Source organism: Oryctolagus cuniculus, chromosome 15 (genome assembly GCF_051225735.1).
Source record: "Oryctolagus cuniculus isolate XC-2025 breed Fujian yellow rabbit chromosome 15, ASM5122573v1, whole genome shotgun sequence".
NCBI lineage: Eukaryota > Metazoa > Chordata > Mammalia > Lagomorpha > Leporidae > Oryctolagus > Oryctolagus cuniculus.
In genome coordinates, this window is record NC_142881.1 from 16,262,207 (window position 1) to 16,406,385 (window position 144,179).

The 144,179-nt window shown below is 41.9% G+C and overlaps 2 protein-coding genes across 4 annotated transcripts; one reads left to right on the plus strand and one right to left on the minus strand.

The window, feature by feature from the left end:
* Nucleotides 1-21,196: 21,196 nt before the first annotated feature.
* NHLRC2 (NHL repeat containing 2) lies at nt 21,197-87,324 on the minus strand. The gene is made up of 11 exons (XM_008270532.5): nt 87,147-87,324; nt 82,894-83,046; nt 67,926-68,381; nt 65,665-65,786; nt 54,747-54,876; nt 43,774-43,873; nt 39,030-39,261; nt 38,325-38,447; nt 36,139-36,348; nt 33,529-33,748; nt 21,197-29,260 (listed from the first exon to the last, which is right to left on the minus strand). The coding sequence occupies exons 1-11, from the start codon at nt 87,322-87,324 to the stop codon at nt 29,004-29,006; spliced, it is 2,181 nt and encodes a 726-aa protein (XP_008268754.4). The 3' UTR covers nt 21,197-29,003.
* Nucleotides 87,325-87,923: 599 nt separating this feature from the next.
* Nucleotides 87,924-114,905, plus strand: DCLRE1A (DNA cross-link repair 1A). Of its 3 annotated transcripts, none has more exons than XM_089314328.1 (9): nt 87,924-89,291; nt 90,947-92,614; nt 95,698-95,831; nt 96,869-96,987; nt 99,565-99,674; nt 101,845-102,024; nt 103,044-103,198; nt 112,853-112,994; nt 114,342-114,905. In XM_089314328.1, the coding sequence occupies exons 1-9, from the start codon at nt 88,826-88,828 to the stop codon at nt 114,500-114,502; spliced, it is 3,135 nt and encodes a 1,044-aa protein (XP_089170454.1). In that variant the 5' UTR covers nt 87,924-88,825; the 3' UTR covers nt 114,503-114,905. The 3 variants fall into 3 exon arrangements, with proteins under 3 accessions (XP_089170454.1, XP_089170453.1, XP_069913290.2); XM_089314327.1 differs by having other exon boundaries at nt 87,949-89,291; nt 91,429-92,614; nt 99,534-99,674; nt 101,879-102,024; XM_070057189.2 differs by having other exon boundaries at nt 88,539-89,291; nt 99,534-99,674; nt 101,879-102,024.
* The last annotated feature ends 29,274 nt before the right edge of the window (nt 114,906-144,179 follow it).

The window sequence follows — 144,179 nt, forward strand, 5'->3', positions numbered from 1 at the left end:
CATTGGATCCTGGGACAAGCTGAATCAGAAGCCGGGGCTTCATCCTCCGGTAGTCCTGATACACGGCCTTTCTATTTATTGTGCTGTGTGCAACACAGCTGTCCTTAGTTCCTCACTCTGCCTTACTGATGTCCCAATTGGAATTGTCAAGGTAATTAAAAATAGGTTATATAATATACTTATTTGAAGTGGTTATACAAGCTTAGAATAGATTTGCTATAAATAGACATTTTCCTTTGATAAAACTTTTTTTTCAGCCAAACACATTTTGTGCAACAACTGTATACCAAACACTCATGAGGCCAACAGACCAAAGTCCCTGGAATGAGGCCTGGGGAGATGGTTTTCTGGGAATGAAGCATGCGGGATGCCTTTTGGGGGCCATTTCCTCTTTTGAAACAAGCCTCTGGGATCGGAGAGCTACTCTGCCAGCCAAGCCACCAACGTAAGCTTCCAGGAGAGTTCCCTTAAATTCCGCAAAAAGGATCTCTAAGCCCTGGCCCAGTGCTCTTCTTGCTTGGTGTTGTCCGAAACAAGGTTCAGAAGATCTTTTGTCTTCAAAGTGTTTGACCTGTTTGTCCTTTGCTGTGGTGCTTCAAGTACTTGGTGGCTGTGTCTCCTGACTTCAATCTTGCTTGTACATTAAAGGAAAGACCTTGCAGTGAGGCCCAGAGCAGCTCAAGGGCTTTGCCAGGTCCCAGGTGTGAGCGTTGCCTCCAACATCACAAATGTAGCAGGTGACCACCTAGGGCTGGGATGGACCTCAGAGAGCCCATTTTGTGCCAAGGCCCTTGTTTCTCAGGTAGAGAAACTGATTGATCATCCACAGCTGTGGAGTCGCGGAGTCTTAAGAGTTGGAAGGCACTTCTGGCTTTTTGCTATCTAATTTCGCCTCCAAACAAAGAAGACAACACTTTGCGTGCCCTCTCTGCCCGTGATCACCCAGCCTCTGCTTGCAGAGTTCCAGCAATGGGGAGGGAGTGCGTGGTTGTTCCTGTCCATGCCATTTACAGACATGGCTCATTGTTGTAAAAGCCCTTCTGTGTAAACAGAGGAAATGGGCTTTCCTGTTGCTTCCACCCGCAGCTGCATTCCAGAGCTATCAACCCAAACCTGCTCTCCTCTGGGCCCCGGAGGGTCGCCCTCCCTGTGGCATCCCTTTATCTGATGGGGCCATCCATGCTATCGCTGCTTTGTTTTCTCTGGACAGTAAGGTTCAGACTGACTTTTGGGAGTGTATTTATTTTGCTTTTATTTATTAATGATAACTCCCACCTTCTGTACATCCCACCTGTCGCCTCCTGCTTTGGCAAGGTGTAGAAAGCTCTCATTAGAGCATCAAGGAGTTCACTGCGCTCTTTAAAAAGCAGCCACAGAAAAAAGCTTGAGTGCGCTTCTCTCGACAGGGCTGCTGAAATATAATCACAGATCTGTCACAAAACATGCGGGCTGATGAGAGGTTGTCACATTTTTTCCTGAAGTTGGAGATGTTTAGGGAAAAAGGATTCTTTTTTAAAAAGTTAGCTAAAAAGGCACAAAGAGGGACAGATCAAGGTCTAAAGAATCTTACAGAAGTTTGACATAGCTATGGGATTGCAAGCATTGTCTTGATTAAAGGGAATGCAGGGGGTTTGCGAAAGAGAATGATGGCATTTGGAACTGCACACACATCTTAAGGGGTTTTGGAGGTCCCGTCCCATGAGGTTTTTATTCTCTTGACTTGGAGAGGAAGCAGGTAAGGGGGAAGAAAGTGTTCATTCTCAGCCACCCAGGTTCAATCCCCTCCTTCTGATGGTGGATGGGGAATCAAAGGTAGATACTTAATGAGTGCCTGGGGTTGCTTTAAGAGAGGTCCTGCCCAGTTGCAATGTTGCATCCCACACCCTTACTCCAGAGCCTCCCTGGATCCTTAGTTTTCTTTTCACCTTTAACATTTCCTCTGTTTGCATTTGTGTCTCAACATAGGGGAGAAAAGCTCAGATCCCTCTGGATCCCAGCAATGGATCACTGCAGCGTGTTCCTGTTGTCTTCCCGCTGTCTCCCCGCTGTCAATGGTTCCCCTGGCCTAAGCATTGGTCGTTTCACAGGCTGGCCAAGGGCTGGCCCAGACAGAGCCTTTGAGCAGACACTTGCGAGGAGGACCTGCTACCCGTGAGCCCACGCTGTGTGGCGCCTCAGAGGCTCCCACGCTGCTCCAGGGCGGCCCAGAGCCCTTCCGGGATTAGAAGGATGCCCCAGGAGCGTGCAGGCATCCTTTCTTTCTTCCTTCATCCCAGCTCTCCGATCAGCTGCGTGGCACCAGTGAGATTTCAGAACTCCTCCCGGCTTGAGCATGCTCCTATCCTTCAGTTCTTCCATGCACTTCTCCTTCCCCTTCCTTCTTCACACGTGCAGGGGAAGAGAGCAGCACACCCACAGACGGCTCAGCTCGGTGTCTGCAGAAAGCGCCTGGCAGAGCCTGGGGGCCCTTTGCTCCAGAGAAGCCACCCGCCCCTTGAAATTCCCAGTAATTGTAATGAGGATGGCGAACCAGCAGCTCAGAGAGCAATTTCCAAATGAAATGTAAGATCCCTTTCAAGGGCTTAACGTGAACTGTAGACAAAGGCAGTCTTACTGGGGTTGGATTTGAAAGCCAGGCTGATGATGCCTCAAATTGAGTTACATTGTACCTGCACTTGCAAAGGGAAAGGACATCAAAGAGAGTCCCTGTGGCTGGCAAACAGAAACAGATGCCCTGCGCAGACATCCAAGACATCTGGCTTTCCTGGAGGTCGAGGTTTGTTTCTTGGGTGGGGGAAATTGGTGACTTCAACCAGAGCTGACTGTCGCTGTGTGAAGTTCTCTTGGCTACCACGAGTTTATTTGGGAAGGCTCCTGAATTCAGGGCCAAAAGGATATGCTGACCTTCTAATGTGATACTCTCTACAACTGAAAAACATTTTTAATACACAGGAGCAGTCCTAGGTAAGAAGTGAAAACCGGCCTGAACGCATGCAAAATCAGATTTAGACTATTTCTAAGAAATGCAGTTTCTTTAATTCTAACCTCGAGCAATAGAAAATGGCATAAGAGAGGGAGGTCTCTTGGGATTTGCTCAAGTGGGAAATAACGTTTGTAATGAATATGCCATTGTCTTTTTATGGACATTGAAGTGTTTTGAATTTATTCTCAAACATAATTCTAACACTGCTTCCTATGGTCTTTATAAACTTTCACTTGTCACTATCTCAAATCTATTAGATTCTAAGTTGATGACACCTTAGCAACAAGGATCGTGTGGGTCTGGACTCAGCCGGCCTGGGCTTATCCTGGCTGTGCAGGGTGACGTCAGCTGACAGGTGGGTGACATAGGCTGCATCACGGAACCTCTCCTGGGTTCCGTTCCCCTTCGGTAAATGGGGACAATGCCAGTTCTCATTTCCTGGTGATGTTGTGACGATGACAGAACACACATGGCCACTTAGTTCAGGCCTGGGCACGTAACGTAAAGGACATGAGCTGTTATTAAGGGCTTTCCGAGAAAAAATGGCACAGGGAGTCTGATGCATCAGCCAGCGTCCCGGTCTGCAAAGCTTTTGCTCTCTGCCACTCTTCCCAGGGAGGAAATCAGACGACAAGGACACCTCCTGCTGTGCCCAGTTTTAACCCCAAATAAATAACAGATTTAATCTCATAGGAAGCAAGTGCATTTTGTTATGGGTACAGAAACATTTTATCAGTCTTCAGACAAAGTAAACAGCAGATGAAAGACATCAGTTTTTCCAACTTTCCCGATGTGGAGGGTGAGAGTCTTGCAGCAGTTTCTGGGCAGCCTCAGAGCCCCGGGGGTACAGTAAGTGTGAGGCTGCCTAGAGCCAAGGAGGAGCCCTGGACCGGGATTTCTGCACGCCTGGGTTCTCAGCCCAGTTCTGCCACTGTCTCGTCAGTTCCGGCTTCTGTGTAACAAAATGCTGCAGACTGGGTATCACGGATTGAGCAGGCTTTGGTACCCCAAACTCATGCATGCATTTACACCCCAAAGTCTTGAACTGATGGTTGATGGATTAAGGGTGGAAACTTGAGCCAATTATGGTGTCTGGGAAGTGGGCCTCGTGGCAGCTCTCACAGGTCATGGGGGCTTGTCCTCAGAAGATGGTTGTCTCAAGGGTGCGTTCTACAAGCCATGTTTGGTGTGGCTGCCCTCTCTGCTCCCTGGCTTGCCACAGGAAGCCCCCTCCCCTGCACACATTCTGCTTTCATTGGGCATCAGGCTGTTGGGGCCACAGGGTTTTGGACAGCAACATTCCCAAAGTGTAAAGCAAAATAGGCGCCTTTTCCTGCCTAAGAAGCCCCCCTAAGGTGTTTTAGTTAAAGTAACACAAAACTGACTAATGCACTGGGCAACTGATAAACAGATACTTGTTGCACATAGTTCTGCAGTTTGGGAAGTGTAAGATCAAGGCACCATGGGGCTGGCCTGGTGGCGTAGTAGGCTAAGCCTCTGCCTGCAGCACCAGAATCCCATATGGGTGCCGGTTCGAGTCCCAGCTGCTCCTCTTTCGATCCAGCTCTCTGCTATGGGCTGGGAAAGCAGTAGAAGGTGGCCCAAGTCCTTGGGCCCCTGCACCCACGTGGGAGACCCGGAAGAAGCTCCTGATCCTGGCTTTTGATCAGCCCAGCTCTGGCTGTTGAGGCCATTTGGGGAGACCTTCCTCTCTGTCTTTCCCTCTCTCTGTTGTAACTCTGTCCCTCAAATAAATAAAATCTTTTTTAAAAAAATCAAGGCACCAGCAGATTCAGTGTGTGCTGAGGGCCTGTTCCTTAGATGGCAGCTTCTTGTGGCATCCTCATATGACAGGAGGGCTAAGGGGCATCTTTTTTTTTTTTTTTAATAATTATTTATTCATTCGAAAGGCAGAGTTAGTGTAAGAGAGAGATCTTCCATCTGCTGGTTCACTCTCCAAATGGCTGCCAACAGCCAGGCTGAAGCCAGGAGCCAGGAGCTTCATCTGGGTCTCCGATGTGGGCCATCTTCCTTTGCTTTCTCAGGCCATAGCAGAGAGGTGGATCACAAGTGGAGTAGCAGGGACATGAACCAGTGGCCGTACTCCAGTAGTTGCTCCCCACAGTGCCTTGGGCTCCTGAATCCACTAACCAGCTCTCGCAGGCTCTAGTTCCCACTTTGGGGGTTACTAGAGCTTTAGATGACTGCATTGGCCCCATCTAACAAACCTGTCTTACAAAGAGACCAAAGGCAAGATGTTTTGCCTCCCAGATACAGATGTCTCGCCATGCTCTGGGAAGTGAGACCAGCCTGCCACACCCTCCCAGACATACCCTGGGCAGGTGCTGTTCAGTGCTACTGCCCAGAATGAGGCTGACAGACACTGTGGTTAAATGAGGGGTCCTGTACTTGGCGAAGCAACAGCATTCAATGAAGCCTGCAGCGATTATCCAGTCGGCCAGCAAAACTTACCCTGTGCCCAATCAGAGTGATGGAGGTGTTTGCAGGGGGTTTGGAATGTTCCCTATTTAGTTCCAAAATGCACGTCCTTGTCTCCATGTTGCAGGCAGGCCAGCTGTCTCTCAGTGGGAGTGCGTTTCTTTCTGAAATATGCTTATGTGACATTGTCACACCAGCTCCACTTGAAAGCCAAGTTCACTTACCTAACCAGAAGCACTGAAAACCCAAGTGTCACTCTGTCACTATAATGTGTGTGGCTTAACTGCTCACTGGGCAAGGTATAGATGTCATTTTTTTTTTTTTTTTTGACAGGCAGAGTGGATAGTGAGAGAGAGACAGAGAGAGAGATCTTCCTTTTGCCGCTGGTTCACCCTCCAATGGCCGCCATGGCTGGTGCGCTGCAGCCGGCGCACTGCGCTGATCCAAAGGCAGGAGCCAGGTGCTTCTCCTGGTCTCCCATGGGGTGCAGGGCCCAAGCACTTGGGCCATCCTCCATGGCCTTCCTGGGTCACAGCAGAGAGCTGGCCTGGAAGAGGGGCAACTGGGACAGAATCCGGCGCCCCGACCGGGACTAGAACCTGGTGTGCTGGCGCCGCAAGGTGGAGGATTAGCCTATGGAGCTGCGGCGCCGGCCAGATGTCATTTCAATGTGCTACATAAACAGAAATAAAAGCTTGGTAGCAGATCCTCCCCACCCCCAACTTTTATTAAAGATTTATTTATTTGAAGGCCGGTGCTGTGGCTCAATAGGCTAACCCTCCGCCTGCGGCGCCGGCACACTGGGTTCTAGTCCCGGTCGGGGCGCCAGATTCTGTCCCGGTTGCTCCTCTTCCAGGCCAGCTCTCTGCTGTGGCCCAGGAAGGCAGTGAAGGATGGTCCAAGTGCTTGGGCCCTGCACCCGCATGGGAGACCAGGTGGAAGCGCCGGCTCCTGGCTTCAGAACGGCGCACCGCCGGCAGTAGCGGCCATTTGGGGGGTGAACCAATGGAAGGAAGACCTTTCTCTCTGTCTCTCTCACTGTCCTCTCTGCCTGTGGAAAAAAAAAAAAAAAGATTTATTTATTTGAAAGGCAGAGTTAGAGAGAGGGAGAGACATCTTCCATCTGCTGGTTCACTCCCCAGATGGCCGCAACAGCCAGGGGTGGGCCAGGACAGAGCCAGGAGCCAGGAGCTTCACCTGGGTCTCTCACATGGGTGGCAGGATCCCAAACACTTGGGCCATCTTCTACTGCTTTTCCCAGGTCATTAGTAGGGATCTGGATCAGAAGTGGAGCAGCCGAGACATGAACAAGTGCCCATAAGAGATGCCGGTACTGCAGGCAGTAGCTTTGCGTGCTATGCCACAACACTGGTCCCAGTAGCAGAACTTCCCATCTGTATTAGTTTTCAATGTGGCTTGAAACAGCAGTTTTATGACCTTGCTCCTGGAGGTCAGAGTTCCAGAATGTCTCAGGGAGCTGAAATCAAGGTGTGGGCAGGAGAGGTGCCTTCTGGAAGCTTCCTGTCTTTTCCAGCTGCTGGAGGCCACCATCATCCCTTGGCTTGTGGCGCCTTCCAGCAGCAGTGTCCCTCCTACCTCCGCGGTGGGCACATCTCTTTCTCTCACTCCTTTAAAGACTCTTGTGCTCACACTGGATCTCTCCTGACAGCCCAGGATAATCTCCCCATCTCCAGGTCGAGCGCATCTGCTAAGTCTCCTTTGCCATGTCAGGGGACAGAGTCTCAGGTTCCGGGATTAATGTGGACAGCTCTGGGCAGGGGAAGTGCATTATTCCACCTACCACACAACCACAACTGCTGAGGGCTGCTGGGGTGTGGGGGCGGGCAGGCAGTGGTTGCACATGGAAGTTGACTTCTTTAGCTTTCTGCAAAAATTTGGAGTCCAGAGTTTAGGGACTGGATTTGGAGCAAACCCATCAGTGTGCTTCTTTCTTGCAAAACCATACAGCTGACTGTGCATCCTACCAAAGCTCACTCGGCTGATTTTACAGTGACAAGGGCCTATATACACGTAAACACATTATCCACTGTCGTTTACAGATCTTCAAGAACCCAGGAGACAAAAGGAAATGTTTTTTCGGTTGAATTCAGTCCTTTGTCTTTATAGTTGTACGTTAAGTGTGTTTTGGGGAAGAGTTTAGGGAGGGAGATGTGTATGGTAGACAGGAAAATCTAAGGCAGCCTTTAAGGTGAGGGAGGGAGTTCTCAACACGCTGCTGAATTTACCTGGGCACTGCCCATATGTGCCACTGTCTGCCTTGCCACACAGTGGATAAAATCAGGAGTTTCCCTAAGCAGAGACCACTGTTGAATGTCCCTCCAAAATCCAAACAGTGGCCATCACCAATCACCAAAACCAAGAGCAACAGAGCTGCTCCTGTGCTTTGGGGACAATCCATATTTTTAAAGAGAGTATTTCCCTTTGAGGGCCTAAGGCTGTTTTAAAAGATCCTTTCCCTTCCTCCCCGCCTCCCCACCCACAGAGTCACAGGCTCCAGAGGATATTGTAAAAGGAGGAGGCGGGTTGGATAAGTACTCATCAAATTCCCTCTAGACGGGTCTTACTTCGGGGGTGGGGTGGGGACAGCAGCCTGATGTAGATTAGGAAATGGTGTTCATTTATGATAAAGCTTGAGGTCGGGAAAAGGCAAATTAATAGTCTTTTGACAACGACCAACAGTACGTCATTGTTTTAAATCTCTAATCTGGCTACCATATGTTGTTTCTGAAGGATTAATTAAAAGATCTTATTTTAAGAACAAGCTTGACTAGCATTGGCAATGTGCCAGAAAATGGGGGGAGGGAGTAGTTAATATCTGCAGATAGTTATATCTAAAAACAATGCTCAATAAAATTTTTGAGTTTCAGTATCTTTTTACTATATGTATTGCAGGTATACAAGTTGATTTGATGCATTTATCTTGTGAAATAATCATAATCAAGCTAATTACCATATGTCCATCACTTCATATAATTACATCCTCCTCTTCATTTTTTTGGTTAGAACACTCAGAATCTGCCGTCTTAGCAAACTGCAAGTCCATAGAACAGCACTGTTAACCATGGTCGCAATGCTATACTAGATCTCCAGACTTATCCATTTGTGTAACTGAAATCTGTACTCCTTGACTAGCATTTCCCCCTCTCCCTAGCTCCAGCTTCCCTCATTCTACGCTCTGCTTCCTTGAGTTTGGCTATCTTAGAATCTATGTATAAATGAGGTCCTACAGTATTTGTCTTTTCTCTGTCTGGCTTATATCACTTAGCACAATGTCCTACAAGTCCGTCCCTGCTGTTACAAGCAACAGGATTTCCTTCTTTGTAAAGGACAAATAATATTTCCTTTTGTAGAGACACTACAGTTTCTCTATGCATTCATCTGGTGATGGACATTTAGGTTATTTCCATTATTGGTTATTGTTTGACAGAATTCAACACCCTTTCATGATAAAAACTCTCAACAAATTAATACAGAAGAAATGCACCTAACCAAGGCCAGATATGCCACGTCTATGGTTAACAGTAAACTCACTGGTGAACAGACAGCTCAACTTCCTTCCCTTACGATTAGGAAAAAGCAAGAGTGCTGACTCTTGCCACTTCCATCCCACAAAGCACTGGATATCCCAACCAGAGCAACCAGGTAAGAAAAGAGAGAGAAAAGTCATCCAAACTGCAAAGGAGTAACACTGTCTCTGTTTGCAGATGACATACATGGTCTCATATCCAGAAAACTCTAAAGACTATACCAATAATCTGTATGAACTAATAGGCGAATTCACGGTGAATGTTATGGCACAGTGGGTTAAATTACCACTTGGGATACCTGTATTCCATATCAGAGTGCCTGGATCAGAAAGTACCAGCTACTCCACTTCTGATCTGGTCAGGTCCTGCATGGATGGCAGATGATGGCCCAAGTACTTGGGTTCCTGCTACATGCATGGGAGACTCAGATGGAGTTCCTGGCTTCTGATGTTGGCCTGGCCCCGTCCTAGATGTTGCAGGCATCTGGGGAGTGAGTCAGCGAATGGGAGACTGATATCTTTCTTTCTCTCTGTTTCTCCCTGTCACTCTGCTTTCCAAAATAAATAAATAAATCTTTCAAATAATCACAAAAAGAACTAACAAATGAATTGAGTAAAGCTGCAGGATTCTTGAAAAACCAAGAAACAAATACAGTTACTTAAAGAATATGATTAAAATTTTCTGGTTGTAGTATTATGACACATCTAAATTAATAGCATTTTGGAGGTGAGGTTTAAGCTGTACCACCAGTAAGCAAGTACTATAGAATTCAATATTGATTTTTTTAGAAAAACAATTGTAAATGTTTGTGTACAGTTAGTTTATAAGGTTCATGCATTAGTTTCTTAGTAACAAAGTACCACCTATCTGATGGCTTTCTTTTCTCTTTCCCAGTTCTGGGGAACTTAAGTCCAAACTCCTGGTATCACCAAGGCTGTATTCCCACCGAGGCTCTGGTGAGGGATCTGTTCTGTTTCTCTCTCAGTTCTCATGGCTTCTGGCAATCTGGGCATTCTTTGGTTATGGTAGCATGACGTCAGTCTCTTTCTTTACATAGTCTCACCTTCTGTGTTACTGCGTCTCTAGGTGTTCACATAACCTTTCCCCCTTTTGTATCCGTTTCAATTTCCCTCTTTTACAACAATCATCAGATCTACCCTAATTAAGTGTGAATTCATTTTAATTATGTCTGTAAAGACCCTATTTCCAGATAAAGTTACCCACTGAGGTTCTAGGTGGACACGAATTTTGGAGGGACACTATTGAACCCAGTACGGTTTCCATTTCATCATCTATGAAGTGGGAATCAGATGGCTTATTCATGTTTGGTTTCAGCATAATGGGTACATTATTATTCTCCAATAAGACTCATTCTTTGAGTCTTACTCCAAGATCCAATAAGATCTGGAAGCCAAACTCCTGGAATTACTTTTATATAACCTGAAAATTATTCAACAAGGAATCTTTCTTCATGTACTTTCTTCAGATTAGCATTGGAAAATACCTTGGGAAATAATAGCAGTTACCAGGGATTAGTGGGGAGAGAAGGAAGAATAGGAGAGCATAGGACATCTGTAGGGTAATGAACGAGCCTGTATAATACAGTAGTGGAGAATATGCGTCACTGTACACTAGTCAAAATCCATAGAGGGGCCAGCGCTGTGGCGTAGTGGGCTAAGCCTCCACCTGAGGCTCCAGCATCCCATATGGGCACCAGTTCTAGTCCCAGATGCTCCTCTTCTGATTTAGTTCTCTGCTCTGGCTGGGGAAGGCAGTGGAGGATGGTCCAAGTGCTTGGGCCCCTTCACCCACATGGGAGACCTGGAAGAAGCTCCTGGCTTCAGATCGGCCCAACTCTGGCCATTGTGGCCATTTGGGGAGTGAACTAGTGGATAGAAGATCTTTCTCTCTGTCTCTCCCTCTGTCTGAAACTCTACTTCTCAAATAAATTTTTTTTAAAAAAATCTATAGAACATATAGTGCAGAGAATGACCCTAATGAAGACTGTGCACTTTGGATGACAATGATGTGTCAGTACAGGTTCACTGATTATAAGTAATGTACTACTCCACTGTTAGATGCGGAGAGTGGGGGAGGCTGTGTGTGCTCGGTGGAAGGAGGTATATCACAACTCTGTATTTTCTACTTTTCTGTGAATCTAGAACTCTAAAAAGCAAAGTCTATTTAAAAACATTCAGTAAAGGCATTTAGCACTAGATGTTCTACATGTTTTTGGACTATGAGGGAATGAAATCAGAAATCAATAGCAGGGAAAAACATGGGAAACTCACAATATATAGAAATTAAACAACACACTAATAGCAAATGGGTCAAAGAAGAAACCAAAGAAAAATCAGAAGAGAGTTTGAGGTGAACAAAACTGAAGACCCAACATATCAAGACTTATGGGATGCAACAAAACTAGTGTTCAGAGGCACATTGCATAGCTGTAAATGCCTACACTAAAAAAGAAAAAAAAAATCTCAAATCAATAACCTAAATTATATGTTAAGAAACTGTGAAAAATGAACCCTATAACAAGAAGGAAGGAAACTGTAAAGATTAGAGAATCAGTAATGAAATGGAAAATAGAGAAAATCGAAAGTTGGTTCTTTGAAAATATTAACAAAACTGATAAGCCTTTAGTTAGAGCAAGGGGGAAAAAAAGGAAGACTCACTCAAATTACTTGAATCAAACATTATGAACAGGCATTTGACATACTGGTTAAGACAACTGCTTGGGATGCCTGCTGCCCATATTAGAATGCCTGGGTTTGAGTGCTGGCCCTGTCCCCGATTCCAGCTTTCTGACAAGCACACTCTGGGAGGCAGCACGTCATGCTCAAGTAGTTGGGTCCCTGTCACCAGCTTGGGAGACCTGAATTTAGTTTCTGGCCTCTGGCTTTGACCTTGACAGCCTTGACTGTTGTGGGCATTTGGAGTGAACCAGCGGATGGGGGATCTGTCTGTCTCTCTCAGTGGCTCTGCCTTTCAAAATAAATTTAAACAAATTTAAGTAGAAACATTACTGACCTTATAGAAATAAAAGGGATTATTAAATAATACTATGAACAACTATAGGTCAGTGAATTAGACAATTTAGATGAACAAATTCCTAGAAATCCCCATTGCCATAAAGAAGTACCACAAACTGGAGGGCTTGAAACAACAGAAATGTTTCTTGCAGAATTCTGGAGGCATGAAGTCTGAAGGGAAGGTGTCGGTAGGGCTGCACTCCCTCTGAACACTCTAGGGGAAGATCCTTCTTGGCCTAACTTCCAGGGGTTGCCAGCAATTCTTGGAGTTTCATGGCTTGTGGCAGCATCATGCCCATCTCTGATATACGGCCATTTTCTCTCTCATCTTGATCACATGTACAAAGACCCTATTTCAAACAAGATCATATGCGTGGTTCCATTGTGGGAAGACACTACTGAACACAGTAAGACACACACTACTGAACTGAATCAAAAGAGCAATAGGCTTCTGAATACATCTGTAACAAGTGAAGAGACTCAATTAGTAACTGTGGGGAGCAACTCGGACTAGACTAAGTTACTAGAATTAAGACTTATTCTATGCATCTGCTCTCCCACAATATGGCGCTGAGAAGGGAGAAACAGCTTCTACACAGCTGCCTCCAGTTCAACCAATAAACTGTAGGACCTGCTCCTGATTGGAGGAGGGCAGCGTACTCGGCGTGTGGGTAGCAGAGTTGGGATTGGCGGAGGAGGACTATAAAGGAGGAGAGAGATGGCATGCATCAGGAACATCTAAGGGGAACATCTATCTGAAGGAACACCTGTGCAGCCCCCGAGAGAGCCAGCCGGCGGTGTGCCGCTCCCCCGCGGAAGTGGGGAAAGTGGCCAGGGGGAACCGCCCTTCCACGGAGGTGGAAGGGTCAGTAGCCAACCCGGGAAGAACCAGCAGCAAACCCGGGGAGGGCCAAGCAGACGAAAGAACAGCGCAGGGTCCTGTGTCGTTCCTCCATGAAGACGGGGAGCGACATAATGGTGCCGTGACTCGGATATGAAGCCTAGGCAGGGTTCAGTGTCGCTCCTCCACGAAGAGGGGGAGCGACATAATGGTGCCGTGACTCGGATAGGAAACCTAGGAGGGAAGAAACAGGAAGAAGTGGAAAATACCGGAGAGAGAGACTAGCAAAGAGCCTAGGGAAAAGCCGGACAAAAAAGGTGCTGGAAGAAGCTATCGAAAGCCTAGGCATAGACTCGGATACGGACTGTGGGAAAGAAGTTAGGATTTAAAGTGAAAGCAAGAAGAAACTTAGACTCAGATACGGACTGCAGGTTGAAAGTGAAAGTGAAACCTATAAGAAACTTAGACTTGGATACGGACTGTGGGGAGAGGCCAGGAGAAATGAGGGAGGAATATTGTTGGAAGAAAACTTAGGGAAATATACCGGGTAGAGAAAAATGTTAGGGAGGATGAAGCCGCGAGTGCAGGCCGAGGCGGAAACAGAAGCCATCTTGGAATTCTTCAAGTCAGCCCGGGGAGCAAAAGGCGAAGATCTGGAACCAGAGGCAGAGACTTGGGCCGCCAGGTTGGAATTCGCCAGGTTAGTCCGGGGAACTTGGATTGAATGCTAGTGGCGGAAACGTGAGCTACGCTGTGTGATTTGCGGAAGCCGCCGCGTGCAGAGAGAGCACGGGGCATGAATAGATAGGGAACACGGGGCTAGTGCGAGGCCGTGGTGTGGGCGCGAAGGGGCGCGGAGACCGCGGAGTGCGTGCGCGAAGCCGGGAAGCCGCGCAGATGAGAGAAGTGCGGGCTGAAGTGGCGCAAAGCTGGGAAGCCGCCGCAGGGCGGCGAGGCGCCGGGAAGCCGCGCAGAGCCGTAAAGCTGCCGCGGGGCGAGGTGCCGAGAAGCAGCCTCGGGGCGGGTGCCGGGAAGCCGCAGGGATAAGAGAAACAGAAGTTTAGAAGTAAAATGAGAGAAATAGGAATGCTGGTAGATAGAAGTAAAATAGGAGAGATAGGAATGCCCGGAGATAGAGAAATAGAGAAAAATAAAGCCTCCCCACAACATGGCAATGAGAGAGCTTGGATTCGGTCTGCCTGATTAGGGAGGTGGTGAGCACCTGTGGGCGGCTAGCAGCTTATGCGCCGCAGGTCACCGAAGACAGGCACGAATTAACATCAATAAGTCTCCCCACAATACTGCAATGAGAGAGCTTGGATTCGGTCTGCCTGATTAGTAAGGCAGTAAGCACCAGCAGGCAGCTCGACCAGAGTATGAGCTGCAGGTCACCGAAGATAGGCACGAATCAACACCAATAAGTCTCCCCACAATACGGCAATGAGAGGGCTTGGATTCGGTTTGCCTGATAGAGCTTGTAAGCACCTGCAGGCAGTTCTAGCAGGGAAGAGCATGCGCTGCAGGGCACCGAACACAGGCACGCATCAGCGCCTAAAAACCTCCTCACAACATGGCGAAGAGAGGACCCGGATTCGGTTTGCCTGATTGATAGGACTTGTAAGCACCTGTGGGCAACTCTAGCAAGCAGAGCAGAGTGTGTGCCATGGGGCACCGAAGACAGGCGCGTATCATCGCCAAAAATAAAAAGAAAGGGGGATCTGTGGGGAGCAACTGGGAGCAACTCGGACTAGACTAAGTTACTGGAATTAAGACTTATTCTATGCATCTGCTCTCCCACAATATGGCGCTGGGAGAGGAGAAAACAGCTTCTACGCAGCTGCCTCTTGCCAACTTGAGTGATGACCTCCAGGAGCTGATCCTGCTCCTGATTGGAGGAGAGCAGCGTACTCGGCGTGTGGGCAGCCAAGTTGGGATTGGCGGAGGAGGACTATAAAGGAGGAGAGAGACGGCATGCACCAGGAACATCTAAGGGGAACATCTGAGGGAACACCTGTGCAGCCCCCGAGAGAGCCGGTCAGCGGTGTGCTGCTCCCCCGCGGAAGTGGGGAAAGTGGCCAGGGGGAACCGCCCTTCCACGGAGGTGGAAGGGTCGGTAGCCAACCCGGGAAGAACCAGCAGCAAACCCGGGGAGGGCCGAGCAGACGAAAGAACAGCGCAGGGTCCTGTGTCGTTCCTCCACGAAGACGGGGAGCAACAGTAACAAAGAAAGAAAAAATCAACAAAGAAAGCCTAGGCCTGGATGGCTTCACTATTGAATCTACCACACAAAATCTTCACAAAATTTTTTCAAAAACTGAACACTACTCCACTCACTGTACAAGGCCAATATTAATGATACCAAGTCAGACAAAGATTCACAAGAGGCCGGCGCCGTGGCTCACTAGGCTAATCCTCCACCTAGTGGCACCGGCACACCGGGTTCTAGTCCTGGCCGGGGCGCTGGAGTCTTTCCCGGTTGCCCCCCTTCCAGGCCAGCCCTCTGCTGTGGCCAGGGAGTGCAGTGGAGGATGGCCCAGGTGCTTGGGCCCTGCACCCCATGGGAGACCAGGAAAAGCACCTGGATCCTGGCTCCTGCCATCGGATCAGCCCGGTGCGCCGGCTGCAGCGGCGGCCATTGGAGGGTGAACCAACGGCAAAGGAAGACCTTTCTCTCTCTGTCTCTCTCTCTCACTGTCCACTCTGCCTGTCAAAAATTAAAAAAAAAAAAAAAAAAAAAAAACTCACTGCTAACACTGTGAGACTGAGTGCTTTCTCTCTAAGATCGGGAAGAAAACTACAGTGTTCACTCATGCCACTTCTACTCTACACTGGACGGTGGTCCTATCCAGGGCAGTAAGGCAAGAAAATGAAATACAGAACAAAAGGCATCCAGATGCGAAAGGAAGATGTAAAACTATCCACCAATAACACGATCTTGTATATAGAAAATCCCTAGGACTCCACTAAAAGATTATCAGAATAAAAGAGGATTCTATTATCAAAAGCAGTTTTAGCTACGGGGCTTTTTATGATGTTATTAGATTGAGGGAGTTGCTTTCTGAGTTTGAATGCTTTTGTCATGAAAGGGTGTTGGATTCTGTCCAGTGAGTTTCTGCATCTATTGATGTTTATGTAATGTTTGTTCTGTATTCCATTGATACGGTGTATTAAATTAATTGATTTTCAGACATTAAACAAATGCTGCATTCCTGGAATGCGTATCAGTTGGCGATTGTCCTGACGTCAACTGGTATGCTGCTGTTCACTTTCAGCCCTAACCAGTCAAAGTCAGCTCACATCCCACAGGTGAAGAATCATACTGGGTAGAGCTTGAGGGGTTCTGAACACAGAGCTCCTTTGTCTTCTCATAGAATCAGGGTGAGTCATCCTCCTGGGGCACCAATGTGCTTGCCAACAAGAGAGCCCCAACGATCATGTCCAGGGTTCATTACATAGGCAGGGTTTGTTAAACACTGGCCCTGTGACTAGCCCCTGGAAGTTGGGAGGTTAGGCTCAAGTTTAGCTGGCAGTGATGAGGATGCTGGCAGCTGCCCCTCCTGGGGACGGCCACAGCCCTTTACTGGGAACTTGAGGGAAGAGAGTCTCATGCTCTTGGTCACATGTGGAGTGGAGCTTCCATCACACTGATCTGGGGAACAGGCGGAGGAAGCGGGTCATGGCTCATGTGCCACCGTTTTTAATCAGTATTTAGTAGATTTGCTTGAAAAAATGTTTCATTAGCTGCATGCCATTTGGGAGAATTCCCAGAGACTTTAAAGTTATTTAAAGATAATTTTTCACGGTTGTGGTTGTTCACTGAAGAGCTTAGAGCTCCTTGTGTGTCACTAGGGAAGAACACTTTAATCCCCAGCACTGGTCACCTGTTCCATGGCTTCATGACTTCAAGTGGCTGCGAACAGTTCAGGGTGGGCTAATACACGAAGACTGATAAAACGACCTGGCAGGCTTATATGTCAGGAATTGATATAGAAGAAAATGTTAAAATATGGAATTACTAACTTTGATAAGAGAAGGTTAAAGGCTGTGAAGAGCCAGTATACCTGCTCACTGAGTAAGAGATGAAGCGGATGACTACAATGCACAGTAAGGTCATAGATCAGACCCAGGAGGACTCTCCTGATAAGGCTGCTAAATAAGAGAATGCTTTTTCCGTCAAGTTTACAGAACTGCGTTTAAAATAGGCTAGCTCCTTATCTTCATGTGATTGATCTCATGAGTAACTAAAATGCAGCTTCTCTATCATCTCATTTGTAGAATTTCACAGAGGCACCTTATTAACACAGATTATTTTAAAAAAAATATTTTTCATCTATTTGACAGGCAGAGGGAGTAGGAGAGAGAGGGGGAAGAGAAAGAGTGAGAGTGAGTGAGAGAATCTCCCATCTGCCGGTTCACTTCCTAAATGCCCACAAAAGCCACAGCTGGGCCAGGCAAAGTCAGGAGCCAGGAACTCCATCCGAGTCTCACCTGTGGGGCCTAAGCACTTGAACCATCATCTGCTGCCTCCCAGGATCCATTAGCAGAAGCTGCGGTGTGGGGACTCCAACTGGCACTCTGATATCAGATGTGGACATTACCAGTGGTGGCTTAGCCCACTGCACAACTACTGCCCCAACACAAAATCACTAACATGAATTCCGAGTTGTACATTTTACTTCCTTACAACACAGACCCAACAACAACAATCCAAGATGATCTTAAAGATTGTAGCAGCAAAGTGCAAGAAGACCAAATACTCTTCTTGGCCAAGTAGATATCTCATTCTTCCTTCCAGAAAGTTAAACAAATGAAAGAAGCTGTTTTATTTTCTACTTGACTTTCTGCAAGGCTGTGTTAGGTGTGTTCCTGTAGGAAGACAACGGGGCGGGGCACACAGCCTCATCAGCCCCTTGCAATGCTTGGATTCTTAAGTCATGTCAGCTTCCTGAACAGGGTAAGCTATTGTTTGCCCCTTTCCAGGATGGTGAGATAATCTATACTTCAAATATTTACCCTTCTTATCTTGCTTATTCTAATAAGGGACTCGATGGTGGAGTCATTTCAAATGCAATGCCAAATATAGAAACAATTTTAATTTAAAGTTACAGCTATGTTTAATGACTGCTTTCCAATTAAAATACCAAACATATCAGGGGAAATGAGTGCATCTCACGAGTTGGCAGAACTCAGCCATGCTTAGGGATCCACCCACTCTGCCAATGGCAGTTCAGTGATTCTTCAATAAGTGGAAGTAACAGCAGACACATTGTACAGTGATGCTATCTGTTAGCTTTTCTTAGCATGTAAATATGTCTGACATATTTTTAAATCACAATTCTCAAAGTTTAAAGCATTTATTACAGTACTTGCTAAAGTTGTACCCTAAGCTCTAGTACAATTTGACTTTAAGGTCACTAATGGGAAACTAGAAATTACAACTGTAACACACCCAAATTATATACAAGGGGACCTTACAAAGCTCCTGGAAAATGCATAATATTTTCATTCCATTTTTTGTTACCTTTTTGAGATACACCTATTATAAAATTGAGGAATGTATACATAATTAGTACACATACCTTGAATGTGTATATATCTTATAACAGAGACACAGCATAGTTTGAAAGTTATGGAGACATCTTGACATCTTCAATTTTGTTTTTAGACTTATTTATTTGAAAGGGAGAGAGGGAAGGAGGTCGAGATCTTCCACCTGCTGGTTCACTCCCTAAATGGCTGAGTTCAAGGCCTTTCTATTAAGTGAGGGGCATGTTAGCTGGCACAGAGTTGGGTGTTCTGGACACAACACTGCTGTGTGACAAACTGACTTTCATTTTTACATTTTTCTTCAAATGTTCTATGATAATCAACATAAGCTTTTCTTCTCCAGCCAGCACTTATTCAAAATTGCCTCACATTGCTCCTCGGCCTTCTCATTTCCTTTTCCAGGATGCACACAGGGCAATTCAAGTGAGAGTAGAAAACAGGAGTAAACTTTCTCCCCCACTCAATTTTGCTCTACAAGATTACACTGTTAATTTGTTTTAAAGATTTATTTATTTTACTTGAAAGTCAGAGTTACACAGAGAGAGGAGAGGCAGAGAGAGAGAGAGAGAGAGAGAGAGAGAGAGATCTTCCATTTATGGTTCATTCCCCAGATGGCTGCAACAGCTGGACTGCGTCGATCTGGAGCCAGGAGCCAGGAGCCAGGAGCCAGGAGCTTCCTCCAGGTCTCCCACATGGGTGCAGGGGCCCAAGGACTTGGGCCATCTTCTACTGCTTTCCCAGGCCACAGCAGAGAGCTGGACAGGAAGTAGAGCAGCCAGGTCTCGAACCAGCGCCCATATGGGATGCCAGCGCTTCAGGCCAGGGTGTTAACTTGTTACACTACAGCGCTGGCCCCTATACTGTTAATTTGTAAAAATTCAAATCACACAAAATTTGTGTAGATCAAAAATACTAGTTCCTTCCTATGTCCTTCCAAACTATGGAATTATTAGTTACTGTGCATATATATGTTACTATTCTTGTATGTTCCCAAGTGTGTGTGTGTATGTTTTTACATATATATGAAGTATTTGCTTTAAGCAATTCTAACATGCACGATTCCAGTTATTATGGTTTAAATAATGCTGGTCCTAGGCCGGTGCCGCGGCTCACTAGGCTAATCCTCTGCCTTGTGGCGCCGGCACACCGGGTTCTAGTCCCGGTCAGGGCGCCGGATTCTGTCCCGGTTGCCCCTCTTCCAGGCCAGCTCTCTGCTGTGGCCCAGGAGTGCAGTGGAGGATGGCCCAAGTGCTTGGGCCCTGCACCCCATGGGAGACCAGGAGAAGCACCTGGCTCCGGCCATTGGATCAGCGCGGTGCACTGGCCGCAGCGCGCTGGCCGTGGCGGCCATTGGAGGGTGAACCAACGGCAAAAGGAAGACCTTTCTCTGTCTCTCTCTCTCACTGTCCACTCTGCCTGTCAATAAATAAATAAATAAATAAATAATGCTGGTCCTCCAATAACATGGGTCAAATGTCTGTTACCATGGCATATCAACTTTGAGTACTAAGTATAAACTTCACTCCACAAATCACTATGTAGTAACAGATGGCCCCGTGATCAGTACAATGTCACATCTCTCAAAGCCTGCCAGTGACTGGCCACTGGGCATCCATGCCTCAGTTTATGCACATACAGCAAAGCAGACAGGCGTGCTGCCTTGTTTCCTAGATACAATGACATGACAGTTTACAAAAATGGAGAGTCTAAGAGGGTACTGGCCAACGAAGATAAAAAGTACTGTGAAGAAATATGAAAACTGATGACACTGGTAGTGAAATGTGAGCTTAGGGTGGGAATGCAGTTACTATCTGATGCTCTTGAAAACAAGCCAGAGTGAGTTAATGATGAACTTCAGCAAGGAAAGTAGTTGTGATGGAAAGGTGAGGTCCTAGACAAAGTGATCCTGCCGTAAAATTTCACAGTAAAGAACTCTTAGAGGTATTTCACAACACTGAAAGCATGAAAGAAAGGAGTCATGGGAAAGACACTTGCTTTGTCTTAGAAATCATATCATGGGGCTGGCACTGTGATATGGCAGGTTAAGCCACGTTCTGTGGCATTGGCATCCCATGTGGGTGCCAGTTCATCTCCCAGCTGCTCCACTTCTGATCCAGCTTCCTGCTGGTGTGCCTGGGAGGGCAGCTGAAGATGGCCCAAGTGCTTGGGTCCCACATGGGGGACCGGAATGAAAACTGGTTCCTGGCTTCAGTTTGGCCCAGTACTGGCTGTTGTGGCCATCTGGGGAATGGACCAGTGGATGGAAGACTTCTCTCTCTGTGCCTTTGCCTCTCCCTCTCTGTAACTCCATCTTTCAAATAAATAAATAATTTTTTAAAGATTTATTTATTTGAGAGAATTATAGACAGAGTACATGTCAATCTTTCCAGTCATTGCTTTTGGGTTTTAGGTCATTCTCAAGATTGTCATCATCAATTCCAACACTAGATATCCCCTTAGCTTCTTCTGACATTTTTGTAATGTCATTTTTATGTTGTCACAATTACTTTCTAAATCTTGTGTGTAAATGTCAAGTAGAGATCTAATTTTTGTCTTTTTCAAATGTTTCCAATACCATTCACTGAGTAGATTACTCTTCCCCAATATAATTTTTTTAAAAATCCCTATAGCAATGATGATTGTATGACTTGAAGTACCTGCTTGCAGTTTTTCTTAAAAACTAAATGTTATGCTCCTCATCTCCCCACAAGTTCAAATAAATTGTGGGTTGCAGGTCTCCAGGTTATAAAATGATGTCATGCTGTACTTAAAACAGGAAGCATATTAAAAACAGAAGCGTGGCTTTACAGAGAAAATATTTAATCTATTTCTTGAAAAAAGTTTACAAAGCTTTAGAAAAGAGGCATCCGATTTCCTCTGGGACAGTACAAGCGCATTCTTGCTTTCTATGATCACACAGATTATATTTTCTTTTGAACTGGTGGAAAAGGCCCCTGTGCTCTCATTCCACACCGTCTTCTGCTCACAAATGCATTTGAAAAAGTCACTGAAGAATACAGTCTTGAAATAAATGTAGAAATATACTGTACAAAAATATATTAATCTGTCTATATAGAACACTTTAAAAACGCACACCAAGTAAATTCTTTCAGAACCAGACCATGTTGAGAACTTGTACATTAGGCTTTCATTGCATTTTCAACCATTAATTTAACAGAAAAAAAAAAATCAAACCTTTGGAATGACAGGTATGAAGTCAGCACAGCAGACCAATTCTAGTGTCAAAAACAAACCCACACGCTTTAACCACACAAAAGTTGACAAGCAGTCTGAGTCTCTGCAGGTTGAGAAATCCATGAAATGTTACAACTGGAAACACTGACACACACACACACCTCAACCACACAGCACTCTGACTTGTCCACACCCACACGTGAAGTGACGAGAGCAGTCACCTTTCTCAGCTGGGTGTTTGTGCAGCCTAACAGTAAGAATTCAGATGTGCGGGTTTTTTATTCGCCTATGTAAAATATCGTGACATAGAAAGCAGAAGGAAACCATCTGAAGTCACATAGGGTATTTGCTCCCTTCCTTTTGAAAACAGGTATCAGGAATTCTAGAAAAAAATAGTCCACCACAACAAAACAATTCTGCCCTATCTGGTACTTGTGTAACCGTATTTCCTCATTGAAACTTCTACAGGAGCAACCACTGTTTTTAAAGAAAGGGAAGCCTGGATGTGAAGAGGAAGTGAGAGGGTATTCTTGACAGCTAAATTTTGACGATGAGTATCACAGGCATGCATGCACAATAAATTTCAACTCCATCCAAACAAGAACTTGCTAGCATTTTAAAAAGCAAAGTGAATGGTTCACGACAGGCAGCCCAGCCTGTACATGCTCATAGAATGTGCGTTTCTGGTGGGACTGAAAATCATGCCACAAATTCTAAAAACACAAGACAGTCACATGGCAGAGTCCCAGATTTTCAGAAACGAACTTGTCTGACGTTTCCTTTATTAGCGTAATTCATCAACTGATGTTTCGCCCTATGTCCTTCAACGTGTGTTTCTCAGAAGCACAGCATTCAAAAGATTAGAAAAGGATAACAAAAACGCTGTTTAAATTGGGCTATTTACATAGGAGGGCTGATTTTCTCCGTTTCTCAGCATTATGAGGTCTTGTTCACTTAAAAGTATGTAACCAGGGACATTAAAAGCAAAAGGTAGTAAGTCATTGATTCGTATTACTCAGAGTTCAAGTGTTTAACATCAAAAAGCATCTGACAATTTTGTTTAACTCTGTATGATTTAAAACACTAGACCTGTAAGTTGCTGTTTAAAGAGAAAGGTAACACACTCCACGCCCTGACAGATACAGGAATGCTGCTGGTCTGAGGCTGTGTAGTGCTCCGGCGTGCCTGTTTGGTGCTCTTCAGTGTCTGGTTGCTAGTACAGGTAAGGGGAGGAGGCCTGTGAGATTTTCCTTTTGGTCCTGGGGTTTTCAACGGAACAAAATGTCCTTTGGTGCACCTTGAGAGTGACATGCCAGCAGAGGAGAGGGGTACACCAAACAATGACTAAGTCGTTACTAGGCAAACATGTCTGGGGTTTTAAGTATCTAACTCTAGCCTTTGCAAATAACTGAACTGAAACCTAAGAGATGGAAGGGTGCAGTTAGAAAAGCTAAGTAGGGCTGGGCTGCCTCCCTGGTACACTTTGCCAGGCGCTCTGCCATCAGACCAGCCACCTGCGAGCCGGAGATAGGCAGTCTAAGCGGCAGGTCTAATGTGTGAAGGGGTCAAGGTCTGTCAATGATGGAATATACACAGGCACAACAGCCAAGCCCCAGCTTTCAACACTGTACTCTATATCACCCTCTTGCAAAGAAATGTGACAGCAAACTTAACTATTCATGACAAAACAGTGACCTATGACTACCCTTAATTCTTCATTTAAATAACCTTTGTCTCACAGGAGGAGGGAAAGGCATCTTGGTGACTGAGTGAATTCCACTTTTATAATAATAATAATAATAATAATTTCTGTTACCACTTTCTTAAACTTTCTTATGGATTTCAGGAAAGGGATTTTTACCACAAAGTTAACAACTGCCTCGCTGCGACTTCATTAGCAGACTGTTTCACAGCGGAAAGATGTCTGCTTCTGTACCTGAATGATCATGAGTTATACTTGCTGGTATGCAGCATTCTGCTTCATTATTTTTAATGCTCCTAATGCTGGAATAAAAGGTTGGCCCTGGCAAAATTTTTCCTATAATAGAATTGCATATATTTGAGTCACTGTGCATGTGTGTGTGGTGGTGGTGGTGGGGGGGGGCCTACACACCAGTGTTATTTACAAAGCAAGGAAGCTGAACAAACTTGGTATTTCTAGAGATCACTTTGGCTAATGAAATTTAAAAAAGATATGAATAAGCTTGTTAGGGTATAAGATAATCCAATGCTAAGTATTCAGTTATTCTTTACAAATAGGTCTAAATTATCTTTTGAAGATCAACCGGAAACAGCACTGTTAAATACTAGCACTAGAAAGTTATTTCTTTAATGCTCCACTTGTCAGAAAAATTAGATGATATCTGAAACTAACAAAGAGCAGTACATAAAATCTTGTCGGATATGACAAAGACCTGTTCCGAGGCCTGAATGGTAAAAGTATATAAAGAAAAGTCACATAATTAAATGAATTTATTTAAATTTCAAAAAACAATTATTGGCCGGTGCCGTGGCTCACTAGGCTAATCCTCCGCCTTGTGGCGCCGGCACACTGGGTTCTAGTCCCGGTCGGAGCACCGGATTCTGTCCCGGTTGCCCCTCTTCCAGGCCAGCTCTCTGCTGTGGCCAGGGAGTGCAGTGGAGGATGGCCCAAGTGCTTGGGCCCTGCACCCCATGGGAGACCAGGAGGAAGCACCTGGCTCCTGCCTTCGGATCAGCGCGGTGCGCCGGCCACTGGAGGGTGAACCAATGGCAAAGGAAGACCTTTCTCTCTGTCTCTCTCTCTCTCACAGTCCACTCTGCCTGTCAAAAAAAAAAAAAAAAAAAAAAATTATTGGTAGGACTTTAAATTATTATATAAAGCTATTAAAGATTTATGTTAAAAAAATGGCTCTGAGGGCCAATATAGAGGTAGTTGACCTGTCATGCAGGCTCTGCTACTTCTGTGTGATATGGATTAAGCTGGGGTGCTGCTGACCCTCTCTGTGTCTGTTTCCTCATTGGTCAAACAAGCAAAAACAGTACCACCACTCAAGAAGTTAATACACACCAAGCACTGAGAGAAGTCCTGGCAAACAGAGCTCAGTGCATTTAGCTTATTATTCTTTTCATTCTAGTGTAAGGCTAGGTAATGGCAGACCTGTATCGGAACAAAAGATTCCCCACTCACTCCTCATACTCAAGTCATTCGACAGAACTAAGCGTTGGCTGGTACCAGGCCTGGCACTAGACAGCAGGCACAGTCCTTGGAGCTTTTTGGTCTTCAGATGTCACCAATTCTTCCAAGGCTATTTCCTCATCTAAAAAAGGGACACCTACCTGTCTCATAATGTTACTGTAAGGATCAAATGGAGCAACATACGTGAGAGCACTCTGAAGACTTTGTAAAGCATCACTGAGTGAGACTTTTTGGTTAAGGTGTATTCTAGGGGCCAGTGCTGTGGCGTAGTGGGTAAAAGCCACCACCTGCAGTGCCGGCATCCCACATGGGTGCTGGTTTGAGTCCCAGCTGTTCCACTTCCCATCCAGCTCTGTGCTATGGCCTGGGAAAGCAGTGGAAGATGGCCCAAGTCCTTGGGCCCCTGCATCTGCAGGGCAGACCCAGAAGAAGCTCCTGGTTCGTGACTTCGGATCAGCCCAGCTCTGGCCATTGCAGCCATTTGGGGAGTGATTCAGCGGATGGAAGACCTCTCTCTCTCTCTCTCTGTCTCTGCCTCTCTGTAACTCTGCCTTTCAAATAAATAAATAAATCTTTAAAAACAAAAAATATATAAGTATTCCGGTGTAAGCTGCTGGACACATGTTACAGGAATGTGATTCAGACTGGACTTTCTCAAGACAAGCTTATAACTCACAGTTCCAGAAGGTCCTTTAAAAATTTTTAATAATACTGTAGGAATGTTTCTTTGTAACTATAAGATTATTTATAAAATACTAATATGATTCATTATAAAACTACATTTCTCTTCTTGAGCCTTAAATTGATGGAAAATATTAATGTATCAAATAGTTCATAGAGAAATAATCACCTTTAGAAATTGCAGTTGCAAAGAAAATGTCAAGCTATTTGTGCCTATGGCCACAATTTTTTATTATTACTAAGCCAATAACTAAAAAGTTTTATAAATTACTAACCGCTCAATGATAAGGCAACTACGTAAGCCTCATTTTAGAGAGTCAGAATCCAAGTCCACGCTCTGAGCCACTGCACTACATTATACAACAGAAATACTAGAAGGAGAAAGCCATAATCATTTCTGTCTTCACCAGGTCGCACACTTAAGGAAAGAGAACCAGCAGATCAAAAGACGCCAAACAGTGTTCTGATCTTTGGTAATAAAAGTGACTTTAGGGAAGTTATGTAAGTGCTTATGACTCAATTTTAAGTATTTAAAAAACTTTAGTTCTTTTCCACTGGTTTTAAGAATAACAAACTGTTCACTTAAAAAAAAATCCAGAAGTGTAGAATTAAAATTAAAACATCCATCTGTACATGTTTTTAGGTAATTGTGAATCATGGAATTTAGTTGGCTTTTGATGATTGTTCTTAAGCAGGAAGCCAACTATGATGGACAGACTGAAATGTTTTTAATTTGCAGATATAAACTAGTAGTAAATATTGTGCAGGTAGAAAAGAAAATTATATTATAGAGGTAAATATTTTCAATATCTTCCCCAATCTTTCAACTATGGAAAAACAAGCAAAGAACAACCTGGTTCGGTGGAATTAGCTTCAAAGTATACTGCCCATAAAAAGAAACATGTAAGTAATTCTTGAATGGATCTTTTTATCTGTATATGCATACACACACACAGACACACATACTCATCCATACACATGTTAGGCTGTGTTCAGATGTACAGTTTTTTCTGAAGGCCTGATAATAGAACATCTAAATATATTATTCAAATAGTAAAGGAGAAAACTCATTGAACTTTGCCAAAGTTACACTTTACAGGTGATTAAACTGCAAGGTGTTCCTTTGTGAGTAGGTTAAATATTTGCTTGAGATAGAATATTCAAGATAAGCAAGATTCTTTATAGGGATATTAATCCTGAGTACAAAGTCAGAAAAAATCTAATAACTATGAAATATCACGAGGAGGGAAAAAAGTTAACAAATCAGCAGAATAATTTAGGGCAAAGATTAGGTATTATGTTGAAGTGTGTGTAACGCTACCTCACTGCCATTTTGATTAATGTGACCTACACTCTTTAAACTACCACCGAACACAGTAATTTAGGGAGAAAAGCACAAATTAAAAAAAATAAACACAACCCTTACAGAAAAGAGAAGGCAGACATGGATCAAGAAGTTTTAAAAATAAACTGTGTAGTACTTCCTCCTATATTAGAGGCTTATGCTAGTCATAGATTCTTGGAACCTATTTATATTGCTTTAGTGTGACTTATCAAAATAATACTAATCCACTATAAATAATATTTTCAATGTAAAAAACAAAGCAGAGTGGCAGTGGGTAAGGAAACAAATTCAATAAAACTATACTTTGAAAGTCACGAAAAGGATAAACTTAACAATAACCTAAAACTCTGTTTAAACAAAGGGAAAATTAAGGGACTCTAAAAGATATTATGGATTTTTAACATACATGCAAATATGTAATATATACTGTATGTTTGTATATTACACTGAAAAATAAATTATTAGTTATTTCTAAACTAGCAAGTTAAAATTAAATACACTTCTTTTAGAGAGTGAAATTGTTTATGTCCTGAAACAGGAAGTCTTTGCATCCTTTCAACTAAAATGAGATTAACTAAGGCCTATTTTCCACAAAAGAGAATGTAAATGTTATACATCCTTTTATGACAGAACATTTTTTTCCTGGTTGTTTGTGGAGAAAAAGATTTATGAGGTAATTACTTGTGCATATAATTTTTAATTTTACATTGATGCTTCTCTTAAAAACATGTTAGAAGGCTGCTAAGTAAATCAAAGTCATAAGCTATCCATTCTCTTCATTCAGAGATTTAACCTTATGAATAAAACAAGCGAATACTATATTTCCAGAAACAGTGAAGTGGGCAGATGATGGTGCTAAAAAGATTACATTTCAAATACAGCATTGTTTTTGAAGGAGGGGAAGCATATTATGCCATACTGTCTATAAATATTTATTGAATAAATAAACATGGTTCACCTGTTGTTTTTAAAAAATCCTGTAAGTGCCTAAGTCACAAATACGTTCAATTAGTTTTAGGAAAAACAGGAATAGGTTAAATTATGGTAATTCAAAAAACTACCTTCAGTGGCTTTTTCTTTTGTGGCTAAAAAACCAAGATAGCAGTGTCATCAAATCACTACATATTTCAGGCTTAATATATTCAAGAGTAATATATTAGAATATACGATACTTAATATAGTATTTTGGTACTATAGTATTATAGCACCATAACAGTATGAAAGTATTTCACATTGGAAATTTCACTTTGAGGAGTTAAAAGTGATTTTTAAAAACATCATAGCAAGTGACCATAATTTAAAATTTGAATATAAGAACCACAAAACCCAAAATCATAACCTAGCAAACCTTCATTGAATACTTACAAATGAAATGTAAGTGCTAAAACAACACATATACCCATTTACATGAGATTCAGCTACACAATAAAGCCTTTATCACACACAGTAATGTATCCTTATGTCTCTTTCTCCATGGAAGTCATAATACTTCTGAGGACTCATTTGTTAACTGGAAGAAGTTTAGAGGAGTGGGTCTATATGCACTTAGAGATTCTATGTTCAACTGTTTCTGTATAAAGTTACAAGGCATTAATAATGGCATATTAAAACAAATAATTTATAATAAAAATAGATAAAAATTATCTTAAAAATATCTCAGTAGAGAAAATCACAGAATAAAGATCATATTTACCAGCCATGTATTCTTCAGTTTCTACTGTGATGAAAATACCTTTAGTGGGGCAGAAAATAGACCTCATGTCTTGAATGGCAGATGTCCTTATATAAACACGTGGACTAAAGCATAGGTTCTTTCTAAAGTACTGCGAAATGTACACATTCAAGTGTGCCAACAGCTATTAATAAAGGTAGCAAAAGTAGGTTAAAATACCTAGTATTACTATTATCAGTATTCACTGCAAATTGTGATAATGTTCTCTCCTCTACTGTGGACTTCAGTCTTATGCAGAATAGCAGCATAGATTATAATATTATGGTTCAAACGATGGTCAGTGAGTTAGCTTGCACACAGCCAGAATGAAGGAATTTTTTTACAATATAAAAAGTAAACAAGGAGCATTGCTTTATTTTAGTGACATCTGCTAGAAACGGGGAATGGCGTCTTGGTTTCCAGAGGCAGAAACTAAGTTTTCCTCGTAAGTCATAGTGACGGTCAGGAGGCTGGGGCTGTGGGGAGGACTGCCATGCCTTCTAGAACACATGCCTGAGCTCCACGGGAGCTGCGCAGCCTTGCTGCGTGTCACTTATCTGCAGAGGCTGCCTGAACAGGACTCCCTGCATCATACAAGCGCCACTATCCGCGCTGCAGTAATAGAGCAGAACACTGACACACACAACAGCGTCAAGGGACAAGCAATGGCCAGGAACTTGCAGAGAAATCGTTGGCTGGCTGGACATGCTCTCTATCTCTCCAGATGGCGTCTGTCCTTGAAGAAGCCATTCATTGCCTAGAAAACAAAAAATGAGTAAGACTGTAGGGAATTAGAAAAAAATCTCATGAAGACTGGATTCACTCAACCAACAAGTATTTACTGAAAGCACGTCAGTGTCAGGCATTCGGCTCTGCAGGAAGACCAGAACTACAAATAGGAGGCAGTGTCCACCACGAGCAGTTCCCAATCTGACGATTTTGAATTCAGTTATTATAATTCTTCCCTTTGTTTAAACACTACAAAATAAATTATAAATTTATTTCTACTGAAATCAACTTAAATATTGCAAATATGGTTATAGACCCCAAAGATAAAAGTTTCAGAAATAAAAAAGATGCTGGAGAAAAAGACCACTTTTATCAAATATATAAACCTTGAGAGACATAAAAACTACAAAATAGACTTTACATAGGGAATACAAATAAACTTTATAATTCTGCAGTGACTTTCTAGTTAAAATAATGATGAGTTATTGAGTTTCCAAAAGTAATAATAAAGAAACCACTGATTTCTTTAGAAACAGGTACAGGGTCCTTTCTCTGAAGGGAGGAAAGAACTTCCACTTTGACTATGACCTTGTCTAAATAAGATAAGAGTCGGAGAACTCAAAAGGCTTCCATAGCCTTGGAAACTCATGACTGGAGCCTAGGAGATTACTGATGCCATAAACAAGAGTGTCAATTTGTCAAGTCAACAACAGGAGTCACTGTGCACTTACTCCTCATGTAGGATCTCTGTCCTTAATGTGCTGTACATTGAGATTTAATGCTATAACAAGTACTCAAACAGTATTTTTCACTTTGTGTTTCTATGTGGGTGCAAACTGTTGAAATCTTTACTTAATGTATACTAAACTGATCTTCTGTATATATAGAAAATTGAAAATGAATCTTGATATGAATGGAAGGGGAGAGAGAGCAGGGAAGGGGAGGGTTGCGGGTGGGAGGGAAGTCACTGGGGTGGGGGGGAGCCAATGTAATCCATAAGCTGTACTTTGGAAATCTATATTCATTAAATAAGAGTTAAAAAAAAAAAAAAGAAACAGGTACAGGGTATACATAATCTCCATGGGCTCCCATTGTCTACCTGATTTTAATACGTAAAATTCTTCTTAGACTTAAATACAGATTATCTAACAAAAGTCTAGTAAACCACTTAAAATTGTTTAAGTAGTCTGGTGTCAAGGTTTTCTTTAAATGTCTTTATTCACTTCAAGGCACACACACACGTGCTTCGCAGTGAGAAGGCGCATATGTAAACTGACCATCAGCTCACGCAGGGGTAAGAGCAGTATTCCTGTCATTTTACACAGAGTGCAGTGAACACGATCTAAGACATATGAACGCCTGGGACATCCATACACAGCCTACACCACCTACTGAGCCGTGGTGAAACGCTGTCTACTGCTTGGCTTCTATTTCTTTCCTTTGTCCTCAGGATGAGTCAACAGACTCGGTACCTGCTTCTCTCAGTCCTCTACAATCTCCTTTAGTTTACTGCTTATAGGATTTTACTGACTGAAAGGAAAACTCAAGAAAGATATTTTACATAAGAAGGTTCAAGGCGGCTGGCGCCTCGGCTCACTAGGCTAATCCTCTGCCTTGCGGCGCCAGCACACCGGATTCTGTCCCGGTTGCCCCTCTTCCAGGCCAGCTCTCTGCTGTGGCCCGGGAGTGCAGTGGAGGATGGCCCAAGTGCTTGGGCCCTGCACCCCATGGGAGACCAGGAGAAGCACCTGGCTCCTGCCTTCGGATCAGCGCGGTGCGCCGGCCGCAGCCCACCAGCCGTGGTGGCCATTGGAGGGTGAACCAACAGCAAAGGAAGACCTTTCTCTCTGTCTCTCTCTCTCTCACTGTCCACTCTGCCTGTCAAAAAAAAAAAAAAAAAAGAAGGTTCAAGGCAACAACAGAAGTGCGGTGCTTTTATGTAGGAGCTTTTAAATAATTAAAAAAAATTCTCTATAAAAATCTTTGGCAAGCTTAGCTTCTTTCTGTTTTATTTAATGCTTAACTTTGCTAGTAAGAAAATCAGTAGAGAACTTATACTTTAAATCAGAGTAAGAAAATAATAAATTATGTTATTTTACTGTCCAAGTCTAGAAATAAAAATGTTTTAGATATTTCTCACATATATCATAGAGTTTGTAAAGTTATGATAAGAGGGGCAGGCGCTGTGGTGTAGTGGGTAAAGCGCTGGTTTGAATCCTGGCTGTTCCACTTGCAATCCAGTTCTCTGCTATGGCCCTGGGCTCCTGCACCCATGTGGGAGACCTGGCGGAGGCTCCTGGCCTCAAATCGGCACAACTCTGGCCGTTACAGCCAACTGGGGAGTGAACCAGCAGATGAAAGACCTTTCTCTCTGCCTCTGCCTCTCCTCCTCTCTCTGTGTAACTCTTTCAAATAAATAAATAAATCTTTAAAAAAAAAGTTACAATATGACAGTGGTGTTATTACACTGCTTTTTTGGGGGGAGCAGGAGGACTTAAAAACTTTCACATATTCTAACTACTTTAAATTATAGGGACCAAAATTCAGTTAAAAATAAGTGCTTCCATTTCTATTTAGCCAACTAAGAGAAAATGTTTGTTACTATAAGTATACAATAAATTCCATGAAATAGTTTTCAAAACCCTAAATTATTTGGCTAAACCTTATTTGCCTAAATAAAAAGAATGAAGCTGTTATCTTGGGTAAGTGATTAAAAAAGCTAAATATTTTCTCTATAGACTTTTTCACTTTCCTTTAATACTATCCATAATTTATGTTCAAAGAACTCAATTAATTTGTGCATCTGACAAAACAGTTAAAATAAACATACTAATTTGTCAATATGCTATTTTAAAAATTAATACACTATTTTTTAATCACACAGTGAATACAGAATGCTTTCAGACAGAAGTTAAACTGGCACCTATGATTTGCTGTGAACCTAGCAGGCTGTGGAATGGCCAGAATCTAAGTACTCTCTCCATAGGGCTACTCCCAAACATCAGAGTGCCACATGGTCGGCCTCTCCCTTGTGAACGGTAAGATGGTTTGGTTTCCCCAAGAGCTCAATCCCAAGAGCCAGCCTCCTAAACGCTCAGAGGCAGTTCCTCATGGCTTGCCTACTAAGATCTCTTCGGCCTCTTGGTTTGGACACAGAGCTGAGAGTTACAGGCCAGCAGCTGCTGCCCCTGAGAAGGTATGAAGGTAAGAAGGCACGGGGCAGGATTTGGGTCAAGTACAGAACAAAAGTGTGCAAGAGGGTATGAGGGAGGAGCAGTTGGGGAGGAAATGAAAGATTGGGTGAGATCGTGTGAAATGAGCGTGGGAGACTAGGACAGAGGAAGACCATTAGAGACAAGAAGTCGTGCTTTAGCGTTCTGGACCACTGCTATTTGACTTTAAAACTGCTGGCCCCTCTGTACAGTGTTGGAAAGCACAGCCACAGGCAAGCAGCCTTCTGATTTGCTATCATCAGTTAATGAAAGAAGGAGCTGGCTCACACTGATTCACACACAGAAAAGGAATGGAAGAATGAATAAAGTTGACTGGGAGAGGCCGGCGCTGCGGCTCACTAGGCTAATCCTCCTCCTTGTGGTGCCAGCACACCGGGTTCTAGTCCCGGTCGGGGCGCCGGATTCTGTCCCGGTTGCCCCTCTTCCAGGCCAGCTCTCTGCTGGGGCCAGGGAGTGCAGTGGAGGATGGCCCAAGTCCTTGGGCCCTGCAACCCATGGGAGACCAGGAGAAGCACCTGGCTCCTGCCATTGGATCAGCGCGGTACGCCGGCCGCGGCGGCCATTGGAGGGTGAGCCAACGGCAAAAGGAAGACCTTTCTCTCTGTCTCTCTCTCTCTCACTATCCACTCTGCCTGTCCAAAAAAAAAAAAAAAGTTGACTGGGAGGCGGAGGTACAGAAAAAGATACTTATTAAGAAGAATCCTCATTGTTGCTCTACTTCAGATCGGAACTCTGAGAAGTTCACTTTGGGAATAAGAAAAGAATAAAGACCAAGGTTAGAATAGGGGAAGAGGTACGTGAAATCTCACACCCCAAGAAAGCACGCTAAAAGCTGACACGTAACTTCCGGTGAGTCACGCTATTCTTTAATAAAAGGAGGGGAAAGGATCTTGAAGAGTAAAGAAAATTGCCAAAGTGGAGTTAGATCTGGATTCGGTTTTTCACATTCTCTCAATTTTGCTCAATTACAGAGTAAAAATGTCTCAAAACAAATGAGAAAAAGTACTAGATTAAATATCAGGAATTTATGAAGTATTTCCACTTGCAAGATCAACGCCCATACCTTCAGCTGTCACAAACCAGCAACTGGGCACTCCTTCGGTTAGCTTCGTTCCCGATGGCAGGTCTAGTCGTAGCTTGAACTGGAGGGTCTGGCCAGGACGCGCGGTCACAGGGGAAAGCCTGATGCTTGCGGCAGATTTAGGCAGCTTGGGTAATGTCTTCTGTGTTTCTCCCAGGACCGGACCATCTACCACAGAACTTGCAGATCTGAAGATGGGGAGCTAAGAAATAAGAAAATCTGTTATGAAAGTATACTTCGTAGTAATTGTGGAGTGAGGAAACTTATTTTTAGACTTTGGAAAAAAAATGAAGTTCTGTATCAATAACCTAATTGCCATTCTACTCTGAGTTAGAATGTTTACCTAAGACACCCTCAACATTATTTGGAGGTGCAGAAAGCTAATTTATCTTGGCAAAAAGATTATCAACTTGGGAAAGAGACAGAATTACATTAATTGTCCAACATGTTTACAGATGATGGGAAATGAAAACTAAACTATGAGTGCAGGAGAGACATTCTCTATGTGTAACTGTATTATTCATCTTATATAGAGATCTGTATGAAGAGAAATGACACTTGGGATGATATACCTTGTAAATTACTAGAATGTTAGGGAACAAAAAGCTTTTGTATTTTTTTCAGTTTCACCAACAGGCAACTTTTTTTTTTTTTTTTTTTCACATTTGAGTCATCATTTACTAATTTCAGTTAGTGGCAATACACTGCTTAAGACATATTTTTTTTTACATTTTTTTTAACTTTTATTTAATGAATATAAATTTCCAAAGTACGATTTATGGATTACAATGGCTTCCCCCCCATACTGTCCCTCCCACCCACAACCCTCCCCTTTCCCACTCCCTCTCCCCTTCCATTCACATCAAGATTCATTTTCGATTATCTTAATATACAGAAGATCAGCTTAGTATACATTAAGTAAGGATTTCAACAGTTTGCTCCCACACAGAAACATAAAGTGAAAAATAATAGATGATTTTTTTTAAATGATGATGAAATCAGATCAGACCTATTGTCATGTTTAATCCCAGTGAGAGTCAAGTTGGGAATTGATAATTTCTTTTTTTTTTTTTTTTTACAGAAGATCAGTTTAGTTTGCATTAAGTAAAGATTTCAACAGTTTGCACCCCCATAGAAACACAAAGTGAAATATATTGTTTGAGTACTCATTATAGCATTAAATCTCAATGCACAGCACATTAAGGACAGAGATCCTACATGAGGAGTAAGTGCACAGTGACTCCTGTTGTTGACTTTACCAATTGACACTCCTGTCTATGGCATCAGTAATCTCCCTATGCTCCAGTCATGAGTTTCCAAGGCTATGGAAGCCCTCTGAGTTCTCCGATTCTTATCTTGTTTAGACAAGGTCATAGTCAAAGTGGAGGTTCTCTCCTCCCTTCAGAGAAAGGTACCTCCTTCTTTGAAGACCTGTTCTTTCCACTGGGATCTCACTCACAGAGATCTTTTGCCAGAGTGTCTTGGCTTTCCATGCCTGAAATACTCTCATGGGCTTTTCAGCCAGATCCGAATGCCTTTAGGGCTGATTCTGAGGCCAGAGTGCTATTTAGGACATCTGCCATTCTATGAGTCTGCTGAGTATCTCACTTCCCATGTTGGATCACTCTCCCCTTTATTTATTCTATCGGTTAATGTTAGCAGGTACTAGACTTGTTTATGTGCTCCCTTTGACTCTTAGTCCTTTCATTATGATCAACTGTGAACTGAAATTGATCACTTGGAATAGTGAGATGGCATTGGTACATGCCACCTTGATGGGATTGAATTGGAATCCCCTGGTATGTTTCTAACTCTACCATTTGGGGCAAGTCAGCTTGAGCATGTCCCAAATTATACATCTCTTCCCTCTCTTATTCCCACTCTTATGTTTAACAGGGATCACATTTCAGTTAATTTTCAACACTTAAGAATAACTGTGTATTAATTACAGAATTAAACCAGTCATATTAAGTAGAACAGACAAAAAAACTACTAAGAGGGATAATGTATTAAGTTAAGAGGCAACTTTTAATAGATGTTTCTCTTGAAAATTCTATTAGACTATGTCCATATTTTAAAAAACTGATTATAATTTAAGATTTTTCCAATCTTATTTTCAATGCCTTGAGAAATGTAGTTTTTAAGCTCCCTTTGGGCAATTATTCATAATGGATTCAGCACAGGAAACAAAGTCTTTACATTAACCCAAGGATCACTGAAAAGACAAAACAAAAAGCTGAACAACCCAATCTACCCTGCACAGCATGAGATGCAGCGAGCTTCAGTATGTCTGCATATTTAAACACTTACCTGAATCTTTATTTTTTCTTGAAAGTTCATCAAATTCTTTCCAATTTCCAGTATCTTCCTCAAACCCTCAGCATACAAGATAGAACTTGTATTTTAAAAATAACATGATTTCATTAAAGATATCCTGCAGGCATAGTCATCAAAGAAAATAATGCGGGTATCTACTTCCTACTCTAAGTGTATTAATTTCATCACTGGAGATGTCCTAACCCAAAATGCCTCTGTCAGTGCTGTGGGGATCTTAGCGTAGTTCTTAAAACCTTAGGCTTCAAGATTACTTACCACAGAAATCGTTTTTGTTTCTAAATCCATCACTTTAATTTGATGATTATTGGTGTCTGCTACATATAACAATTGACCATTTTCTCCAATACACAAGCCTCCTGGCTCATTAAAAGTTGATTCGGTGAAACTGGAACCGGTAACGTTATCTGTGTTTCCAGTTCCTGCTAATGTTGTACAGCTCTTTGTTTTAGGATCCACAATTTTAATCTAAAGAAGAACAAAAATGTATATATCTTTAGATCAATTGCATGCTTGTAGTATGAAAGTGTATAGTATCAAGCAAAGTAGAGAGTTCCTAATTGCCATTATTATTAATAAGAATCAAAAAAGGTAGTTCTATATATTTTTTAAAAATTCAAACATTACAATTACACAGTCTAATGAGAGATATTCCATTCTAAGGGCTAAAAGCTTTGTAAAATCTCAGTTAAATCTTGCCTTCTAGAAGCAATCTTTGATGAAGCATCTGGAATCAAAAACAATTAAATGTTACTGTTTTTCTTCACAGTGGGACACATTTCCAAAAGTGAAGTGACTTTTTTTTTTAAGGATTTAATTGAAAGGCAGAGTTACAGCAAGAGAGAGGGAGACAGAGAGAGAGAGAGAGAGAGAGAGAGAGAGAGAGAAATTATCTTCCATTCACTGGCTCACTCCCCAAATGGCCAAAAATGGCTGGGGCTGGGCAGGCCAAAACCAGGAACCAGGAGCTTCATCCAGGTCTCTTACATGGGTACAGGGGCCCAAGGACTTGTGCTGGCTTCCAGTGCTTTCCCAGGCACATTAGCAGGGAACTGGATTAGAAGTAGAGCAGGGGCCAGCACTGTGGTGTAATGGGTAAAGCAGCTGCCTGCAGTGCTGGCATCCCATATGGGTGACAGTTCAAGTTCTGGCTACTCCACTTCCGATCTAGCTCTCTGCTGTGTCCTGGGAAAGCAGTAAAAGATGGCCCAAGTCCTTGGGCTTCTGCATCCACGTGGGAAAACCTGGAGGAAGCCTCTTATTCCTGGCTTTGGATTGGTGTGGCTCCAGCTGTTGCACCTAACTGGAGAGTGAACAAGTGCATGGAAGATCTCTCTCTCTCTCTCTCTCCCTCCCTCCCTCCCTGTGTAACTCTAACTTTCAAATAAATAAAATAAATATTAAAAAAAAAAAAAAAGAAGTGGAGCAGCTGGGATCTGAACCAGTGCCCATATGGGATGGGCATCACAGGTGGTGGCATAACCCTCCATGCCACACTGGCCCCACAGTGACCTGCTTTTTCAAGAGCATTTAGCACTGTTTGATGATTTTCTACCTTTTTTAAACTTACTGATTATTAGTTGTATCCCAATTACATTAAATTTATGGTCTCTTATCATGAATAATTAACATTTACCATCTACTGATTTTTTTTTTTGACAGGCAGAGTGGACAGTGAGAGAGAGAGACAGAGAGAGAGACAGAGAGAGAGAGAGAGAGAGAGAGAGAAAGGTCTTCCTTTACCATTGGTTCACCCTCCAATGGCCACTGTGGCTGGCGCACTGCGCTGATCCAAAGCCAGGAGCCAGGTGCTTCTCCTTGTCTCCCATGTGGGTGCAGGACCCAAGCACTTGGGCCATCCTCCACTGCCTTCCCGGGCCACAGCAGAGAGCTGGCCTGGAAGAGGGGCAACCAGGACAGAATCTGGAGCTCCGACCGGGACTAGAACCCGGTGTGCTGGCGCCACAGGCGGAGGATTAGCCTAGTGAGCCATGGCGCTGGCCCCATCTACTGATTTTCTAAAAAAAAGTGCAATAAAAATGAAAGAGCTGAATAGACAAAAATGGAAATGCTGCTGAAAAATGGAATTATTTGCCAACAGGCACTGCATCTATTTAATAGCTTAAAAATGAAAATTTGTTAGTTAACATATTGATTTCTCGGCTATCTGCCTCCCCTTTATCTACTGAGCATATTACAAAGCAGTTTTGATGGATCACAGCCCCTGGAATTGGACTGGTGCTTCCCCAGAGTACCATCACAACTTCTTCTTGGCAAAGAAAGGACCAGAAAAGAAAAGAACAAGCTGGTGTCACATATGGTGTCAAAGACTGCTGTTCCTCTCTGTATTTTAGAGTGGCACTTGGAGAAGGCCCACAAGTCTTTCACCACTTTAAATAGCACATACAAAAGGCAAGGTGTTACATAATTTTGTCAGGGCTCACCTTGTGATTATAGGAGTCTGCCACATAAAGTAGATTCCTTTTGCTGTCCCATGCTACTCCAAGTGGGTGCTGGAGTTTTGCGTTGATTCCTACTCCATCAGCATCACCAAAAGCAAATAAATTCTATTTTTTTTTTTAAAAGAAACCGCAGTTATTAAGATTTTTATGCTGCTTTGTTAGGCTATAAAGTGAAAATTAAGATAGGTGAATTTGCTATTGGAGTTAAAGGTGAAAATCTGATTTTCATAAGAATAGAGCTAGGTATATAAATAGAGCTTTCTTGATTCAGACCAGTGAGAAATGACAGAATTTAGAACCTGTATTAATCTGTGCTGCTTTGTAGTGTAACTCACAATGGTCACAGTAACCGATCAGGAATAGGCCAAGTCTGCTAGTGCAGTGCTTTTTCCAATCCACTGCCAAGCATCAAATTTACATTTTTCTCGTCTCTCCAGTAATCAATATTTTATCCCTTCTTTCTCCCTGAAGCCTTAACATTTACATACAATCAAGCAGAGTCAGTTTAACTTTCCTAGACGGTCGTGTTATTTATATTTCTTTGTGTGCACATTTCCTTCGGTTTGAGTTCCACTGAAACTCATGGATAGGTCAAGAATGATCTCCCCTCAATTGTATTAACTCCCCACACTTCAGGAACTGCCAGCGTGGTCAGTGTCTGAACGCACATGTGACGTGATGTCCTACCGTGGGGTCTCTTTCTCCTCCGACAAGATGCTTCACGGCTCCATCCTTCAGCGAGATGGTTCTCACAGTACTGCTCTCACTGTCTGCTACAAAAAGGCAGTTCCAGGGCTCCTCAGAGGCCAGAGAAAGACCTGAAGGCTGGGCAAAACCTGCCTTGTGAGGATAGGCATTGTTTCGATTCTCTTCATTCCCACTTCCAGCAAACCGAAGACAGGTTCCCTTTTTTAATTCACTAAAAGACAAGTTCACAGATGGGGTCAACATGTGGTATGTTGTGTCCACTATAGTTATTAAACACATGAATGCAAATGACTGAATCACTGGTGATAGGCACTGTTAAAAACAAAAGCAAAAACAAAAACTAGTGATCTTGGCTTAGTTAAACTGTGCAAATCAGCATTCACTGTGCTTTTTCTAATTGTTGAATTATTTAGCCACTGTGTAGGGATCTGTTCATTTTTCTTTGAAAATACATAAAACTGAAACTACTCTCAAAAGTCAGACAGGAAATCCCTGACAGGGTGAGAATTATAAAGTAATAACAGTGATCAGATTATTGATGAGATAGTTATTTCCCTACCTTACCCTCTTGACTTCCAAGCTTCATGTAATATTAGTTTCTAAAATGGAACTAAAAAGATTATCTTGATAGTGTAAAACATAAAATTTCATTAAAATGTTTTGTGTTCTTATTTAAAAGTAGAGTCTAGCAAAGGAATTAAAGAATAGTTTTTAAAAGACATTCCTCAGGTATTATAATTTTAAGAGAACAGTACAAGATAATTATGTTACTTTAACTGATCAATTTCTAATATACTAGGAAAATTTCTATTTAAACAGCTATTGCAATAATTCCTTTTGTAATGCAGAGAAAGCTTTATATATTTATATCTTTGTTTACACCAGAGGGAATGCAGAAGCAGTGTATTATGTTCATGAAAGGGAAGAAGTTGACTTAGGATGCAAAATGGGAGACTACAAATATCATTTCTCAATAAGGCACAACGTGCAAAAATCTAAAATGACTGTCACATATCTAAAATGATATGTGGCCAACTCTAAGTTAGTAGGGAGTAGGATACAGAAGCAATGGTATACACAATGCATAAAATACCATCATTTATTCAAGAAACTTACTTATAAAAATAAGTTAACCAGAGGGATATATGTAATAACTAACACACAGACCAAATATACTTGGAGTCTTAACACTTTAAAGCAGGAAACACTCTTAAATAAATAAAACAGTGGGGAAGAAGGTAACTTCTAAAATGTTAGGGGTCATTACCATCTGAAGACTGATATTAAATAAAGCTTCCTAGAAGTTAAGAGGCAAGACAATGTGATCAGAGTGACTATTTTCCTATTATGAATGACAGTGACAACTCTACTTATTAGGAAATTTAGGTAGCCCTTGACCATCTATGTCTAAAACAGCCACCACCCAGAACAGCGTATTCCAGCAAGCGGTCACTTCTGCCTGCTTTTTATAGTTATGCCCACGTGCAACGTTACTGCTGACCCCAGTGCTCAGGCTGCTGTCATCTCTTGCCGGGATAGCAGCAGTACCTCCTCCAGGGACCTCTGTCTCTAGTCCTGTCCCACTCTGAGTGCTGCCGTCACTCTTTTTTTTTTTTTTTTCTTGGTTAGAATTTTTTTTAACTTTATTTAATGAATATAGATTTCCAAAGTACAGCTTATGGATTACATTGGCTCCCCCCCCCCATAACTTCCCTCCCACCCACATCCCTCCACTTTCCATTCACATGAAGATTCATTTTCAATTCTCTTTATATACAGAAGATCAGTTTAGCATACATTAAGTAAAGATTTCAACAGTTTGTACCCACATAGAAACACAAAGTGAAAAATACTGTTTGAGTACTCGTTATAGCATTAAATCTCAATGTACAGCACACTAAGGACAAAGATCCTACATGAGGAGTAAGTGCACAGCGACTCCTGTTGTTTACTTAACAAATTGACACTCTTGTTTATGGCATCAGTAATCAACCTAGGCTCTTGTCATGAGTTGCCAAGGCTATAGAAGCCTTTTGAGTTCACCGACTCTGATCATATTTAGACAAGGTCGTAGTCAAAGTGGAAGTTCTCTCCTCCCTTCAGAGAAAGGTACCTCCTTTTTTGATGACCTGTTCTTTCCACTGGGATCTCACTCGTGGAGATCTTTCATTTAGGTTTGTTTGTTTTTTTTTTTTTTTTTTTTTTTTTTTTTTTTTTTTTGCCAGAGTGTCTTGGCTTTCCATGCCTGAAATACTCTCATGGGCTTTCAACCAGATCCGCGTGCCTTAAGGGCTGATTTTGAGGCCAGAGTGCTGTTTAGGACATCTTCCATTCTATGGGTCTGCTGTGTATCTCGCTTCGCATGTTGGATTGTTCTCTCCCTTTTTTATTCTATCAGCTAGTATTTGCAGACACTAGTCTTGTTTATGTGCTCCCTTTGGCTCTTAGTTCTATCATTATGATCAATCGTGAACAGAAATTGATCACTGGGACTAGTGAGATGGCATTGGTACATGCCACCTCGATGGGATTGAATTGGAATCCCCTGGTATGTTTCTAATTCTACCATTTGGGGTAAGTCAGCTTGAGCATGTCCAGAATTGCACATCTCTTCCCTCTCTTATTCCCACTCATATTTAATAGCGATCACTTTTCAGTTAAGTTTCAACACTTAAGAATAACTGTGTATTGACTACAGTATTCAACCAAAAGTATTAAGTAGAACAAACAAACAAAAAATACTAAGAGGGATAACGTATTAAGTTGTTCTTCAACAGTCAGGGCAAGGGCTGATCAAGTCACCATTTTCTCATAGTGTTCATTTCACTTTAACAGGTTTCCTTTTTGGTGCTCAGTTAGTTGTCACCAATCAGAGAGAACATATGATATTTGTCCCTTTGGGACTGGCTTATTTCACTCAGCATAATGTTTTCCAGATTCCCAGGACCAGATGGATTCACTGATGAATTCTACCAGACATTTAAAGAAGAACTAACTCCAATTCTTCTCAAACTATTCAGAACAATCGAAAAAGAGGGAATCCTCCCAAATTCTTTCTATGAAGCCAGCATCACCTTAATTCCTAAGCCGGAAAAAGATGCAGCACTGAAAGAGAATTACAGACCAATATCCCTGATGAACATAGATGCAAAAATCCTCAATAAAATTCTGGCCAATAGAATGCAACAACACATCAGAAAGATCATCCACCCAGACCAAGTGGGATTTATCCCTGGTATGCAGGGATGGTTCAATGTGCCCAAAACAATCAATGTGATACACCACATTAACAGACTGCAGAAGAAAAACCATATGATTATCTCAATAGACGCCGAGAAAGTATTTGATAAAATACAACACCCTTTCATGATGAAAACTCTAAGCAAACTGGGTATGGAAGGAACATTCCTCAATACAATCAAAGCAATTTATCAAAAACCCAAGGCCAACATCCTATTGAATGGGGAAAAGTTGGAAGCATTTCTACTGAGATCTGGTACCAGACAGGGATGCCCACTCTCACCACTGCTATTCAATATAGTTCTGGAAGTTTTAGCCAGAGCTATTAGGCAAGAAAAAGAAATTAAAGGGATACAAATTGGAGCCGGCACCATGGCTCAATAGGCTAATCCTCCGCCTTGTGGCGCCGGCACACCGGGTTCTAGTCCCGGTTGGGGCGCCGGATTCTGTCCCGGTTGCCCCTCTTCCAGGCCAGCTCTCTGCTATGGCCCGGGAGTGCAGTGGAGGATGGCCCAAGTCCTTGAGCCCTGTACCCGCATGGGAGACCTTGGAAGAAGCTCCTGGCTCCTGGCTTCAGTCTGGTCTGTCTCAGGCCATTGCAGCCATTTGGGAGTGAACCACCAGAGAGATCTCTCTCTCTCTCTGTCACTCCCTCTCTCTCTCTGTAATTCTGCCTTTCGAATAAATAAATAAATCTTAAAAAAAAAAAAAAGAAAGACTGGGTGATGAGATGTGAGAAGTGATATGTGTCACTTTTGAGTAGGTGTCATAGGAGCTGTAAGAGCCAGTGACTGACTCACCGACCCCCTCCCTCTTACTCTGCCAGGATGACTGGCAAGGCTCCAGGCGTCAGCCACTTGGTCAGCCTGAGTGGCAGAGTAGTACTCCCTGACACATCGGTGTGACAGGCAAGAAATAAGTCTGTTTAAAGCCACTGGGAATCTGTGTTGGTTGTTACACAAGTATGACCTCGCATATCCTAACTCAAATAATGGGTATCATAAGGATGGAAAAGGGACTTCCAGAAATTCCAAGCAGTGCAGTCCACACAGAGAGAGACACAGGTGCTGGCACTGTGGTACAGCAGGTTTAAGTTGCTGCCTGCGATGCCAGCATTCCATATGGGCACTGGTTCAAGTCTTGGCTGTTCCACTTCCAATCTAGTTCCCTGTTAACGTGTATGGGAAAGCAGTGGAAGGTGGCCCAAGTATTTAGACCCTTGCACCCATATGGGAGACCTGGATGAAGCTCCTGGCTTCAGCCTGGCCCAGCCCTAGTTATTGTGGTCATTTGGGGAGTGAACTCTTACTCTCTCTCTCTCTCTGTAACTCTTTCAAATAAATAATCCTTAAAGAGACAGAGAGGGAGACAGAGGGAGGAAGGAGGGAGAGAGGGAGAGAGGGAGGGAGAGAGAGAGGGAGGGAAGGAGGGAGAGACAGAGAGAGGGAGGGAAGGAGGGAAGGAGAGAGACACAGTCACTTACTTTTTCTTTGGCAGTTTGCAAGAGTCCAATAGGAGTGCCCATATCTGATGGGTCCCTGCCATGGCTATCCATAGAATGTCATCTCTTTGGACCTCTGAACCTTTAGAAAAATAAAGAGCAATTAGTACATACATAGTTGGTAAATAGGAACACTCCAATTGCTTCGGAAATCCAAACCCATGAACGATAACAATATTGCTTATGAATCATTTGATACAAAATAAGATCATCTGCAATGTTTTCAGTTTTGAAAATTTTCTGTTATCTTTATGTATAAGGTCTGTTTCTTTAGATTTATAATTTTACCTGTATTTCACAGGAATCCAAAGTATACTTAATAGCAACACATTCTTCTGTATCTCTGGTTACAATATTTTTAAAAATTTTATTTCTTATTTTATGTGGCAGAAGAAAAAGGCTGACGCATACTCTTCAAAGAAACTCTTTACCAGTCAAATACTGAGCTCTTATCATCTAAGATATATTCTTAAGTAACTGGTTCTTTGAACAATTTCAATGAAAGAACTGTATGTTTTAAGAACTTAAGAAATATATATTGGTGCCACAGTATTAAATTTGTGACTTAGACACAAATCAAAATAGCTATTTAAAAATTAATGTGCATCATCAGCATCCCATATGGATGCTTGTTAGTGTCCTGGCTGCTCTTCTTCTGATCCAGCTCTCTGTTAATGGCCTGGGAAAGCAGTGGAGGATGGCCCAAGTGCTTGGGCCCCTGCACTCACATGGGAGACCCAGAAGAAGCTCCTGGCTACTGGCTTTGGATCATCCCAGCTCCAGATGTTGTGGCTATTTGGAGATGGAAGACCTTTCTCTCTCTCTGTATCTTCTTCCCTCTGTTAACTCTGCCTCTCAAATAAATAAATGAATCTTTTAAAAAAAATTTATGTTGGCAGGGTTGGCATTGTAGGGTAAGGTTACCACTTGCTATGCCAGCATTCTATACTGGAATGCCAGTTTGACCCCGGCAACTCTGCTTCCAATCCAGCTTCCTGCTAATCACCTGAGAATGCAGTGAAACATGGTCCAAGTACTCAGCCCCTGCCACCAGTGTGGAAGAAGACCTAGCCTGAGTTCCAGGTCTGACTGTTGAGGGTATTTGGGGAGTAAATCAGCAGATGGACAATCTAATTCTCTGCCTTCCTTTCAAATAAAATAAAATAAATAAAAAATGTTGAAACATCATTATTTGGTGGTGGCTAACAGTTAAGATGCTCGCGTCTCATATTAGAATGCCTGGGTTTGATCTCTGACTCCACTCCTGATTCTAGTTTCTTGCCAGTGTGGACAGAACCTGGAGAGTAGCAGGTAATATTTCAAGCAGTTGGACCCCTGCTACTGGGAGCCTGGATAGAATTCTTGGCTTCTGGCTCTGGATCACAAAAGCAACGAGGTAAGTACTATTAGTAGGCACAGTTTACAAATGAAGGAACCAAGGCTGAGGAGGGTTAGGTAACTTGCCAGGATCACGGAACCAGTAAATTACAGAACTGGAATCTGAACCAAGGCAGCCTGAGAGAAAAACCTACACCCTTAATCATTTCACACGCTGCCTGTTTTTAACACTATCTGATAAAGCTAAAAAAAAATTTATTTTTTACTTTTTCATACTCAATTATGTTTGTAAAATTAAACTGTACTAAAAGTGACAAGGATGTCATATAATCTGGGAAGTCACTGCCTAACTGCCTTCAAACTACATATAAATAAAGCTTTCCATAATTAGTTTTTAACATACGCATTGCTCTTCTGGTCATTCTAGGGCCACAAAGTGGGACTATTAGAATAAATAAGAAACCTAAGTCAATAAAGCATTATCTGGTATGTTAGAGATAAGTGACATTCCATGAAAGATGGACACATGTGACGCACACAAAACAAGGCTTGGAGATGACAATGCTCAAATATTAGCCATGATCATATAATGAATCTGGATCTGAATTCTACAGCATCCCAAGGGAAGTATCCCCCATGGACAGGGGACACTACAGTCATCCTAGAACATTTACATAAGGAGTACATTATTACAAAATACTTTTATGCTTAAAAGCTATGTAAATTTTTTAAAAGAAAAATATGTGCATGTTGGTGAATTACATTACTTATGAATTTAGGTATGGTAAAGGAAGCTTTTCAAATAATTTGTTACAGGAAAGGGGTTTGGAGATCTTACAGAGTTGAGAACTCATATACAAGTAAAATTTGCCATTATCTATAACAAGTTTCCATTCATGACAAAAAAAAACTCTTAGCAAAGCAGGATCAGAATACAACTTACTTTTTTTTTTTAACTTTTATTTAATGAATATGAATTTCCAAAGTACAGCTTATGGATTACAATGGCTTCCCCCACATACCGTCCCTCCCACCCATAACCCTCCCCTTTCCCACTCCCTCTCCCCTTCCATTCACATCAAGATTCATTTTCAATTATCTTAATATACAGAAGATCAGCCTAGTATACATTAAGTAAGGATTTCAACAGTTTGCTCCCACACAGAAACATAAAGTGAAAAATAATAGATGATTTTTTTAAATGATGATGAAATCAGATCAGACCTATTGTCATGTTTAATCCCAGTGAGAGTCAAGTTGGGAATTGATAATTTCTTTTTTTTTTTCTTTTTTTTTTTTTACAGAAGATCAGTTTAGTATGCATTAAGTAAAGATTTCAACAGTTTGCACCCCCATAGAAACACAAAGTGAAATATATTGTTTGAGTACTCGTTATAGCATTAAATCTCAATGCACAGCACATTAAGGACAGAGATCCTACATGAGGAGTAAGTGCACAGTGACTCCTGTTGTTGACTTTACCAATTGACACTCCTGTCTATGGCATCAGTAATCTCCCTATGCTCCAGTCATGAGTTTCCAAGGCTATGGAAGCCCTCTGAGTTCTCCGACTCTTATCTTGTTTAGACAAGGTCATAGTCAAAGTGGAGGTTCTCTCCTCCCTTCAGAGAAAGGTACCTCCTTCTTTGAAGACTTGTTCTTTCCACTGGGATCTCACAGAGATCTTTTTGCCAGAGTGTTTTGGCTTTCCATGCCTGAAATACTCTCATGGGCTTTTCAGCCAGATCCGAATGCCTTTAGGGCTGAGAATACAACTTACTTAATTTGAGAAAAAGTATTTTTTCTAAAGAACCTATAGCAAACATCACATTTAAAAGTAAAACACTGCAAACATTTCCTAAGAAATGAGGAAAACATACCTACTATCAACACCTCTGCTTAGCATCATATAGAGGGTCTAGCTTGTGTAACAAAGTAGGAAAAAGAAGTAAAAACCACAGATCATAAATAAATTCTAATTATCAGCAGATGACATGATTGCATACATAGAAAATCTTTAACATTTTACAGAAGGACTATCACAATTCATGAAAATTCCTGTGCATGTAAGGTCAGTGAGCAAGAATGAATCCTACTTCTATACCAGCAAACAAACAGAAAACACACTTTATAATGGCATTAGAACCCACCAAATACCTGAGGGTAATTTAGCAGAATATGTACATAAGCCTTTGCACTGAGCATTACTTTGGGAAGAACCACAGGTTTTTACGCAACTTACTCTCATTGAAAAGTGAGCCTTGGCCAGTGATAGATAACAAATGGACAAGGCATCAACAATTAAGATAAAATGACTCCATTCTTTCAGCTTCTAAGGCCATAAACCCTGGAGTCATCCTTAATTCCCCTTTCTGTAACATGCCACAAAGCACTCATCAGCAAATTCTGTTGGCTGTCTGGAATCCGGCCAATTGTTACCTCTTTGACCTTGATCTAAACCACCAATTACTGCAAGGATTACCTCCTACCTGATCTGCCACTCATTCCCATCCTGATCATGGCCTCTTCCATATGCATATCCTAGTGTAAGAAAATCTGGGAAGGGCGAGTTATGCAGATTTAGCTAGACTCGTACTAGTGTGTATCTGACTGAAAGACCAAATTTGGCCTCCTTATCTAGTTCTCCCATTAATGTAGCTGAGCTTCAGTAATAAAATATAAGCATTTATTTGTTCTTGGTCTTTGTTTTCTTTTCTTTTCTTTTTCTTTTTTTTTGACAGGCAGAGTGGACAGTGAGAGAGAGAGACACACACAGAGAAAGGTCTTCCTTTTCCATTGGTTCACCCTCCAATGGACGCTGCGGCCAGCGCACCGTGCTGATCCAAAGCCAGGAGCCAGGTGCTTCTCCTGGTCTCCCATGCGGGTGCAGGGCCCGAGGACTTGGGTCATCCTCCACTGCACTCCCGGGCCACAGCAGAGAGCTGGACTGGAAGAAGAGCACACGGGAAAGAAACCGGTGCCCCGACCGGGACTAGAACCCAGGGTGCCAGCGCCGCAGGTGGAAGATTAGCCTAGTGAGCAGTGGCGCCAGCCTGTTCTTGGTCTTTGTGTCCCACTACCTTTAGAAGCCCAAAGAATGAGAAAATGTATTGAAGCAGAGGCTGGCTCAGGCCAAGACTGGGGTGTTGAGGGTTCCATACCAACTGGGGTTGGTGGTGATAATGATAACCGTCCAGAACACTTTTTGGTCAAGGCACTGAGCTGAGCACTACTGCGCAGTTTACTTCCTTTTACGTAACAATTCTAAGTCTTATTAGCGTCACCTTCATTATATAAAGAAACAGAAATTCAAATTTAAATAATTCACTGAAATCCACATGGCTAAACTTGAATGTGAGTCTCACTAGCAAATCCAACTCAGGATCACAGGTGCTCTGGTTAAGACTGAAAGAACTGTGGAAGCTGAGTTTGTGTTCTGTCCAGTTCTCTGCTTAGACCCATTTCCTTCCACCTTCTGCCTCTGATCCATGGATTTGGCTCTGGCTTCAAGTATACCAGGGCATTTTCAGGAATTTGATCGAATGTACCCACAGCTAGCTTCTTGCTGCAGAATTTATAGCTGAGTTAACCCCTGTCTATCTTTCTGTAGCCCCTTGGAGTGTTCCACAGTGGTTGGGTAATCTCCTAAAAGTGTATTTTCCAGTCCCTTGACTTCCCCTTTTTGCATCTCTTGGTGACTTTTATGACAAAACTCTGTTTTACAGCAAACAATGATAACAGCAAGCACTTAAATAGTACTTTCTACGCACCAGGCACCGTTCTGTTAATTCTTATAATACTCTCATAAGCCGTTGAGTAGTTACTATTTGTATCTTCAGTTCAGATGAGGAAACTGAGACACGCAGAGGCCAAAGACCTTGTTCAGAGTCACACAGCTCTGAGACACGGAGCCCAGGCAGTCTGGTCTCAGAGCCCATGCGCACAGCCACCGCCAGAAGTTTTCACCCTGCCTCATCTTTCACTGAGAGCTACGGAGTCTGTTCTTGCAAACAACATGAGTTTCAAAAAGTAAACAAACAAATAACAAAAAAAAAGTGGCTCAGTATTCACAATGTCCATGAAACTAGTAAGAATCAGAGCAATCCAGAGCACACAGCTGCACCACTGAGTAGGGGCATTCGTTTTGCTCCTTCAACCACTCAGTATTTCTAACACTGGACAGTCACAAATTAAAAATTAAAAAAAAAAAAAAAAAAAGACAATGCCAAAAGCTGGAAGTGGGTTGGGAATAAATATTTTTGAAGGTAAAGCTTCTTGTAATTATCAATAAGGATCATAGACTTTCAGAAAAGAATAAGATCAACAAATGAAATATGAATATTACTTAAAATTCAGCTTTAAAAATATCTGTTATTTTAAGCAACTATGACTAGAACCCTCTTAATAGCATCCTTCCAGTCTCTAAATCTCCTATGAGGCAAAGCCTTAAGCCACTAGGGAAAAGCAAAAAAGTCATCCCTCAGGGAACAGGAAAAGAACAATTACAGCCAGGGGACAGCAGATGAAAACTCTCTACCCCTGGGGAGGGGCAGGGAACTGTCTTCTGCCCAGAGCCATCCAGACTCCAAGCAGAGGTCTCCCACTGCTGGGAGAGAAGCTGGACACTGCCCAAAGCAATCACAGACACAAGACAGAGTTCAGCTGCTGCAGGAAGGAGGGATAGGACCCATGAAGAAGCTCTGCACCTTCCTTCCTCCAGGTATTCAGGGCCTTCCTAAGAACTACTGCTGACCAAAACATGGAGGACAACCCCATCCTCGAGGGCAAGCCCGGTACAGAGTAACCAGAGCAGCAGCCCATCCTTGGGGGAGCTGTCAGAGTGCAAGGGAACACTGTAGGTCAGTCGAGCAGGGATGGCTGACCGGGACCATTGCACTGAGAAAAGCCTTCAGCACTCAGTGAACCCCCTCCTGACCCACCCCACCCAGCTCAGGCCACTTCAGGAGGCAACAGCAGCAGCTCAGTAGTGGAATCTGAAGGCCAGGCTTGCTGACAGTGACCACAGCAATCAACAAAACCGGGCCCGGCTCAGCTTCTGACCCAATTCACGCAGACCCTCACAATGATGCCATAAAAATACTAGTGATTTCAGCCTCCACAGTTCCACACAGAATGAAAAGACATACATAAAAGCAAGAAAAAAAATTAACAACTTTTGAGTGGTAAGAGAAATCAATAGACCCAGACTCAGAGAAAATCTGAAATTTGGAACTATTAGACAAATATTTTGAAATAACTATGCTCACTATATTAAAAGACTAGAATAAAGGATGGCCTAAATAGATGGGGAATTTCAGCAAAGAGATGGAATTTACAAGAAAGAGTACAATGGAAGATGAAGAACGATCAAAAAAGGGGGGGGGGGCTTATACTGGAATTCCTTCTCCAGTCTCAGCTGACGAGACACAGCTGAGGGAAGAATGAGTAATCCTAAGATAAACCAACGGAAGTGACCAAGTTGATAAAAAGGGGGAAACAAAGAGTGAAATAAAAAGAAATAATAAGAGTCGATAGCTAATATACCAAATCATCTCAAACATGGGTAACTAGTGTCCCAGAAAGAGAACAAAGAGAGAAGGGAGCAGAAGAAACATTTGAAGAGGTAATAAGTGAGGATTTATTGAAAATAATGAAGGACATCAAACCCGAACCATTAATTCAAGAATTCCAACAGGTTAACCCCTAGATATATCAGGCACACTGCTGAAAAATCAAAGATAAAATCTTGAAGGCAACAAGAGAAAAAATATATTTTACATGTAAAGAAACAAGAGAAAAAAAAATCAAAGCAGATCTCCTGTAGAAAACTATGCAAGCCAGAGAACAGGGTGATAGCCTTGAAGTTTTAAAAGAAAAAAAACAAAACAAAACAAAAAAAAACCAGTCCATACAGATATAGAGTAAAAGTATCTTTAAAACTGAAGGCTGATACTTTGCAGACCAGAAAAAAGCCGAGAGAAATCTCTGCCAGCAGACCTGGGTTTCAAGGAACATTAGAGAAACTTCTTTAGGCAGAAGCCTAAATCCCACAGACACTGGGGATTCTAAGAAAACAGCTATTCTGGAAAACTGGCAGTTTTAAGTAAAATTACAAATAACAGTTATCATACGACCCAGCAATCTCATTTCTAAGCATTTTTTCCCAAGGGAAGTAAATATATATTATCACAAAAAAACTTATAGACAAATGTTTACAGAAGATTTATTGTTCATAATCACCAGGATATAGAAACACCTAAAATGTCTATCACCCCCAAATGAATATATTATAGTATACCATGGACTACAACTTGGCAATAAAAAAGAGCAAACTATTGATACAGGGAACAGGAATCAATTTCAAAAGCATTATGTTAAATGGAGAAGCCAGAAATACTATGTAGAACTACACCTCTACAGCGGCTGGAGTGGGTAGCGGGATGGTGGGGGAGGCAGAACAGAGGATCTTGACAGAGCTTCAGGGGATGAAGGAAATGTTCTGTATCATCATTGTGGAAAATTAGAAGACTGTATAGATCTGTCAGAGTCACAGAACTATAAGTCTAAACCCAAAGAGGGTAAATTTTACTTTATGTAAATCATACCTCATTAATCTAATTAACTAATTTAACACCAAGATAATTTTAGAAATTTTGGATAGAAACATACAACTGTTTTCCCAAATAAAAATGCACTAATTGAATAAAATTTATTCCTTCAAAATTTTATCATCTGATTATTTCTAAAGCACAAGTACTTCATGCTATTTTATAGCACATTAATGGAAGTCACAGAAGTACATCATCTAAGCACACAAGGACCGACACTGTAGATTATCAGACAAGCAGGCTAAATAGCTGGATGTCACCCATTAAAGGTTATATAAGAAAAGCTAAATTTCGACCTAGGGAAAATGCTGATTAAAGGGTGAAGGAAGGCTAATGGAAATCAGGCACATTATCCTTTCTATAAATGATTCTAAATCAGGTAAAGTCTGAAGTGCTTAGAGACTGGCAGGGGTTTTGATTTTCATGATAAAACATCTTTCAGATTATTGTTTGCTTGAGTGCAGTTGACACAGACCCAATCCACAAGGTACATGTTAAAAAATAAACTCATTATACTTAGTAACTATTTTTGGCATATGATGAAGAGAACTTATTTACAACCATATTTAGAGCAACAATAAAAAAGAAAAATGAACGAAGATGAAACACTTTTGAAAACATCATGTTATGCCAATTATTTTTATGTTTTTATCACTGTAATGGCACAGTTAACTATTCAGGTATTATTTTTTAATTTTATTTTTCACTTTACTTTTTTTAATATTGTCATGTCTGTTCTGTCTTGACCACTACTGCATTTTCTAAAAAAAACTACATTGTAGGTTTTATACATAACTTGATTTTCTCACTCAAAAATACTCTGGGATGGGCTTCTGCTGAAGTGGTTAAAACACAGCTTAGAATGCCATATGCCATACTGGAGTGCCTAAGTTTGGGTTCTAGTTCTGTTTCTGATACCAGCTGCCTTCTAATGTGCATCCTGAAAGGCAGCAGGCGATGGCTCAAGTATTTGATTCCCTGCCACCCATTAGGGAGACTTAGATGGAGTTCCTGGCTCCCAGGACATCAAACCATTGATTCAAGAACTCCAACAGGTTAACCCCTGGATATATCAGGCACACTGCTGAACACCAAAGATAAAATCTTGAAGGCAACAAGAGAAAAAAACATATTTTACATGTAAAGAAACAAGAGGAAAAAAATCAAAGCAGATCTCCTGTGGAAAACTATGCAAGCCAGAGAACAGCCTGGCACAGTCCCATTTATTGTGGGCATGTGAGGAATAAAACTGGCAGAGAGATTTTTCTTTTCTCTCTCTGCCTTTCAAATAAATAAAAATAAATTAAAAAAAATTTTTTTAATTTATTTTAATTTTAAATTTTAATTTTAAATTATTTTAAATTTATATTTTAAAACATTTAAAGACTCTGATATCTGTCCATGCTGCAGTGTGTAGCTGTGGTCTACTTACACGGCAGAGCAGCCCATTAATAAGTACAAAGGTATCACAGTACCTCCTGTTAATTCTATCCTCTCTTCCATTCATAATGATGGTTGAATTATAAATACTCCATGAAATTTTTAAAATATTAAAAAATTTAACTGTTTAAAAGGCAAACAATTTTTTCAGATAAGTCTCCTCCAAGTTGTGTTTAGTCCCACATCTATTTAAACCACGTGTACCATCATGTACCCCTCCACCCGAGACGCCTGTATTCCGTATCTGAGCGATGGCTGAGTCTCCACTACTCTGCTTCCGATTCAGCTCCCGACTTACGCACCTGCAAAGCAGCAGATGATGGCTCGATACTTGAGTTCCTGCCTCCCCAGTGGGAAACCCAGACTTTGGCCTGGCCCAGCCCCAGCTATTACTGCCATTTGGAGAGTGAATCAGAAAACAGAAGAGCTCTGTGTCTCTCCCCCTCTGTCACTCAATCTGCCTTTCCAAAGAATCTTAAAAAAAAATTTCTTTTTCATAAAAACCTAGTGGATTTCATTCAAGGGTTTTAAAGTTTCACCACACTTTAAGGAAAAACTATCAGGAGTTGTTTCAAGAATTGAAAAGGCTTTATTCCCACATCAGAACATTGGCTTAAAAATGAACATTTATATTTCTTAAGTATTTTTAGAATTTTTTTAACAATTTCTAACATAAAAGTTTATTTTTCTATAAATGGCAATGGTAGCAAGATTTATAAAAGTTAATAAATTAAAGAAAATCTTTGAATTGTAACCAAATTGGCATCATAAGAGTAATCTGAAATGTAAAGCCATCAACTAAGCTAGTACTTAGTCACTTTTCAAATACATTATGACCACACAACCATTTAGTTCTCAAATTCATCTTCAATGCGGTCTGCTTTCTTCATTCATCTGATTTAGACATGCAGATAATCATCTTAACATCGCAGAGACAATGAAAAATAAGGGTACTAACAAGAAGTCCTGGATTTTAGTCAATTAATACAGGTATCAGAAATGATAAAATTAATATAAGCTTCATTATCAATATCAACATAATTCAGTAACTGCTCAACAGAAGCTATCCTATTTAAATAATTCACGAATTTTTAAGATCTAAACAAAAGCAGTTGCCTTTTTGAGTTGTATTTTTTTTCAAACTAGAGTAAACTAGAGTGTTATAGTTCATAAATCACCTTTTGAAATTCTGAAACTGTAACTCCTTCAATTTAAGAATAACTAGAACTCCATAATTGTCAGATGCAGCTAGGATGAAATTACTGTCCTCTATACACTACCCCCCATGTGACATGTCATTTGGTGTTAAACAAAGGAATATATTCTGTCTTGTAAATATTACTAATGCCTTTGTTTTCACACCACTAACTCCCAAGCCATAGGTATCAAAGTATAAAATAACTAGCAAAATAAATCCAAGTGAGTATCTCATGAAAATTTAATTATTCTGCATTTATCCAGCACAGTTTACTTACATTGAATATTAACAGGGTACTCACCTGATGTTCCACACGTCACATCCCAGGGGGAGCACAGTTTACTTACATTCACTGTTAACAGGGTACTCACCTGATGTTCCAAACGTCACATCCCAGGGGGAGCTAATGGGCTGCTGCTCCCCTTCTGCTCCTCCTTCTTTATCTGTTCCTTGAATTCCAATGCCAGCCACAGTGCTCACCTTCTCAGCTTGCAGGTCAATCTATGGGAATTTAAAGAATGTTTTATGCAATCCAAGTTGCTTTTCATTTTTCTTTTGGTATGTGAATATTTCCAATAGAACATGTAGAAGATCTACAATAGAATGTTTTTTGAAACTGCTAACTACAGGGTGAACCTGTTATTCAAATGCACAGAATTAGTCCTACTCAATTCCCCACCTGTCCACTCCCCCACTTTCCTCTTCTTTCTCCCCACCATGCCTCCACTAACACTGCTGCTGACTTTATCTTAACTAGAAAATACTTTAACAGGAAGCGAAACTTTAAGACATAATCTAGCAAAATGTTTAAAATTTTCAATGTACATATTTCAATTATGCTCAGCTGGTAACTGATACATATAGGACTTAATATGTGCCAAGCACTGATCCAAGAGTGAGCCCAGCCAGCCAGGCAGCAGGCCTCATCACAACCCAATGACTGTAGTTTTGATTCAAGAAAACTGAGCCACAGATTGTTAATTTGCTTTCCCAAGACCCCATCGCTAAGGCAGCAAGGACTTGTTGACAGTCAGTTCTAGGACATGCTTGAGACCAGTTCATGAACTGCAAAACTAAAGCACTTCATTAGAAAGAGCAGACGCTCTGCTTGCAACTTCTAAGATCCCTGACCCAATATTTTACCATGCAAACATACAGAAAAACTAAAAGAATTTTACGGTAAGCGTCCAGATACCTACCATCTCGTTAGATTCTATTATCAACACTGTACTAATTTGCTTTACCACATATTTTACCCAGGTATCAGTCCCTCAATTTAATTTATAATTTTGGTGCATTTCAAATTAAACTACAGACATCAAAACACTGTCAATAAAAGATCAGCAAACCATTATGATTTTAATTTACCCTTTTTCACTCATGATGTTGAACTTTTATGTGCTTGTGGTTGGTCATCCTTATATTGTCTTTTGAAAAATGTTCAAATTTTGGCCTGCATTTTTATTGGGTTGTCCTTTTTCTTTTTCTTTTTTTGTTTTTTGACAGGCAGAGTTATACAGTGAGAGAGAAAGAGACAGAGAAAGGTCTTCCTTTTTCCGTTGGTTCACCCCTCAAGTGGCCGGTATAGCCAGCGTGCTGCGCCGATCCGAAGCCAAGAGCCAGGTGCTTCCTCCTGGTCTCCCATGCAGGTGCAGGGCCCAAGGACCTAAGCACTTCTCCACTGCACTCTGGGGCCACAGCAGAGAACTGGACTGGAAGAGGAGCAACCGGGACAGAATCCGGTGCCCTGATTGGGACTAGAACCCAGGGTGCTGGCGCCGCAGGTGGAGGATTAGCCTAGTGAGCCGCGGCACCGGCCCCTCATTTTTCAATTATATATCATGAATACTAATCCCTTGATTTGTGAATTTAAAAACAAACTTATTTATTTGGCAGGCATAGAGACAGAGGGAGACATCTGCTGGTTTACTCCTCAAATAGCGTAAGGAATAGAGAACTCAGTCCATGTTCCCCACGTGGGTAGTAAGAACTCAATCACTTCAGTAGAGCCAAGACTCACATCCAGGTACTCCAATGTGGCATGTGGACGTCCTAATCTGTGTCTGTTACCACTAGGCCAAATGCCCATCCCTGTCGTGTGGATTTTTATTCATATTTTCTGACAGCTGTGGCTCATCCTTTTTTTTCTGTTTGTTTTTACATGCAGAGTGTACAGTGAGAGAGAGAGACAGAGAGAAAGGTCTTCCTTTGCCGTTGGTTCACCCCCCCAATGGCAGCCGCGGCCGGCGCGCTGCGGCCGGTGCACTGCACTGATCCAAAGCCAGGAGCCAGGTGCTTCTCCTGGTCTCCCATGGGGCACAGGGCCCAAGCACTTGGGCCATCTTCCACTGCCTTCCCAGGCCACAGCAGAGAGCTGGCCTGGAAGAGGGGCAACCGGGACAGAATCCGGCACCCCGACCGGGACTAGAACCCGGTATGCCGGCGCCGCTAGGTGGAGGATTAGCCTAGTGAGCCGCGGCGCCGGCCTGTTTAATTAATTCTAAGTACTCTGTTTTTATTGCTATTGTAAATAGAATTTTTAAATTCCAATTTCCAATTACTACTACTAAGTAAAAATATAGCTGATCTTTTTATATGGCCTTTACAGTCTGTAGTCTTCCTAAATTCACTTATTAACTTTAGTAGCTATTTTGTAGATTTCTTAACATCGTCTACATACATGACACGTCAAAGGCAAATAAAGACAATTATCCTGGGCTGGTGTTGAGGTGTAGCGGGCTGTGACATCAGGAACCCATACGAGTAACTGTTCGAGTACCAGCTGCTGTGCTTCTGATCTAGCACCCTGCTAATGTGCCTGGAAAACTAGTGTAGGATGACCCAAGTATCTGGGTCCCTGCCACCAAATGGGAGACCTGGAAGGAGATGCCGGCTTCAGCTCGGTCCAACCCTGATCACTGTGGCCACCGGGGAGGGAATCAGCACATGGAGGCGTGTGCTTGTGCACACATGCTCTCTCTCTCCCTGCAATGCTGCTTTTCAAAAAAATCAATTTTTTTGAAAGATAGCTTGTTTTCAACCTGTATGCCTTTTATTTCTCTTTCTTGTCCTATTGCAAAGGCCAGGACTTCAATACAATTGTTCCCAATCTTAGGAGAAAGCAGTCAATATCTTGCATTAAATGAAGCTGCTGGTTTTTACCAACACCTTTTATCATACTGAGGGCATCCAGTTTCATTTCATGCTTGCCTGAATAGGTATTAAATTGTTCCAATTTTTTTCCAAGTCTAGTAAAGCAATCATATATGGTTATCATCCCTTATTCTGTAACTCTGGTGATTTATTTTAACAATAACTTTTTGCATTATTCTTCAATGCCTGCTCTATAACTCCTGAAATTATAAAACAAACTTATCAGTTTATACTTATCTATTATTTTTATTGAACTCAAACTATGAAAATGCAACAGGAAGAAAAAAAATGCAATAGGTAGCTAGGGATGGGCCCTACAAAACAGATCTTGATTTAAGAAATATATTACAGAAATTGACATAATGAAAAATTCCTTTGACAGAAGGCATCAGGTCAAGGTAAAGTTATAAGTGAAGTCTAACAAATGTTCAAAAAGTGGTAATTCCTATATTAGGCAGCCAAAAAACAGAAAAAGAATGAAACTAGCTCATTTGATCAGGTCAGTGTTACCCTTATTCCTATACCAGATGTGAACAGTTACAATAAATTATAAATTCATAAAATTATTATAAATCATAATTTATGAACACAAATTTTTAAATATCATAATTTTAGATAACCAAATATAATTTGATTTTTTAAAAAATTCATGATTACATAAGGTTTACCTCATGAATAAAATGATGGTTCAATACCAAAAGAATCAATTAATATAATTCATGACACTAACAGACCAAGGATAAAAAATTATATATTTATTTCAAAAAATGTAGAAAATGCATTTAACAATATTATATAATCCTTATTTTAAAAATTATTTATTTGAAAGGCAGAGTTATAGAGAGAGAGTGGGCGAGAGACAAATACAAAGAGAGAGAAAAAGATCTTTCATCCACTGGTTTCTCCCCAAATAGCTTCAACAGGTCAAAGCCAGGAGACTGAAACTCCATCTGGGTGCCCCATGAGGGTGACAGGAGTCCAAGCACTTGAGCCATCTTCTGCTGCTTTCCCAGGCACGCTAGCATGGAGCTGGACTGCAAGTAGAGCAGCTGAGCCCTGAACCAGCACTCCTATGAGATGCTGGTGTCACATGTGATGGCTTAACCAACTACGCCACAACGCTGATTCCAAAAATTTTAGCAAGAAGAAATAGGAAAAAAAATTCCTAAATTACTAGATATTTACCAAAGCAACCCAAATGTTAAACATTTAGGGAAAATTTACATGCATTTGTTCTAAGATTATGAAATTGAAGACACCCACATCACTGCTAATGCTTAAAAGCAACAGAGGTCCTGGCCAGTGATATAACAAAAGGGATTAGGAAGTTTAAAAATTAGGAGGGAGTTTGTTTTTGAGTTTGCAGACAATAATTTATATATTAAAAAAAAGTTGTTGGAAGAAATGGACAAGCTGATCCTAAAAATCATATGGAAATGCAGAGGACCCAAGACAGAAAAAACAAAATTTGAAAAACAAAAAAATGGGAGGACTGATACTAGCTTTTCAAATCTTATTCAAAGCCACCAATATCAAAACCATGGGGAGGGGGCGTTGGGGTGAGGTTTTAGACCTGGTTTTGACTCCACTCTCAGTTTCAGTTTCTCCCTGATGTGCACCCTGGAGTCAGAGGTATGGGTCAAAGTGGCTGGGTCCTTGCCACCCATATGAGCAATCTGAGTTGAGTTTTCAGCTCCTGCCTTCAGCCTAGCTCAGCCCCAGTTGTTACAGGCATAGGAGGTCTTTCTGCCTGTCTCTCAAATAAATAAATATAAGTAAATAAAAACAACAGTGTGGTATTGGCATAAACACATATAGAACAATGGAATACAACTGGACATCCCAAAATAAACCCACATATGTATGATCAACTGATATTCAACAAGGTTGCCAAGAGGATTCAACAGAGGAAGTATGATCAGTCCAATAAATGGTTCTGGGATAACTGCAAACCAAAAGCAAAAGAATGAAGTGGGCCCCTATCTTGTATCATATACAGACATAAACTCAAAAAAGAATAAAAGACTTACTTATGAGCCATAACTATAAAACTTTTTGAAAAAACAGGAGTACCCCTTGTGATCTTGGATTTAGCACTGGATTCTTACACAACACCGAAAGCATCAACAACAAAAGAAAAATACAGATAAGTTAGACATTATCAAAATTTAAAACTTTTGTGCATCAATGGACAATAAATGAAAAGGCAAACCAAAGAATGTGAAAAAAGTTTGCAAATGATATCTTTTTTTTTTTTTTTTTTTTTTTTTGACAGGCAGAGTGGACAGTGAGAGAGAGAGACAGAGAGAAAGGTCTTCCTTTGCCATTGGTTCACCCTCCAATGGCCGGCGCGGCTGGTGCGCTGCGGCCGGCGAACCGCGCTGATCCGATGGCAGGAGCCAGGTGCTTCTCCTGGTCTCCCATGGGGTGCAGGGCCCAAGCACTTGGGCCATCCTCCACTGCACTCCCTGGCCACAGCAGAGAGCTGGCCTGGAAGAGGGGCAACCGGGACAGAATCCGGCGCCCCAACCGGGACTAGAACCCGGTGTGCTGGCGCCACAAGGCGGAGGATTAGCCTAGTGAGCCGCGGCGCCGGCCCCTGATATCTTTTTTTTAAATTATTATTATTTGACAGAGTTAGTGAGAGAGAGAGAGAGACAACAGAGAGAAAGGTTTTCCTTTCGTTGGTTCATCCCCCAAATGGCCGCCACAGCCAGAGCTATGCCGACCCGAAGCCAGGAGCCAGGTGCTTCCTCCTGGTCTCCCATGCGGGTGCAGGAATCCAAGCACTTGGGCCATCCTCCACTGCCTTCCCGGGCCACAGCAGAGAGCTGGACTGGAAGAAGAGCAGCTGGGACTAGAACCTGGTGCCCATATGGGATGCCAGCACCACAGGTGGAGGATTAACCAAGTGAGCCACGGCGCTGGCCCCTCTGATATCTTTTTGATAGCATACATGAAGAATTTCTACAACTAACAATAACCCAAATAACCCCACTAAAAAATAACCCAAACAGACGCTTCACAAAGGAAGATATGCAAATGGTCCATGAGCACAGGAAAAGGTGCTCAGACAGCAGCAGTCCTCAGGGAAATGCATATCAAAACCACGAGATGCCATAAGGATACATTCAGCAGGATGGTGAGAGTTTACACGAAAAAAAAAAAAAAAAAAGAAACTAAGAAATGATGGTGACGGGAACAACTGTAACCCACAAATATTTCAGGCAGAAATGTAAAATAATGTAATTGCAGTGCCAAGCAACTTAACAGAGTCTCAAAAATTGAACATAAAACCTACAACAAAAATTCTAGTTCAAAATAGCTACATGAGAAATGAAATGTAGATGCCTGCAAAATGAACATATGAATGCTCACAGCAGGATCACTCAATAGTCAGAAAGTGTAAACAACCTAAATGTTCATAAGTTAGTGAATGGATAAAAAAACTGTGGCATACACACTGCTATCAAGCAACACTGAAGAATGAACTACTGACATGCTATTCCATCAACAAACTTCAAAAGCATTGCACAAAATGAAAGAATCCAGTACAAGAAACCATATATTGTGATTCTATCTATATGAAATACTAAAAAAAGGTAAATTCATAGAGATAAAAAGTAGGTTAGTGATTGCCCAGAGCTTGGGGTGGGAATGGGGATTACCTGTAATGTTATGAAGATTATTAATTGGGTAAAAATTTTCTAAAATATAATTATGGTTATAATTTTAAAACCTGTGAAATTTACTAAGCTACTGAATCACACAATTGAAAACGGTGAACATTCTGACATGTAAAATATACCATAATAAACTTGTTTTTTAAAAAAACCATGCACACAAAACACTATGACTCAGAAACACTATGTTTCTGTGGAGAAACAGAATTAGAAGGTAAGTTTAGGGTCCAGTGTTGTGGTACAGCAGGTAAAGCCACTGCCTGCAAAGCAGGCATCCCATAGGAGTGCTGGTTTGTGTCTTAGCTCTTCTGCTTCCTATCCAGCTCCCTGCTCATGGCCTGGGAAAAACAGCTGAAGGTGGCCCAGGTGCTTGGGCCCCTGCACCCATATGGGAGACCTGGAAGAAGCTCCTGGCTCCTGGATTCAGCCTGGCCCAGATCCAGCAGTTGCAGCCATCTGGGGAGTGAACCAGCGAATGGAAGATCTTTCTCCATGTGTCTGTCATTCTCTCTGTAATTCTTTCAAATAAATAAATAAATCTTAAAAAAATAATGCTTATTTTGGTGCAAAATTTTTTTAAATGCATGAATTTTTTTTCATAATACAAATTTTCCAAGCAGTTCTTGAAGACCCCTCATATCAGAATGGCTGCCTGTAGATGTGTTCACGTAAGGGGATTGACAATGGGAGTGGAGAATGATGACATAGTGAAATTTATAAATCAATAAATATGCTATTCCAAACAACAAAAATCTGCTTGGAATAGCAATGCCCATGAGCTGTGAATACAGGAGTAAGATCATCTTAATACTCTGTAAATGAGGTCTGAAATAACAGCAGAATACAATATTCATATTTTTAGAAGGAATGGAGGAAATAATAGTACCATCCCCTATTTTAACGGACACTATACTATACTAAGTCTTACAATCCAAAAACAACTTCAGGTAACCTAAATTTGCTGAAACTGTGCTAAACACATAAGCTTTGAAATACAGCATCACTGCCAAAGCTCAAGAACCCAGTAAGGAAAAACAATGTACAATACAGAAAAGAAAAACAGTGTACAATTCAAAAAGGATGAGTATTTCCCAAATATTGCTATCTTACTACTCAGTACACTGTTGGATGTCTACGCCACTACTTTGAATACAGATGCACAAAGGTAAAGCAATTTTGATCATTATCATTAAGAGTTCAGTAAGGGGCCGGGGCTGTGGTGTAGCAGGTGAGGCCGCTGTCTGCAGTGCCGGCACCCCATCTGGCTGTTCCAAGTCCTGACTGCTCCACTTCTGATCCAGCTCTCTGCTATGGCCTGGGAAAGCACTGGAAGGTGGCTGAAGTCTTTAGGCTCCTGCACCCACGTGGGAGACCTGGAGGGAGCTCCTGGCTTTGGATCAGCACAGCTCAAGCTGTTAGGGCATCTGGGGAGTGAGCAAGCAGATGGAAGACCTCTCTCTCTCCCTCTCTGCCTCTGCCTCTCTGTAGTTCTGCCTTTCAAATAAATAATTTTTGTAAAAAAAAGTTCAGTTAAGAAAAACACTTTTCCCAAAAAATATATGCCAGAAACATTAGACTTATGAAAAGCTCTGTCTAAAAAGGGCTCCTTAATCAAATAAACTTAGAAATATTACACAAACATCCCCCTGGTAACATACTCACATATGCACGTTTCCAAGAAGAGTCGTCAAGACATTAAAAAAATACATCTGTTTTATGAACACACAAAGCTCTTTCACATCACCATTTTATGTGTTAAGAGAAATACACACTTTTGAAAATACATCACTAAGTAGATATTATTTTCTCATAAATCCACTCAGCAAATAGCTATTCAACCCTTACCATGAGTGAGACCTGTTTAGGTGCTGGGGATTCAACAGTAAAGAAAACATGTTTCTTGTTTGACGTACATATTATTATGTATCCTATATATGCTTTTGTTGTATGTATATTAAGTGATAACACTGTCAAATAAATGAGGTTAAACATTCACATTAAAAGAAACAGTGAGGGGCCAGCACTGTGGCACTGCGGATAGGGCTGCCATCTGTGGTGCCGGCCTCTCATGTGGGCACCAGTTTGGGACTGGCTGTTCCGCTTCCAATCTAGCTCTCTGCAATGGCCTGGGAAGGCAGTAGGGGACAGCCCAGTTGCTTGGGCCCCTGCACCCACGTGGGAGACCCAGAGGGAGCTCTTGGCTCCTGGTTTCCAATCAGCCCAGCTCTGGCCATTGTGGCCATTTGGGAAGTGGACCAGCAGATGGAAGATCTCTCTCTCTGCCTCTGCCTCTCTAACTCTTTCAAATAAATAAATAGATCTTGGTGGAAGGGGGAGTGAAAAAAGGAAGAAAGTATCCGTAACAATGTTTGGACAGGATGGTCAGATGAAGGAACTTGGTTACTCATTTTCCAAACAGATGGCAAGTTAAAAGTCCAATAGACTTGGGGCCGGTGCTGTGGCGCACTAGGTTAATCCTCCACCTGCAGTGCCGGCACCCCATATCGGGGCTGGTTCTAGTCCCGGCTGCTCCTCTTTCAGTCTAGCTCTCTGCTAACGGTCTGGGAAAGCAGTGGAGGATGGCCCAAGTGCTTGGGCCCCTGCACCCGCAAGGGAGCCAGGAAGAAGCACCTGGCTCCTGGCTTCGGGTCGGCATAGCTCTGGCTGTGGCGGCCATTTGGGGGCGAACCAACAAAAGGAAAACCTTTCTCTCTGTCTCTTTCTCTCACTGTCTGTAACTCTACCTGTCAAATAAATAAATATCCTGAAAAAAAAAAAAGTCCAATAGACTATGGCCAATAGCCATTGAAGAGAAATGTTTACAATGACTATGTACATCTACAATGGGATGCAACATAGTCATATCATTCATGTGACTAATACGAAAAAATAAAGCAAGCAAGAAAAAAAAAAAAGCCACACCAGGAGTGGGGTTTGGTCTAGTGGCTCAGGTCCCACAGAGGAGGGCCTGGGACTGACTTGCAGTCCAGGCTCCTGATTAGCACTTCATGCTGATGCGGAGGTGAAGCAGCAGGTGACGGCTCAAGTGCACGGGCTACTCCCCATGTTGGGGACTTGCATTCAGTTCCTTGCTTTAGCTTTGGCCCGGCCCAGGTCTGGCAGTTGCAGGCATTTGGGGAGTGAACCAATGGATGGGGACTCTATTTGTCTCTCGAATGAAAGAAGATATAAACTACTATATATGGTATGATCCTATTTGTTAAAAAAAAATTCTATCTTAGGGCTGGTTTTGTGACTCAGCAAGCTAAACTGCTGCCTGCAATGCACCAGTTTTGAGTACTAGTTGTTCTGCTTCCAATGCAGCTTCATGTGAATGTGCCTGGAGACAATGGAAGATGGCCCAAGTCCTTTGGCCCCTGCCACCCACATGGGAGACCCAGATGGAGCTCCAGACTCGTAGCTTCATCCTGGATCAGCCCTGCCCTAGCAGCCATTTGGGGAGCAAACCAGCAAATGGAAGATCTTTCTCTTTCTCTACCCCTCCAAATAATTCATTGATCTTTAAAAAATTCTATCTAGAAATAATCTTTTTAATATAAAATTATGTGAGTGAAGTTTCTGAAAACACAAAAACTTTAACAGTAGTTGTCTATCTCAGGGGAACTGGTATTGACTGTGACTTTTTTTTTAACCTTTATTTATTAACTAGTGTTTTTTTTTTTTTAAACAAGAGCACATATTACTTATATAAGAGATAAAACAAAATTTAAGAGTAACAAATAAGTATTTCCAGCCAGAGCATAAGAGTTGAGAGGAGGCAGGAATTTGAGAAAATTTAACTGAAAAAGGACAAAGTGTCACTTTGTAAACTACTAGTTAAAAATATACCTCGGGGCCGGCACTGTGGTGTAGAGGGTTAATGCCCTGGCCTGAAGTGCCAGCATCCCATACGGGCACCGGTTCTAGTCCCAGCTGCTCCTCTTCCAATTCACCCATCTGCTATGGCCTGGGAAAACAGTAGAAGATGGCCCAAGACCTTGGGCCCCTGCACCCGTGTGGGAGACTTGGAACAAGCTCCTGGCTCCGTATCAGTGCAGCTCCAGCCATTGCGGCCAATTGGGGAGTGAACCATCGGATGGAAGACCTTTCTCTTTCTCTCTCTGCCTCTCCTCTCTCTGTGTAACTCTGACTTTCAAATAAATAAATAAAACCTTAAAAAAAAGAATATACCTCAAAATGAGGAGCTTTTGCATGATTAAGTACATGACTTTACAAGGAATTAAAATAAAATTAAAAACAAAAGCAAAATCTTACTGGTTTTTTTCCTGTGGAATTACATACTGACACTCAGATATACTTCAAAGTAAAGCAAATACCTCTGAAAAAGGATGCTCTGACACGCCTGAGTGTCACCCTTAAACTTCAAATATTAAATATAGTAACTGTCAGTATTTCTGATGAGAAGTATTAAAACTTGAAAGAGGAAAATTACCTTTCTTATAAGGTGGTTTTCAGTATCTGCCACATATATGATATTATTCATTATGGCTACACCTTGTGGAGAATTAAAAGTGGCCTCCGAAAACATCCCATCCTTTCTTCCAGGGTTAGGTCCTAAAAGACAAGACAGTTATAAGACAAAATTTTTCCACATAAAAAGTTATTTTAAAAGGTAAAATCAAAGAATAACCAAAATCGTATTTTAGTGCTGAGGTTTTAACATGATACTCCGACAAACTAAAATGCTTCCCAGTGGTTGAATTTTTCTCAAGACTGAGCTTTACTAATACGGCTTACAGTATAATAGTTACCAGTGCACTTAAATATAGTAGCACGTATCCCAAGAAAACTATAAAAGCATTTTAATTATCTAGTGTAGGAAAAGTTAAAAATAATTTTAATTATCCAGCAGCTAATCATTTTGGACAATTTTGGAAGATATACTCCTTCAACAATACAATGTAAATTATGATCCCTTCCCTAGAAAAATGCACATGCCCAAAAATGTTATAAATAATCTCAGATCCTGATGGCCGTTCAAGCATTTCTTGAGTCCTCGAACTTCAGGTTAAGGATTCTTATCTTTGACTGTTCTATACAATGTCCCATATATACCCTGAGAGAAACAAACAGTAACCCTGGTATAACGGCCTGTCTCTCAGCAGTTATCTCTGAGGATTAGGGGACAAGCTACTCAAGCCTTCAAGTCAGCAGTTGCAAACAATTCCATTGTCCTGCATGTCAGTAAAACAGAACAGACAGTGCAGTGTAGGCAGTAGTATATGAACTCAACACAACAGTCTTGGTTTAAATCCCAGCTCTGCTTCCTTATAGCTGATGATTTGGGCAAGTTCTCTGCGTCTTTTAGTTTTTCTTCTGTGAAATGGAACAAATAATATTATCTAAGCATAGCACTGTGATAACAAAAATAAGTTACTACCAGTAAAATCCTTTGAATAAGCCAGGCGTATATTGTTTGCTATCATTACTACTACTATTATTGTTGTTGCTAATATTGATGAGAGTTTCCTGGGATAGAAAAGGGGAGAGTTCTGTGGTTACTTCAGAACAGAAAATACGGCACTTTGTAACTTCCTCTTGGATATTCATGAGGCACATTAGCACAGTAAAAGATCTAGATCTTCTGACACTATCATTGAAAAAAAAAAAGTGTTAAATCACATCAAATCAGTGTTTCCTCAGAGTCTCTGACCAAAGAATTTTTTTTAAGTACAAGAATATTTATTAATATATTATGAAATAATAGTATTCCTAGAAATATGTTTGGGAAATGTAGCTTTTTGCTGTTTCTCTGTTAACAAAGAAGAACATTTCTATTACTTTGAAAATTATAACCTCTATTAAAAATTCTTCAAATATTTAAATTCAAACTCCTACAAAATATACTTTTAGAGTAACAATTCTCAGAGCTGCCTATCAGAATTCGAAATACCAAACAGCCAAAACAAACACCATAACACAACATATATTCTTAAAAAAAAAACCACAAATATGAGACATAAATAATTCAAGAGCTAAGGGAATATCTTGGCATACTAAAAACAGCATCATGGCTTAGGAATATGATTAGCTTATTTGCAAAGGAAATTCAGATATCCCTATCTTTATTAATGCTGCATGTATTACTCAGGCAGGATTGGTCACAAAGAGATACATCACTTTTTTCTTTGACTAATATATTTTTATATATCGGTTCAGTCTGAATAAACAAGATTAATAAGAATGCACTTAATAGATTTTATTAATAATGCAGGGACAAATAAAAGGTATTTTTAGATATAAGGCTAGGGAAATAATGGAGTAGAATGGCCTATGCTTGCATGATCCTTATATTTTGCAACACCCAAAAGGAATGAAACCATAACTACGCTTAACTTTTTATGGAAGCAAGGAAAGAGAAGTAAAATTATGAGCAAATTCTGGTCTATTAATTTTATAATGTAAATGTCAAGTTTCTACATTATCCTGGTATTGAAAATGATTGGCTTTTTTAAATATACTTAAAAGTCATAACTTAGCAATTTCCTCCTTTTGACCTAGAGCTTTTTAGGTATTTTTATTTTTGAAAGAGTGAGGTTAATTAAGATACCATAAATTAAATAACAATTCTGTGATGAAATCATATATACTGCTTTTTTATAGTTACAAAATTTTCAATTTTAATGTGGATGCTTACCTGAGTTATTTAAACTATAAAACACATTATACAGCATGATTAGAAGCAAACTTTACCTCCAATGCTGTACTGAATTTGTCCATTCTTCCAGATGACCAAAATCCTATGATGTCCCGTATCTGCTATTACCAATCGATTAGTAACTTGGTCTACAGTTACTTTGCCAGGAAAGAGCAATGGTGAAGAGGGCAAAGAATCTTTATAGAGCTTTATTCCAATTTTATGATCTCTGATCTGACCCCTGTCTTTGTAATACTTCAAAGTTATTGAAGTATATAAAAATAATTTATCTTTGTGTCCTTCTCCAATCAAAGAAAATAACATGTTTCCACGAGGTCCAAGGATGACCAGAGTCGGCCAGCAGGAAACTTCTAATTCTTGCCAAAGGCTGGCGTCTGCATCATTAACCACAGGGTGGCTGATATTGTAGCGAAGAACAGCACTCTTAATGTTGTCCAGGACTTTTTCATTTGGAAACTTGGCCGAGTGAACGCCAACTATCAGAAGACCATCTGAAAGGGAAAAATTGTTGTTTTGAATATCGTGAAACATCAAAGTATGAATATCATCATCTAGTCATTAGGTTTTGGATCATTAATAAATATAAATAGTCCATAGAATGTAAAAAAAAAAAAATGGAACAAGGGTAGGCATTTGGCATAGCAATCATCAGTTAAGACACCTCTGTTCCATATCGGACTGCTGGGATGCAAGCTCCAGCTCCAGCTCCTGACTCCAGCTCAAGTGGCTGGCACCCTCCCACTCTAGGGGGAGACTCTGAGTACCTGGCTCCCAGCTTTGGTCCCAGTCCAGTCCAGGTTGTTGTAGGCTTTGGGGGAGTAAACCAGGATGGCAGGGTTCTCTCTGCCTCTTAAGCAAAAATGGGGGGGGGGGGGTTAGTAGACCTATGTTAGCATCTTCAACTGAATTTAAATGCATGTATAAACAATAAATTTAGCTCTTATGACAATCTTGATCATGACGTAAAAACAGGTGACCAAATGTATGTCACTACTGCAGGATTAAAATCCATTATGCCTTTTATTTAGATCAGGAGTGGACAAACTTTTTTTCTGCCAAGAGCCATTTGGGTATTTACAACATCATTCATTGGCCCTACAAAATTATCAACTTAAAAATTAGTCTGCTGGGGGTGGCACTGTGGTACAGTGGGTTAAAGCCCTGGCCTGCAGTGCCAGCGTCCCTTATGTGTGCAGGTTCTAGTCCTGGCTGCTTCTCTTCCTGTCCAGCTCCCTAATTCACCTGGGAAAGCAGCAGAGTTTGGGCCCCTGTTTCCAAGTGGGAGACCAGGAAGATGCTTCTAGCTCCTGGCTTCGGATAGGCCCAGCCCTGATCACTGTGGCCATTTGGGGAGTGAACCAGCAGATGGAAGATCTCTATCTCTCTATCTCTCCCTGTCTCCGTAACTCTGCCTTTCAAATAAGTAAAAATAAATCCTGAAAAAAAATTAGTCTGCTTTACATTTATTGAATTTCAAGTCCTGCCTGCAGTTGTCTTCCCAGGGCCAAATGATTTCATGGGCCTTATATAGCCTGTGGGCTGGGCATTCCCCACCCAGTTTAGACAAAGCTATAAAAAAAAAAATAGTGTTTTCTTATGAAGAAGTTGAAGGGGCCAGTGCTGTGGCGTAGCGGGTAAAGCCACTGCATGCAGTGCCAGCATCCCATGTGGGCACCAGTTCGAGTCCTGGCTGCTCCACTTCCGATCCAGCTCTTTGCTATAGCCTGGAAAAGCAGTGGAAGATGGCCCAAGTCCTTGGGCTCCTGCACCCGCGTGGGAGACCTGGAAGAAACTTCTGGCTTCAGATTGGTGCAGCTCTGGCCGTTGTGGCCCATCGGGGAGTGAAGTAGCAGATGAAAGATCTCTCTTTCTCTCTGCCTCTCCTTCTCTCTGTGTGTAACTCTTTCAAATAAATAAATAAATCTTTAAAAAAAATAGAAGTTGAAATAATTTCCACATAGAAAAAGCTCCTTCAAAATTCAGTGACTATGGGGAACTTACCAACATATTTGTCGTATAATTCTCTGACATTTTTCTGATCTATCTAACCTTATGTTAATTACAGATTAATGAGTATAAGCAAGTTATTTCCATAAGGATTTTTATTTATTTAAAGGTCTTATTATACAGTTATTAGGTCAAATCTTCTTATACACAGTACAACTGCTGGACACAAAACAAATATCTTTTACCTAATTAATATTTTTTCAAGAAGTTAGTATAGAAAAAAATGGGAGAAGAATTAGGTTGGATTTAAGGAAAAATTCAATATTGCCTACCAAGGTAGAAGAGATAATAATGGCTATCTCCATCAAAAACTACAAAATTCAGCATGAAAAATACAAACATACACATCAGAAGGTATAATTCCACAACAGCCCATCCCTCTATTAGAACTACTAACTCTAAAACAGAACACATGCGCAACCACAGATATACAAATACCAATGTCGGGGCTGGCACTGTGGTGCAGCAGGTTAAAGCCCTGGTATCCCATATGGGTACCAGTTCAAGTCCCGGCTGCTCCACTTCTGATCCAGCTCCCTGCTAATGCACCTGAGAAAGCGGTAGAGGATGGCCCCAGTCCTTGGCCCCCGCACCCACTTCAGATAGGCAACTCTAGCCGTTGCAGCCATTTGGGGAGTGAACCAGTGGACGGAAGACCTCTTTCTCTCTCTGGGTCTCTATCTCTCTCTGTAACTCTTTCAAATAAATAAAAATAACCTTAAAAAAAAATTTGTGAGGCCTGAGAAAGTAAACAAAAAAGGGCAGATTACAGGAGAGGAGGGTGTCAAAACTCAGATGGGCATTCATGTAAGGAGATTTCCCACATTCATTTTGTCCCCTCCCTTCCTGTGGCTTTGCCTGTAGAACAGACTCTAGTTTTAGAGCCACACACTTGGCTTAAACGCCAAGAGAAATCCCACTGCGAGGAACGAGGGAAGTAGGAGAGCCTGGCAGAAACTGAACAAGGGGAACAGAACTGGACAGTGATTCCCCACTCTGAGATGAACACTCAAATTACACATGTGTGAGATGGACCCGAAAAAGAACGGAAAATACTGGAGAACTGAATTACTGAGCTGACAGAGGGACATAGACGATGAAGAATGAGACAGATCTTATAATCTGAACTATGATGATTGAATGTCTACTAAAACACAGCTATTAACGTTCTCTAGGTGGCTACAACAGAATCCAGAGGCTATGACAGCTTCCAGTGTCTAGGATACAACACAATACAACATTCAAAGAACAAAGTAATATGACCTATTATTAAGGGGAAAAATCATTAAATACCAATGCTGAAACAAAGTAGATGTGTGAATTAGCAGAGACTTTAAAGCAGCTATGATAACTAAACTCCATAAGGTAAGGAAAACCAAATCTAAGATGAACGAAAATACATAAAACATAAACAGAAAATATAAAAAAATAAAAAATTTACAACTGAACTACTGTGTAGTATATTTGAAATAAATGTACTGAATGAGTTCAATGGTAAAAAGGAAGACAGAAAAGTCAAAGAGACTAAAGAAAGTTTAACAATGATCAACAAGCAAAGAAGATTGAAAAAAAAAAAAATGAACAGAACCTCAGGAGCCAGTGGAATAGTTTCAGAATATCTAATATAAATGTAACTGGAGTCCCAGAGAGGAAAAAGAGATTAGGGCAGAAAAACAAATCTGAATAATGCCCTACTTCTGAAATTTGATTAAAGATTGACAAATTTTCAAATTCAAAATTGGCACATATCAAATAAAAGAAAATCATTTCTATACACATCATAAACAAACTGCTGAAAACCAAACACACACACATATACAAACGTGCACATCCCTGGAAAGCAGCTAGAGAAAACTATACAGTGAGGACTGCTTGCCTGGAACTGGGGGGAGTGGCGGTGGTATAGGGAATAGGAAGGACTGCACATCTGTTATCTTAGGCAAGTTGTCTAACTTCTGTCCAAGAGTTCTTCCATTTGTAAAATGAGGGACACAATAACTGCCTCACAGTGCAGACTAATTAAGATGATCAGTGTAAGGCATTTAACACAGTGTTCTGTATACAATAAAACCTCAACAAATCTTTTATTTTCTAACATCATAAATATAACAAAAAAGAAAAAAATACATTTCAAAATATCAAAATAAACCAGACAAAATAGCAAAGAAAAACATCACGTTGAAAAGCAACAAATACAACCTAATAAGCATAATAGCACAAAACTTGTAACATTCATATGAATAAAAATGAATTTAATTCATTTTCTAAAACAAAAAAACTGGTTTGGGTCCAGCAGGTTGGGCCAGGGCTTACAATGCTGCTATCCCAATTCAGAGTGCCACTTCGAGTCCCAGCTACTCTGTACTTCCCACTCAGCCTCCTACTATTATGCCTGAGAAGGCCGAGGAAGCTGGTTCAAGTGTCTGCACCCTTCCACCCAGGGAGAGACCAGGATGGAGTTTCTGGCTCCTTGCTTAGCCTGACCAGACCTGATTGTTATGGCCATCTGAGGAGTGAACCAGCAGATAGAAGATCTGTCACTCCCGCCTCTCTTCCTTTTAAATAAATAAATTTTCAAAACAACTACCAATAACGGGATAAGTGAAGGTACACAAGGCAAATCAAAACAAGAATACAAGCATTGCTAGTCTCCTCCCTCAGCTTCAACTTGTGGGCCAAGTATTAAGGCCCATCTGCAAGTCACCTTATTACCAACTTGGGAAGTTTATGTGGGTTCCAGTTCATTCTTATGGGTTCCGGCATATGCTTGCAGGTTCTGGTTTGCCCCTGCTCTCCCCTACTGCTTCTTCTTCTTTTTTTTTTTTTTAATTTATTCATTTGAAAGGCAGAGTTAGAGAAAGAGGACAGAGAATCTTCCATTCACTGGTTCACTACCCCAATGGGCATAACAGCCAGGACTGAGCCAGGGTGAAGCCAGAAGTTTCTTCCCAGTCTCCGGCTCGGGTGCAGGGGCCCAAGCATTTGGGCCCCCCTCCGTTGCTCTCCCAGGCATATTAGCAGGGAGCTGATTGAAAGTGCAGCGGCTGGGACTCCAATCAGTGTCCACATGAGACGCCAGCACTGCAGGTTGGGGCTTTTAACCTGCTGAGCCACAGTGCCAACCTCTCTCCTACTTCTTAACTTCCCCAGTTTTTTTTTTTTTTTTTTGACAGAGTTATAGACAGTGAGAGAGACAGAGAGAGATAGAGAGAAAGGTCTTCCCTCCATTGGTTCACTCCCCAAATGGCTGTCACGGCCAGAGTTACACCAATCCGAAGCCAGGAGCCAGGTGCCTCCTCCTGGTCTCCCACGCGGATGCAGGCACCCATGCACTTGGGCCATCCTCCACAGCAGATCGCTGGACTGGAAGAGGAGCAGAGGGACTAGAACCGGAGCCCATATGGGATGCCAGTGTTGCAGGCAGAGGATTAACCAAGTGAGCCACAGCACTGGCCCAACTTCTACAGTTTCAATGTAGCTTGTCCTTCAAAGTTTCATGTGTTGGAGGTTTGGTTTTCAGTGTGCAATGCTGCTATAAGACCATAAACAGCAGATATGTTCAAAACATGACAGTAATGGGAAAAGACATTTAGCTGTAAGAATGCATATTTAATTTAGTGACAGCTTAATGAACTTCTATGTAATAACCTGTGTATGTCTGCTTTTGTAAACATAATTGAACTTACTTTCTGATTAATATAAAAATCTTTTTTTTTATTTTTATTTATTTGAAAGACAGAGTTACAGAAAGGCAAAGGGCAGAGGCAGAGAGAAAGAGAGAGGTCTTCCACCTGCTGGTTCACTCCCCAAATGGCCGCAATTGCTGAAGCTGGGCCAATCCAGGGCCAGGAGCCAAGAGCTTCTTCCAGGTCTCCCACATGGGTGTAGGGGCCAAGGACTTAGGTCATTGTCCACTGCTTCTCAGGCACATTAGCAGGGAGCTGGATCAGAAGTGAAGCAGCCAGTACTCTAACTGGCAACCACATGGGAGGCCGGCATTGCAGGCGGTGGCTTTACCTGCTATGCCACAGTGCTGGCCCCTAAAATTCTTTTAAGTTAGGATTTTCATGTAGTAGCCAATTATTGAAGTAATGTTTCCTTGAAATTAAAAATGCTAAGACCACTTACAAAATTCATTTTTTAAATGCTAAAAAAATTTATTGACAACAATACCTAACAGCCAAATACAGAAAACAGGGTAGTCAGTCACTATTCTACTTCTCTAAAAAATGACATATTTGGGTAAAAGATTGTATCTAGTGGTATGCTAGTAAGCCAGCTCTTTGAAGGGGGCAGGCAAAAGACAACTGTGGTGTAGTGGGTAAAGCCGGTGACTACAGTGCTGGCATCCCATATGGGCATGGGTTTGAGACCTGGCTGCTCCACTTCCAATCTAGCTCTCTGCAATGGCCTGGGAGGCAGTGGAGGATGGCCCAAGTCCCTGGGCCCCTGCACCACATGGGAGGCCTGAAGAAGCTCCTGGATCCTGGCTTCGGATTAGCCCACTCTGGCTGTGGCAGCCACATGGGGAGTGAACCAGCAGATGGAAGACCTCTCCCTTTCTCTCTCTCTGCCTCTGCTTCTCCAAAACTTTTCCTTTCAATTAACTGAATAAATCTTAAAAAATTAAAAAATCACTCTTACAGCATTTGTTGACTTCCATGAAATAAACACTGCCACTGTGCCCAATTTTAAACTTACAACTGGTTCATAAAAATTCCTAGATATTTAACAAATGGCTGTCACCAGCCTGTGGGAGCCAGCTCCAACACACCACTGACTGTACCCTTCCCAGTGGGCACAATTTTGCCCTATAACATTCATTTTAGAATCAGGGATTAAACTCCAGTTTTGTATTGAGTTTTTCCCCATAAACTTGACTATCTTAATCAGTTTTAAGTGTGAAGTTCAGGGAATTAAGTACATTCATAGTCATGAACTCTTCCCATCTTGCAAAACAGAAAAGGCATTCATCAAACAAGAAGCCTCCATCTTTCCCCTGCCACCACCATTCCACTTCCGGCCTCTGAATTCGCCTGTGCTAAGTATCTCATCTAAGTGGAATCACAGTCTTTTGTGGATGGCTTATTTCACTAGGTACATTGTCCTCACAGTCCATCTGTGTGCTCAGAATTTCCTTTAAGAGTGAATTATACTCTATCACATAGAAATGCTGTATTTTACTTATCCATTCATCTGTCAATAGACATTTGTGTTGGGTCCTTATCTTGGCTATTGTGGATAATGCTTTGCTATGAATCTATTCAAATTCTCTATTTCTTTGTGGTTATGTCTTGGTAGGTTTTGTGTTTTTTGGAATTTCATGTAGCCTATCCAATTTGTTGGCATGCAATTACACTCTTATCTTTTCTTGCTTCTACAGAACTGGTAATACCCCCACTTTCATTTCTGATTTCAATAAATTTGAGTCTTTTTATCTTAGTCCATCTAAATAAAGGTTTGTCAACTCTTGGTTTCATTGATTTGCTCTATTTTTTTCATTATCTATCTTGTTTCACTCTGCTTGAATCTTTATTCCTGTCCTTCTGCTAGCTTTGGATTTAGTTCCTCTTTTCTCAGTTTCTTACACTGTAAAACTGTTGCTAGAAATAATTCTTGTTTGTGTTTCAATGTAATCATTTATGATTGCAATTTCCACAAGCATGTAAATTCTCCATTTTTCCTTGTTAATAATTTCTTTTTTTTTTTAAAGGTTTATTCATTTATTTGAAAGTCAGAGTTACACACAGAGATGGAGAGGCAAAGAGAGAGAGAGAGAGAGAGAGAGAGAAAGGTCTTCCATCCACTGGTTCACTTCCCAGTTGGCCACACAGCCAAAGCCCCACATGGGTGCAGGGGCCCAAGGACTTGGGCTATCTTCTACTGCTTTCCCAGGCTATAGCAGAGAGCTGGATCCGAAGTGGAACAGCCAGGACTAGAACCAGTGCCCATATAGGATGCTGGCACTGCAGGCAGCGGCTTTACACACTACGCCACAGCGCCAGCACCATCCTTGTTATTAATTTTTTTTTTTTTTTTTTGACAGAGTGGACAGTGAGAGAGAGACAGAGAGAAAGATCTTCCTTTTATTCCATTGGTTCACCCTCCAATGGCCACTGCGGCTGGCGCGCTGCGGCTGGTGCACCGCGCTGATCCGAAGCCAGGAGCCAGGTGCTTCTTCTGGTCTCCCACACAGTTGCACTCCACTGCACTCCTGGGCCACAGCAGAGAGCTGGCCTGGAAGAGGAGCAACCGGGACAGAATCCGGTGCCCTGACCAGGACTAGAACCCGGTGTGCCGGCGCTGCAGGCGGAGGATTAGCTTATTGAGCCACGGCACCGGCCCTTGTTATTAATTTCTAAACTTCATCGTCTTGTGAAATAAGATATCTTAAATATTTTAAGTCTCCTGAGACTTAATTTGTGACCTAATCTATAGGCTATCCTTGAAAATGTTCCATGTCTGCTTAAGAAGAATCTATTCTGCTGTTGGGTAGAGTGTTCCGTATCTGTTAGATTTAGTTGATTCAACTATATTTTCAATTCCTCTATTTCTTTACTTTTTTCTACCTGGTCATTCTACTCATTATTGAGAGTGGGAAGCTGAATCCTTTAACTATTTTTATAGAATTGTCTATTTCTCCATTCAATTATGTCAATTTTTGCATCATATATTTTGATGGTCTGTTATTAAGTACATAAAAGGTTTACAATTACTACATCTTAATATTATTTTTACAAATAGTATATAATGTCCTTCTTTGTCTCATGCAATCTTTTTTTTTTTTAATTTAGAGTCCATTTTATCTGATATTAACATAGCCAATTCTGATGTTCTGGTTACTGTATGTGTGGAATATCCTTTTCCATTCCTTCATTTTCAGTCAACCTACGTGTTTTGCTGTTAAGCTGGTCTCCAGTAGACAGCATAGAATGGGATCACCCTTTTCTTACATTCTGCTAATCTCTTTTGATTGGATGGTTTAACCATTTACATTAAAACAATTATCGATATAGAAGAACTAAATTGCCATTTTGCTTTGTTTTCCACATGGCTTAGAGAAATTTTATCCCTTATGTCCTACATGATTATATTTGTATTTAGTTGGCATTTTTTAAGAACACTTAAATTCCTCTCTTATTTCCTATTATGTATATTATTTAGCTATATTTTGAGTGGTTATTATGGGTATCACACTTAACAACCTAAAAAGATAACACTAATTCAAATTTACACCAGATTAATTTCAGTTATATACAAAAACAATGGTCCTTTCACAGCTCCATATCTACTTCTCAACTGTTGTCACAAAATTACATCTCTATACATTGGATGTCCAAAAATATAAATGAATAATTACTGTAATGTGTAAGTCTCTGAGACCATGAAGAGTGGAGTTATACCATTGTTAAATTAATAGTGTCTTTTGTAATCATCCATGTAATGACTGACATCTTTTTTTTACCTCCTCATAGATTTTGAGTTATGCTGTAGTATCTGTCATTTCATTTCAGCTGCAGTTTTGGCATTTCTTTCAGGGAAAGTTTAGTAATGAACTCCCTCAGTTTTTGTTTATCTGGGAATAATGATTTTCTTCCTTTTAAAGGACAGCTTGCCAGTTGTAGGATTCTTAGCTGAAAGTTTTTTTCTTTTAATAATTTAAATATATTGCCCCATTGCCTTCTGGCCTCCAAAATTTATGATGAGAAATTTTGCTGATTATTGGAGATTCCTTGCATATGCTAAATTCTTTCTCTCTTGCTGCTTTCACAATCCCATCTGGCTTTCAGCACTTGGATTCTAATGTATCTTGTGTGGGTCTCTAAACTTCATGGATATTGACATTTGGTAAGTTTTGGGCTGTCCTTTCTTCAAAGATTCCGTCACAAGGTGTACATTTTTCTACCTGGTGGTGTGCCCTAGCCCCTTTGGCACTGTTCCCTTTTCTTTCTACTTTTCTTAAATCTTTTTTGTTTCTTAGGCTCAATAACTTGTAGTTCTTCAGGTTTGCTGATTCTTTTTTCTGCCTACTCAAATCTGCCTTTTAATTTCTGTAGTGAAATTTTCATTTCAGTTAGTATACTTCTGGCTCATAAAATTCCTTTTGGGATTTTTAAGTTCTCTCTTTATTATTTCTATCTTGATCATATACTGTTTACTTGTTCTATGTCCTCCTTTAGTGTTTTATCTTCATGACAGCTGTTTCTTGTATGATTTGTGATTTTTTTTTTTGTTAAAAACTAGACATTTGCATCTCAAAACATCAGGTTGTCCTTTTTCTCCCAAGGTCTGCTGGTTCCTGCTTTTCTGACTGTCACACTCTCTGCCAACAATCGCTCTGAGGAGTACATTTAAGGAGTTTTCAGGTCTTTTCTTAGCCTGGACCTTCCCCGGGTATGTGTAATGACTTTTCAAGTTCCCTTGAGTGTGCTGCTGCTTCTCAAGGTTCTAATCTTCAATGTTTGGCTCCCACAAGAGAAAAATGAAGGGGAACAAAAAAGAAATGGTCTTTTAAATGCCCTTTTAGTCATTTTAGCAAGGTATGCGTGTTGGGGGGGGGGGGGGCTTACAACAATGAGGGAATGTACAACAATGGCCATTGTCTTTGTCTCTATCTCTGTGATCAGTAGAAACAACCCATGATCAGAACACAGATCCCTGACATGGGAGAACAGGGCCCTTTTGCCCATCATGGCATCCAGAAGCTGCAAGCCAGCTGCTCCAGGAGTATGTGCACCACTGCCTGCCATGGAGCTGGAGCTAGGTGGTGGCTATTGTGCTAAGAGCTGACATTCATTGAAATGAAACACACTCCACAGTTGAAATCGTCCCCCTGGTAGTGGTAAGCCTGCAATATAGACTCCAGAGTTCCAAAGCAGTTACGTGAGATGGATTCTACTGGTGTACTAGTTTAGGTAGGGACAGATTTCTGCTGCTTCCCACTGTTCCACCTCCCCAGAATCCTATCTTTATTTTTTAAAGTATTTTATTTCCCAAAAGTGTATTTGTATGTAAAAAAATTTTTTTAAAGATTTATTTACTTGAAAGGCAGAGAGGGAGAGGGCGAGCCTCCATCCACTGGTTTATTCCTTAAATGGCCACCAACAGTCAGGGCTGGGCCAGGTCAAAGCCGAGGCCAGAGTTTCGTCTGGGTCTCCCAAAGGGGTAGTGCTTGGGCCATCCTCTGCTGCTCCCCCCAAAAAATATTTTCAGTTTTTTGTAACAAAGTGCTTTACAAACTGTTTCTAGTAAACTGATAGAAAATTATAAGGATCCATTCTAGGAAGTCATTGAATTTGCTTCTGAATATGGACTTAACCAATTAAGTTAACCAAATTAGCCTTTTAAGGGTGATCTTGGGTATGGAAAAGGCTAATTTTGGTATTCTTAACCTAACATGGACTGCCTTTCTAACACACAAATCTTATCATCCTTCTACTAAAAAACAAATCAAAATCTACTTTTGGGGGCCGGTGTAGTGGTATAGAGGGTGAAGCTGCCCTTAGGGGCACCGGTTTGTGTCCCAGCTGCTCTACTTCTTATCCACTCCCTGCTCTCCCTGCTAGTGGCCTGGGAAAAGCAATGGAAGATGGCCCAGTACCTGGGCCCTTGACACACAAGTGAGAGACCTGGATGAAGCTCCTGGCTTTGGTCTAGCCCAGCCCTGGCTGTTGTGGCCATCTGGGGAGTGAACCAGTGAATGGAAGATCTCTCTCTAACTCTGAGTTGAAATAAACAAATAAATCTTTAAAAAAAAAAAAAAAAAAAAAAGGATAGCCCCTACTCTCAAGGTCTCCATATTCTCAATGGAAGAAAGAGTCTAAACTATTAAGAATGCCGTACAACGGACTTCGTAACATGTTCCTCATCGAACCTATCTCTGTCTTCCTTTATGTTCACCACAAGCCCTATGATCTTCACGTACTAAACTACTTACATGACCCTGGAGCAAGATGAGGCCATCTAGTGGGGCTGGGGGGAGGGGGGGGGTCTGTGGTCCCCTAGAAGTGGGTAGAATGTCCACAACCAGGCTGCCAGCTGTGCCTGGAAAGCCTGTCTCCACACCAACCGGCATCTCCCTCACTAACTGCTTCTTGTGCTGCACGTGTGACCTTGCGGCTTTAAGTCACACCTTTGAGGGGGTGCAATCTTTCACCCAGAGCTGGCAGGGGAAGGGGCTGAGCCCCTGGGGAGAGTCGGACTGGCTCCAGGAGATCCCGGCTACCTTATGTGACCTTGCCGTTCTCAATCATGCCTTCAAGTTAGCTGCAATCTTCCACGCAGAGCTAGCACAGGAGGGGGCTGAGCCCCTAAGGGGGAAGACTGGCCATCTCCAGGAGACCCCCTGTTATCTCCATGCGCTCCAAGCCAATCAACATAATGTGGAACTCCCATCCAATAGGCACCAATAGGATGAGCCAATGAACAGACAGTAATGTCTTTTTTTTTTTTTTTTTAACAGGCAGAGTGGACAGTGAGAGAGAGAGAGAGACAAAGGTCTTCCTTTTACTGTTGGTTCACCCTCCAATGGCCGCTGCGGCCAGTGCACCGCACCGATCCGAAGCCAGGAGCCAGGTACTTCTCCTGGTCTCCCATGGGGTGCAGGGCCCAAGCACCTGGGCCATCCTCCACTGCACTCCCGGGCCACAGCAGAGAGCTGGCCTGGAAGAGGAGCAACCGAGACAGAATCCGGCACCCTGACCGGGACTAGAACTCGGGGTGCCGGCGCCGCAGGCAGAGGATTAGCCTAGTGAGCCATACCACTGGCCAAACAGTAATGTCTTAAAAACCCTGGATACTTCCTCGAAGCCAGTGCTTGGTCTCCTCTCGGACCAGACACTTTTCTGTCAAACAGAAGTTTCTGTCTATTTGCAAATCATTTCCCGGCTTTTTATTTCTATACTAAGCTGAGGAAAAGAAGCCAGCGAAACTCACTCCTGTGACTGCTCTCCCCTCCGTGACCGGTAACCCAGGATACGACTGCTCCTCCTCTGTCCTTCCACCTCCTACCTGACACTTCCTCAGCCAGGAGTACTCCTTCTGCCTCATTTTCATTTTCAGCTGCACTCTAGATCGGGTTTCAAGTTCTAGCTCAATTGTCTACTTCACTGAGAAAGGTTTTCAGTGTTTCCAGGCAAAGCAAGCTACTCAGTGCCTCAGATTCCATCATGCTTTTCAGTCAATTTTGTTACATATTTTCTCAGCAGTTAGCAGAGTACCCTGTACACAACATGTACATAATGTGATGGCTTGAACAAGAAACACAGGCATCCAAAACCTAGGAGATAATAAGATACCCATATTTTTTTTTTTTGACAGGCAGAGTGGACAGTGAGAGAGAGAGACAGAAAGAAAGGTCTTCCTTTTCCGGTGGTTCACCCCCCAATGGCCGCTGCGGCCGGCGCATCACACTGATCTGAAGCCAGGAGCCAGGTGCTTCGCTTGGTCTCCCACACAGGTGCAGGGCCCAAGCACCTGGGCCACCCTCCACTGCACTCCCGGGCCACAGCAGAGAGCTGGCCTGGAAGAGGGGCAACCGGGACAGAATCCGGCGCCCCGACCAGGACTAGAACTCGGGGTGCCGGCACCGCAGGCGGAGGATTAGCCTAGTGAGCCTCGGCGCCGGCAGATACCCATATTTCTTAAATCCATACAGATGAACTTTTGAAAACAAGATTCAACTGCTGGGAACATTCAAGTTCTCAATACATCTTTGGATTGGTAATTATAATATAAAACCTATTCTACAATTTAAATTATTTATTTTTTATTTTAAAGGCAGAGAGAGGTGGAGACAGAGAGAGATTTGTTGGTTCACTCCCCAGATGTCTACAACAGCTAGGGCTAGGCCAGAACGACACCAGCAGCTGGGAACTCAACCCCGATCTCCCACCTGTGTGGCAGGGACCTGACTACAGGCACTCTCGCTGCTGCCTCCCAGGCTGCGCATCGGCTGGGAGCTGGAGCTGCAGAGGAGCCGGCAGCTGAACCCGGCTCTGATATACAACGTGGGCGTCCCAGGTGGCACCTTGACCACTGTCTCAAATGCGTACACCAACACACAGTCTATTACAATTTAAAAAGATGAAATTTTAATTGTACTATAGTTTTTATATCATCCCTTTTTAAAGCTAAGGTTCAGGATATACTTAAATTTTTGTATGTATATATATGAGGGTTATTCAAAAGTTTCACGGAAAATTTGCTGTATCTTTAATTCAACTCTTCCATGAACTTTCTGAAGTACCTACACTTAGTCTATTCCTATCTCTAGTCTCACAGATCAGTGTTCTTATCTCTTTTTTTATCTATTCCAAAAACAGAGTTCCAATTCATTTTAACCTAATTAAGGGGAACCTTTAAATTCATTTCCTTACTAGCTTCATAAAAAAGTAAACAAGAAAAAAGATCTAAAAATTTTTTCAAAATTCTAGAGCAAATACTAAGTGAAATCTTTTATAGTTTCAGAATGTGTAATACTATAAAAGAGGACTTTCTGTGTACTGTGGAAAACATTAGCTGTAAATCATTTTTTAATGAAGCAAGGTCATAAAGGCTATTAGAATATTCTGCATTCCAGTGTAGTTCATGTCATCTGATATTAACAAAAATCTAATCACATTTCCAAATAAGAACTTCAAATCTTTATATCGCAGTGAGATGAATACAAAATTAGGGTCATATGTTTCATTTTTTTCATAGAACACCATAAAGTAAGTCTAGAAACACGAAAAGATCTTTTAAAATACTTGTTCATAAAAAAGTAAATTATGTCCTATCTTCAGAGAAAAGCCATATCCGAAATGCTGGTTTTTTAGGTAAGCAAACCATTAAGTTCAACCCTTCTTGAGAAGGCACATGGAGTCCCTAATTCCTAGGCTGGAGACTCCTTGTAGTACCACTGAAGTCTTGCCAAAGGTCCATTCTCCCATGAGCAAATGAGTCAGCGACTCTTTCTGCGCCTACGCCAGGAGTGAGAAACCAGAGAGCAGATACCTTTATCAGAATAGGCGTGCTCTAAGGCATGCAGGTCGGGCAACAGGTGAATACAGTTTATGCAGCAGTAGGTGAAGAAATCAAGGACGACCACCTTCCCGCACAGGTCCTTGTAGACGGAAATAGGCGCTTCTGTGTTCAGCCATTCTAGTCCTGAAACTCACACAAAAGACTGATTACAGGAAAAGCAAAAAAAATTGATCTAAACCTTCCCCCAGTACATGTGAATCTGTTTTTTGTACAACTAGCGCACGCAGTCAAGGGACTACAGATTTTAGCATCATTCAGGCGGTGGTGAATTTACTGTTATTAAAGAGCACCTTTTTCTATCAGTAAATAAAAGACACGATGTCTCTTCATGACTGTAACAAAACAGGCGTTTGTGACTGGAAGCAGAAGACCAAGAAGGCAGGGCTGTAGAGATTCAAAGGTGGCAGCAGGAAGAGAAGGAGGCAATGGCAGCTCAGCTAAGGGAAGTAGGAGGGGTGGAGGGTGGGAAGCTGCTATTAGGAGGCATCCGCACATACAGCAAGAAAAAGCCACTAAATTCCTTCAGAAATGTGTGACAGTCCATGTATGAAAGGAAATAAAACAACACATTTATGCAAAAACAAGAGGAAATCTCAAATATGCAGAGAACCTAACTGCATACACAATTAGGTATTAAGAATGAAGATTAAGCTTAAAAACAGAAAGACAACTAAATCTCGAAAAGAGTGAAATGTATACAAGGATAGACATACACAATGCCTAAGCCAATTTCATAAAGAAGCTGGAATGTCCTGAATTTAGATGAGATACTAAATAGAAAATAAAATATCTGAAATGCAAAATTCAGAAAATACAGTTACTGTTACAGATTTCAGGGAAGCAACATTAATAATGATGAAGAACATGTTCCATCTTCCCAAAGAAAACATCTCATTAATCTGTACTTTTGGAAATCAGAATTTACAATTACTTGACTATGAGTCACAATTTTAACTCTGTACTTATGCAGAAAGATTTAAACTAATATTAAAAATACAGCATCTTGATTTAACCATTTTAAGAAAACAAAGATGTTAACTTTATTGCTCCTAAATGAATAAGTGTAGATATTCAAATTACTCATACCTTAAAGGGGGTATTTGGAAATATTTTATAGAAACCTAAAGCCAAAATCGGGTGGACAAATAAATACAGTAGTTCCCCTCTACTCAGGGGGGAAAAATTCCAAGACCCTGACTGGATGCTGGAAACGGTCAAATGGCCAGACCCTACAATGCCTTTTCTATTTAATTAAGCACATATTGGGCACAGTGGCTGATAATTTTTTGCAGTTTAAAGTGCAACTGGAAAACCAGCACAGATTTCTTTGCAGTTTTCACAATTTCAAAGACGGAGATCCTTTCTTACGCAGATCTTAGAAACCTCCACATGGGAGACACCTCCTTTCCTTTAGTGGAGAACTTGCACCTTTTCACTTACAGCAAGCGCTGCTTAGATTCTCCGGCATGTCTGATTTGTCAGCAACACTATTCTTGTGCTTTGGGGCCGAGATTAAGTAAAGCAAGGGTTACCTGGACACAAGCACTGTGATATCCAGAGAGCTGATCTGATACTGACACAGCTCCTACAGTATGTGGTGCAAGGGAGGATGCACACCCTGGGCGCCACGCAGCAGGAAGGCATGGCGGCACGGCATTTCAGTGCACCACGCAGAATGAAGTGCGATTAAAACTTACAAATTGCCTGTTTCTGGAATTTTCCCATGCAATATTTTCAAACCACATCTGACCACAGGTAACTGAAAACACAGATAAACAAGGATGACTGCAGTAACTAATGCCTAATAATAGTAACTGCAGGTGCTCAATTATGACAAAACTCTAGAAAAAAAATCTGAAGCCAAACTAGTATTTCTGCCACACAGTCCAAACTGTGAGGTTTCAGAGTAGTGACCCCTTAGTCATCCATTCTGACAAAGTCAGTCATATACCAGATCAAGTGTGACATGGAACACAACACTAATTAATGGATACTCAGATCTCACATCATATTTGTCAAACATGTGTTTATGAATCTGCCTTCTATGACTTTTCTGTAAAAGTCAAGAGTGACAGATTGAGAGGTAGGGAAAGAATCAAGGGCCAGCACTGTGGCACAGTAGGTTAAGCCTCCACGGTGGCGCCAGACTCCCATATGGGCGCCGGTTCAAGTCCCGGCTGCTCCTCTTCCAATCCAGCTCTCTGCTATGGCCTGGGAAAGCAGTAAAAGATGGCCCAAATCCCTGGGCCCCTGCACCCGTGTGGGAGACCCAGGAGAAGACTCCGATCCTGGCTTCAGATGGGCTCAGCTCCAGCCATTATGGCCATCTGGGGAGTGAACCAGCGGATGGAAGACCTTTCTCTCTCTCTTCTCTGTCTGTAGCTCTACCTCTAAAATAAACAAAACCTTAAAAAAAAAAAAAAAAAACTTCAGTTACTGTGCTACGAGCTTACCAGACTTAATGATAGTAACAGTATATTTATGCCCGGCGCCGCAGCTCACTAGGCTAATCCTCCGCCTGCGGCGCCAGCACACCGGGTTCTAGTCCCGGTTGGGGCGCCGGATTCTGTCCCGGTTGTCCCTCTTCCAGGCCAGCTCTCTGCTGTGGCCAGGGAGTGCAGTGGAGGATGGCCCAAGTGCTTGGGCCCTGCACCCCATGGGAGACCAGGAGAAGCACCTGGCTCCTGGCTTTGGATCAGCGCGGTGCGCTGGCCGCAGCGGCCACTGGAGGGTGAACCAACAGCAAAGGAAGACCTTTCTCTCTGTCTCTCTCTCACTGTCCACTCTGTCTTTCCAAAAAAAAAAAAAAAGTATATTTTATAACAACAATTAATACAATAAACTACTAACACTTTGTAAGTGTCTTCTGAATTAAGAGCTTTTAATGTTACCTCCATACCGTAACTCTGAAAGGGAAATACTTGTTCCATTTCACAAGTGAGAAAAGTAAGGCTTGGATAAGTCAAGTAACACATTCAAAATTACACATAAGGAATGATTAACAGGGATTTAATCCCAGGTCTGTTGGGATCAAACCACTACACTGCTCTGCCTGCCACACACTTTTTTTTTCCTAAAAAACGAACAGTGTTGGAGGAAAGTTATATTTATGACTTCCCAATTACAGTTTACTGATAAAGAAACCAAGGAAATGAATATTCATTTTTTCTAGAAGTCTGACCTCAATAATCAGGCCCAGTACCAAATCTGGTTATCTCAAAGACAAAGCCTGATTATGTGTGTTACTTGTGGGTCACAGAGGTCATATCTCATGGCAATAAAAATACACTCGCTGTAAATACAAACAAGCCGCCCCCCATCCTAGCTGGTGGTCTGCTTGCTGAGGGCAGTGTACAATGTAACAACCTTCTAAGTTTTTCAAAAGCATGCATATATTGAGGTTTCTTTGACGGGGGTAACACCCACTCAATTCTGCTGTAAGAATTCCACAGTATTTCAAATCCAATATAAGATTAATATCAGAAAAACGAAGCCCTTGTCAGCGAAGTGCAAAAAGCTTGGAAAAACACCCAAGACAGACTGCAGTTAGAAGCAGGGTCCACATGCCTTCCGTGAGATCACTGAACCCTGCCGCATCCAACCAATTAACTATACATGTGGTGTCAGTGCGATGCCAGGACACGAGCCAACAGCACCAGGCAAAAACAATGCCACTCCCAACCACGGGAGGTACAGTTTCATTCCAAGTAGCGCTCCTGGGCCAAACGCTCACACAGGTGGGCCCGGCTATCGTGGACTCAGATCTTAACAATGAGAAGACTGGGGACCCGGAGCGCAGAGCGCGCGGCCAGTCTGGGGTCCGCAGGCTGGCACTGAACCCTGGCAGTTTCTTACGGGCGAGGGAGGCCCGGGGCAAGGCACTTGGCCAGGTCCCTTGGGGAACCCCACTTCCTGACCTGTGAACCCAGCACCTCCCCGGGCTGCAGGGACATTAAATAGGCTGACAGGCACTGCCATGGTGACAACTGCGTGTGGCACACAGAGTGACCTGTGTCAGCTAGCAGGAGGAGGAGGATGACGACGCTGGGAACCCGATCGTGGGAGTGCGGGTGGCCCGGGGGCCGCTGTACATTCCTGGAGAGTCAGGCCTCCGCCCTCCAAAAACCCACCGCCGGCGCCGCTCGGGGTGACCCAGGCCCCGCGGAGCACGCGACCCCGCCTCGCCCCCCGCCCCAGGGGAGGTCCCCGCAGCCCGCCCTCACCTTCCGGGAACTCGGGCACGGACAAGTCCTGCTCCCAGCCGTCCACCTTCTGCAGATACTGGTAGACCAGGCCGTCCTTCTCCTGCGGCGTGACGGCGTCGAGCAGGGCGTACTCCAGCGAGGTCTGCGCCGGCAGCAGGCCCGCCAGGCTGCAGCCGCGGGATCCGGGGGCCGCCATGTTCTCTCGCGGCTCGCGAGGCGGCCGTGGGAGAGGAAGCGTTTACGGGCTTCGGGTTTCCAGCCGGCACAGTCACCTCACCCGCCACCTGACCCGCTCAACCCCACCGACACTTTCTTCTTTGGTAGGCATGCGTTCAAATGCCAAAGTCCAAGCAATCGCGATTCCCAGGCACGGAATTAAACTCTTCGTCCCGACCCACCCCGCCCTTTCTCGGTCCCCTCGCCGCCGCTAAGCCTGGACATTCAGAGCGCCAGATTCGACATGGAAAAAGCGTCTGGAACAACGTCCTAGATACTCTAAGGGAACATTCCCGCCACCTCCACTTTGGAAACCAGCAGGGGTTAGAATAAAACATTTGAAAATAGTCCGTAAAGCTAAAGGAGACACTAATGAGAAACTTTTTAAATCCCCCGCCTTTAGAACGCTATCCGCAGATTCGACACAGTTTACGCAGCCGGGAAGCTTTTCCCGCCAAGACGCGAAAGGTAACAGAGGTAGGGATATCCTCAAGGGACAAGGCTTTTTAGGTTGCGGGTGGCTGGCCAGCGCTTTGGCTTGTACATAAACACACTGTTGCCCCCGCGCTGGGAGTGCGGAAAGTGCGGGCGCGAATGGACTGTCAGCCGAGCCGGGAAGGGGGCCCCGGCGGGGAGCGGACGCAGCTGGAGCTGCTCCCCCAGGGCGCGGTGGCAGGTGGGCGGCGGTGTGGGGACTTGGGGGCGTGCCGCTGAGTCTTCGGAAAGCCGGGGCTCTGGCGGCGTTTGTTGGAGCTGTCTGCGCTGAACCTGCCGAGGGCGAAGGTCCCGCTCAGCGGCTTGGCGGCCTCGACATTCCAAAGCCCCGCCGGGTGGGGGCCGGGGTCTTTGGATCTCATGGCGAGCAGGCTGGCTGCCTTCAGGACAGACCTCCTCCGGGGAGTCCTCCCCGTGCAGACGCGGCTTCACCTGCGCTCTGTTCACTGTGCAGGGTCTGCTCTTCGCTGCTGGAGAGGAGGAGGGTCCGGGCCGGGAAACTGACGCTGTCAAATACCAGGCCTCTTTGATGTCGGTGTGGCTGATGGGACTAACAGCCATTTCGTGTTTGGAACACTTGCGAAGCCAGCTGGACAGGTGTCCACTCGAAAGAGAACTGGCCTTTGCTTCCTCAGTTTTCCAAAGCTCCTAGGATTAAGCTGTTGAACCTGGCGCTTAACTTGCGAAGTCTTGCTGATTCTTTTGAATCAATACCTGGAAAAGGCCTGACTGCCTGAATGAGATAGAGCCACAGTGGGCCACCTCGCAGATGCTACCCCTGGGATAGGTTCCCGTGATTCTATGGTGGTATAAATGGAACGGGAGTGTTTTCATTCCCAGCGCTGTAGATATCCACGGAGTTAGCGGATACCTTGTTGCCTTGGTTTACTTATCCGCAAAACAATTCCATTGAAAAACTTGGCAACAAGAAATGGACTCTATGTATTAAAGGTTAGTGCTTCTTTAATGATAAAAATCATTTTGCCATGTTGGAAGACGCAACTTTGGAAGAAGAGATCTGGGAATACAAATCTAAAAGAAAACCAAAACCAGTACATCCACGTGGTTGCTCTGAAAATATTCCAAAATCCAGTGAACAAGCAGCAGATGGCAAAAACCAGCCCAAACCAAACAGAAACAAAAAAAGAACCAAAGGAGCTAAAGCAAAGGTGAAAGACCATGAAAGGCACCTTGGAGAGACAGACTGTCAGACTTGCATAGCAGCCAGCCAGGGTTCAGACTGTGGAGATGGGATTCCGCAGTCCCAAGACACACAGGGCACACCACGAAAGCGCTGTAGGACTCGCCCAAACAAGCAAGTGTCCCCAAAGACACGGCCGGTTTACAGTGGACACTGTCCAAATTGCCAGATGCCTTTTTCTTCACTGCTGGGCCAAACCCCCCGGTGGCATGTTTTTGAATGTTTGGATTCTCCTTCCGTTTCTGAAACAGGTAATACAAGAGAAAAAGTAGGGGTCTCCACATGTAGGTTAAAAGGTCTGCGTTGGGTCAGACACATCAATCCAGTGACCTGAAGAGGGCAAGCAGTGAACAAGCCAAAGGATGAGACCCTGCACCAGTCAGTGGTATGATTGTGAAGTTGCAAACCTGAGACGGTTTAAGTGCATTTTATTATTTCATAAAAATTTATAAACATAATTGTTTTCATAAAGGTTAATTGAACTCTTACTGTGTTAGGTATTTTCCTCTGACAATGACCATAATAAGGTAGGTGGTTTTTTTAATTTTGTAGATGAGGATTCTTAAAGTTAAGTAAATTGCCCAGTTTATTTACTTTTGTGGAATTATATAGAAAATTACAAATGTAGTCTGGTTTCTAAATACGGTTGTGTTGTAATCATCATGCTACTGTGCAGGAAGAGAAGTTAGGAAGGAAACATAGTTGATTAAGATTCTTTTTTTTTTTTTTTGGACAGGCAGAGTTAGACAGTGAGAGAGAGAGAGAAAGGTCTTCCCTCCGTTGGTTCGCCCCCCAAATGGCCTCTACGACCAGTGCGCTGTGCCGAGCCAAAGCCAGGAGCCAGGTGCTTCTCCTGGTCTCCCATGGGGTGCAGGGCCCAAGCACTTGGGCCATCCTCCACTGCACTCCTGGGCCACAGCAGAGAGCTGGCCTGGAAGAGGGGCAACCGGGACAGAATCCGGTGCCCTGACCAGGACTAGAACCCTGGGTGCTGGCACCGCAGGCGGAGGATTAACCTAGTGAGCCTTGGTGCCGGCCTGTTGATTAAGATTCTAATGCAAATGCATTGATATGTTTTCATTGTCTTTAACAATGTATAATAAATGTTGAATTTCACAAGTATCCTACTTGGAATATGTGGAGATTGGATTGTAATTTGCATATTTTAAACATCTCAATTTTGTAAAAAATTTGAAAAACAATCTAAAAGAGTATTTGATTTTTTTAAAAAAAAATTTACTTATTTATTTGAGAGGTAGAGTTTCAGACAGAGAGAGAGACAGAAAGGTCTTCCATCCGCTTGCTCACTCCCCAAATGGCCACAACGGCTGGAGCTAGGAACTTCTGGGTCTCCCACATGGGTGCAGGGGCCCAAGCACTTGAGCTGTCTTCTGCTTTCTCAGGCCATAGCAGAGAGCTGGATCCAAAATGGAGTAGCCAGGATATGAACTGGCACCCATGTGGGATGCCGGTGCCACAGGCAGAGGCTTAGCCTGTGCCACAGTGCCGGCACCCAGGTGTTTGATTTTAAAATAAGTATCTCTTGCGAAACCAGGTTAGATCAAGGGTTGGTATTTTTTTTAAAACTTATTTGAAAGAGAGGTCTCTGGTTCAGTCCCCCCACCCCCACCACCTGAAATGCCCACCACAGCCAGGGACTCAAACCCAGGCATTCCAGCATGGAACGTGGTCATCCCCAGTGGCATCATGACAGCTGTGCCAAATGCTGCTGGTCCGTCTCCCTCGACAAGTGTTGGTATTTGATGATGATCTTGATCGTGCAGTTAAAAATAACTATTGTCATGAAGCCTCAAAGTAGGACGTGTGGTTTTCTACCTGTAGGCTAATTTATAGTGCTGATGTTGTCAAAGCTTATGCTATACTTTTTCTCTTTTAAAATTTTCAGAGTGTCCTGATGGTCTTCTGTGTACCTCAACCATTCCTTCCCATTACAAGAGATACACTCACCTCCTGCTTGCCCAGAGTAGGGCTGGTAATAGTCCACCCAGCAGCCCAGTGTGTGAGTCAGGTGGTAGCTTCAGTGAGACTAATTCAGGCTTGCTTTGTTCTCTTGAGGAAAAATGCTCTCTGTATCAGAAACAAACTGGGAACTTAAAAAATGTTCCAAATGATCCCTTGTTAATGACAGAATGTCTAAAAAAATCTCATTCTCCTACTGAAACTGATAAAAAGATCTCTTCTACAAATTCTCAAATGTCCCAACAAATGCTGCAATTTACAGATGCAGTTAAGAAAGACGAATTGGTAGGAGCTGCTTTGCCTCTTGCCGATGAGATGTTGAGCAGCCAAAGCAACTCAAAACATACAAACTTGTCATTGCCAGAAAATGACGTTAGCAACTGTGAAATCTCCTATTCTCCACTTCAGAGTGAGGAAGACACTTCTGATACGGATGAAAAGCTGGATGATTCACAGCAGGATCTGTTTTGTACTGAGAGCTCTAAAGATGGCAGCCTAGAGGACGATGGCAACTCTACTCCATTTGAAAAACTCCATGGGTCCTCACTGCAGGACCAAGAGGACAGCGTCCACGAAGCAAATAGCTTCTTAACCCAGGACAAGTACAATGAAGAATTGTACAGGTCCAGTGCTCTAAATAATTTGTCTCAGCTTATCCCCCAAAATAATGAGAGTATTATTTCATATGATGAGTCGGCAAGTAATGATCCTTATTCTCTGCTGTTTCCACCTGCATTAACAGAGGCGTTTGCTGCCTCTAATTATCAGGCCCCTAAAACAAAACTCGATAAGCCAGAATTTCACTCATCTCAAAGGGATAAACAGAAAGAGCGGATTGAGGAGTCAGCTGTTCACAATCAAGCTTCCCTTCCAGCACTTACGAGCGAAGTCACTTTGCATCCAAGTCGAAGTCAAAGGAGAGCGTTATCGGGTGAAAACCTCAGTGCTAAGAACAATGCGAATTCAGCATGTTCCTGCAGGAAGACGTTAGACAATATGCCAGGTGGTGGTAAAGTCACAGTTTTAAATAGAGAAAGAATTCCTAGCACACCTCCTGGCACCGAGTCTTTGAAAATATTGCCCTCTGGTCCTAAGTGTGATTCAAGACAGCCTTCTACTAAGGTAATGAAGCAAACGGATATAGGTGTGTATTTTGGACTACCACCCAAAAGAAAAGAAGAGAAATCGCCGAAAAGTGCGTTAGAAGGGGTGGACTTAAATCAAGCTCAAAGTCCTAATGCAAAGAGGTCCCGGCAGTGCAAGAGGAAAGCAGAAAAATCTTTAAGTGATTTAGAATTTGATGCAAAGAATGTAAATGAGAGTCAGCTCTCTGTGGAGATTCCTATTGAGAGGTCACAGCGTCAGAGAAAGCGACATAAGAAGTCAAATTCGCTACAGGAAGAAGAAGTACATCAGAAGAGGTCAGATCACCTTGCTAGTAATCCACTATCCAGAACAGTCGATTTAAGTGAAGACCAAGTCTTCGTAAGATCTGCTTATGGTGGGCTACAAAGAAGAAACTCAAAAATCTCAGAGTCATCTGATGCAAGAGAATTAAGAAAAAGGACTTGCCCATTCTATAAGAAAATACCTGGTAAGTTGAACTATCTGCTCAGTGTAACAAAAGACAACTTTTTAACATTATGGTCATTGATCCTGGTGTGTATGACACAATTTGTATCGTATGTATTTTTTTTTAAAGATTTATTTATTTTACTTGAAAGAGTTACACAGAGAGAGAAGGAGAGGCAGAAAGAGAGAGAGAGAGAGTCTTCTATCCACTGGTTCACTCCCCAATTGGCCGCAGCAGCCGGAGCTGCGCCACTCCGAAGCCAGGAACAAGGAGCTTCTTCCAGGTCTCCCATGTGGGTGCAGGGGCCCAAGGACTTGGGTTATCTTCTACTGATTTCCCAGGCCAGAGCAGGGAGCTGGATCAGAAGTGGAGCAGCTGGGACTTGTATCGATGCCCATGTGGGATGCCGGCAGCAGCTTTACCTGCTAAGCCACAGCGCTGGCCCAGATGTCAAAATTTTTTTACACCAAACTAATTTTTTTTTTTTGACAGGCAGAGTGGACAGTGAGAGAGACAGAGAGAAAGGTCTTCCTTTACCGTTGATTCACCCTCCAATGGCCGCTGCAGCGGGCGCACTGCACTGATCCGAAGCCAGGAGCCAGGTGCCTCTCCCAGTCTCCCATGCAGGTGCAGGGCCCAAGCACTTGGGCCATCCTCCACTGCACTCCTGGGCCACAGCAGAGAGCTGGACTGGAAGAGGGGCAACCGGGACTAGAACCCGGTGTGCTGGTGCCACAGGTGGAGGATTAGCCTATTGAGCCTCGGCGCTGGCCAAAACTAATTTAAAAAAAAAAAAAAAAGTATTTATTTTGAAAGATTTACAGAGAGAGAGGGATGAGAGACAGAGATCCTCCATCTGTTAGTTCACTCCTCAAATGGCTGCAATGGTAGGGGCTGAGCCAGCCCAAAGCTAGGAGCTTCATCCGGGTCTCCTGCATGAGTGACAGGGACTTAAACACTTGACCCATCCTCTGTTGCCCTTCCCAGGCCACTAGCAGCCAGGAAAGGAACCGGTGTCCATTGTGGGTGCCAGAGTCTGAAGCACCAGCTTTACCTGCTAAGCCACAATGCTAAACTTACCTTTTAACTCCATCTCCTACAAACTTTTTGAAGCATGCTCTAGGTTTTTTAGTGTTTTTTTTTTTTTGGTTGAATTTTTTTGCTCCATTCAATTCATGAAATTTTTATTAAACATATTCTGTGTACAAGTTACCATACTAGGTAGGAAGATATTACAGATTATAGAAAGATTAGTAGGAAAGCAGTAGGGATTCAGTTGCATGCAGAAGAAGGGGAGGCATCTCTAGCTATTTAAAAAAGAAAAAGGCAGTGTCTAAGCTCTTGTGAGAAAGTACCAAATACTCATATCTTCAAAGAGAGAAATATGTGTATTTATTTATGTATATGTGCAGATATATGTGTACATATAAATTCCAAACATTTTAAATCATATTAGAACTTGGTTTTTGTATTTTCAGAAGATTATAATTTCTTACGCCTACACAGATGAGTTGGTAGAAAAATGTGTCATGAATTGAATTGAATTTTGAAAAATTCAGTAACTTCTGAAAAAATATAGAGCAAAAATATACTTGGTTTCAGAAAGATTTTGAAAAAATGTTTTATTAATGTTCTAGATCTATACTTTGTTCAGATTTTTTGTGTAGACAGTAGCATTTATATGTCATTACATCAGTTTTGTTTTTAATAATTATTTCTATTTTTTTCATTTAAAGAAAAAAATCTACTCATTTGAAAGGCAGAATTAGAGAAGGAGAGAGAGCTTCTATCCACTGCGTTGCTCCCCAAAGGGCTGTAATGGCCAGGGTTGGACTAGGCCAAAGCCAGGAACCTGGAACTCCATCCAGTTCTCCCACATGGGTAGAGGGGCCCAAGCACCTGAGCCATCTCTTTCTTTCTGTCTTTCTGTCTTTCTGTCTTTCTCAGGCAGAGTTAGACAGAGAGACAGAGGCCATTTGGTTCACCCCCAAATGGCCGGTGCGCTGCGCCAGTCCGAAGCCAGGAGCCAGGTACTTCTTCCTGGTCTCCCATGCGGGTGCAGGACCCAAGGACTTGGGCCATCCTCCACTGCACTCCCGGGCCACAGCAGAGAGCTACATGGGAAGAGGAGCAACCGGGACAGAATCCGGCACCCCAACTGGGACTAGAAACCAGGGTGCCGGCGCCACAGGTGGAGAATTAGCCTAGTGAGCCATCTGGCCCTGAGCCATCTTTTCTGCTTTCCCAGGTGCATTAGCAGGGAGCTGGATCAGAAGTGGAACTGCTGAGATTCAAATCAGCACTCATATGGGGTGCTGTCATTGTAGGCATTGGCTTAACTTGTTACACCACATTGCCAGTCCCTTGATTAATTTTCTATACTTTAAATGAGCCTAAAACTAATATGCCATGTGTTGATAACCTCAGTAGACCTGTGAAATTCTGCTTACCAGCAGTCAGCACCCCTATTTCCTGGGCGCATTTTAGAATAGAATTTATTGGCCTTTTTTTCATTATTGCTCCTTTAGTGGGATGCCACAGAAGTTTTCTCTTGTCCCCAGCCCCATACCCATACCTACTTCCACACTGCCATGAAATTCAAAGACCATAGGTATCTTTTATTATTCTGTGGCTTTTGGAGGACCAGAGACTTTTATAATATTTAAGGTTCTTTTGGTCCTCAACCACTTTTTGCCCACATAAAAGCATATGCATGGTGTCCCCATTGGGAATTCATGTTTTAGAAGAAAGTTAGCCTTTTTGCTGTTTTGCATAAATAAAGAATTTTAGCTGCCTGGCGTGTGTCATGAAGGTATTAACTAAACAAGCAATTGATTTGTAGCATTAGGATTTTGATTTTTTTTTTTTTTTGGGTGGGGGAGAGTGCAGTTATTTACAAACACAAAAATCTCTGGGGTTATTTAGTAGAAATATGACTTGTTCCCATTTCTGGTATAACTTTTTGCTAAATTTATGTGTGATGCATTTTTAAATACATTAGCGTTAAATTGGAAATGAGATATAAAGGTGATAGAGGGCTCATTATGATCAAATTGATACCTTGTTGGTGCTCACTCAACCTGCTCTGTTGCTGTCTGTCGCAGGAACTGGCTTCACGGTGGATGCCTTTCAGTATGGCATGATTGAAGGCTGCTCCGCCTATTTTCTCACACATTTTCATTCTGATCATTATGCGGGGTTGTCTAAAAACTCCACATTTCCAGTTTATTGCACTGAGGTAAGTTTTAGTGTTCTAAATAAGGACTTTGTACATCAGGGCAGATTTGTAAGCAATTTGCTTAAAAGGAAACAAAAACTGTAAGATCTGTCATTCTACTAGAAAAGATAGGAGATTCCACACTGAGGTTCTAAAATGAGTTGATGTCAGTTTTTAAGAAACATGTTTTATTTCAAGGAAAAAATTGGTATACAAAAAAACAAAAACAAAAACAAAAACAAAAAACAAACCTCAAATGCATTCTGTAGACATTCTTTGAGTGCTAAATAGATACACATGGCAAAATGCCTGACTTCTAAGAGCTTGAAGCCCCCAAGAGAAAGACTCACAAATAAAAGCATACCAGGATTGAAGTTTCAGTAGAGAATGAATAGAGTGCCTGGGAACAGAGAGAAGGGAGCGCGTTCCTCTCCTCCAGGCTAAGGTTAGGAGAAGTTTTATAGGGGAAGAGATACTTTGAACTGATTATTCAGAGGTACACATTTTAACCTCTGGAACTCAGGACTTTAGCTAGAATTTGTTTTAATCCTCACGGTGCTCCAGAAGTGTCTTGTTTTTATTAGTGAGGCATCTGAGGTTTGGAGACGTTAAGTGACATCTGCCAAGTCATAACAAGTGGCAGAGCCTGAGTTTGAATGCAGATCCCTCTGACTCGAAATCCAGCAGAGGAAGGAGGAGAGAGCGTTACAGGTGAGAGTAGAGTTTATGTGAAGAATGGTTAACAAGCCTTTCTAGGCATTTCAGATAATTCAGAATGGTGAGAACTGGAGACAGGGAGTGGCAAGAGAGAAACCCACAGGAATGAGCAGGGGTTTTGTACCACGTGCTGGGAATGATGGACTTTCTCCAGGTGAGGGAGAGCCAGTGACTGTTCAAGCAAGGGGGTGACATGATTGAAGTAAGAAGTTGTTCTGGCGTGGTGGCGGGTTTATGTGAATCTAAGTGGAAAAACAGGGAGATTATTAAGATACTGTAGTTCTAAATTAGATATGAAATAAAAGTGTTTATATCAGCAATAAGCATATCCTGTTTTGCAGATAACTGGCAATTTGTTGAAAAACAAGCTTCATGTGCAAGAACAATATATCCATACGTTGCCAATGGACACTGAATGTGTAGTGAATGGTGTGAAAGTTGTTTTGCTTGATGCCAATCAGTAAGTATTAAAAGTTATCTTAATAGTAGCTCATTCTTTAAATGTTCACAAGGAAAACACACTGGCATGGTTATGTAACAACTTTTTGATTAAAATTAACATGTTTGATATTTCTTACAACTTGAGTAAAACATTTCTATTTTTGAAAAAAAAGTTCTCAGCCTGCGCTGTGGCATAGTAGGTTAAGCTTCTGCCTGCAGAGCCAGCATTCCATATAGGCTCCAGTTCGAGTCCTGGCTGCTCCACTTCTGATCCAGCTCCCTGCCATGGCCTGGCAAAGCAGTAGGCCCCTGCACCCACATGAGAAACCTGGAAGATGCTCCTGGCTTCAGATTGTTCCAGCTCTGGCCATGTGGCCATTTTGGGAGTGAACCAGAGGATGGAAGACCTCTCTCTCTCTCTCTCTTTGTAACTCTGCTTCTCAAATAATAAATAAATCTTTAAAAAATAAAGTTCCCAAATGTAGAATCAGAAATTAAATCTAGATAGCTTCTTAATGTTATCTAACCCATTTTTATCCAGTTTAAATTGCTACATTTGATGTATGATATTCGATCTTATTACTTTAAAAACACTTTAGCATATTGCTGCTAATCTTCACAAGATCACCATTTGGTATTTTATTTATATACGTTAACAGCTTGTATTCCATTTAATTCCGAGAATTGCTCGCGCGCATTCTTGTGCACACACACACTCACACAAACACACACACAATCAAACCAAGAAATCGTTCAGGCTTTAGCTATTTAAGATCTGGGAGATTTTTTTTTTTTCTTGCATATGATACTGTTAAAACTGGGCTTGGGCTGCTCAGGCTGAACAACCAATTCACCAGAGATCAGAGTTGAGGCTAGCATTTGGGAGAGAAGCAGAGAACTTCAGTCTCAAAAGGGCTTTTCCCAGTTTGTAAATTAGCGGGAGGACTTTTTTTTTTCTTTTAAGATTTATTTATTTGAAAGTCAGAGTTATACAGAGAGAAGGAGAGGCAGAGAGAGAGAGAGGTCTTCCATCCACTGGTTCACTCCCCAGAAGGCTGCAACGGCCGGAGCTACGCCGATCCGAAGCCAGGAACCAGGAGCTTCTTCCTGGTCTCCCATATGAGTGCAGGGGCCCAGGGACTTGGGCCATCTTCTACTGCTTTGCCAGGCCATAGCAGAGAGCTGGATTGGAAGTGGAGCAGCCAGGACTCGAACTGGCGACCATATGGGATGCCAGCACTGCAGGTGGCGGCTTTACCTGCTACACTACAGCGCCAGCCCCACGGGAGGACTTTTGAAGGGAGCAGAAAGGGGCAGTAAAGGGAGAGTCAGAACCAAGGGAAGCAAGGGATAGGGCTGGCTGCATGCGGGGCTCCAGCCAGGCGAGAAGGGGCTGGGTAGGGTCACAGCGGGTACTTGAGCTTGCAGGCACAGATCTAGTCCTCCGGCCATGCTGGCTGGAGTGAGCCAGATCACTGCAGCTTCAGCTGCCTCACTCAAGGCTGCTTTCTGGAATTCTCAGGCAAGCACTGTTTGTTTATTGAACTGAACAGACATTTTAATTAGTCACAAGATGAGCAGTTAGCTTTTTGTTAATTAGAATGTGAAAGGGAAAGGAAGATGTATTCATTATGTTTACAGAAATGGGTTCCATTTTCTTCTTTTTTTTTTTTTTTTAATGTAAGTACTCAATGACGCCAAAATGCAGTTGTCAACTGTGCTTCTCCCTGTTTTCATAGAATGTCAGTCTCCTGTACCAAAGAGATTGCAGATGTTTAAAGAAAAATGTGAGACTAAATCTAGGTTTCCTAAAATCCAGACCAATGCTATTTAGGTTGCCTTTAAGTTTTTGCGTGCTATTTTTTTTTCTTACCTCTCAACTTGAGTGCTGATTAATGTTTTATTAATTTGAGAGACCAAGAAACAGAGATCTTCCATCAACTTGTTTACTCCTGCAAATGCCCACAAGAGCCAGGGGCCAGACTAGAGGCCACAGCTGGGAACTAGGAACTCAGTTCAAGTCTCCCTTTGGGTTGTAGGAACCCGATCATGTGAGCCATCACCTGCTGCTCCCCAGGGTCTATATTAGCACAAAGCTGGAGTCAGGAGCCAGAGCCAATGTCAAACCCAGGTATTTCTACACAGGATGTGGTCATAACTGACGGGCCGAATGCCTTCCCTGAGTTCTGATTTCTTTAAGTCAACTTGATTGAGGAATTCAGTATAGATCAGGTAGTTAGCATAACCTATTTGATCAAGTTAGTACCACAGAGCCACGCCTCAAGCATACAAAACACTTCTCAGGCACAGTGTTTGTATTCCGGGGGCTTAGCTTGGAATTCCAATTTCCCAGGAGCCAGCCAAGTGCTAGTCCTGAAAGCAGGCTTTCTTGCGAACATATTAGTTTGAGCAACCCAGACTTGCTAAGTGTAAATTTCCTCAAAGTATTATATTTTGTCTGTAGTTCAATGCTGTGTTGCGATGGTCACCTGACAAAGTGTGCTAACTTGTTGATTTAAGTGCTCTGTGTTAAGAATATTCCTTTAAAAAACTGTTTGTGTCCAGCTGTCCAGGTGCCGCCATGATCCTTTTTCATCTTCCTAATGGTACTGTCATGTTGCACACTGGAGACTTCCGGGCAAACCCCAGCATGGAACGTTCTCTTCTTGCGGGCCAGAAAGTCCACGTGCTGTACTTGGACACCACGTAAGAGAGCCTTTGGAGGCTTCCATTTCTTAGGACAGCGCTGGCTGTGTATTTCATGAATAATTTGAGTGTTTGTGTGGGTCATCTAAATGATGGCTTATCGCCTCTTTTTACTTTAAGGCTATTTATCAGAAAGATGCTATTTTAAAAAATCCTTGCTTAAGGGAAAATTTGTTATTATATGACTTAATTGACTACAGTTCAATTATTTTGCCATTTATTTTTGAAAGTACATTTATATAAGAATCTTATTACTGGCCAGTGCCACGGCTCAATAGGCTAATCCTCCACCTAGCGGCGCCGGCACACCGGGTTCTAGTCCCGGTCGGGGCGCCAGATTCTTTCCTGGTTGCCCCTCTTCCAGGCCAGCTCTCTGCTGTGCGCAGGGAGTGCAGTGGAGGATGGCCCAGGTGCTTGGGCCCTGCACGCCATGGGAGACCAGGAGAAGCACCCGGCTCCTGCCTTCGGATCAGCGCGGTGCGCTGGCCGCAGCGCGCCAGCCGTGGCGGCCATTGGAGGGTGAACCAACGGCAAAAGGAAGACCTTTCTCTCTGTTTCTCTCTCTCACTATCCACTCTGCCTGTCAAAAAAAAAAAAAAAGAATCTTATTACTGACATAAGGAAGAAGAATTTGAAGGACAGCCTTCTTTAGGAAAGCAGCCATTTAGATTAACTGTTCAAAGTTATCTGTGTAGCTATTAAATATAATTGTGAAGAGAAAACAGAGGCCAGAATTTGATTCTGATTCTCAGTATTTAAAATTAATTTTGTTCTTTTCTCAGAGAGGTAATATGTAAATAATAACTTTGAATTCCGAAGTACTATCAATATTATGACATAAGGTATCATATTATAGTGTTATATATATTTCTTTGCGACTTTATTGTCATAATTGAGAGATAAAAGATGTATGCATTTACATTATATATATAATATACATTAAAATACCTTATCAATTTGTTAGAGATAATTATATTAACTATTTCAACTTGTTTCAAGAAGTAGCTTTGGTGGGTTGGCTTTTCCACATCTAGTTTTCTCACACTATATCTAATTTTTCTGTTCTTTTATATATAATTTAAGTAGTAAATTATGTAACAATAAGTTAAAAAAAACTGCCTTGCTACTTGATACTCTTCTACATGCAATTCTGAATTTCTTTGTGGATTTTTATAAGTTAAAAGACTAAGTTTTTTCTTCTTTCCTGGTGGGTAACTATCAAAAACAATTTTCAAAATTGGGAAAAATGTTTCTTTGGTATTTGTAGTTTATTATTTCTTTTTTTTTTAAGATTTATTTATTTATTTGAAAGGCAGGGATACAGAGAGAAAGAGGAAAAACAGATTTTCCATCCACCAGTTCACTCCCCAAATAGCCACAATGGCTGGGACTGAACCAGGTCAAAGCCAGCAGCTAGGAGCTTCTTCCGGGTCTCCCATGTAGATGCAGGAACCCAAGGACTTGGGCCATCTTCTGCTGCTTTCCCAGGTGCATTAGCAGGGAACTGGATTGGAATTGGAGCATCCAAGACTTGAATCCGCACCCATAAGGGATGCCAGTGCTGCAGACGGCAGCTTAACTTGCTGGGCCACAGCACCAGCCCCAGTTTACTAGTTTTTTTATTGAAGAACTGCTTACTTTTCATTCCAAGTGTATACAGATAGTAGTTTAGGCTTAATTTTTCACTATGTGTGTCAAGTCAGACCTTATTGGATATGTTGTATTCCTGTATCTGTAAGAAGAGACTGTATCAACCATGTATTAATTGTTTGATCTAAAACCACTTTATTAAATTCATGTTTAGTTTCAATAGTTTAATTCTTCCTAAAGCAGAACTCTTTAGTCCAAATATAATTGCTATCAATATTTTCTGTGATAGTGACTGAGGTTATAATTCATAACTGAAATAGCTATCTGGCTAGAAACAGTCTTGGAAGAAACAGGTCTTCAGATTGCAGTTTTTTAAATTGAGGTTAATGAAATGAAAAATTTATATGAAAGCTTATAATTCCATCACAAGTTAGCAATAACTGGTAATAACTATTTTAACCTCAGGCAGTAAGATAAAAGATAGCTGTCATGGTTTTAACATATTATATCGGCATTGTATGGGACTTGCTAAAGCTTATTTTTCTAAAATAGGATCCAATTTAAGACTATGGCTTTTTAGTTGTTCTTTTAATAAGTACGTTTCCATATTTCAGGTATTGCAGCCCAGAATATACCTTTCCATCTCAGCAAGAGGTTATCCAGTTCGCCATCAACACTGCCTTTGAGGCTGTAACGCTGAACCCACGTGCTCTCGTTGTCTGTGGCACCTATTCTATTGGAAAAGAGAAAGTCTTCCTAGGTGGGTGATAGCTGCATCTAATTTACATTAATACAGTTCAGATTCTTTTTTCATAAAGCCCTTTCAGTCTCTGTGGTTGCACTTGGCATTTATTTCCTGAAATGATTCAATGTTACTTTTAAAGCTGAAGGAAAATTTAAAAGTTTGAATCATGTAAACTTCGAAAGACTTAACTTAATGGGAAAATCGTAAGCATGTGTATCTTAACCTTTGTATCTATAAGATGTTTATAGCACAAATATCCATGTTCCATTATTTTTAAATAAACTTTAACAAATGGTTAATGCATAGTTAGTTATAGTGCTGTATTCTTTGAGGATAAGCATTTAATTATTTTAAACAACAGTTTTAATTTTTGTTGGTAAATGACCTCTGGGGGTGTAACTGCAGATTGTCTGGGCAGTGTTATACTGTGTTTTCACAAGCTTTCCCTTTCTTCCTAAATGTTTTCATATTGTGTTAAACATTAAGATACAAGTTGAACGTCTGTAATCTGAAAATCTGCAATCCAGAATGTTCCAGAACCTGAAACTTAGTGTTGTTTAGGTAATCAGAGTATTTTGGATTTCAGAGCATTTGGGATTTTGAATTTTCAAACTAGAGATTTCAACTGGTAAAGTCTTTGCAAATATTCCAAAATCTAAAACACTCAAACTTGAAACACTGCTGCTCCAGGCATTCTGGATAAGGGATGCTCAACCTGAAAGAAGTGAAAGTGTCAGGATTTTAAGTTTCCCAAATCAGTTCTTCCCTTTCACCACCCCTTTCTAAATATCTTTTGAAGTTTTCAAATAATAAGTAACAAGGCTTTAAAAATAAATTATTTGACTTTCCCACAATTTATTTTATCCAGTCAACCTACAGAATTGTTCGGCCTTTTTAATATATCATTAAAATGTGAATGTTTTGAATTTATTTTTATTTTGTAAATTCTTATTTTAAAAATTAACTCAGTTGTGGTTTTATTATTTTTTCACAAGCTGTCATTTTACTGTTTTTAACATTTTCCTTTCCCTCAGCCATTGCTGACGTTTTAGGTTCAAAAGTGGGTATGTCCCAAGAGAAATATAAAACATTACGGTGCCTCAATATACCGGAAATTAATTCCCTCATCACTACAGATATGTGCAATTCATTGGTTCACCTTCTCCCAATGATGCAAATTAACTTCAAGGTAAGCATCCAAACGCTGTGTCTTCTGAGACAAACTCGAAAAGAATGTGATGATTGTGTACTCTGAAGTTTTACAGAAATGAACAGATGGTAGCAATTAACAGCAGAAAAGGATATACAGATTTATTAATTGCCCAGAGGACGATCACAGGAGTGTGGTTACCCAGTGAGAACCACGTGCCTTTACACTGTTCCTCACAGGGGAGAGGGGGAAGGGAAGTGTGACAATTTTGAGGTGAGGTTCATGATTTTGGGTGATAAATGGGCCGAATACTCATACAATAGTGAATGATTCAGTTTGGGAATTGAATGGACCTGGGGACAGAGAATAGCTTGTGACAAAATCCAATTGTGGTTATATTCTTTAATCTTCCTTCCTGCAGAATGAGTTTAGCTAGCGAAAGCTCTGAACGGACCAAAGGTAATTCTTTGGTGGGTTTGGTCTTTAAGTAGATAAAGCAGCACCACAGTGAAGTCTTTTCCAGCATCTGCTCCTCTCCTGAGGTCTTTAATTTAAAACAATCAGCATACCAAGGTGCGGTATTTTGGGGTATTGTTTTCTGAGCCCAAATAATTGTAAACTGCAGTCCCATTTTACATTCATTTACCTTAGAGGAACACAATTACAGTAGAGTTACACCTATAGTAAAATTTTCCCTAAAAAATCTTTTAAAGGGAATTGTAAGTGCTTTTAGTTTGTCTGTATGTGCAATGGCATAGTGTGATTTTTGTGCCCACCAGGAATTTAAGAACTAGAGAACTAGTGTTTCTGTATAGAAAGGAGCAAAAATAGAAAAGAATGTACCTGTCTGGTCATTGAAACCTCGTGGCTTTAAGACAGTTTTCCAGTTCTTTCTAGGTGAATGGGGAAATGAGTAGAAGACTCTCTGGAGGTCTTACTTTTCTTCAGGTCTATTCTGTTCTGTGTTAGCGTTTCTAAAACATTGACATATTGAAAACTGAGAGAATTAAATAAAATAGTGAAAGTGTATCCTGAGAAAAAGTTCTAGTATTCATTCCAAGGGATATATTTGCTATGTGTTCATGATATAATTTATATTGAATTTTTTGAAATAATTCAGGATGCTGACTCCTGTGTCTGTCTTATAAATAATAATCCACGTTGTATAAAGACAATTAATGTTTTAAGTCTTTCCCTTGAGTAAGGAAATTCTCTGTGGTATAACTGCTCCTTTGTTTGTGAGATTAAGGTAACATTTTTGTGGCTTATTTTCATGAGTATGTAATTCATAAAAATTTTAGGAATAACCAAGGTATAATTTTGTCCATTGTTGTTTAAGCTAGCTTTGCAAATCTATTTTAAATTTGAGAGGCATCCAATTTCTCTGGAGACTAATGAGACGCCAGTTAATCCTAACAATGAAAACTGCTATCCAGAGGAGGGTATACCTTCTTTTATTATTTTTAGTTTGCGGTTTTATTTCCCACTAACTTCGTTTATTCCAGCTGAACAAGTTATTGGGGTGGAGGAGTCAGGGTATTATATAAATGAGAGGCATAAAGAACTTTCAAGAAAGAGTGTCCAGAAGTACTATACGCTCCAGAGAGATCAAATAAGAAGAGAATGACAATTAGAACTTCTTTGATGACCCACACCAACACTGAGTGAAGTGATGTTACAGGGCAAAGACTTGGGGAATGAACGAAAAGCTAGTTCACCAAGGAAGATGCTCAAATGGCCAATAAGCATGTGAAGAGACTCAGAGTTGTTAGCTATCAGGAAACTGTAATCCAAAGCCAGTAAGATGTGGTTAGCCAGAAGTCACCACAGAATGGCTACAATAAAGACAGACAGCAACAATCCGTGAGCATATGGAGAAACTGGGAGCCTCATTCTTGGCTGGTGAGGCTGAAAAATGGTACAGCTGCTTTAGAAAACAGCCTAGTAATTCCTTAAAGTTGAATGTGGAGTGACCCTGTGACCCAGCCATTCTAGTCCTGTAGACCCAAGAGAACTGAAAATATAGGTGCACACAAAAACTTCTACAGGAAAAATCCATAGCAGTGTTATCTAAAATAGCCAGAAGATAGAAATAATCCAAATGCTCATCAAATTACCAATGAATAAATAAAATCTCTTCTCTCTATTAAATGAAATATGGTTTAGACACTGTGAGTGGACCTTGAGGTCATCATGCCAGGTGGAAGAAGCCAGGTACAAAAGACTACATATTTTATGATTTCATTTGTCTGAAATGTCCAGAATGCTGAACTCCGTAAAGATAGAAAATAGACGAGTGGTTGCCAGCTCCTAAAGAAGAGTCCTAGGGAGTGAATGCCAGTAGGTGTAGGGTTTCTTTTAGTAGCAGTGTAAATGTTCCAGAATTAGTGTGGTGTTACCTCAACTTTGCGAATATACTAAAAACTTTTAAATTATGAAGTTGAATAAAAAAGAGTGAGTTTTCTGCTTTACAGAACAGAAAGGAGAAGAGTGAATAGGAAGTGGGAAGTGGAGACAGGAAGCAGAGCTTGGCCAAGAAGCAGATCCAGATATGCTGATGGCAGAGGGAGGTGCAGAAAGGGAGCTGCTGTAGTCATAGGGGTGAAGATTTTTATCTTGAGAGGTAAGGAGAAATTAGATGAGGTAAAGTTGATCTAGTAATGTTTCTGAGCAAGATCTGAAGTGCAGGCAGGGAAACTGACTCATCAGCCTGGCACGGGAATCAGTTCCCTCACCGCCTGCAGCTTTGCAGACTGGTTTCTGCTACCCGAGGCCTTTTAAAGATCATATATTTACAAATTCAAACTTAACGAAAATTAAAATTTCTAGATAGCTATAAATTCAGATTGCTTTTAGTGAATAAAATGTTTGAATTTCTTTAAGGCTTATGTCCTTGAAAAGGGAGTGATCTGGAGTTACTAAGCCTATTAAATTTTTTTGTTGTTATCTTGAGAGCGAGAGAATTCCCAATAGCTGATTCACTCCCCCAGATGCTGGCAAGGAGCTGGGAATTTAATCCAGGTCATCTGTGTGGGTGGCAGTTACCCATCACTTGGTCCATTGCCACTGCCTCGCAGAGTCTGCATCAGCAGGACACTGGACTCTGAGTTGAGCCAGGACTAGAACCTAGGCGCTCTGATGTAGGATATGGGTGTCCCAAGCAACATTTTAGCCACTCTGCCAAATACCTTCCTCGAGTATATTTTCAATACTCATTACATCTGCATTTATCACTTCTAAGATTTTATACTAAAAAATGAGTCCTTTGTGAAAAGATAACCCTGAAGGCCCCTATGAGCTGATGGTGTCATAGATAACAAGAGTTAGAACAAGTTAAGAAATAGCAGTTGGAGGTGGGCTTATGGTGCAATGAGTTAAGCTGCTGCTTGGAACTCCCACATCCCATATCAGAGTGGAAGCAGTGGGTGATGGCTCAAGTTTTAAGTTCCTGCCACCCGTGTGGGAGACCTGGTTGAAGTTCCTGGCTCCTGGCTTCAGCCTGGCCCAGTCTGGGCTGTTGTGGCCATTTGGAGAATAAATCAGCAGACAGAAGATTGCTGTCTTACTCTGTGTGTGTGTGTGTGTGTGTGTGTGTGTGTGTCATTCTGCCTTTCAAATAAATAAATAATTTATTAAAAGTAGGTGGTTTCTATTAAAAAAAAGACCCAGAAGCTGGGGGTTTATTGCCCTCTAAGTGGAGATTTATTTACTGTAAGCTTCCAGAAGGTGGAGACTGTATCCCCTCTCCCCTTCTGACAGTAGCACCTGATGTAATTCTGGGACAGATATTTCCTGGAATTGCCTTCAGTAGTTCTGCCCCTTCCTCCATTAAATTGACCATGTCATGGTAACATTTTAAAAAGATCCTGTATTCTCAAAACACAGGCCAGAAGTTGATCGTTACCATGCTATATTTTAGTTAGTAATTATAGCCAATTTTGTGCCAGCCAGAATTGTTTTGTTGCAACAGAGGTGATGACTTTTTGTGAAGAGGTGAACTTAAAACCAGTTTACAGGATGTGCAAGGCATGCTTGAAAACCCATGAAACACTGTCAGTAGTACCATTCCTGCTGTCTGGTTCACCAGCATCATTTTTTCTAGATCTGAGAAGAATGTCGTCAGTGTTTTGATTGGTATCCCCATTGAATCTGTAAATTGCTTTTGGAAGAATGGACATATTGATGATGTTGATTTTTCCAATCCATGAACATAGAAGATTTTTCCATCTTTTTTGTCTCTTCTTCTTTTTCTTTCTTTAATATTTTGTAATTCTCATTGTAGAAATCTTTTACATTCTTGGTTAAATTTATTCCAAAGTATTTGTTTTTATTGTAGCTGTTGTGAATGGGATTGATCTTAGAAGTTCAATCTCAGCCTTGGCGTTGTCTATTTATACAAAGGCTATTGATATTTTTTCTCTAATTTTAATTATTTTTCTCCTACTAGTTTTGGGTTTGGTTTGCTGTTTTTCTGGATCCTTGAGATGTATTGATAGGTCATTTATTTCATGCCTTTCCAATTTCTTGATGTAGGCACCAATTGCTACAAACTTTCCTCTTAACACTGCTTCTGCTGAATCCCATAAGTTTTGATATGTTGTATTGTTGTCTCCATTTGTTTCTAGAAGTTTTTTGATTACTCTTTTGATTTCTTCTATGACCCACTGTTCATTCAGGAACATGTTGTTCAATCTCCATGTGTTTGCGTGTGTTCTAGAGGTTCCTGAGTTGCTGATTTCCAGCTTCATTGCATTGTGTTCAGAGAAGATGTGTGGTGTGATTTCAATTTTTTTGAATTTCCTAAGACTTGCTTTATGGCCCAGTATGTGGTCAACCCTAGAGAAAGTTCTGTGTACTCCCAAGAAGAATGTTTATTTTGCAACTGTAGGATGAAAAGTTCTGTAGATATCTGTTAGATCCATTTGTTCTATAGTGTTGATTAAATCTGCTGCTTCCTTACTGATTTTCTGTCTGATTGATCTATCCATTGCTTAAAGTGGGGTATTGAAGTCCCCCTTTACTATTGTATTTGAGTCTATCTCTCCTGTTAGATCCTTTAACATTTCTTTTAAATAGCCAGGTGCCCTGTAATTAGGTACATATATGTTTATAATAGTTATATCTTCCTGTTGAATTGATCCCTTAATCATTACATAGTACCCCTCTTTGTCTCTTTTAGCAAGTTTTTTTATTAAAGTCTATCTTCTCTGAAATTAGGGTGGCTACACTAGATCTTTTTTGGTTTCTGTTGGCATGGAACATCTTTTTCTATCCTTTCAGTCTGCATGCATCTTTGTTGGTGAGATGTGTTTCTTGTAGGCAGCAAATAGATGGGTGTTGTTTTTAATCTATTAAGCTAGTCTGTGTCTTTTAACTGGAGGCCATTTACATTCAAGGTGTCTATTAATAAGTAACAACTTTGCCCTGTCTTTATTCCAAAAATATTCCTATGTTTTACTTTGAATTTCCTTTGAACTTTCACTGGGAGATTTTCTTTCTTTACCTTCTTTCATAGCGATGCCTATGTTTCTGTGTTTCTGTTTGCAGCACATCCTTAGGCATCTTTTGTAGGGCCAGACGGGTGATGGCAAAGTCTTTCAATTTCTGTTTGTTATGGAAGGTCTTTATTTCACCTTCATTCATAAATGAGAGCTTTACAAGGTAAAGTATTCTGGATTGACAGTTCTTTCTCTTAAGACTTGGACTTTATCTCACCATTCTCTCCCAGCCTGTAGGGTTTCTGATGAGAAGTCCGCTGTGAGTCTAATTGGAGATCCTCTGAAAGTAATCTGGTGTTTCGCTCATGCACATTTTAGAATTTTTTCTTTATGTTTTACTGTGGTGAGTTTAATTGTGATGTGTTGTAGTTAAGATCTTTTCTGGTCATGTCTATTCGGGGGTCTATGTGCTTCTTGTACTTGGATGTCCCTTTCTTTCTCCAAATTAGGGAAGTTTTCTGTTATTATTTCACTAAAAAGGTCTTCTAATCCTTTCTCTTTTTCCATGCCTTCAGGAACACCTAGAACCTGTATGATGGGTTGCTTGGTAGTATCCTGTAGATTCTCAACAGTGTTTTTTAGTTTTCTAATTTCCTCTTCTTGTTTTTGGTCTGACTGTATAATTTCCTGTGCTTTGTCTTCTAAGTCAGATATTCTTTCTTCTGCTTTACTGATACTGTTAAGGCTTTCCACTGCATTTTGTATTTGTTCTATTGAATTCTTCATTTCATTTTGATTTCTATTTAAGATCTCATTTTCATGGGAGAAATTTTCTTTCATGGCATGTACGAATTTCAGTAGTGTGTACATTTGTGCTTCTGATTACTTCTATGTAATCCTATGATCAACTTTTTGAATTCCATTTCTGGCATTTCTTCAATTTCATCATCTTCATAATCTAGTATTAAAGTATGTGATCCTTTGGGGGTGTCATGTTGTCTTCCTTATTCTTGTTTCTTGAATTGGTGTGTTTGTTATTCGGCATTTGTGGAAATACTCATTGGTTTCTTCTTTGCCTTTTCCGCTGTGGTGGCTTTTGTCTTTGTACTCTACCTCTGTAGATAAGTGGAGTTTCTGCTTTCAGTGAGTATCTGGAGGTGTGTGGTGGGTGTGGCCAGGGAGTTTTGTTCAGTTCTCCTGGGTTCAGGGCATGTCTAAGGTGACACACCCAGGTTTGACATGGTAAATCTTTTTTTTTTTTTTTTTTTTAATCAGAAGGGAGGTTTTTCTGCTCAGCTGAGCTCCTTTCCTCAAAGGAGACCTATGCCTGAGTGCTAGCCCCAGTGCATATAATATTCGTCTGCTCTACCCCAAGGACCACACAAAGGATCTGTGCAGTCCTCAGGGTGAGCTCAGATTCCCCAGCAGTGTCCCTCACCAGGTAACCAGGATGCCCTGAGCGTGTGAACTCCCCCACAGTGACTGCCCACAGTCCCAGCCACACTGTGAGTCCTCCCACACAGCCTCAGTTTTTTTCACAGTCCCGGCACACAGGCCTCCCACAGTCATAAGCACTCAGCTCCCTGTTAGTTCTCCCCATCAGAGTGAGGAATCTCCACTTGCTGGTTGCTGCGTGCAGAAATGAGCTGGCTCAGCTGTTAGGTGTGTCCAAAATGGCGACTGCTCTTTCGGCTTGTTACAGGACACCGTTGTAAGGTGATCGGGGAGAAAGAAATGTGTTCCTCCTTTCCTTTTTCCTCCTCAAGTTTGGCAGATACGCTATACCCCATGGGGCTCCAAGCTGGGTTCCCTCTAGGCTCTTCCTGCAGCTTTATTGCCAGTGGCTTGGGCTGCTGCAGTCTGGTCTCACCTCACACTTCAATGCTGGTGGGGAGGGTCGCGGCTGCTGGGGTCCTGAGTTGTGGGCATCTGTGCCCTCCATGTAGGTTCACTGTGTCCCTCTAATTTGCATAGAGTTCCCTCCGCTGTTTTCTCCCTAACTCTTCTCTGAGATTGTACTTTTCTCTGCACTTTTTTTTTTTTTAAAGATTTATTTATTTACTTGAAAGTCAGAGTTACACAGAGAGAGAAGGAGAGGCAGAGGGAGGTATTCCATCTGCTGGTTCATTCTCCAGTTAGCTATAACAGCCGGAGCTGTGCAGATTTGAAGCCAGGAGCCAGGAGCTTCTTCCAGGTCTCCCATGGAGGTTCAGGAGCCCAAGGACTTGAGCCATCTTCCACTGCTTTCCCAGGCCATAGCAGAGAGCTGGATCAGAAGTGGAGCAGCCGGGACTTGCATCCACATGGGATGCCGGCACTGCAGGCAGTGGCTTTACCCATTATGCCACAGCGCCAGCCCCTCTGCACTTTTTTTAAACTATCTTCTCTTAGACTAGAGCAGTAAGCTCCCTCCCTACTCTGCCATCTTGTAACTGTCTCCTAAACCATTCTTAATAAATTTCCTCAGGAAGGTAGTTCTCAAATTATGATTTATGGATTACTGGTGACTGTTGACAGTCTTTTATGCAGGCCTGGTTTGTGTGATAGCATCCTAAATTTTTATGATACCAGCCTGTGCCACATGATGTTTTTGTGGTAACTTTTCCTCAGAAAAGGCAAAAATTTGTTCTCCTTTAATTCTGTGTTTTTGCAGAGACAAACAGGTATGGTGACATGCTGACATTTTGATTCTCAGTTTTAGTATTATACTTACTCTAAAACTCAGTTTCTTACTATTTCCTGTCTTTGTGAGGACAAGAGTAGGAACAATAGCAATTAAGCAAATAACTAAACAAATAACATTACATTAGTGAGGTCCTAGAGTGACCAAGGCAAAAACTTTAAAATTTGCAGTACCAGAGAAGTTATAATGCAAACTTAGTTATTTAAATTTTCTTTGGTAGGCATGGTAGTTGGTAAAAACAAAAACAAAAACAAAAAATAAAAAAACCTGTTTTATGGTAGCTATTCTTCTATTTCACTTCAGATTAAATAAAATGTTATCTATAATATGAAAGAAACCAAAGGATTTTTATCAGTTTATCAGTGGAATGAATTTTATTGTTAAAGCCTTTAAAACTGGATTTTCATCTTAAGACCAAAGAAATTAGTTACTTTATATTCCTATGACATTTCTTTTTAAAAATATTTACTTATTTATTTATTTGAAAAGCAGAGCAACAGAGAGAGGTGGAGACAGACAGAGACAGAGATCTTTCACTCCCAAAATGGCCACAACAGCCAAATCTGCGGTAGGCTGAAGCCAGGAACCAGCAGCCAGGGACTCCATCTAGGTCTCCCACATAGGTGGCTGGAGCCTAAGTACTTGGATCATCCTCTGCTGTTTTCCCAGGCACGTTAACTGGAGGAAACTGGATCCAAGGCAGAGCAGCCAGGACTTGAAGTGGCAGTCTAATATGGGATGCCTTTGTGGCAGGTGACAGCATAACACACTACACCAAAATGCCAGCCTGATCTTGTGTTGTTTTTGTCTTCAGCATTTGTCTTTCAAAGATTGAACTCTAGTCATTTATTTTCTAAGAATTTTATCAAATGTCGTTGTGTATTATGATTTTAGTTTGAGGAAGTTCTGTTGCACTCACGATTTATGAAGGGAGCGTATTACTTCCAATTGTTGTAGCATGAAGAGTTTTAAGAGTAATCTTTGTGTGGAAAAGGAGTAAACACATGAGAATGCTATTATGCTTTTGTTTAAATGTATACCTCTACTGAGTATAATACCATTCTTATAAAAATTATTTCTGTCTTTCTAGCCATCTCTCAGTCTTTTGTTGGTGGATATTCATGGAGTTATGTTTGTATGGATGTTTACCAGTGTTAATGTCAGTATCTCTGTAGAGTAGCTTTTGGAGATAGAATATTTTTGGCAACTATCACTTATAATTTTATACATAATTACATATATAATAAGTATTTTATATATTATTATGTATGTGTATATTACATAATTACATTATAATTTTTACACATAACTAGTTGTTTAAAGTCACCTCATTTTTTTTTCCAGACTAAAGTTTATTCAACTTCAAATAAGTAAAGCAGAAAAAAAGTTTTATATTTTTTTTTTAGTGATCCTTTTTCTTTAGAAGTATGGCATGAGATTGTTGCGAGCTAATGTTTAACAAGTGAAAAACTCCCTGTGACTGTGCTAGCGTAATATCGTTAATCATTCCATTTTATTCCACATAACCTATCTCCGTTGACCATTAAATCATATGTTATTTTCATTTCACAGGGATTACAGAGTCATTTGAAGAAGTTTGGTGGGAAATATGATGAGATTTTGGCGTTTCGACCGACGGGATGGACTCATTCTGACAAGCTAACAACTATGGCTGATGTTATTCCCCAGACCAAAGGAAATATTTCAATATATGGTATAATGATTAAAATTTGTCATGCTTAATGTTTATAATGACTTTAAATTCTTTCTGAAATGCTATAAAATTGAGACTCAAGAAAATAGGCACTCAAGAGTAACATCTCCCTGCAGCTCTAATCCTGTCTTGTCCATTGTAAACTGACATAGAGGGATTGACAGTAGGTAGATGTTGACCTATGCAGGTCATCCATCTGTGTGATCAGTGATAGAGGAAATTCAAGAATTTCCTGGAAGGAGGGGTGCTGTAGTTTCGTGCTAGAAGCCCAGATGACGCTGAGATACCGAGCGCTGGAAGAGGAAGGGCACGATGTGGTGATAACAAGAGGTATAAACCCAGCTAAGCTTTTCTCTCTGAAGAGCTTCACCACGTCCCTGAGTTGGGTTAGTACGTGGCTGGTGGCAAAATGTTTACTGCATGGCTGCCGGTGACTCACCCTCAGCCTCGTCTGAAAACCACAGTTTACTCAAAGCAGGGTCTTTCCTCCCTTTTTCTGGGTACCCAATTTTCAATAAAGATACAAAGGGATTATTAGGATTTGGTTTTCTTTTTCTTCTTTATATATTTTTTATATACACCAGGGTTGTGGACTGGGATCTGCTTACCCATGCTTAAAATTAAGTCTTCTGCTTGTTATCTTCACATTTTACCCCTACTTCTAGATTTTCCTGAACTTCATTACTGAGAGAAGTGTCTAAGAGAAAGAATTTTTTAAAAGAAGAAAATTCTAATTAAACAAGGCTCTGTAAAATGCATGTTACTAACTATATATGTAGAAAAGTAATAGTTTCTTTTTAAAGATTTATTTATTTTGCTTGAAAGTCAGAGTTACACAGAGAGAGAAGGAGAGGCAGAGAGAGAGAGAGAGAGGGGTCTTCCATCTGCTGGTTCACTCCCCAGTTGCCATAACGGCCAGAGCTAAGCCAATCCGAAGCCAGGAGCCAGGAGCTTCTTCCAGGTCTCTTACGTGGGTGCAGGGGTCCAAGGGCTTGGGCCATCTTCTACTGCTTTCCCAGGCCACAGCAGAGAGCTAGATCAGAAGTGGAGCAGCCGGGACTCGAACCAGCACCCATATGGGATGGTGACACTGCAGGTGGCGGCTTTACCCACTACGCCACAGTGCCAGCCCCAAGTAATAGTTTTAAACTTCTAAATTTTACGTTATTTTACTTTATAAAAGATGTCAACAATGTGGTTTCTTTATAAAAGATATCAACATGGTATTTTCTAAAGCACTAAAGAGTTTTTGACAAAAATACTTTGGATTGTTTTTCTCTTTTATGCTTTTGAATTCTTTTATTAGTTTGGTTCTTAGTAGAATATGTCTCTTCTTTGATGTTGCAGGAATTCCTTATAGTGAGCACAGCAGCTTCCTAGAAATGAAACGCTTTGTCCAGTGGCTGAAACCCCAGAAAATCATACCTACCGTAAATGTTGGCACTTGGAAGTCTAGGAGCAGAATGGACAAGTATTTTAAAGAGTGGAAATTGGAAGCTGGATATTGATGATTCCATGGAGGACTCAATTGTAGCTAAGTACTTTAGGTGTGGCTCGTTAGTAGTGGTATCTCTAGGGATATGAAATACACTTTATGTGAAAAACCTCATGAAAATCACCATATAGTTTTTATTTTCTCATTTATGTTCGAACAACATGTTCATGGTGCTGAATGCCCCTCATCATCCTCAAAGAACTGAGACTGGGATCTCATTACTACCCATGACGGTGATGCAGCTGTATTCTGCGCAGAGCTGTAAGGGAGGAAGCAAAGGCAAGTTCGGGGACCAAAAGGATTCATGACAATGGATAAACTAGATGGACAGCATAATATATAATTATGTATCTTTAAAATTATGAGATGAAACTTTTATATATACATACTTAAATAAAAGTTAATATGAGCTTTTCTATGGTGGCTTTGGTGTTTTGTTTTCTATTTTTTTTAAGAGGGATTTTAGGTACACAGCAGATCTGAGTGGAACAGTCTGTCTCCCCAGCACATGCACAGACTCTGATTATCCACATCCCCCACCCTAGTGGGGCATTTGTTGCAGTTGATGATCCCACACTGACACATCATAATCACTCAAAGTTCTTTATTTACATTAGGGCTGACTCTTGGTGTTGTACATTCTCTTGTTGTGACACATGGTCATTGACATGGGTCTACCAGTGTCCTGTCATCCAATATTGCTGCCCTAAAACTTCTCTGCTTATTCATCCCTCCCTCCCCAGTAACCCCTGGCAACCACTGATCTTTCTCCACAGTCTCCTCTTTTCCAAAATGTCTTGTAGTTGGAATCCTACAGTAGCTAACTTTTTCAGATTGGCTTCTTTCACTTAGTAAAATGCACTTAAGGTCCCTACGTGTCGGTTCATAGCATGGATCGCTCCTTTTTTTAGCGCTGAATACTGTTCTGCCAGGATATACCCCAGCATATCTACTCACCTACTGAAGGACATCTTGTTGCTTCCAAGTTTTGGCAATTGTGAATAAAATTGCTATAAGCATCCGTATGCAGGTTCTTGTGTGACACAGTGACACATTTTTTGACTTCCTTTGGGTAAATACCAAGGAGTGAGATTTCTGGGTGTATGGTCAGAGTGTGTTTTGTTTTATGAGAAACTGCCAAACTGTCTTTCAAAGTGGCTGTATCATTTCATGTTCTGTCAGCCATGAATGAGAGTTCCTGCTGCTCAGTATCCTTGCTAGTGTTTGTTGTCATCAACATTCTGGATTTTGGTCATTTTTATAAGTGTATGTTGGTATCATTTCGATTCGCATCTCCAACATGGTATATGAAGTATCTTTTAATATGCTTATTTTTTATTTGTATAATCTTTGTTGAGGTATGTGTTCAGCTCCTCCCATTATTAAATTGGGTTCATTTTTTTGTTGCTGAATGTTAACATATATATATATATTTTAAGTTTTTATTTAATGAATGCATTGTTCATAGGTACAACTTTAAGAATATAGTGGTTCCTTCCCCCATACCAATAATTTATCAAATATGCGCTTTTATTTTTTAATTTTTAAAATACATATTTTTATTTATTTGAAAGTCAGAGTTACACAGAGAGAAAGAGGTCTTTCATCTGCTGGTTAACTCCCCAGTTGGCCACAACAGGCGGAGCTTCACCGATCTGAAGCCAGGAGCCAGGAGCTTCTTCTGGGTCTCCCACTGGACGTGGGCCATCTTCTACTGCTTTCCCAAGCCATAGCATAGCACTGGATTGGAAGTGGAGCTGCCAGGACTTGAAGTGGCGCCCATATAGGATGCCAGCACTGTAGGTGGCGGCTTTACCCACTACACCACAGCGCCAGCCCCCAAATATGCCTTTTGCAAATACTTTCTGCCAGTCTGTAGTTTGTCGTCTTATTCTCTTTAACAGTCTCTTCTGTAGAGCAAATGTTTTTCTTGTGTTGTAGAAGAGTAGTGGGAGGATACATCCTTGCCTTATTACTGATGTTACTGGGAAAGAGTCAATTTTCTCATTATTAAATATGATGTTGGCTGTGGAGTTTCTATAGATAATTTTTATAATGTTGAGAAAGTTCCCCTATATTCATAATTAACTTTGAGTTTTTAGAATGAATCAATGGTTGTTGGGATTTGTCAAGTGTCTTTTCTGTATCTATTGATAATCAGTGAGTTTTCATCTTTGGCCTTTAAAAAAGTTTTTTAAATTTATTTGGAAGGCAGAATGGCAGAGAGGAGAGGGAGATATTCCATCTGCTTGTTCATTCTCCAAATACCTGTAGTAGGTAGGCCAAGGCTAGGCCAGGTTGAAGCCAGATGCCAGAAATCCAGGTCTCCCCACTGGGTGGCAGGAACCCAAAGACTTGGGCCATCACCTGCTCCCTCCCGAGCACGTTACCGGAAAGCTGAGTATCCAGGACTCAGGCCAGGCATTCTGATACAGGGTGCTGGCATCCCACATGGTAAATTAACCTGCTGTGCCTCAAGACCCATCCCTTGTTTGGCTTTTTGATGTGACGTATTACATTAATTGATTTTTCAAGCCAGCCTTCCATACTAAGGATAAATCTCACTTGATTTTAATGTATAGTTATTTGTTTTTAAAGATTTATTTATTTATTTATTTGAAAGAGTTACACAGAGAGAGAGGAGAGACAGAGAGAGAGGGGTCTTCTATCTGCTGGTTCACTCCCCAATTGGCCTCAATGGCTAGAGCTGCGCTGATCCAAAGCCAGGAGCCAAGAGCTTCCTCCGAGTCTTCCCATGCCGGTACAGGAGCCCAAGGACTTGAGCCATCTTGTACTGCTTCTACTGTTATTTGCTTCCAAATAAATAAAAAATCTTTTTTTAAAGGCCAAAGATGAAAACTCACTGATTATCAACAATACAGAAAAAGTACTTGACAAATCCCAACAACCATTCATTTATTCTAAAAACTCTGAGTTAATTACAAATACGGGGGAACTTTCTCAACATTACAAAAAATATCTACAGAAACTCTATAGCCAACATCATATTTAATAATGAGAAACTCTTTACCAGTAACATCAGTAATAAGGCAAGGCCCCAATAATGTACAATTATTTATTTACACATTGTTGGATTCATTTACTAACATTTTGTTGATATTTGTGTTTATGAAAGATAGTGATCTGCTATTTTCTTACACTTCCTTTGTTTTTTTTTTATAATAGAGTACTGCTGGCTTCATGGAACAAGTTAGGTAGTATAACTTCTTCCATTTTTTTTTTTTTAAATGTTGGTTTGTAGGAAAGGCAGAGTGATAGAGAGGGAGGGACGTAGATTTTCCATCTGCTGGTTTCACTCCCCAAATAGCCTTAACAGCTGGAGCTGGGCCAGATTGAAGCCAGGAGCACAGAACTCCCTCTGGGTTTCCCACACAGGGTGGCAGGGGACCAAGTACTAGACTGATTTCTGCTTCTTTCCCAGGCACAGCAAGGAACTGGATTGGAAGCAGAGCAGCTGGGCCTCCAGCCAACATTCTCTGCTCCCGTATGGTTCACAGGTGGTGGCTTTACCTGACGCACTACACCGACCCCTTCCCTCTTCCTTTATCCTCCAAAAGAGACTGAGGAGAGTTAATAAAATTTCTTAAATGTTCAGTGTAGCTCACCAAATTCATCTGAGTGAACCCATCTGAGACTGGTCCTTCTTGTGTTAGAAGTTAATTTATTATTGTTTTAATTTTTCAATAGGTGTAGGCCGATTCAGATTGTATGTTTCCTCTTGGGGAATTTTGGTAGGTTGTATCACTGAGAGAATTCTCCCATTTCATCTGGATTATCAATTTTTTTCTTTTATTTTCTATAGCTTTTATAGGATCACATTTAGGGGAAGAAGAACTTCTGGGGTAGGGAGAATGGTAGCATTTATGTTCTCAGTTGACTGCAATTAAAAATTTAAATGATTGTAACTTGCCTTAAAAACTTGATGTCTTAAACTTTTGTAAGTTATTAAGAATTATAACTAGAAAAACTTTATGCAGTCTATCATAAGTTAGGTACATAGTTATTTAGGGTCATTTTTATTTTTATTTATTTATTTATTTATTTATTTTGACAGGCAGAGTGGACAGTGAGAGAGAGAGACAGAGAGAAAGGTCTTCCTTTGCCATTGGTTCACCCTCCAATGGCCGCCGTGGCCGGTGCACCGCGCTGATCCGATGGCAGGAGCCAGGTACTTATCCTGGTCTCCCATGGGGTGCAGGGCCCAAGGACTTGGGCCATCCTCCACTGCACTCCCTGGCCACAGCAGAGAGCTGGCCTGGAAGAGGGGCAACAGGGACAGAATCCAGCGCCCCAACCGGGACTAGAACCTGGGGTGCCGGCGCCGCAAGGTGGAGGATTAGCCTAATGAGCCGCGGCGCCGGCCAAGGGTCATTTTTATTTATTGAGTGTTTTTCCCCAAGAATTATCATTTTTTCATCATTTTCAATGTTTACTTTGAAAATCCAAGCTTTTAAAAAAATTTTAGTTCAATTTTTATTTATCTGAAAGCCAGAGAGAGAAAGATTGATTTTCCATCCACTGGTTCACTCCTCAAATGCCCAAACAACCAGAGTGGGCCAGGCTGCAAACAGGGGCTCAGAACTCCATCTGGATCCCCCATGTGGATGCAGAGACTCAAGTACACGAGCTGTCACCTGCTCCTCTCGGGGTGCGCATTAGCAGAAAGCTGGATCAGAAGGGGAGTGGGGACGGGAACTCAGGCACTCCGATATGGGATGTGGGTGTACCAAGCAGCGTCTTCGCTGTGCCAGATGCCTCCGCCTTCCCCGCCCCCAGCAATATTATATTAACAGCAGCCTCAGCTTTTTATTGTCCCTTGCAAAAAAATCTTTCCACATTAACACCATTTATGACAACTTGGAATGATTTTGTTTTTGCTGCTGTTGCGTGAAAACATGCAAAACCTCATTTGAGAGCATACCAAATAGTTTTATAAATAAGTCACAACCACACTCAAACTTTTCTAGGCTGTCTTGAGAGCTGTATATGAAATTTTATTTCTAATACCTAGCACTTTTTGGTAGATAAAAAATTTTCAATTTTAAAGTGAAATGCAAAAAAAATCAACTCAAAATTTTTAACATCCTAAAATATAGAAAAATGAAAGTAGAATCAGACCAGCAAAGAAGGAAACATTTTACTTTATATTTAACACTTGAAAGTTTGATCCAGTAATTAAAACCTTTTCCACTCTCTATCAGTACTTTTTAGATCTAGTCATCACTCTGTATTTAATTAGTTACCTAAATATGAAACTGCTGTTCAAGACAACTAATTTAAACTATTGCTTTGTTCACTTACTGATTTACATATTCCTGTGGACCAAGTGCACCAGAATCCCCCGATTTGGTTCTGAATAACCGTCAAGCAACAGACTAAGGAACTCGGAAAAGAATCATCTTCAGGTACTAGTTTCCAAAGTTGTCTATCTTGAAAGAGTGCTGATGTTAGCTTGTATCTTAGCTGATTGTTTTATTCTTACTCATTTGGTCCATTTGCTCTTAGAAATGAATCTTTGGCTGGCGCCGCAGCTCACTAGGCTAATCCTCTGCCTGCGGTGCCAGCACACCGGGTTCTAGTCCCAGTCAGGGCGCCAGATTCTGTCCCGGTTGCTCCTCTTCCAGGCCAGCTCTCTGCTGTGGCCCAGGAAGGCAGTGGAAGATGGCCCAAGTGCTTGGGTCCTGCACCCGCATGGGAGACCAGGAGGAAGCACCTGGCTCCTGCCTTCAGATCAGCATGGTCTGCTGGCCGTGGAGGGGTGAACCAACGGAAAAGGAAAACCTTTCTCTCTGTTTCTCTCTCTCACTGTCCACTCTGCCTGTCAAAAAAAAAAAAAAAGAAAGAAAGAAAGAAAGAAAGAAAGAAAGAAAGAAAGAAAGAAAGAAAGAAAGAAAGAAAGAAAGAAAGAAAGAAAGAAAGAAATGAATCTTTATGACAATAAAAAGTGACTTGGAGTCAGCAAAAGCACGAGCTATTGGTATGGATAATAAAACAGTGTAGGAATGAGAATTACTTCTGACCTAAATACTTAGAAGCTTTTAATTTGGTAATGATTTAATATGCTTAATTGTTTCATCTCTCCCTCAGTATCTATCCTTCTTCTCAAAAAGCAGACTTTGGCATAGTAATGCATTCTGCCTATGAGTTTGCAGGTTTTTTTTTTTAAGATGTATTTATTTATTTGAGAGACAGAGTTACAGAAAAGCAGAGGCAGAGAGAGAGAGAGAGAGAGAAAGAGAGAGTCTTCCACCCGCTGGTTTACTTCCTAAATGGTCACAATGGCTGGAACTGTGCGGATCTGAAGCCAGGAGCTTCTTCCCAGTCTCCCATGCAGGTTCAGGGGTCCAAGCACTTGAGCCATCTTCTACTGCTTTTCCAGGCCATAGCATAGAGCTGGATAGGAAGTGGAGCAGTGGGGACCAGCTCCATATGGAATGCCAGTACTACAGGCGGCAGCTTTACCTGCTGTGCCACAGCACTGGCTCCATTTCTGTTTTTGATAAAACAGAATACCTTACAAAACATTTATTATGGAATATACCAACTGAACACAACCAAGTATAACAGAAAATTACTATTTTCTTAAACATTCGCAGATGGGCCAGAACTAGGGCAAAGCAGGGGCAGTGCCTAAGCTGCTAGATTTAAAGAGGCACTCCTTTCCCAGCTGACCTTGCACTTGCAGGGCCCTGACAGTGAATGCCTCCTGGAATTTTCTGCTAGGAAACCTTCACTGCCTTACCTTAGGCCCAGCCGTGATTCATAGCATCTGATTATGCTCTTTTGATGTTTGCATGAATAAAAATTGTTTTCTAATTAAATATTATTGTATTTTGTATAAGTTGAAATATAAATATAATCTGAATTTGAGAGAACATTGTAAGAAACTTCCAGATTCATCAATATCAAGCTACTCAGTACCAATTTTTCTGAAGTATCAAAACACAAATTCCTTTGAGATCCTTCCCCCAGTATACTGTAAACACTTAGAAGGCAGGACCCATGTCTTACTAGTTTTATGACTTCAGTGTGTTGGCCAGGAATAGTTCTCATAAATAATAAATGCTTGTATAAAATAATAAAATCTTGTATAAACAGTGACAGATATCTATCTACATCCTAAGAACTGACTTCCAAATTTCTTTTATTTGTTTTTCTTAGGTGAAAATGGTTTTATTCTCTAAAAACTATTGAAAATAAAAATAGATCCAACCTAAATACTTAGTTAATGATTTGGGTACATCAAAGCATCTGTTACTGAAGTCCAGTTCAGTGTAGGAAGAACTTAGAAAATTAGCTTTTATTTTTGTTAATATCTATCACTTTAGCTTGTCACTCAATTCAGTCACTGAACATCCCTCCAGGAACTTAAGTTACATTCTATCAGTCAACTGTTCTGTGCCCTCTACAGTTTTTAGATAAGAATAATTCAATCTAGCTTGCATTTATTGAGTGCTTTTCTGTATTGGAAAATAGAAAAGAATATTCTTTGTTAGGGGATCCATGCATAATCTTGGACATGAGAGAATGAGGAGAGAAAGCATGTCTCTGGGTTCCATATAAATCACACTGTCATAAGGAGTATGTTCCTAAACAAAGTGCCAGGTGAGCATTTAAAAGTAAGAGGTTAATTCTGAGAAGGAATGATCCCGAGAGACATGGCTTCTGATGTGGACAGTAAAAGCTGAACAGATTTGTCGTAGACTGGAGAGCATCCCAGGGGCTAGTAAAGGCATGGAGGTGTGCGACCAGAGGTGTGGAAGGAGCTGTGTTTTGTTGGTGTTGACACATGAAGCTCAGGCTAGCAAGGACAGGCCGTGAGGATGGCAAAGGTTCCAATTCCATACTCAGCAGTTTGTAAGATGTTCTGAAGACAGTTGGAAGTTCTTGAAGATTTGGGGCAGTCCACATACATTTATGTATGAGAAAAGAAGAATGAGTAATAGATAAATAGAAGATGGATAGATAGCAATATAGATACAACTATATAGAACAAATAGGATATGTATTGTAATTAGACCGGAGAACTGGCCCAAGCCTTGGACCTTGAGAAACTATTGCAATTGTGGAGTCTGTGAGGTATTGAAGTTTAAGACAAGGTCTTTGTCTTTGAGAAAATTAGAGTTGGCTTTAGGAGCTGGGTAAATGTAATTATTCGTAAATTATTTAAGAGAGAAATTTAGTTTCATATTTGGCAGGTTGAGCATGTATGATTTATTTTATTTATTCGAAAGACAGAGTTACAGAGAGAGGTAGAGACAGAGAGGTCTTTCATCCGCTAATTCACTCCCCAGATGGCCACAATGGCCAGAGCTGCACCTATCCGAAGCCAGGAGCCAGAAGTTTCTTCTGGGTCTCGCACATGGATGCAGGAGCCCAAGGACCCAGGCCATAGCGGAGAGCTGGATCGGAAGAGGAGCAGCCAGGACTAGAACTGGTGCCCATATGGGATGCCAACGCTTCATGCCAGGGCTTTAACCCACTGCGCCACAATGCCGGCCCAACGATTCATAATTTATAGCTGAACTGATCCTTAAACAGGTCATTTGATCGGCATTGAACTTGGTATTACATAACTGCTATCCTTAAATTTTGGACTTTTTTTTTGTGAGTTTAAATTCTCATAGAACTATAGTAGATTATGTAGGGATTTAAAAACACTATTTGTTTTCTTCCAAATATGGTAGACTTCTTTTTTCAAGGAAAAGAGAAGTTTAGTAAAAGCCAAATTGCATTGTCTGTGTAAGCCCTTCTGTTATTTCAAAATAGAAAGCAAGAGCTTAAGATCATAAAATGGCATCAAAGCAGGGCTTTAATACAGTATTAGATAGTGGTATTAAACTGTTTTTTATGTTCATTTGAAAGACATGTTATAGACTTCCTGTTGAGGCTCCTAGCTCAGATAACATATCACATGGGATAAGCATATAAAATTGTAACTGAACTAAAAGCAACAGTGTGTGGAAGGGAATAAAAGCCAAATACACTTGTTTTGCATATGCAGCCAATTTTTTGTTAGTGTCGTTTAGCCATGAAAAGAGTCCCAAACTCTATTTTTTAAAAAAAATTTAGCAGTTTTTATTGAGGTATAATTCACATACCATGCTATTCACTCACTTGAAATATACAATTCAGTAGTTCTCTCTCTCTTTTTTAAAGATTTTATTTATTTTATTTGAGAAGTAGAGTTACAGATAGTGAGAGGGAGAGACAGAGAGAAAGGTCTTCCATCCACTGATCCACTCCCCAAATGCCCACAACGACCAGAGCTGTGCCAATCCAAAGCCAGGAGCCAGGCACTTCTTCTCGGTCTTCCACGTGGGTACAGGGGCCCAAAGACTTGGGCCATCTTCTACTGCTTTCCCAGCCATAGCAGAGAGCTGGATTGGAAGTGGAGCAGCTAGAACCAGCACCCATATGGGATGCTGGAGCCACAGGCAGAGGATTAACATACTGTGCCATGGCGCCAGCCCCTCAGTAGTTCTTAAAATAGTTACACAATCTCTTTTAGAATATTTTTATCATCCAAAAGCAAACACTATAGTTATTAACAGTCACTTCTCAGTTTTCTTCTACCCACTTTCCCCCGACCTTAGGCTAATCTTTCTATTTCTATAAATTTGCTATTTTGGACATTTCTTATAAACAGAATGATATAACATGTGGTCTTTTGTAATTGTCTTTTTTTCGCTTAGCATAGTGTTTTCAAGGTTCATCTATATTGTAGCATGTTTCATTCAGTACTTCATGCCTTTCTATGGCCAAATATATTGCTTGAAAATATCCATTTTGTTTATTCATTGCATTTTTGGTGGATATGTGGGTTATTTCCACTGTTTAGCTAGTAGGAGTAGTGCCGCTATGATCATTTTTGTGTTGGTTTTTGTGTGCATGTGTATTTTAATTTCTCTTGGATATACACCCAGGAGTAAGACTACTTGGTTGTGTGCTGTGTTCAAACTTGTGGAAGAGTTGCCAAGTGGCTTTCCTAAGTGCTACACCATTTTATAGTAGTCCCACCAGTGATGCAGGTGAGTCCCTTTTTTTTTTTTTTTTTTTTTGACAGGCAGAGTGGACAGTGAGAGAGAAAGAGAGAGAGAGAGGGAGAGAAAGGTCTTCCTTTTCCGTTGGTTCACCCCACAATGGCCACTGCGGCCGGCGCACCATGCTGATCTGAAGCCAGGAGCCAGTTGCTTCCCCTGGTCTCCTATGGGGTGCAGGGCCCAAGCACTTGGGCCATCCTCCACTGCACTCCCTGGCCACAGCAGAGAGCTGGCCTGGAAGAGGGGCAACCGGAACAGAATCCAGCCCCCCGACCAGGACTGGAACCCGGTGTGCCGGCGCCGCAGGCGGAGGATTAGCTTAGTGAGCCATGGCGCCAGCAAGTGAGTCCCTTTTCTTAAATCCTTACCAACACTTGTTATTTATTTATTTATTTATTTGACAGGCAGAGTTAGAGAGAGACAGAGAGAAAGGTCTTCCTTCTATTAACTCACTCCCCAAATGGCCGCTGCGGCCAGAGTTACACCGATCTGAAGCCAGGAGCCAGGGGCTTCCTCCTGGTCTCCCATGCAGGTGCAGGGGCCCAAGCACTTGGGCCATCCTCCACTGCCTTCCTGGGCTGCAGCAGAGAGCTGGCCTGGAAGAGGAGCAACCGGGACTAGAACCGGCGCCCATATAGGATGCCGGCGCTGCAGGCGGAGGATTAACCTAGTGAGCCACGGCGCCGGCCCCTCCAGTTTTTAAGTCTTAAAAGTGTAGCATGCTATCATTTATCTCTGAAAGCTGGATAATGAAATAGATAACTTATCTGGGCCCCTTTAGCCCTAAATCCTGTAATGATATAATTCCTGGTTAAGATTAAACTTTTTAAAAAGCAGATATGGTAAAAGCATAGTCTTTTAAACAGCCCATGTCGTGAGAAAAGAGAATCAGCCAAGAAACTTATCTTTTTATTTCAAAGCTGTTGACTTTTATATTAGGACTCTATACTTATTCGAGGTTGTGTCCTAATAATTTATTCATATGTATTAAAATTTTTAACAAGTTTCTGACAAAGAACAGATGAAATAAACCAGGAGTCGTTAGAAGTTCAGCACTAGGTTTTTTTGGTCACCATTTGAAGTCCCTGGATGAGAGGAAGCAGATGGACTTGGTTACATTATCCTTGTTGTGCAAACAGTTGGGAAAAACGTTAAACACTTTTGCTATCTGTCTGCTTCTAGGCTAGGAATGGCACTTAGTTTACCATGCTAGCCTTTTCAGCTGTTCAATATTTAATGATAGAAGCTTGACAAAGTCTTTGTGTATGTGTGTGTACATGTGTGTGTGCATATGTGTGCGTGTGTGCGTGTGTGAGTGTGTGTATGACAGCTCATCGGCTCCTCATTGGGTAACTCAGTTTATTCAGGAGACCTTTACTGGGTGCTAATTATGTGTAAAACACTGCTGGGCAGAGAACGGGGTTTGGGTTCCTTAGGGGAATTTTCAGGGAGAAGGTAGCATTTGAGGCAGGTGGATTTTTTTCTAATAAAGATTTATTTCTTTATTTGAGAGGTAGAGTTAGAGAGGGAGAGACAGAGAGAAAATTCTTCCATCCGCTGGTTCACTCCTCAAATGGCCGAGTCTCCCACGCAGGTACAGGAACCCAAGTACTTGGGCCATCTTCTTGCTTTCCCAGGCCATAAGCAGAGATTTGGATCAAAAGAGGAGCAGCTGTGGGGCTGGTCTGTGATACAGTAGGTTAATCCTGCATACATGGGGCCAGCATCCTGTGTGGGGGCTGCTTCTAGTCCCAGCTGCTCCTCTTCTGATCCAGCTCTCTGCTATGGCCTGGGAAAGCAGTAGAAGGTAGCCCAAGTGCTTGGGCCCCTGCACCCATGTGGGAGACCCAGAAGAAGCTCCTGGCTCCTGGCTTTGGATCAGCTCAGCTTTAGCCATTGTGGTCATCTGGGGAGTGAACCAGCGGATGGAAGATCTTTCTCTCTGTCTTTGCCTCTCACTGTCTGTAACTCTACCTGTCAAATAAATAAATAAATTTTTTTTTTAACGAGGAGCAGCCAGGACACGAACCAGCCCCATATGGGATGCCAGCACCACAGGGTACATGGATTTTAAACAAAAATACAAATGAGATAAAACCTAAGAGTAAAAATTATAACTGAAAAATACCATCAAAGATGATCGTGAATAAAATCTTCCTTTCAAAGAAGATGTGGACAGCATGCCTGTATCCAAGAAATAATTTCAGATTGCACTGAACAAGTGCAGGCAGTAAGGTGAGTCATTGGAAAACAACCAAAAAGACAGAGATGTCAGCTTTTAGAAGTCCAGTGGAATCTAGAAGGACGCTAGCATGAAATCACAATATGTTGCAGCAGGAGTAGAATGGTGGGGCAGAGGCAGAGTCAACGCAGTGGATTCAGTGATGAGGAAGAATTGGGCCCTGTAAAGCTAAGCCACCTCATCATCCCCTCCTGGCCTTCAGTCACATTCGAAGGAACAATAACTTGACAATGACATATTGAAAGCCATTTTAATCTTTTCTGTAGCCTCACAAAAATGTCAAAGGGAGAGTCTCATTTTCAACACATGTAACAAGGTTAAAGGTGACCGTAAGAGGAGAGCATTCTTCAGCTAAAATGTTAATGGAATTTTAATTAAGCTGAGGAAAGGGCATGCTTTTCTCCTCTACATCCTAAGATTTGCTAACATGGTGGTGAAGATATTTAGAAAGAAAGAGGTTCACAATGGTAAGAAGAAAATAGGGAAGACATCAAGGAATGAGAGATTTCAACTAGATTTTAGAAGACAGAAAAACATAAACTGGACAGAATGGATGATTTAATAGATGATATGGTTAGGAGATAATAAATTGAAGGTGTGTGTGTGTGCACATGAATATGTGGTTATAATCAAGTATGAAAAATACAAACGATGTTATTAACTAAGGCAAACTAAAAGCTGTACAAAACAAGGAAATGCAACCATAGCACACGACTTGGTTCTGCAATGAACATTACTTACATACTCACCATGATGTGAGTAGTGATTAATGATCGAATTATCAAAAGTAGTGATATAATGCTATTAAAGAATAGGGGACGTGGGAGTGTGGCAGGGAACGATCAAGTCAGTTCCCTGCTGAATACTCTCCCGTGGCTCCCAGTTATAATTAGAGCAATGCAATTTCTTGCCATGGTTTACAGTCTCTGTCTTGTGTGGTCCTTGTCTGCCTCACTGATCCCTCAGCTCCTCCAACTCTCCTCCTCTTTAGCTTCTGTTCAGTGATGGTGATTTTCTCTTTATTAAACAAGTCAACTTTCCTTCCTCAGAACCTTTGCCATTGATCTTTGCGTAAAAATGTTCTTTTGCCAGAAAAATAAGGTAAGTCTGATACATATTCTCATCTGCCAAAGTAAGAGAATTTTGGCTTAGCACATGGCTACCCAAAGTGAAAGCTCCATTTCAAGTTTCTCTTTCAGCTAGGTATGTCTGTGTGACAAAGGTCTGGCCAAAAAATGTGAACAGAAGAGATAGGGAATTGCTGACCTATGCCCTTTTTTTTTCTCCATAGGAGATGCAGGCAGTGACTTAACTGCTATACCACAACACCGACCCCTTTACTTTTTAAAGATTTATTTATTTATTTGAAAGGAAGAGTTATAGAGAGAAGGAGAGACAGGTCTTCATCTATTGGTCCACTCCCCAAATGGTCACACTGACTAGGATCAGGCCAGGCCAAAGCCAGGAGCCAGGGTCTCTCCCACATGGAATAACTAGGACTAGGCCAGGCCGAAGCTTCCTCTGGGTCTCCCACATGGGTGCAGGGTCCCAAGCACTTGGACCATCCTCCACTGCTTTCCCAGGTGTACCATCAGGGAGCTGGACCAGACGTGAAGCAGCTAGGACTCAAACCAGCGCCCACATGGGATGCTGGTGCCACAGGCCGTGGCTTTAACCCACAGTGTCAATCCCTGAGCTGTGCTTTTTTATAATTGGGTTCAACTCACACCTCTTTGCTCCATCTTGACATTTGAAGCACAAATGTGGTAGAGCCATCTGGGACTTTTCCAGATGAGGGCCTGGAAGAGAAGATGGAGTAAGAGCTCCTGAGTGTATCTACCCTCAGACTACTACAGGAGTCAGCAACGAGAGCCTGGCAATGTGGCTTAGTAAGCTAAGCCTCTGTCTCTAAGTTCCTGGCTCCTGACTTCAGATCAGCTCAGCTCTGGCCACTGGGGAGTGAATCAGCATATGGAAGACCTTTCTCTTTGTCTCTCCCTCTGTCTGTAACTCTGCTTCTCATATAAATAAATAAATCTTTTTAAAAAACAATAAAAGAGATTCAATAAAGAGATTTCACTAAGCCATTCTTACAGTGAATCTGTGTCACGCATCCAACCCATATTCTAACTACAACTCTTCCCCTAGATCTTCACATTGTGGGCCTTTCTTATCGGTCAGGGGCCGACATAGGTGTCACCCAGTTTTACTGTCTTTAAGACACATAGTGGTATATTAAATTGTTTTATTTAATTATTTGCTTTAAAAAATCTTTCTCCTAGAACTTGAGTTTCATAAATGCAGTGACCTTGTCTGTCTTGTTAATCGCTAAATCCCTAATGCCTGGACCAGTTTCTGGTATGCAGCAGGTGAGCAATGTCTCTATAGTGAACAATTGACTGCATCATACTGGGAAATCAATAGCTAAAAGTGTATGCTACTTTTAATTGATGTACCTATTTTAGGAGGAGCAACAGTTAAAATATTTTTTTTTAATTTTTTTTGTCAGGCAGAGTTAGAGAGAGAAAGAGAGAGACAGAGAGAAAGGTCTTCCTTTTCCATTGGTTTACCCCTCAAATGGCTGCTACGGCCGGCGTGCTACGCTGATCTGAAGCCAGGAGCCAGGTGCTTCTCCTGGTCTCCCATGCGGGTGCAGGACCCAAGCACTTGGGCCATCCTCTACTGCCTTCCTGGGCCACAGCAGAGAGCTGGACTGGAAGAGGAGCAACCAGGACAGAATCTGGTGCCCTGACTGGGACTAGAACCCGGGGTGCCAGCGCCGCAGGCAGAGGATTAGCCAAGTGAGCTGCGGCAGCCAAAATATTTTTTTAAATATTGACACATCTGGTGACCAGGGCTGAGGTTGGGTCATGTGCCACAGGGGTGCTTTTGTTTTTCATTATAAACCTTTTTGATACTATTTGCCTTATTAACATGCACATATACCACTTTGGAAAAGATCAGATTTGAAAATAAATCAGGGAATGGGCACTTAAGCTCATGATTAAGACACCCTTATCCACATAAGAGTACCTGTGTTTGTACCCAGTCTGGCTGCAGATTTCAGCTTCCCACCAATGTAGGCCTTGCAAACCAGGTGCAGATCTAGGTTAAGGTCCCAGCTCCCAGCTTCAGCCCTGACCCAGTCCTGGCTGTTACAGATGCTTGGGGAGTGAACCAGCAGATGGGAGTTCTCTGTATCTCAAATAATTAAAATTTTGAAGTATTAAATAACTATGCAGTCATTAAAATGATATAGTAGAAATACATTTAATGACATGGAAAGACTTTGAAAAAAAGAAAGACATCTACAATCTTAAAACTTAAAAAGGAAATTATGTAATATCAATATATAGAACAAAATCCCATTTGTATACATGTATGCAACACCATATGCATAAAAAGGTGTTATGTTTTAGTTAATGCATATGTCAAATCCCTAATTTTGATACAAGTGGATATACTATTTTTATTAATGGAACCAGTGTTTCCTACCTAACAATGCTAAGAGATTATTTAGTGAAATTTTGAAGGGACACAGTTTTGATTCCTTCCCAGGGTTCCTATAGGCTTTGACCCAGCCCTTCTTCTGAGCTATTTAATGGAGAGTTTTGTACTTATCCTAAGAGCAGTGAGGAGCCCCTGAAGTGTAGTAAGCAGAGGAAGTATAATAATGTTGGTTTTAGGCAGATTTGTGGGAATGGTTTGGAAAGGCATGCCTAGACTCAGAAATAAATTAGAAAGCTTTTAAGGTGCTCAAAGCAAGAATGGATGGATGCCTACAGTAGGAAAGCAGCATACAGAGGTAGGTAGGTGAGAGTGAGTGTCGTGAGGGCAAAAATGGTTTGACCTCACTTCCCACTTCATCCTGGGGCCTACCTAGCACAGACTCTGCTGAGTGTCAACCCTCAGTAATGTCAGTGACCTAAAGAAGAGGAAGGGATACAGGAAGCAGCTCAGGAATGAGTCTAGGTGAGCCATGGGTTGTTCACTGAGCGGTGACAGGAGGGCCAGCGTGGGGAGAGGGAGACCAGTGAGTTCAGCTGGGACACACTGGGCTATAGGTCCTTGGTGTTCTTTCAAGTGAAGGCCATCAGTGAATGGTTGAATATTACAGTCTAGAATATTTGTGTCAGAGCGTGAAGGGTCATCTACATCTGATAGTACTTACAGCCGGAGTACATGGCACTGCGTTGAAATATATAGTGTGAGTGGAGGAGAGAGGACAGAACCTCTAAGCCACTCCCAACTCCAATGACAGGGCCCAGGGAAGAGAATATAAAGGAGCAGCCAGAGGGGCAGGGGGAGAATCTGCTGTCACCAGGGGGTGGCAATGAGCAGTGAGAAACACTGAGGTCAGTTCTGGAAAATGCACGTCGTATTGAGACCAAGAATCAGTGATCCAACACCCTTTCCTCCATTTTGAATTTTTTTTTTTACCTCTAATTTTAATGAGTCTCTGAACTTGCCCCGTGGCTAAATTGTCATCTTCTTATCAAAGTTCCAATGACTAGTTTGGCATCAGGGAGGTTTTTCCACTGGGTCACGTTTGTAATCCCTTCAGCACCAGCTGGCTGCACCTTGCCTGTCTCTCCAGATTCCTGGCTTTCCTGCTTTGTGCTCACACTCACAGTCCATGTGTGTCATTTTCATCTTTCCTGGAATAAAGACACACACAGATACAAAAACTCTGGAGAAGGATGAGTTTTATAACATTAAAAATGTGTTGTCATCATATGCTTGATTGCTGATTGATACAAGGGTGCTTCAAGATATTTATTGAAAAATGAAATTAAGAAATTTATTCTGACGCAAAAACTTGAAATCCATGCATAGTTTTTTTCATAATAAACAATTTCTGTGGACTTCTTAAAGATCCCTCATATGCATATATTTTAATAATTTGCATCAAAATAAACCTATCTTTTAATTTCACTTTGCACAGGTGTTTTGAAGCACTCTTGGATTGTGTGTTTTTCTCAGAATTTTGACCCAGGATATTCTTTGTACATAGTTATTTCCTGAGTACAGCTTTAATTCCCCCTTTTCTTTCTTCCTTCAAGATGCTATTTGTCTTTTTATTAGGATATTATCAGGATATTATTTTTCCTTTATAATTAACCAACACTGTTTTATGCTTCTACTTGAACATGAAATCTCTCTTGTCTTTCCATCTTTTATATCTTGATTTTCTAATTGTAAGTAACTCTTGGAAGCAATACATGATTTGGTAAATTACATGGGAATATTAAGGGCGTGATTGTTTTGTGTCAGAGTGTACAGAGTGTTCAGAAAAAATGATTTATATATCACCTGTTTTGTTACTAAAATATTTACTCAGAAGACACTTTCCTGGGCTCCTTCTGGGTGTGGGGCACATGGATGTGCTGTTGATATGAATAGTAACTATATATCTATGAATGAAGGAGAAGCCCTAGGTGACACTGATGCTGCCAGATTTGAGAAAGGGACGCAATGAAGTTACATCCCACACCAGGAAAGCCCCCAGAATACAGCCATGACAGAGAAGTGGTGGTCTCTGCCATAGCTGCCTGCACAGGGCCAGGTAAAGTGAGGATGGCAGGTAGTGAGTGTCAGGGATAAAGTACCCACTCCCCAGCATGGCTCCTGCATGATAAAAGCCTTTTGGTTAGAAAGGTTACTATTCAAAGAAGAGAATTTTGCTAGCTCCAGTTAAACAAGGTGAAATTGGCCAAATGAAACAGGAGCATGTCTTAGTCTGTTTGTGCTTCTATTACAGACTGAGTTTGGGTAATTTACAAACAATAGAAATCTGTTTCTCTCAGTTCTGGAAGCTGGAGAGTCCAACATCAACATGCTGACAGGTTTAGCATCTGGTGGGGCCCAGTCTGTGTGTTCAACATGTCACTTTGACCACCAAATCCTCACATGTGGAATGGATGTAAAGGCCAAAGGTCAGACCATTTGTGCAGCCTCTTTCATAAGAGCCTTAAAGGAACTTGAGATGATGAGCCTATAGCCACACAGCAGCCCATCAGTAAGTGAATGAAAGACCAAGTGAACAGTGCACATGTGAACATAACGCTGTAGTCCCTTCACAGTCTCAGGGTATAGGGAGCACAAAGGAGCCAAACAAATCCACAAATGCAGATTTTTTTTATTTTGATAAAGAATGTATGCTTCAAATAATTGACAAAATCTATATGTGACGTCAAAAAATGATGATTTATACTTCAAAACCATTTAATTCAAGCCATTTACTTTAAAACCAGATTTAATTGAACAGTGCAATCCATGAACATGGTTTGGCAAATCTATGGAAGCTCTTTGGTGATCCCTGCTGGGCGATATGACGTTGTGCTGTCCACTCCTCCTCTGCACATAGAGTGAGCAGTGGTCCAAGAGGCCTGAGTGGAAAGCATTTAGCTGGAGGTTGGAGATGGCGTTGGGAGGAAATTGAAACTTCTCATGCCTGCCCGTGGGAGGGACTACTGCCTGTCATTCCTTCCTGTGCACTCAGGATTCCCTCTTGGCCAGGGGTAGCCAGGTTCCCAGAAGGAAAATGGCTTAATTTCCTATTCAGAAAGGCACTATACGTGCCTGGCTGCTAGCGGAAGCACAGAGCACAGAGCTATTCTGCTTTTGGAATTAGAACAGCTTTGTAAATTCCCGTTCTCTGTCTCCCAGGATTATTCTCACAGGATAGCACCTTTACTATGAAGAGGTAGGTCCAAACACTGCCCGGATTCAAACCCCACTGTTACTCATTTGCCCATTTTTGCAACACATTTCTTTCCATTCCAGCAGTTAAATGTCCAAAAGACAATGAGCATGTTCCTCTGTTTACCCCCTGAGGGGTCCATGGAGACACTTTTTTCATCATTTCCTGGCGGGGGGAGAGAGGCTGTTGTGAACCGCCATCTCCCTGCTCAGATTACAGTGCCAGGAATCACAGGGCAGCTGGTTTGCTTCACTGATAGAAGAACGACAGACCTTGCTTGTAAATAGCTTTGTCTGCGTTCACAGCCTCTTAAACTACTGCCCTCACGTCCCAGAGGCTGCTTCAGGAGCTCTGCCCTCTCCTGGGCTCTGAGCTGCCCTGTTACAGATCTTGACCGTGAGTTCCTGGAGGTTTCCTCTGTGGCTGCCTTAGAGTCCTGTGGCCACTTTTTCCTTAGCTCCTGTGTGTGATGGCTTTGAACTTGGTGGAACTCTGTAGACTGCCATACATTTGCCTCTTCCTATCGTAGCAGGGAGTGGTGGGGAACTATGGGAGAGGAGTGCTCCCTTGCTAAAACCTAAGCAATGGTGTGCTATTGAATTTCACCACTGTTTTGCAGTGTGCCTATCAAAGTCACCTTAAAAATAAGAAAGGTAGTTTGTTTTCAGCCTGTTCCAGCATGCTTGTGATAGTTGTCTCTTGGCTCTTCTGGAGCTCTGAATCCCCTCTCTAAGATCTGTGAGCAGTTGATGCATACCTACTCCATCTTGTTAGAAATAGTTACCTGGCAGACTTCATGTCAGCCTCCACGAAAGAGGGTTGGATAATGACAGAAGAAAAGAATATCTTCCTGAATGAACAAAAGAGAAGGAGGAGGAGTGGATGGAGGGGAAAAGGTAGGAAAGAGGCAGGGAGGGCAAGGAGGGGGAGCAGGAGGAGGAGAAGGCAGTCAAATGATGAAATAGGCCCTTTTTTGAAACAAAGCATTTGTCTGTTTCTCTTCCCAAGACATCCAGAGCCCTCCCATTGCAGAAAGTTAGGTTCGCTGACAGAAGGGCCTTTCAACTCCCCAAGGATTTCATTCTGAGCCTAGACAGAAGTTACTCTGATGACAGCTTGGCAAGTGGGTGAGAACAGCTAAGACAGCTCTTCTTCAGAGTAGCATTTCTCAGCACAGGATCTGTGGGCCTTTCTCACAATTACCAAGGACCCTAGTTTATATAAACAACAACAAAAGCAAACAAAAAAGAAGACATTCCTGGGCCTAAATTGTTATCTCTGGGGGAGGGGGGTCCAGGAATGTGCAATTTTTAGGGGTTTTGTTTCTTTGTTTTTGCCTTTTTTTTAAAAAAAGATTTATTTATTTACTTGAAAGTCAGAATTACACAGAAAGAGAAGGAGAGGCAGAGAGAGAGAGAGAGAGAGATTCCATTCTGATGGTTCACTCCCTAGTTGGCCGCAACGGCTGGAGCTGTGCAGATCCAAAGCCAGGAGTCAGGAGCTTCTTCTGGGTCTCCCACATGGGGTCAGGGGCCCAAGGACTTGGGCCATCTTTCACTGCTTTCCCAGGCCATAGCAAAGAGCTGGAGTGGAAGTGGAGCAGCCAGGACTTGAACCGGGCCCATATGGGATGCTGGCACTGCAGGCGGTGGCTTTATCCACTCCGCCACAGCACCAGCCTCATGCTTTCATTTTAAGATGAAGGCCCCAGATGATTCTTGGTGCCAACAAAAATTTGGGAATCATTGCTTTCATCCACAGAACCCAGATAAGTGATAAAAGTTATCAGTGTTTTTTTAAAGCCTTTGAATCATCAAGCAAGAAGTGTGGGTGTTGTTTAACTCAGCATCCTAAAATATGTGTGTACAACTATTGGAAAAGGAAAAAGTTGCCGCAATGCTGTGCCACCCAGCCAGACATCATAGAAGATAGCAGTGAGATGGACCACTAAAGAATAAGAATGAGGAACCTCACCTGCTGGTAACTTTAGAGAGTTAATTATGGATACAGAAAAAGGTGACACACCTGGAAACAAAGTCTGAATAAGGAAGTATCTTAGGGATATTTTAGTAGCGAATTCCTACACAAGCTGCCTCTGTCCATACTGGATATACTTTTTTTAAAGACTTATTTATTATTTTGAAAGAGCTCCAGAGAGGCTGGCACCACGGCTCACTTGGCTAATCCTCTACCTGTGGCACAGGCACCCGGGTTCTAGTCCTGGTTGGGGTGCTGGATTCTGTCCCGGTTGCTCCTCTTCCAGTCCAGCTCTCTGCTGTGGCCCAGGAAGGCAGTGGAGGATAGCCCAAGTGCTTGGCCTCTGCACCTGCATGGGAGACCAGGATAAGTACCTGGCTTCTGGCTTCGGATTGGCGCAGCACTGGCCGTAGCGGCCATTTAGGGGGTGAACCAACGGAAAAGGAAGACCTCTCTCTGTCTCTCTCTCTCACTGTCTAACTCCATCAGTCCAAAAAAAAAAAAAAAAAAGTGTTCCAGAGAGAGAAGTAGAGACACATAAAGGGAGACATCTTCCATCTGCTAGTTTAATCCAAATTGGGTAGGAAACAATTCTCCATGTCTTATTGGTAAATATTTATATTGATAAATTAGGGAATTTTTCATTTTTATTCTATCCTAATAGATTTTGGCTAACTTTGCTTACCAACTGACCCAATGTTTTGCTTTATTTTGCACTTTTGTTTTTCTGAAGAGAAGGCACATGAGAAAGATCCAGTGGCAAAGGAAGAAGATCAGAAGTTGGTTAGAAAGAACAATATGCAGACATCTTGCTGTGGGAAAAAGCTTGGGGGCATCTGAAGTGCTCAGCAGAAACCAGAATGGATGTAGTGTGGGAGCCCAGGCTGCGGGCAGTGGTGCTGGCACACAGGGCCTGATTGACTATGGCAAGGACATGAGGTTTCCTGATAAGGGGAATGGAATGCCACTAGAGGGCTCTGGGGGTGACCTGACCCACATATTCAAGGTATAAACTTGTCTCTCAAAATTTTCAATAAGTAAAATAGAGTAAGAAGAAAATATAATCATTCATATATTGTTGTTATCTTGATTGTTTTGATTGATCAACTCTTTGTTGCCACTAATTAATTGAGTAGATCTGTTATTATTTTGAAATAAAGAGATATTTCAAGCAATTATAACACTTTTTTAAACTGGTCCTGCCAACACTTTTTTTTTTATAAAAGATTTATTTTTATTTATTTGAAAGACAGAGTTACAGAGAGAGGTAGAGACAGAGAGATCTTCCATCCACTGGTTCATTCCCCAGATGGCTGCAATGGCCAGAGCTGCGCTGATCCAAAGTCAGGAGCTAGGAGCTTTTTCCGGATCTCCCACGTGGGTGCAGGGGCCCAAGGGCTTGGGCCACCTTCTACTGCTTTCCCAGGCCATAGCAAAGAGTGGATCAGAAGAGGAGCAGCTTGGACTAGAACTGGTGCCCATATGGGATACCAGCTCTTCAGGCCAGAGCTTTAACCCACTGCGCCACAGCGCTGGCCCCGAACACTTTGGGGATAACTAAAAATATAGCAAACAAGTGGCACTGGACTCCAGGTCATAGTGGCTATTGGATGATTGGTTATTATGAGTGCAGATCATGCTAACTTCAGTCTGGGAAGGAGACATACAGACGATGAACATTAAAATCGGCAGTGGCTATAAACCTTCAAAAAGGATGCGTGAGAAAGAGAACAGTCAGTGGAAACAACAGAAGATCTTGTCATAAAACGGCTACTACATTTCAAAGCTGTTAACTACGCATCTTTTTACATAATTTTCCCCCCAAATTGGTGACACCCAGACACCTAATAAGTAATAATTTGCCAGCTAAGCTAGACCCTAATTCATCCAGTGCAGAAATGGCTTATGAGGCTGGCACTGTGGCATGGCAGATAAAGCCATCGCCTGTGATATCAGCATCTCATAGGGGTGCCAATTCCAGCCCCAGCTGCTCCACTTCCCATCCAGCTCCTTGTTGATGTACCTGGGAAAGCAGCACAAGACAGCCCAAGTGCTTGGGCCCTTGTACCCACATGGGAGACCCAGATGAAGCTCCTGGCTTCAGCCTGACCCAGTTCCAACCATTGCAGCCATTTGGAGAGTGATTCAGTGGATAAAAGATCTCTCTGTCTCTCCCTCTCTGTAACTCTAATTTTCAAATAAATAAAATAAATCTTTAAAAAGAAAAATGGCCTATGATAGTAATACTGCAGGGTGTGCTTTCAACGCTGTGCCCTCTCTGAAGGATTAGAGAACTCCCAGTGTCTTTCAATAAGATGTTGTCATCTGAAAACTGATTTAGGACTTTCTTGAACTAATTTATGTTTTCAATCTATAGCTCCAGGTAGGATGAGGAATTCCTTAACTTTATAAGTGTGTAGACATTCATTTATCTTAAATTCACTTCTTTCAAATTATACTTTCAAAGTATCAGTTCTGCTCTGCCCTCAGTCTACCCAAGCTTGGTGTCTTAGGACCCTCCCTGGCTGGGCGAAACTGCGTGGACCAAGGGGGACAACACTACTTCTGCGCTCCCAGAAGCGAGTTAGTTGAGGAGGGGACTCATGTGTAGGGGCATTGCCCAGACACAAATCAAAAAGGAGCCACTGATTACCAGTAGCTACAGTCTGGACTCCTGAGGAAAAAGGAAATCAAAATGTTAAGAAAGCCTTAAAGAAGGCCGGTGCTGCAGTTCAATAGGCTAATCCTCTGCCTGCGGCGCTGGCACCCTTGGTTCTAGTCCCAGTCGGGGCGCCAGATTCTGTCCTGGTTTCTCCTCTTCCAGTCCAGCTCTCTGCTGTGGCCCAGGAAGGCAGTGGAGGATGGCCCAAGTGCTTGGGCCCTGCATCCACATGGGAGACCAGAAGCACTTGGCTCCTGGCTTCAGATCAGCGCACCAACGGAAAAGGAAGACCTTTCTCTCTGTCTCTCTCTCTCACTGTCCGCTCTGCCTGTCAAAAACAAAACAAAACAAAACAAAACAAACCTTAAAGAAAAGCAATTTAGTATAGTCAGGTTCAGGATCAAACAGCCTTGGCTGGAATTCTTGCCCCTGTGTGGCATGTTATTTTACCTCCCCATGCCTCAGTTTCTTCTATAAAGCAGACTAGTCGTTAGGTCTTATTCATGAGACGGTTGTGAGTGAAAAATGAGAAGATGCACATATGTTATTTGCTTAATACAAAGCAGATGCAGTCAGCACATTCAAATGTTTGCTCTGATCCTCCCCAGCCACGTTCTTATTTTCTAGAATGTCATCTGGCAGCCCCTCCAAGTTTTATCCTGAGCGACCCTGACGTGGCAACGCTCAGTGCTTCGGATTCAGCTCTGACCCTCTCCAGAGAATCTCAGAATATGGCGATTGATTGAATGATTCTGGTACATGACAGTTAGTATGGACTTCAGTTTGCATATCCCTTTCTGAGGACACTATACATTTTCTCAGTGCTTGCTGTTAGTTGTGATACTTTGAGTTCAAGTTTTCAGAAAACTCTACAAGAACAATTTCCCTGTAGTCTATGTGACAGCTAGATCCCAGGACTGTCTAAGCATGGTTTCCTGGGTGTCTTAGCTACCCTGAGAATCTTCTCCTTCCACTCTGATCACTCTCAGAACTCAGTGAGCTCTGTGCCATTCCTTCCTACCAGTTGGGCATTCTGCTTTTGAGAAAGGCAGCGTGATGTGCAAACTTGGAGATTTCAATTCTGGATCACCAATAAAAAATGTAGGACTATTCTAGCACAGATGCCCGAGAGGCTGTTAATGCGTGTCGTTTTCAGAGGTGAGTCATCCATCTCTCCTTCATCTTTGATTGGGTTCTCAGTGCTGCTGACTCTGGTTTATTTTGGTTTGGGTACCAAATCCATGGGCCAGAGCTAACTTGTGTGTTAGCTTCAGACGCTCTCCCGTTGTGTACTTGAGGTTTGGGCGCAGTTCACTTTAGGCTCCTGGGACCCGTTACTGAGGATGAGCGGAGCAGTCAGCTGAGGTCTTCGCTGAGCCCCAGGAGCACACCGCGGTAGCTGTTCCTCCAGCTCTCGTCCTCAGGCGTCCTGCCACCATACACGTGCGGCTCTAGTGCCAGGGAGACATGAATTACAATCCTAATTGTTTTGCTACCTTTACCATCTCAGGGACTACTGGTCAGGCACCAGGCAGCACTGCTGAATTTGATACTTAAATTCCCAAGTGCCACAATGCTCCCAAATCCCTAGGTTCCACAAGGATTACTTGCAAAGCTCTCCCTCTGTTTGTGAAGGTTGCCAGCCTTTGAAATATTAACCCTATGAGAATTTAATCCAGTAAGAGATACGTGTGTCCTTTGTGCCTTAGAATGAGAAATTAGGGAACGAGTACAGTGAGCCGCGTCTTCCCTGTGGTGAAAGGAACAAGTGTGGCCACTCTGTAGTTTAAAAGCCAAGACTGAATCCTGTCATATCCTTGGCACTGCTTTGTTCTGACTCCAAATTTGGACAATACCAGTGAAAGTCAAGCCTTTCATGGATTAAAATAAACGATGGTCAGTAATCTTCTTGCTTGGCTAGTGCTTTATTATTTACAAATCCTGGTCTCACTCGTCTCACTTAGCCAAATCCAGACCACTATGTGTAGATATCCTGAAAGCCCTCTTCAGAGCTTTGGCAAACCAGTTCCTCTGTCTAGAACCAGGTCTGAGCCAGCTAGGAAAGTTCCTGGAAGTAGTCTGGGATGGAAAAACACTCCCATATTTCTCCCCATATCCATCTATCTCCACAAACACCACTATTTCTGCTTTTGTGTGTTTTACTCAGGCTTGTAACCTGCTGTCTTTATGTTGTAGGGACCATGCAGGGAACTGGAGGGAGAATGACTTCAGCCCTTGTGCTCCATTTCAGTAGCAGTCTTTCAAGCCATCAGATCTCCTATAAACTTCTTATGTTTCTTACCAATTCACACAACAGATCTGGAGTTAGGAGTCCTAGGTACAAGCTATCATTTTTCTACCAATTGAGTAACATTCTGCAAGTCTTTCAACTTCCTGGGGACTTCAAACTTTATGCCACAGATCAGAACGTTAAGTCTGATGGCTCCCACACTCATTCCAACCCCAAACCTCCATGTATTGCAGAGAATCTCTGAGTGTCTGCTATGGAGGAGACAGAAGTCTGGTGCCCACCTGTCAGTAACTGTGGGACTGTTGAGTTAAGACACAGAAACAAGTTTCTGAATCTGGGGCCACGTGTTATGAAATGCCCAAGCATCTGACTGCTGAGGCTCCCAATTTTGATTGCAAAGCCTGAAAACAATACTGAATGCAGTTTGTAAACAAATCTGTGAGCTCTTGGGAGGCCAAATATCATCACCAGTCTTTTGCAATTTGTTGGAGTAGGGACAGACATCTGCAAATTTGTAGATATTTACATAGATGAAATGCAATACTCTAAGGGGATTAAGCAGCATCTTGGTAAAAATGAAATGTCCAGTCACCATATTGTAAATTTAATTCCAACCAATTTTTATTAAGCCTTTTGGGGCTGGAGGACATGGGGATATAAACATTTTAAAACTCGGCTGCTCTCCAAGAGCCAGCACTCTAAAATGCAGCAGTTCTCTTTCCAATTGCAGGAAGGATAATGTCCTATTTTAGTCACATTTAAGTAACTTTAATTGAGCCATTAACTCCTTATTAGCTAGTTTTTCAATCAGGTAAAATCAAGATCTGTACAGGTATTTAAAACAACGGCTCCATTTTTGCTGAGTGTTGTTAGCCTTGCTTGATCATGAAACAGGATCCTCATAAAACAACAGCCCTTAGTTTAGGTCTCTGTACAAAGTAGACCACCAAAAAACATTATTGTTAAGGGATCAAGTTGAAATTCCAACATACTGCAAAGCCAACTTGAATTAAGGAAAATAATTAACATTTGTACACTGGAAAAATGTTAAGTCCTTAGCACTTCCATTATTATCATATAAGCCCCATTTTACCAGTGAGGAATCTGAGATTCACAGAGTTTAATTTGCTCAAGATCACATTTTCATGGCATCAATATTCCTCTACCTTGAACTTTAAATTCTGTGATTTTTTTGAAAGACCTGATGAAGTTAGATAACATGTAACCACAGATAACTGTATATAGATGTTGGCTTAAGCATGCAAGATTTCATGTACAGAGCCGGCGCCGTGGCTCAATAGGCTAATCCTCCACCTTGCGGCGCCGGCACACCGGGTTCTAGTCCCGGTCGGGGCGCCGGATTCTGTCCCGGTTGCCCCTCTTCCAGGCCAGCTCTCTGCTATGGCCAGGGAGTGCAGTGGAGGATGGCCCAGGTGCTTGGGCCCTGCACCCCATGGGAGACCAGGAAAAAGCACCTGGATCCTGGCTCCTGCCATCGGATCAGCGCGGTGCGCCGGCTGCAGCGGCGGCCATTGGAGGGTGAACCAACGGCAAAAGGAAGACCTTTCTCTCTGTCTCTCTCTCTCACTGTCCACTCTGCCTGTCAAAAATAAAAAAAAAAAAAAAAAAAAAAAAAAAAGATTTCATGTACATAGAGGAATACGTTCAAGAGATCTGTTATACAGTTTGATGGCTAATAATGCATAGTATAATTGAAAAGTTCTGCAAGTAGATTTCAATAATTTTTTTAAATTTGTTTTATTTATTTGAAAGGCACAGAGACAGAGACAGAGATATAGAGATCTCCCTCTCTATATCTATATTTGGATTCCCTCCCTAGATGCCCACAACCGCCAGGGGCTGGGCCAGACTGAGGCCAGAAGTCAGGAACTCAATCCAGGTCTCCCATATGGTTGGCCGGGACACAAATACTTGAGCCATTACCTGTTGCTTCCCAGGGTGTTCATTTGCAGGAAGCTGGAATGGAGAGTGGAGCTGGGACTCAAACCCAAGAAATCTATGGGATGTGGGCTTCCCAAGTGGCGTCCTAACGGCTATACCAAATGCCCTCTTCCAAGAGTAGATTTTAAATGTTTCTATCACAAAAACAGTGAATCTGTGACATAATGAATGTTAATAGTCATTCTACAATGTATACAAAACATGTTGTATACCATAAATAAATAAACAGAGAATTTCTCCTAATAGCTTGTCATCCTTTGGAGGCAAAGAAACACAATTTATTTTCTGATTTTATTCTCCCCACCCTTTTCTAGGTGTTCATAGATCTTGGTTGTATGCACTGAGCTTTCCAAATATCAGACCCATGCATAAATTTAAGAAAAAGGCAAAAAGACACAACTGTAAAAATAGTTGAAATCCTTCAGTCCTTAAAGATTCCTTCTGGTGCCCAAGGGTGCTGACCGGACTTCTTAACTAGGGCTGGCACTGGCCTGTTTTTTATTTCCCTCTACTGCTATCTGCTGGCAGTAGATCTGCATACAGTGTTGTTCAGAACACAGTCCATGTAGCCACTCATGTTTCTCCATTCTGACTCTTTGCAGAAGTTAAATCAGTGCTTCTCAACGCTGGCTACATATTTGAATTAAATAGGACACTTTCTAAAGTCCTGATGCCCAGGTCTCACCCCTAGAGATTCTGATTCTATTTGATCTGAGAAGGGTCCTCATGTTTTTTTTTTTTTTTTTTTTTTTTTTTTTTTTTTTTTGACAGGCAGAGTGGACAGTGAGAGAGAGAGAGAGAGAGAGAAAGGTCTTCCTTTGCCGCTGGTTCACCCTCCAATGGCCGCCGCTGCAGCCGGCGCACCGCGCTGATCCTGGCAGGAGCCAGGAGCCAGGTGCTTTTCCTGGTCTCCCATGGGGTGCAGGGCCCAAGCACCTGGGCCATCCTCCACTGCACTCCCTGGCCATAGCAGAGAGCTGGCCTGGAAGAGGGGCAACCGGGACAGAATCCGGCGCCCCAACCGGGACTAGAACCCGGTGTGCCGGCGCCGCAAGGTGGAGGATTAGCCTATTGAGCCACGGCGCCGGCTCTCATGTTTTTTTTTTTTTAATAAACTCATCATAGAACTCTAATATGTAGCCAGAGTTGAAAAACACTGACCTAAGCAATAAAATCTCACCAGCACAGATAACAGGAAGGTTCATGTAACAGAAGAATCTGGATTCAATTTTGTTGTATCTATACAGTTCTCCAATTCATTTCATTCCTTCAGTACAACTCACTTGAACTTTATATGATTTTTATGGATTAAGAAAAATTGAAATCAATTATTTTCTCTGAAAACTTTGAGGATTTTCCTCAAGACTAAACAGGAATCCAGCCCAAAATAAGTCAGCTTTATTATTTCATCACATTTCTCATTAGAAGCTGTGATAGAAATGGATACTAAAAATAACATAAGTTATGAAAAATGTATAATTTGGAAAGAAGCAGGCTTGCATATCATATTAATGATACTGTAAACTCAGCATTCCTTTATCATGAGTTCTGTGTTAGACTAAGAAATTGGAGGCCTGCTTGCTTTCATAAGCAGGTTGATTGAAAAGACAATTTAGTTGAGGTTGAATTTCTGCCCAGTCATGAGGAAAAACTGAAAATTTACAGGAGAAAATAATATAAGCTTCACACACACACATGAACAGGCGCATGCATCATGTACAGATCTTATGTGTTTTCACATATGACAAATGGGTGGGAATAAAGGTTTGATTTTCTTGGAAGTGAGGTTAGCAAATGGTCCAAGGAACATTCGTTCAAATCAGCACATA

Excerpts from the sequence above, each read along its gene's own strand:
- NHLRC2 (XM_008270532.5), bottom strand. The coding sequence starts at position 87,324 with ATGGCGGCCCCCGGATCCCGCGGCTGCAGCCTGGCGGGCCTGCTGCCG. Across the intron at positions 65,787-67,925 it reads AATTCAGTACAGCATTGGAG|GACCTAACCCTGGAAGAAAG; the intron begins GTAAAGTTTGCT and ends CTTGTCTTTTAG. Across the intron at positions 54,877-65,664 it reads AAAACCACCTTATAAGAAAG|ATTGACCTGCAAGCTGAGAA; the intron begins GTAATTTTCCTC and ends AAATTCCCATAG.
- DCLRE1A (XM_089314328.1), top strand. The coding sequence starts at position 88,826 with ATGTTGGAAGACGCAACTTTGGAAGAAGAGATCTGGGAATACAAATCT. Across the intron at positions 99,675-101,844 it reads GTGCTGTACTTGGACACCAC|TTGTTCTTTTAATAAGTACG; the intron begins GTAAGAGAGCCT and ends ATGGCTTTTTAG. Across the intron at positions 103,199-112,852 it reads TGATGCAAATTAACTTCAAG|GGATTACAGAGTCATTTGAA; the intron begins GTAAGCATCCAA and ends TTCATTTCACAG.